Raw genomic sequence first — 144,179 nt, forward strand, 5'->3', positions numbered from 1 at the left:
ATGGTCCTATCCAGGGGATTGGAGCTAACCCCTTCACAGAGATTCTCTCTGCTGGGGCGTCTTTTCAAAGTCCACAGACCTTGATGCCCAAACATGATGTGATCAATGTAGACATCTAAGACCTGGCATTATAGTAATTGCCATTTCTGTCACCGTATCTGCAGTTTCCCCTCTCTTATCTCAAAAAGCTCTGAATGTCTAAAACTGTAGGACTGTAAACAAAAAATAAAAAATAATAATATAATAATCACCTGTGCATCTCCAGGCACAGAGATTTCTCTTTACTAGGCTGTTGAAAACAATTCAAGATTACACTGCAATCATCAAGATTAATAGTAAAACCTCAAGAGTAACTTTTCCCTGGCCTTTTCAGTTGGGCATCTTGTTTTCTGTGCAAGAAAAAGAACTTTGAAAAACTCTGCCTGAAAAAGCAAACTGCGTCCTTGGCAGCTCAAATCCTGCAGCTCTAACACTTCCCACAACTGCACTTTTCAAAATTACCTTTTCTTGTCACTGTGGATAATCAAGGATCAGTAGTAAGTAGCACAAACCATGTTTGCTAAAAAACTGAATTCAAGCAGCCCCTTCTCTGCAACCAAGCATATTGTTAGCTCTTTCATGAACTACTGCTCTCAGCTTTATCTTCTTTTCTTTTTCCAGCATCTTTCCTAAAAATTCCTCACCCTAAACTATCTGCAGTTTGTGCTGTTATTGCTTCAACCTAAAACTTACCACAGAAAACCTGAAGTTATTATCACATTTTCTTAACATAATTAAGGAGAAAAAAAAAAAATCTGTAAATATTAATCTCTGTTGTATCTGACATGTCTTAAATAATACCACCAAAACAATACCTAAGAGATAAATGCATTACAAAAGTCTTATAGAAAGAAAAAGTATCTGATCTTCTTTGTTTTAAACGAAATATTTTCATTGATAACAGGGTGAATAAATTGCTAGGAACAATCACAGCAGTTACAACTACACATAGCACACATATTTCTGTTACAAAGAAAAATATGGCATTTCCTGGACCTGTTCCCATCTAATCCTAGATTTTATGCAAAACTTGACCCAAAACTTATTAATCATTTAAGCACTAAACCTCACTTTTTTTCTAGCCATTGCTTTGCTCAGTGTTCCCATGAATCAGAAGCTGTATTTAATCTTATATTACCTGTATATTAACCTTGTGACCATAATTTCCCCTGGCCAGAGTACTCCTTTTAGCAAAGTGTCCCCTATCACCGTACTCTCTCCCCACCATGTTGTCTCTTGCTTTTTCCAGCAAGAAAAAATTTTCCTTACTTTGAAAGTTAATTTTAAGAGTTCCTTAAAATTTACCCGTTTTATTATTACTGTTACTTTTGCAGTTACTTTAAGAGAAAAAAAGTACAGTGGTGGTTGCATTTAAACCAATCTTCATTGCACAAGGAAGAGGACAGGCTCTTACATACACAGATGTTAATAACCTGTGTTTTGCATTTTATTTTCAGCTATCATTGGATATGAGTACAGATTTAGTAATTTGGGTTTTGTGGTTTTGGTTTTGGGTTTTTTGTCTGTTTTTTTAAGAAATAAATTTTTCTTTGTATAAATAGAAATCTAATAAAAACAGACTATTAATTTGAATTTAAAGCCTTTAATATGGCATCTGAATTTACTTCCTTCCTGACTTTAACATAGCATGGACAAGGATAACTTCTGCCAGTTTTTCAGTGGCTGCAAATACATTCGCTGCAAGTAAACCATCAGTAAAGTCCCCGGCAGACTGGTGATGCCAGAGGGTACATCCCTACCTGGTAAGGTCTAGTTGTGTACCTGGTGTTCACATTTTTGTGTATCTCCTTTCTGAATATGTCAGAGCAATGACTCTCCACAGCCTCCTGCAACAGCAAACCGTGATGTTCACTTTGTGCACTGGTGCTGTTTTAAACTTTATCCTAATGATTTTATTGCATTTATTGCTCCCTGGTTCTTAAGAGTAGTTAGGTGAAAAGCAGACTGTGCATCACTGCCTGGAAGACCAACATATTTGCTACAATAATGACAAATCACAGCAATTAGTTAGTGCAGATTCCAGCAACGCTTCACAATGTGACTGGGTCAGGTTGTTAATTGTTTCTAGCACTATCTGACCTCTGCCTACCTATCCCCTGTTTCAGAAGAATTACATTTAAAACCACCATAATTGCCTGGATGACATGAGCTTCTCATTTGAAATCAATTCATTCAATTTCCCCTTCCGTGTTTCTAATATTGTTTCTAAAGTATCATGACAATTTAAAATAATTATATTTTAATTAGCACTGATTTTCAGTGGAAGTCATGCATATCCACTTAACAACTTCCACATTAGTACCAGTGATTATCTGGAGACTCAAAAGCAGAAATAAGATACCAGTATAATCTTTGTTGAGCTCCTTATAAAGAGATCTCTAATGGGATCTATGAGCAGCACATATATATCCAGAGCCACAGAAATAAGCAAAATTAACACAGATGACAAAAACCCCAAACATATGAACTAGAATTCAGCATTATCTAACATTTGGTTACTTAATCTTTTTAGTAAGGAATAACAGCGCTTCACAGGGTTACAACATACAAATATTTCAGGATTTTTTATTTTTTTCGCATACTCAAGAGTCTTTTGTATTTTTTTATTTATTTATTTCCTAGGAGTATTTACAGAATGTACCTATTCAATACCTTGGATTTGACCTTGTGTATTACCCATTAGCACCCAAACACCCAGTAAGGTTACCACTCTTACCTTCATGACCAAAGCAGAGCTGGGATGAGCAGGGGGAGTTAGCACTGCAAACAGGGGCCTTGGATGACTAGAGTCTCGGAATAGAAATCAGCATTGCTGCAGCTTAGAACAGAGAATGTATTGCCAGATTTTCTGAAGATCACTCTGAAAATTTATGAAATAGTCCTTGTAATTTTTTCCCTCCCTCCTGCGCAGTGCACTAAGACCCGTCTCTACCCAAGCATGGCGGTGATTCCCAGCAGCAGCCTCAGATCCTTGAAGATCAGGATTTCCAGCCCCAAACCCCACTGCAGCTAATGCTATTTTGCTCCTTTGAAGTGTCTCTAACGAGGGATCCCAAAGCTTTTTTAGCATCTCCTTTACAAGTTACTTGAATATAGCTGCATTCATTTCACAGATGCAGAGTTTCAGTCACGGGCATTCACTGGGAATGAAAGTCAAATGTCCTAATTAGCCACATAGTCTACTAATCACTTCATTACCTTAATTTCCTGAAGCCAAAACAATTTAAGTCTGGGGGGGGGGTTTGCACGCAGCAGGATATTAGCTCAGATTAGGATGTATAGTTAAAAAGGAAGCACATTCATTTCCTTAGAAAAGCTTTTTGCTTTCAACACAGTGGCATAAAAAAACAAAAAAAACCAAAAAAACAACAAACAACCCAAACCACAGCTAAGTAATGGCGGTACATGGCCCACATACCTACATACTTTTTTGATAGCCCAAATTATGGAAGTGCTTATGCACCCAAAGGACGAACAGTCATGTTGCTCCTAGACTAAAATTTTCTGTGAGCAATACATTTTGCAGAAACAGAGGAGAGCTTTAGAAAGTGGGTTTTTAAATGATATGGCACTACTCCTAAAGGAAATATTACTGACAACAGCATGCAAATGTTTGGTATAAGTGTTTGGCACAAAGTGAGAACATACGGTATTTAATGCAAGCAAATTAAACAGCTCTATGCTACAGTCAACTGGAGATGCATGCTACTGTAGCAATCCTAAAGCTGGTATAAACCATTTCTCTCAAGATTTGCACCTGTATGAATATGGCTGAACATATGCACAGTTCAAGCAACTATGCATTGTTAAAATTCATCCAAGCTTTCCAAATGCATACAAATGATGGATTCTAGTTAAATTTACAGGGAAGTATTTCAGTTTTTCCATTTCTGTTCCTGAACTCAAGCTGATGATACGTGAGCTCATAATGGCCATCTGCACATCTGATTAATTGTCTTCTCTTCCATCATCATTGGGGTTTTTTATTCTTTATTTAATCTTAGTTGAATGGGTTTAAATTACTCTCATTCAAACACATCAGCAACTATCTAAAGACCAGAATTACATATCCAAACCCATATGCTGCCTAAGAAGTTCTAGAAGAACCTCCCCAACCACGGTGATTTGTGTCTCATTGAAAAAGTCAAGGTTGCTCAATACCACGCTGTGCCCTGAGTTACCAGGATGATCCAAACCTGTCAAAAGCTCTTATGTGTTTAAACAATTCAGGCTTGTGCATCACAGCTGGGTAAGACTTCCCACCCCCAGAGCAGAACCCAAACTCTAGGCATGGGTTGATTTGGATTGACCACAGGCCAGCTTTTAGCTTTCAACTTCATCACCATGCTGCAGGCTTCACTTCTTTCCCCACTAAAATACAGGCATTCTTTATCCTGTAATTTTAACTCCCTGGATTTCCTTCAGCTTGCTATTCCAAATCTGCATTGCTAAAATCTGCCATGCAGTGCAAATAACCCAAACTAAATTTCCTGTGTAATAGTATTATAATCACTGAATCTTCAGTTTCACCATTTTCATCAGATTTGGCTCCTTTTCTAGGATGAAACCCCCCCAAAAAATTCTCTCTTCACATCAGCTGCTCAATAGACTGTTCAGGGAGATAATTTTGTTTCACCTCTAGAAACACTTCAAGCTATTCTGAAAGTATTCTTGCAGTCATTGCCGATAAAGTAAACTAACCAAAATCAATGCTTCCAACTTCTTCCACAAAATTCTAACATCTATACTGACTAACATTTTCTCTGCCCTACCCTACAGACATATAAACATTTAGCCCATTTGTGGAATTTTACATTACAATATTCCTCTTAACTCATCCTTGATGTAACAAGCTGTTACATATTACAACACATACAGAAATTACCTTTTTTTTATTTTATATTAGAGACAAATTTTTGTATCTTCACATATTTCATTACATGAGTCCTACTGAAATGAAGGATTTATTTCTATACTTTAAAATTGCTGGGAGTCACTAATAGTATTAAAATAGTATATTATGTACTATAGTCTCGGAATCAATGTCAAAATGTTTCAGCTATTTTCATGCTAAATTTCATCTCTATAGAAACACCACAGCCAAATTTAGTATAAATTGTAGATTCTTCTAGTAATACAGATCAGCATTAAAGACTCCAAATTAGTTACTTAGAATTTAGGTGTCTGAACTGATTTACAAGATACCTTAGCTATAACCATCTTAATCTCTGTGCATTAATATTCTCTCCTATAAAATAATTGCCTTTATAGCTATAACATGAATTATCACTTGAAATCTCCAAGTTCCTCACTAAAAAAAAAAAAAAAAACCACCCCCACCCCCCCCCCCCCCCAAAAAAAAAAAAAAGAGAATTAACGGAGAATGATCTACACTTTGTCCGATTAATGAATTAACTGCTTTGGGGGGCATTTTTATCTTTAACTATGAAAGAAAATGAAACATTTTTTAACAAACATTTATGGGAGAGCTTGGGAAGCATGGCAAAGTGAAGGGATAGAGCTACACCTTCTTATTATCTTCATGTTAAAGAAGGAAGATGTATAACAACCAATATTTTAATCAATCTGGCCTCAAAACCTCTAAATGAAGTTTTGCTGGGTATAAATTCTATGGAAGTCGAGGATTTCCATTTACAAGTTCATGCTAGACATAGCCTCAGCCGCAGATGATGGTTAGTGTAATGAATAGGAAACAAAGTTCTCCACTCATGTGAGGTTTTAGTCCTCATGCGAGTTTGGCAGATTCTTCCCCTCCACTCAGAAGAAGAGCAGCTTCCAAAGGACATGTTGGTACAGGTTAAAAGTGCGTCTGTCTTGGCCATTGAGAATTCATCTGCACAAGCTGGCCTGATAATGTTTGCCAGAGCAATGGGAAGTGGATATAACACAATACTGTCATTTAATGTATTCAATGTACCTACTGATATCTAGTATAAAGAGATTCCCTGTAATAAATAGGTATTTCTTTTTTATGATTTTTTTTTCATGGTCCAATATTTTTTTATGGTGTCTAGTCTGTTTTAGTGTTAAGGACTAACTTAAGACAGACTAATTAAGTTTTAAAGGACTAACACTTAGTCAAGTACCAGCCCTGCATTAAACAGCAGAAATTAATTCTAATGGAGAATTCATCACTCAGAACATCCTGAGCAATCCTAAACATCGCTGATAGTCAGTTTAGGAAAATGTAGCTTATTCACGCATTTTAAAGCAGGACAGTTCACATCAGGTTATGCTATGGAAAACAAATGCGTTGGCAAGTAAGAGGCATGTTTCAGTCTAGAATTTTTCTAAAGCTTAGCCTGCCTGAGAATTGAACAGGGTCTCACTTTTCCTGACAAATGACATTATTCAAGCTTGCCATGAACAGCCAGCTCAGTGGTCAGTTAAGAGCCAGCCAACCCACTTTTTATGCTGCTTTAAAATATTGAATTACTGCATCCAGAAATAGAACTTGCTTGCTGCACAATGTCACAACACATGCCAGTAAGATGCATGGCAAAACATAAAAAATACATTCAAATGCCCTTAAAATTAAAATGCATAAAAATCATGCATTCAGTCTAAACATATGCCTTGGAAAACACAGCACAGCCAGATCCAAGGTTTTCATGTGTAGAAGTGAAACTCAGTATTTTCAGCCCTTACTTTTACAGGTTAATTTGTATTGCAAGATTTTGAACACTCCTAGGAGAGCACAGGGGAGAGTAGATAAGCATGGCAGCTCTGGTCCATCCTGGGGGAACTTCTGTTTTTCCATTATTGCTGTTGTCTTCTCTCACCTGATTTAATCAACAGGCATATTCTATGTTAACAGTCAGCACCTCTGTGTCAGAACTAGCAATAAATCAAATCAGCACTATAAATATGCTGAAGATTACACAACTCTGCCCAGCTTTTTGCTGCCAAGATAAAAATCCCAGCAGTGACAGCTAAGGTGCTACAGCTTGCCAAAGGCACTGTATCAGCAATGCAAGTCCTGTGGAATGGAATCAGCAAAACTTGAACAAAATAAAAACAACTGAAATAGCTGGGGATTAGAAAGAGAAAAAAACCCCGACATCTTGCTAATTTACAGGTTTATCAACTGTTCTGCAAATGGTGTGGTGTAAGAGTGGAAGCTTCTAGGACAGGAAAACACACCTTGGAAAACAATGCACCAAACCCAAAACATTTAAGAAAAAAATATAGGTAACTTTCATACTGGCACAAAGATTGTCCTTAGTTTATGAGTATATTTAAATAAAGTACCAGCTTTATATAACATTATCGTGAGCTATCTCTATATGGACTATCAGACGCTACACCTTGAGACAAAGGAAAAAAGCTCAACATGCTTTTTCTGTGATAAGCAACAGTATGTTCTACAGATACTCTGTTGTTGTCATAAGTCATATTAGTGTAAAGTCTCTAAGAATCCCCTTTCTCTACTTGAAAGCTCTCTACTCTGATACTTCTTGTCACTCAATAAACAACATTTTATGAAGGATCAGCAATCTTGACTAAACCAGAAAAGTGCATTTTGAATTGTAATCCAAATTGTAAGAAATTACTCTGAAATTTGCATCTCTGCAGAACAGCATCACCACATGCAGAGAAAGACTGCATCCAAGCAGAAGTGGGGAAAAGGCACAAACTGTTCAACATAGGAGCTGCTTTCAGATCTTGGAGTTATTTAGGGTCAAATTTTATTTGCCTTTTCGCACGTGGGGTACCTCTGTAGCAGTTCATATGGATTAGAGTTGTTTGATGGAAACCATCAATCAAGTTAATTACTGAAAGTACATTTCACTAAGCCTATGCCAATGACTGCTGGAAGGAGCCCCAGGTGAGGGTGACATAGAATCAGCAGGAGCCCAAACAAGCTAAGCAGCAACAGCGACAAAGCTTTGCCTTCAGATGATCATGTTAACTGGAGGGCAATGGGAGCACAGCGCATTTCCCTCCATTAAATTTAGAATTATATAAGTTTGCTGCTGCTGGGGGTAGGGGGAAGAAAAAAGAATATAATCAGACAGAAAAGCAATGCAGCTTACTGACAAAACTTGTACTTATATAAAACTATATGGTTTTGCAAATATTTTATCTAATTTAGATTTTGAGTTTATACAAAAGTATATCTCCATCCCCCAGGACTATTCATTGCATGTGTTATTTTTAAAATTATTGTTACTATTCACCTAATAAGACACCTACACATTCAGCTAATGCAAGAAGCCTGGTGACATAAGATTATAACATTAGCATACAAGACTTCTCATGTATAATTTATAGGTACCATGTTTTAAACTATTTTTTCCCCTTCTTGGATGCTAGACGTAGTGTTTAATTTCAGCTAATCCTTTCATCTTTTTCAATCTAGATTGTGAAGGTCAAACCAAATGCAATATTTGTTATATAACCTGAACCAAGGTCAGCCTTTGAATTTCATGATCAAAATTTCCCTTAGGAGGATAAAGTTGGAGGTAGCAATCAGTTCACCTCCCAAAACTAACCTTAACTAATTACTGAACCCTTCCATACTAAAATGCCTATGTTGAAAAAGAAAACAACACTTGTACCATATTTTTTACCGGCTCAAGGGCAAAGATGAAGAAATTGCACAGCATGCATGATGGGACCTTCCCTTTAAACTGCATCCTGTATGATTTGAAACAGGGGCTATAAAACTAGTCCTTTTGCCTTTTCTTGATTATTTTTCCACCAAAGATAGATTGATACACTTATGGGCCACACATAACAATATATTTGTAACAGTACTTAGTGTATAAATTGAATGTTAGAGATTATAGTGGTTTCTTCAGAGGAAAAAGCATCCTCCCTGCATATGTTCTCCCACTCAAAGCTGACAAAGTTTGAGAGGTGAAGGATCAAAGTACTTGACATTTGAAAATTTCACTCCAATTGCTTCTTTCATTTCACAGCCTGCAGCTACAGACATATGCACGGGCAATGGAAAGGAAGCCACCCCTTCTGTGGCTCATGTCCACCTGCAACCCCAGCAGCTTGCACCAAATTGTGCACGTAGGGAGGTGGCAATGGTGCTGCTTGGGGATGTAACATCTCACACTTCAAACTCACATTTGTCTGCACCAAGCTGCTCTTTGCTTTGTAATTAGATAATCTTTCCTGCACAACTGCAATGCCTGCATGAAAACAGAAGAGTTTCCACACGCATGCCAGTCCTGGAGAGCAGTTCCTCAGTCATCCCCTGCAGTGTGGCTTGGTCATGCAAACTATGCCCTCTGGTATTAAAATTCTTCAAGTTTCTGCAAGCACAGTTTACAAGCTACTCTCTGAAAACAAAACCTATCACCCTAGCTATTCCTTTTTCCTCTTAAAACACAGTCTAAAGGGATAGATTCAGATATTTAGCACAGGCAAGTCTGGGGGAGTCCTAAAAACTCAAGCCTCTTGTCGTGGTTTAAACCCAGTCAGGTAACTCATTCACTCACTCCCCCCCTACTTTCCCTCCCCCTGCTCCTGGAGGGACGGAGAGGAGAATCAAAAAGAATGCAACTCCCACGGGTTGAGATAAGAACAGTTTAGTAACTAAGGTATAACACAAATCACTACCACTACCACCAATAATAACAATGATAAAGGAAATAACAAGGGAAGAAAATACAACATCTCACCACCAGTCGACCGATAACTCGCCCCCCCCAAGCCCGACCAAGCACCGACCCATACCTCCTCCAACCTTGCCATCTACCAGCCCTTCCAGGTAACTCCCAGTTACATCCTGAGCATGACGTGCTGTGGTATGGAATACCTCTTTGGTCAGTTTAGGTCAGGTGTCCTGTCTCTGCCTCCTCCCAGCTTCCCGTCCCCCCTGGCAGAGCATGAGCCTCACAAAGTCCTTGGTCAGGGTAAACATTACTTAGCAACAACTGAAAACATCGGTATCACCAGCACTGTTCCCAGGCCGAAAGTCAAACCACAGCACTGCACCAGCTACCAAGAAGGAGAAAAATGACTGCTATTGCTGAACCCAGGACACCTCTGTGCCACATCCAGGCCCTCCTGCATTTTGTTGTCCCTTAAAATTCTTTAACATCAGTCATAACAGGAAAGTTTTGCCAAGTTCCTTGCCTGTTGCATACATAAACCACCACACATTCACTTTTGACGGACACGTAATTAGAAAAAGAATGCATTAATCAAGTGATATGTTAGCAGTAAACAGAGGATTTCATGCCTTTTTTTCCCCACCCCAGTGAGCACCAGATGCATAGTTACTTTTTCATATTACCTTAAGTCAGTATTTTCCATGTCTTAGGCTCAAACCATAAATACCAGAGTAAAGATTATTTCACATTTCTTGCATCAAGGACAAAATATTTCAGACTTATAACCAGGAGAAAAAGTGAGAGAAACGTTTCACAATTCCAGTAAGGCTTTTCTGAATTTTTTTTGTTTAAACTTAAGTACAGTATAAATAACATGTAATCATCCAAAGAATATCCATATGGAAAAAAAAAAAAAAAAAAGAGGAGGTGGCTGTGTTTTTTGTTGTTGTTTTGTTTTGTTTTCTTGGTTTATTTTGGGGGGGTTGGGGGGGCAGGTTGGGTTGGTTTTTCTTTTCTGTCTTTTCATTTTTGTGAGGGTTTTTTTGTGGTTTTTGCTTCGTTTGGTTTTGTTTTATTTTTTGTTTATTCGTGGTATTTTAAAGGTGTTCTTAAGGGAACATTCGTATAAACTTTTGTTAGACATGGAGTAGAAAGACTGGAAGAATATATATACATTTGGAAAGACACCCTGCATATCTACCAGTGAATAAAACATTGCCCTTTGTGTGCACATTAAATCATGTAGTGTGACTAATCTTGGAATACTTACTGGCTTTTCTAAATTTCAGAAAATTAGTGGATTAGCTCAAGTCACCATTAATAAAAGACAGACTATCACCTTAAAACTTGGTTAGAAAGAAATAAACCAATAGAGAGGCTTACGAAAACTACTCCTGTTGGTTGCCTAATCCCTGACGGTAAGAACAACATCTGTAAACTTGGTGGCTGCATTTTATTAGACCCCTTTTTGCACTTTTACCACTATTTTTGTCGAAAAAAAGAAAAAATAATTCATATTTTCTCCCAACTTTTTTTTTTTTAAACTACTTAATAGGAACAAGAAATAAAAATAAAAATCACAGCCACTTACTCTGCATTCTCCCTAGGAAGCAGGGAAACCACACCTCAGGTACCAGTGCAAATGTTGCAGTTTAGTTGCCAAGCAACCTCCTTATCCTCTGAAATTCATGTTCAAGCAGCTATAAAAATCACTCATTCAAAGGAACCAGAAAACAAAAACAAGTTGTATCTACAGCATCCTGCTTTGTTAAGCAAAGTGCGAGAGAAGCAAAATCTAAACCCCAACCAAGGTTTCCTGAATGTAAACAAATGGAAATCACAATATTAGCTTCAGGATGACAAAACTGCCTTTTTCTCATCACACAAAGAAGTGGAACACTGTTGGCATTAGTGGTCTAGAAAACACACTTTGGGAAGTGAGACTTCACACACCAGCACCCAGTGTGACCCATCTGCTCTCCAGTCCACCAAGTCGTCTCGATGGACTTTGAAATACCATTTTCTCTAGACTTTGGGATAGGAATTCTAGGAAATATCGGCAATAGTGATCAAAGATGGCTGACCTAGATGGCAAACAGTCAACCTCTCGGTAATACATTAACAGAAAGATGTCTATTACAAGCTTAACCACAATCTTAGACCCATATATTTAACAGGATGTGTCTCCTTGGTTACTTAACCCCCTTAAAGCATTCAAGCAGCTAAACAAAGCTAAAAGCATTCCTTATTGTTTTAACAGTCTAAATGGTTAAAGAGGGGACTAGCTTATTCCCTCCTTTCTTCTTCTTTCCCATCATTACATTGACAGCAACATTTATTATAATCAAGGTCGTTCTTATACATTCCACACATGGTACACTGGTCACAGGTGCATTGGTAACAATGATTCCCAAGTTCTTGACATGAATCATTTTCGTATTCTTTACAATACTTCTACTTATATATATACACACACACATATGTGTGTATGATGAGATAAAGATAAGATGTCTAAGACAAATATTCATATATATATATATGGTTTATATATATGAATTTTCAGGAAGTTTGAAGTCTCATGTTTTCTGCTCTCAGGCACTCCCCATTTTAAAGTTCTTATGAAATCAGGTCATACCAGTACATTCTTCTTCCTCTCCAGTTCCTCCTGCACTTGGTTTGCAAACCAGGACCTTCTCTAACCCAAAATAATCAATAGCTTCATACTGGTTTTAACTACTTGCACTTTCTGCACATGCAATCCACTCATAATAAGAATTTTAGCTACCTTTTTTTTCTTTTTAAACATATACAGGCCAGTTCAAAATGTTTAAATGCTCATTTATCTGTACAAAAAGTTACTGCCTTTGGTCAGGTTAAATAGCTAAATCCTGACCGTAGATTAAGGTTTCATAGCTTCTATAGTACCACACCAGTAATTTAATTTGTAAGTCCCAGCCCCAAAAAAGAGATGAAGATAGGAGCTGGAGGAACCATGTCCTGCAAATCTTGATGTTCAGGGTAGATGATCATATCTAGCCTCCCCCATACCCACACATTTCCTACCTTCTGTCTTCCATTAAGCAAAGATCTATTGTAACAGACTTTCAAAGCCATAGGCACGCTCTGTAACTCCAAAGTCTAGGTAGTTTCTACCTAGGGAGCAAAACACTAAAGGTTTTATGTTATCATTTGCTTAGAGTGTCCCTTTACCGCTACATAACTAAGCATCACCCTTACATCTTTTGCAGCTCAGAAACCCACCATTTCCTGTTGCCTCACTACCACCATCTGTCTACCATAGTCTGATTTTTTTTTTTTTCCTCTCTTTTCCTGCTTCTTTGGGTTGGTTTTGCTTTCTGACACCTCTGTAGCCACTGAACAAGTTCTAGTCTTCAGTATATCTGTGTCAAAACTTGCGTATGGCTGATCTTCTTCAACAGTCAAACCCCTGTTTTCAGAATTTGCACATTTTTATGCTCCTATGTATTTTTTATTATCGTTCAGATCTGGTTTACTAGAAGAAACATTTCAAGTAGAAAACCCTAAGTGCGCCAAATTTTTTTACCTTTTAGCATGATATATTTCCTCTGAAAAGGACTTACCAATGTTACTGGGAAGTCCCATGAACTCAAAGTCCAGTACAGTCAAGCATTTTTATAAAAATCCCTTCTTCCTACCTTACACCTATTCATATTGTTACATTCAAAATACTTTTCCTAGCTAAAAAAAAAAAAAAAAACAAAACAACTGGAAAGGCAATAAGAATGTTAATACTAAATGCTGGCTTTTTTTTTTCTTTTCTTTTTTTTTCCCCAGGGGTTGTTTTGTTTAGTTTGGGAGAGTTTGTTGGGATTGTTTTGGTTTGGTTTTTTTTTTTGGGGGGGTGGGGTTGATTGATTTGTTTTTTGGTGGTGGATGTGTTTTGTTCTTCATCCCTACCCCCTCCAAGTAACACGTATGCCACAAGACACAGAATTGGGAAGATCACAGGCTCACAGGAACCTTTAGAGCTGATTTTTTTACTAGTCACCTCTAACAACTGGCAGCCCTGCCATAACTCAGATACTGTGGGTTATAACTGAAAAGACATTATTAGAACTAGTGAAATAATCTACATAAGATTCACAGTATAAAGAGATCATTAAGCTAAAAATTACTTTAGATGAAAAAGCTACATTCTCTATACCACAAAGAGCAGTCAGCTCTGGCTAAAGGACAAAACAAAGAACTGCTACACATAACTCAGTTTAAGGACACTATTACTCTGCAGTACTTCTCACAAGGTGCCTGCATGCATTCTTATTACATATTTACTTGTTATTCTCCTTAATAAAACAAGTAATTTTAAAAATGACAAGATGGTACTCAAGATGGAAGGAAAGCTCATTTACAGTATGTCTATATTCTTTTCAAGTACAATTGTCATTAGTGATCTATTATGTTATTAATAAAATCAATTTAGTTAGAGTGTTCTGTCAGGATGTTTAGTACTGACATAAATATTATCTGTAATATTTTTGTAAGCTAAGAACATTTGTAAGCAAATAATTTTTGTAAGCTAAGAACATTATAAACCAAGATCATTCCACCAAACAGCATAGCCAATGTTGATAGACAGTGATAGTATTTACCTCACAACAGGTTTTCAGATACTAATTTTCCAAGACATTATACCCAACTTTGACTTAGACAAAACTGGAAAATATAATTAATCATTTCCACAATAAATGTAGATAGGGATATATTATTCTTACATTGCAAAAATGTAGTACTCCATCATGAAGAATATGGAGAGGAAAGAATCACAAGTAGTTATTACTCTTCAGTGTTTTAATGAGTAGGTCTTTCATACGGAAAAATATAGCTGTTTCTATTTCTGTATATATGTATTATCGTTGTAACACTTGTGTGATGATACCATGAATATACATATGGTAAATATATTTGGCATTAACCCGCATTCGCTTTATGGCAGAAGTTATCTAGCATGCTTCCTACCAGCATATGCTTAAACCCAAACAAAAAATATGAAGGATTTGAAACAACAACAAAAAAATATAGCCAGAAATGCCTCAAGAACATTTGAAACCATATGGCACAATTATATTTCTTACCAGCTATTTACTCTATGCATCTTGACTGGCAGTCAGCTTGGAAAAAACAGAGCAAAGCATATGCTGCACCACAGAGGAGCCGGACAAAAGTTGACATTTGATTTGCAAAGAGATGTGACAGAAGATTAATACTATTATTATATGGTCCAATTATTATACATGTTTCAAGGGAACCAGTAGATAGAATAGGAAATTTTCCAGACAACACAGATTAGAAAATAAAAGTCCCCTTGACAATGTAAAGGTATAAGAAAAACTAAGAATGTCTTGCCAGTTGTTTGTTTTCATTAGCGGAGAGTCAAGATTTTAGAAGAGAGGTAACAATAGAGGTGGAAAGAGATTTAGATGAAACCTTTCCATAACAGCAATACATTTTTGAGGAAATAAATAAAACTTTATCCAATTCTACATTATGGGTTTTGTTTGTTTGTTTGTTCCTATGAAAACCAAATAATGTAAAAATCAATGGAAAGGTGGTGCAGGCAGCCTGGTTGAAATATCTATGGTTTTTTATATGTAAATGAGAGCAGTTACCATTTTCCAGTAGTTTCACACAGACTTGAAGGTCTGAAAACAGAAAAAGGGGAACTGCGTTTCAGGCTTGCTGGTATTTTCAGGATCACCCAAAAGCAATAACTATAGTTCTGCTTGTATCTTTCTATGCCATCTCTCAATTTCATAAGTAAACCCTGCACACACAGTAGTTATTCAAATAATGGGATAGTGATAACAAGACACACAACACTTACTCAAATACTAGGATGGAGATAACGAAGACCCAAAATGAAAGGTTAAAAGAAAACCAACCCAAACAACCAAACTTAGCAAAGCACTGGAATTCTATAAGTCATTTTTCAAAATCAGAGACCAGATTAAAGAAATGTTTGAAAATATTCTTTAAATTGAGATTAAAATATGTCAGTCTACTGAAGTGGTTTGGATCCATTTAGGTCTAGATGCACACTTGGACACCACATTCATACCAAAATCATTTTTGGTATCAAAATAACTGGCAGTGCTGGCAGCACAGCTCAGGTACACATCTTGCTTTATTTTAAAGTAAGACAAATATTTCTACAAAGTTTAGCAAAAAACTGGAAAAGCTTCATCCCACAGAGCTAGAGCAATCCGAGCTTGGAATCTTTTTCAACTACAGAAAACAGCTGGGCTACATCAAAAGGAGCATGGCCAGCAGGCCAGAGGCAATTCTTCACCTGTGCTTTCACAAGACTCCCCCTGCAGTTCTGTGTCCAGCTCTGGGGCCCCAACATAAGAAGTACATGGACCTGTTTAAATGAGTCCAGAAGAGGGTCAGGAAAACGCCCTAAGGACTGGAGCACCTCCTCTCCCACAAGGAATAACTGAAAGAGTTGGGGTTGTTCAGCCTGGAGAAGAGGAAGTTCAAGGGTGACTTTATAGCAGCCTTCCAATACCAAAAGGGGCCAAAACGAAAGCTGGAGAGGGGCTTCTTACAAGGGCATGCAGGACTACAACAAGGGGGAACGGCTTTAAATTGACAGAGGGGAGATTTAGATTAGATATAAGAAAGAAATTCTTTACTATGAGGGTGGTAAGGCACTGGAACAGGTTGCCCAGAGAAGCTGTGGCTGCCCCACCCCTGGAAGTGTTCAAAGCCAATTGGACAGGCTTTTGAGCAACCTGGTCTAGTGGAAGGTGACCTTGCTCATGGCAAGGTCAACATTCGATTGTTCTATGGCTCTAACAATTACAGAGCAATTTCCATAGCACTTACTCCAGTGACTGTATGACTAGCAGCAAGCAAGGCTTCTGGCTAATTTATGAGTGAGCAAATAAATGCTTTGACAAAAAAAAAAAACAACACACAAGATCATTAAAAAAAGATTTATTCCCACCAGAAATAGTTTTTAGAGACATTAGGGTTTAGATTTACCCACCAAGTCGTTCATTAGCCATTTCATAAAAATGGGTACTGACCAGCAATGCTTTCTCCAGCTACAGGCACGTAGTAGGGTGGGGTATGCCCAGTTCTCCTGATCCCCTTCCCGTCTCTCTTCCAAAGAGCACAAATAGCTCTACCCTAACACATGCCATTAAGATAACACAAAGGCAATTATCACTCTAGCTATTAGCACTGACTTCATTCTGCCATGAGACACAGCCACTGGGTTTACATATGAAAAGTCTTGATAAGGATTTTCAGGCAGAGGAGGAAACTAAGGCATAGAAACTTACCAGGAAAATAAGCAACTTTATGACCACTCTCTTTTCTCTCCAAATCCTTCATTCTTCATGACCCGATCTAATCAAATGGGGTTTTTTTTGACATCACCTGGTAAAATTGAAATAATTTAAATGTCAATTCCTTTGATCTAGCAAAGAGAACAGATGTATGACAAATTAGAAATACCACATACAATCTACCTCAAAGCCAGATAAAGAGCCACGCAAATGCCAAAAATATAATTCTGTATTTGTGCTTAGGAGCTGATAAAAAGATCAGGCCGTTAATGTTACACAACGCTTTGACATTGCCCACATAAACCATCCTACAGAATGTGCATCCACAGCCTCCCTGGAAACCAGCAGTGTCACAGGTGCCTCCTGGTTGAACAAAGCAGGAAATTCCTAACATATAAAAGAGACAACACAACCCAAGGCTGCTTATTAGCACATGGAAAATGAGGGTTATTTAAACCTTTTTGCATTGCTCTGGTGCTTTAATACTGTACCAAGGAGGTCCAATCCTTGCTGGGGAACCCATCTGGACACTGTTCAGATTATTTGCCAACCTGCATATCATCCTCTTATACTATTAGTTCTCTAGAAAGGGACTTCTGGTTTCCATAGCTCAGTAAAGCGGAAACACCGATTCTGAGTGGCATTTAGTAATAATAACAATAATGAATTCACACGCAGACTAAGAAAGCACAAAAACCCACAAAGAAGTTATTTCGGAAATTACTATGGGAAAATTAGTAATCTGTGTGAAGTGCTGCAGCAAGGTTGAATTATACCTCATGGGTCTTGTTTAGGTAAACACTGTTTTGAAAATTGCTGGATTTATTCTGAAGAAAAAAGAAACGTATCTGAAAAAGCCTAGAAAAATAAACCCCCCTAAAATCCCAATCAAATGGTTTTTGAGCTGCAAGACACCTTCAATGCTGATTTCTGATGTTGACTCCTGCCTATTTGTTGGCTGTTATCCCATCAAAATATCCATGGAGTTAAACCATTCTAAAAATTAGTTCAGTGTGTCTCAGAAAAACATATACTGTAGTTAAATAGAGGTAACTATTTTTTATGATGATTGATCTGAGGCTTGCATCTACTCCCAGTGATCTAGATGAGGTCTTGTCCATAGCTTCCACCAATGAGAAGGAGAGTTGACGTTGTAAGGTTAAGAAAGAGCCAGAGTAGCAACATGAGGAAAAGGTACAGAATGAATATCAAGAAACAAGATACCACTGTAATTTATTTCTGTTGTGATAAAAGATAATTAGCATACTTATTCACAGACTCATTAGAGGGACAATCAGCAGAAGACTACAGTGACCAAATGATCATCTTTTTGGGTTAGTTCCAAAAAGAGATTTTGAGAATCTCGCTTAGGGTTTTAAGTGCATCAGACCAAGCTGTAATGCTGAAAGCCCCTGCACACCACAGCTGTGGCCCCTCAGCTTTCCAAGCCCCTGGAGTTCAACATTCACCTGCCCAAGGGACCCATCCCAGCCCCACCAGGCTCAATTCTCAGTACAAGCACTAGGCCTATGCATGACCAAAACCACGAATTTGCAAGAATAAATCTTTAAAAAGGCTCAGAATATTCATCATTTTCAAACAGTGCCCATCAAGAGGAAAAGCAAAAGCTTTCATTCCCCTTAGGTGTTTGTTGGGACAGACCATCTTCAAGTAAAAAAATGTGCCCAAAGAGAGGAATGAAACCTGGGTCTTCAATAAATTGGGTACGCCTTAGCCATTAAGGTATAACATATACTCCATACTTCCCCCTTACAGGGGTACAAGCCCACCAGTTTTACTACCATCAAGACATGCAATTAACAGTGGAAAGAGAACAAGCACAAGAAAAAGTGCTGGATAAACTTTGACTTAACCTCATACATGTGTAAACACACAACATGAACCTCCTTATTTTCACTGCTTCTACAGAAGAATGCATGCACAGTTTGAGACTTAAAAAATGCATGTGCTTTCAAATAGTTTTTTCATGCACTGCAAAACATGATAATACATGATATGCATAGCATATGTGGAAAAGGTAGGCTGGTTTTGTGGTGGTTTGTTTTTTATGTTTGAGGTTTGTTTTGGTTTATTTTGAGAGGAAGGGGGGGTGGGGGTTTCCAAGCCCTGCATTATAAACACTGAAGATGCTCATGACCAAAAGCAGCCAAAGCAAAACCACAGAACAGTTCAGCAGTGGTCACAAAAGGCCAAAAGAGACCATGAGAAAAATCAAGTAATGAGAGATAACAGTTTGATAAAGATAAGTGAGAGCATTTAGTCTGTATACATATCAAGAGAAGAAGAAATGAAAACATGGACAAATTGGGTACTCAGGGGATGAATGTCCCCCTGCTGTCTCCTGTTGGAGGGCTGTCACTAAGTGCAGTCCTGCTGGAGCCCTTACGGTAAGCAGGCTGAATACAGATGCTGTCTTGGGCATCATGCTAAGTATTGCTTTTAGTCAGCTCCACTGAGTGGAAAAGGTCACCTTTAGTTTTCTTTTAAACAATCTTTAAGTAGCAAGTTAATGTTTGTGACTATGCTCAATTCCCTAGAAGAAAGCCAGAGCTCTGACAATGAGCATGGGGTATAGGGACAAAGTCAAAAGCTGCTGCACTCTCTTATGGTGATTTCTTCCTGCTCCCCCACCATTTTTTCAGTCAAAAGCCAGCTTTGAGGGGGAGAAAAACACCATCAACAACAACAGCATTACAGATTTCCAGCTGTGAGGTGCACAGGATCCAGCTACATGATATTTCATTGCGAATCTCCAGGAAACATTTGCTGATTTTGATTCTTGTCAAAGAAGTTAGAAAACTCCAAGAGGAAAAGTTTCTGTTCCAAAGGGCCATAGCAAACTGATTTCTGCCTGAGAAATGAAGCAAATTAACCCAATAACAAGAAATCACCAAACAGGCCACACAGTTATCACAAGATTTTCAAATCCTAAAGGATTTAGTAGAGAAGCAAACACATCCCAGAACAGCTTGAGCAACACCAGCTGGTTATGCATGCTCCTGACGCTTGCAGAAGGTCAAGGCATGTATCAGATTTTCATTCAGGAAGTTCTTCTGCACCTGTACACAGATCCTGGTAAAAATTTACAGCAAGTAAAATGATACCCTTAGTTGAATACACTAACTTGACTCCAGCAGCCCACTGTATATGGAAATAGGTTATCAGCTTTGAATAAAGATAAGGAATAAAAAATTCAAATAAGCTAAATAGGTAATTCACCTGTGACTAAAATACTAGAAAACCAATAGGAACAAGTTTATGAACTCTTTGACATAAATAATTTTAATGAATGTTCATAGTGTGGACTGCAGCTATGTGAAAAGAAAATGAAGAAGGTTTGCAACTTTATTAATAGTTCTACTGTATATATTCACTATAGGATTGATTTAGACTTGAAATCTATGGATAGATCAAGAAGTCCTCTTTCAGGTATGTGAAGAATATTTATTGGTAGGAAAAAAGAGGTTAACTGAGCCAAGAGACTCACACTGGCATTTTCTGGAGCTGGACCAAAAGCAAGTGAAAGGGGAAAAAAAAAAAAAGTAATAAAAAATGTTATCTGTGAAGCATAACTGCCACCTTGTGATTGAACACTGCAATTCAGATAGTATTTGGGGGCACAAAGCATTTGGATTATAGTGTCTTGCCAAAGCATCTTCAACCTTTGGGGAAAAGATCTGAAGGCAAATCAGTGATTCTTTCCCAAGCGGGTGGCACAAGCTCCCATATCAAATCAAGGAACCTATAAATGTTCCTAGTCATAGAATCATAAATAATTAGGGTTGGAAAGGACCTTAAGATCATCTAGTTACAACCCCCCTGCCATAAGCAGGGACACCTCACACTAAACCATGCCACCCAAAGCTTTGTCCAACCTGGCCTTGAACACGTCCAGGGATAGAGCACTCACAACTTCCCTGGGCAGCCCATTCCAGTGTCTCAACATACTCACAGTAAAGAATTTCTTCCTTATATCCAATCTAAACTTCCCCTGTTTAAGTTTTAACCCGTTACCCCTTGCCCTGTCACTACAGTCCCTAATGAAGAGTCCCTCCCCAGCATCCCTATAGGCCCCCTTCAGATACTGGAAGACTGCTATGAGGTCTCCATGCAGCCTTCTCTTCTCCAGGCTGAACAACCCCAACTTTCTCAGCCTGTCTTCATACAGGAGGTGCTCCAGTCCCCTCATCATCCTCATGGTCCTCCTCTGGACTTGTTCCAACAGTTCCATGTCCTTTTTATGTTGAGGACATCAGAACTGCACACAATACTCCAGGTGAGGTCTCACAAGAGCAGAGTAGAGGGGCAGGATCACCTCCTTCGACCTGCTGGTCACGCTTCTTTTGATGCGGCCCAGGATACAGTTGGCTTTCTGGGCTGTGAGCACACACTGCTGGCTCATGTTCATTTTCTCATCCACCAACACCCTCAAGTCCTTCTCCGCAGGGCTGCTCTGAATCTCTTCTCTGCCCAACCTGTAGCTGTGCCTGGGATCTCTCTGACCCAGGTGTAGGACCTTGCACTTGCCATGGTTAAACTTCATGAGGTTGGCATCAGCCCACTTCACAAGCGTGTCGAGGTCCCTCTGGATGGCATTCCTTCCTTCCAGCGTATCAACCGAACCACACAGCTTGTGTCATTGGCAAACTTGCTGAGGGCACACTCAATCCCACTGTCCATGTCACCAACAAAGATGTTGAACAAGACCAGTCCCAGCACCGATCCCTGAGGGACACCGCTCATTCCTGGTCTCCAGCCGGACATTGAGCTATTGACCACAACTCTTTGCGTGCTACCGTCCAGCCAGTTCTTTATCCACCAAGTGGTCCCTCTATCAAATTGATGTCTCTCCAATTTAGAGACAAGGATGTTGTGTGGGACAGTGTCGAATGCTTTGCACAAGTCCAGGTAGATGCCATCAACTGCTCTGCCCCTGTCCACCAGTTCTGTAGCTGCATCACAGAAGGCCATCAAATTGGTCAGGCAGGATTTCCCCTTAGTGAAGCCATGCTGGTTGACACCAAGAACCTTGTTTTTCATGTGCCTTAGCATGTCTTCCAGGAGAATCTGCTCTGCTGTTTAATAAGGCTTCTGAATGAGGACTAAATTTTTTACTTCTTTATTCTACTATTTACTAAATAACCATTAATTATCAGCACCACTTAAAAAAAAATATCAGAATATTCCCTTCCTTAAGTAATTCCTGGCATTATCTACAAATATTTCATGGTTATGTGTGGGAAGGAAGGGTTCTTACAAAAGAACGTTGATGCAGTCAAACACAGAATTTAAGAAAGTTCATGTTCCTAGCACATTTTATGAGAAATTTTACTAAAAGTTTAGGAAAGAGCTATCTCTATGCTACTGTGCATTCAACTGGAAATTTCTTTTTCATACAAAGTGAAATCCCAAAGATGCATTATTGTGAATGAAAACCTGAAGAACTTCTCATTTAAGAAACCTCTGTACTAGAGACTTTTGTGGTAATATTGTCAACACATCTGGATTTCAGAGTATTCATAGACATAAACCCATCAGTTCTATCACCCAAATTCATCCAAATATCTAGATGCAATTAATCAATACAAAAATCTAGTCACAATATGATGAGAGGGGAAGCAAGATAAATAGCAAGAGATATGACAAAAGAAAGAATAATGAAAAAATTATGTGCTTTTGAATGCAATTTCATTTACCTATGCCAGAAATGCTCAACTGAGGTTTTTATTATAAAAAGCATCACTTAATACTCCTAAATGTACTACTGTATTAAGAGTACACTCAGTATGAAATACTAAGGGTATCAAATGGGCATCATACATAAAGAAGAAGTAGAAAGAACTAGTATTAAAAACTGTAAGGTTATTTTACTCAAAGTTCACTGAGTTTAACATCCTTCGGTCATTCAGTTTCAATGTAGAATTTCAAGCTGACTGACAAGCACATGAAATACAGAAGTGTATGATTTGTCTCAGCAAGATATTCTTGGTGAAAACAGTCTCTTATAATCAGGTTCTGGTTCTCGCTTGAAGAATGTAGTCCTAAAATATCCTTGCAAGAAATAACACATCTGTATCATTTAACTTGATTTTGCAAAGATAAAAGACAAAAACCTTAATTAGAATGGACAAAATATCCTAAATATATCTGGCACTGGTCTCTTGTCTGGTTTGTAACAAAATTAATATTGGGATGCTCTTGGTATTCCTACTGTCTGCGTGTAGTTCATTGCTTCGACTCAGAGCCTGAAGGTAGCAGGGTCCCCTAATTCCGAGATGTGAGAGAGGCTCCTTGGCAAAGTTTAGCATGTCAGAGGTCTACTGGCCAGCAGGTAAGGGCTTGCTAAATCACAAAGCAAGTGGGAAAAGAGAAGGTGGAGGGAAACATTTTGTCAGTTGGTCCTGCCCTGTTCCAAGAAGCACTCACTCCTGCCCATGGTTTAGCAGCAGGAAGGGGTCAAATATTAAGGGCTGCCTTGTCTTATCATGCTGGGTGGATGGAGAAGCAGGGTACCAGTGATTTGACATGGTAGTCTAAGGCCCAGGGAAAAGACCAAGTATTTTCAGGGCATTTCAGTAGGCTAAAGATGAAACCTACATGCAAGAGCAGTATTGCAAAATGCATAATGAATAAGATGTAAAAAAAATACAAAAATGCACAAAGAAAAAAAAATAAAAAAGATCATAATTACTGTGACAATTCAAATCCCCTGATCTTTGCTGGGCAGCAATCAGTGCCACTGCATTGCAAGAGAGGAGCACAATTGTTGCCAGTATTACCTGTGTATCCACTGCCTTAGTTTCTCCACTGACCAGTTTTACATCTTTTATTCCTGGGATATCATACCTAGGCTGGCTATGATGGTTAATACTTTGTGGTAGGTTACTTGCGCATGATTTCTCCATCACTCTTTGCTAGCTCTCAGAACAAGCATACCCTGTACATACTGAAGAGTACCCCCATCCTCCACACCCAAAATTGCTGCAGAGCCAGGACCAAGTCCAAGACCTGTTACATCCACTAGAAAGACATTCATTCACTGTGAAGTGAATTAGACTTGGAAGTAGTCTAGAAGTCAACTTCCATAAGTGCATAAATGAGTAACCTAGAAACAAGGAGCGTACTGATTTCCTTCCGTGGGCTGTGCATTTGTTGCCATGCTAGTGGTACATCTGATGGATGCTTCCTGACTGCCAGATTTTAAATAGTATGATATTCCAGGTTATTTCTGTCAAGTAAGTCACTGTTAATTTCATACATCTGTTCTGTGAAATCCAAGTTAAATACTTCTACAAGCCCATGAAAGAATAATGCAATTGTTTTAGATTTTACATAAAGAATCCTATCATCATGGAATTCAAATTTATCTTCATGTATTTACAATAAATATGTCCATGTAGTATGAGCACCAAAACTTAACTTCTGTACTTTGCATGCAAGTTTTACTTGTCTAGCTGTATGTATACACATTTTTTTTCCCACAAAAAAAGAAAATAAAACCTGCAGGGAAATACTTGAGGCACTGATTCAATCTGTGGCTGTGTATTTCTCATTGGCACATTCATTTTTAAATGACTGTCCTAAACTGAGGGCTAAACAAACAAGAAGTCCCGGCAGAACTACAATTGCTTTTGAAGATTTTTTTCATATTATGAAGAAGCATCAATTGCATGGCCAACTACTACACCAATGCTTTTTCCACTCAAGCTAGTGAAGCAGCAATGCCTACTGCAGAAAAAAAAAAAAAGAAAAAAAACAACCTAGCCTTTAGATCTAACATTACATTTTGGGGTTTGTTTTCTTGTACCCAAATCCACAACCAAAGTGCAATTTATTGCAAGTTCTCTACATTAGGATAATAATGAAATAAATATTTATTTTGGTCCTGGGAGTTCATTACAAATAGCATTCAAGTACTTTTTAAACACAAACTTGTTTTTGTAACAGAGCTGTGTGATGAGCAGATATTTTACAAAGAGCTGAAGCACAGAGAGATTAAGGTGAAAAGTACCTATGAATTGTAGGTGCCAGGTGGAGCCACAGAACACAAACCTGTTAGAATATCTGGCACTTTACATAATCCAATATTGATTTTACTGACTTGAGCTGTGGTCATGCCTGGACCCCACTCAGATGTCTGGAAGGACTGTTCAGTTACTGCCTCCCAGAGTAAATCTTCCCCTTGTGTGGACAAAAGGATCCAATCAAAAAAGATAATATCACTAAAGACAGAAAGAGTCCAGCAGCAGATTTCCTTATTTTTGACTCTGAAATTTAGTGACAGCTATAAACCCTGGTGTTCTGTGAAGAATTTTTCAATAATTTCTTGAATAAAAGAAAAAAACAAGAACAAAACCAAACAAGAACAAACCTCTGTAAACAAAAAGAAAGAAATTCACTTAAGGGTTATTAATGGGGCTGGAAGGCTGGATCCCTGATACAAAGGTCTGAGCATGACATAATTGATAATAGCAATAGCTTCCCACATGGGACACATCTGGAATTATTCTGGCAGAAGGAAACAAACATAAGATACAGAAATTTTTAATTTCTAGTAACAGCTTTTAAGGTCTACTAGGGCAAGATTTTTTCTGCTCATTTTCCCCATTTATATTTCCTGCGCTGCCTGACCCATCTCAATGTTTCCCTTTTCACAGACAAACCATCCAACTCCTTTCCCACTCAAGCTAGATTTAAGTTAGACAGGCTCAGGAACCGTCTGATCTCAACATTTTGGTATCTGCTCTAACCCTCCTTATCAGAGTTGTGAGGACGTGTCCTATCCCTTTCCCACTCCTAACACAGGGCCTTTCTTTTTCCCAGAGTTTAAACTACAGTTTCTCAATGGTGCATGCTTTGGAAAAATAGCAGGGATCGTCAAACGAGAACAGAAGAAATGCAAAGACTGATTCCTAATAAAATTAACTCCTTTTCTCAAAAGCATGAGGACACAGGAAGGTTTAGTCTGATTTTTTTTTTTTTTTTTTACATCACTGATTATCAGCACTTTAACAGGCAAAACAACAGATTTTCTTAATTGGCTCCCTCAGAAATGGTAGAATTTTGATTCTAGCAGATACCAACCACAGACACTTCTTGCTCAAGAGACTGAATTTTTGCAAAATCACCTGCAACTCAAAATATATCCCAATAATTTAGAAACATTAAGACATTTGACAGCATCACTCCAAGCCTACCCAGTCGGCTGAGCTATCCGGAGCCACACAAGTCTAGTGTGCAGCACCCCGCTCCAGAATGGATTAGCCCAGTGCTGTCTTTTTATATCAAACACGGGAGACTGATGGAAGAATGACAAGGATGACAGAGGTATGACACTGAATAACTCTTTGGCTTGTATCAGGATTGATAGTCAAGCAGTAGGCACTGCTTCCCAGCTTTGGCAGGGGTGGGATGCTGTGGGTACTGGAAATTGCATTTTTTTAGCAACAGGGTAAATCCTGAACAATGGAAATAACACACAGTGACATGTTGCATAAAATAATCCCATATGCTGAGCACAATTCTCATATGCTTCTCTTTCCATAATGATGAGGTGACATCTGACAACTGGGTGCACCTTTTTTTTTTTTTAAGCTATAGAGCATGAGTTAACAAAGCTTACCTTTCACATGAAGATGTGTAAAACAGCCTTTGAAGTGAGCTTTTTAGAAACATAAAGCTCTAGGTTCAGCTGAACTGTGGGGTTCTCACAGAATAAGTCACACCTGTGTACACTGCAGTTAGCAATTAAAATGCTCCATCAATTGAAGCTCGGATACACCCTTCATATATCATCACAAAAAAAACATAAAAAGAGGTTGAGATACTGACAACACATTCTTGGTTTTCTTTCTTATGCAGAAACAGAGTTGAAAGCCAAGCCTATTAACTGCAGGTTACAAAATTCTCCCCTCAATTCTATCCGCAAGTGCTGATAGCGGTGTCATTTCCAGGAATCTGTTCTCTTATCTTGGCATGTCAGTGTTGATCAGGCAGTTCATCATTTTCAATTTCATAATGTCCAATGGCCAGAAGTAACATTGCTTTACTTCACGAGCTGGGTGTTTTAGACTGCTGCAAATGTGCCTGTGTACTTAGTATACAAACACATGAAAGTATGCAGTAATTTTCATTTAAAGGTGACAAAACCCCCAGCTGTAGTTCAAATTTCAGATTTCCACCCCTGACGCAGGCACACCCAAAATATCCAAATTATCTTCTCCACAGACAAAACAAACAAAAAATAAATAAAAATGCAGAGTGATCCCGTGTTTGTCACAGTCCTAACAGCTCTTCGGCAAATGTCAGAGTAAAAGTACATTGAAGACTACCACACAGCCGCTTGTGGCCAAAGAAATGTTGTTTGAGCTCCAAAGCTAATTATATCCAGAGCTATAAGTTCAGGCTTTTTGTTAGTACCATGCTGTAAAAGATGCCAACAGTTTAAGCTACTTTTATGAGAATATAAAAATCCATAATGTATCAAAATTCAGATGCAGTTATGTAGATATTTCTTCTCAGGGATTCAGAACCATAACAAAGTTCCTTTTTGATAGGGGTTTCACATATTCTTTTACCAAAACAAAGACATCCTGAAAAACAAAAAGTGTGCAGAAGCTGTGCAAAGAAAACTATTTTAAGCACTAGAAGTGTGTATTTAGAGCGCAGACAGAAGCATATTAATCCTTACCTTACCACACTTGCCCAAAAGTGTCTTCTTCAATCCCTTTACTAAAACAGAACATGACTGAATGCAGATATTCTGGTGCTATTGCTAAGAATGATATCTATCAGAAACATTTATATCTGGTATTTAGAGCTACACAGTTTTGGGCCAAAATGCTGAGTCTGAAGACTACACACTAATTAATCCAAAAATCACAGTGATATAATTGAAAATGAGATTTCAAAAAAGCAACAGATAACAATTTTTACCTCCTGAGAAGAATAAAGCATGTGTATATAAAACCTCCGCAGTTTTTGTTGCCATTGCACTACAAAACCTGCATAATAGCTAAAATGTTTTGGCAGAAGATAAGAAGACTCTTTGCCCATCATACAGAAATTTAATAAGCGATATGTACCTGAAATACCCTCTTGTGAGTTGTTTGGTCTGTATTTCATGACTGATGTTGCAGCACTATGTTGCTCAGTTGAGCATAGGCTCAATTTTTTTAAAGAAAAGAAACAGTAAGCTTGATAAATACAGCCAATTTTTATTTTTATACCTGTTAAAAGTTTAGGTTGCTTCATAACTATATGTGTAAAAGGTGTACAAATGAGTAGCCTACAAGGAATAAGCTTCTAATCCAACATAGATCAATGTGATACAGACAGCCCCAGCATTACAGCTAGCCTTAAGAGTAAATCTGTAACTCTCCTTAATCATCAGTATTTATTTGCAAAGCTTGCTGGAGTGTGAAATGGATAAAGCTGAAGGTAACATAAAACTTGTGAGTTGAAGAAAGGAAGAATCAGAAAAATTATTTTTTCTGATTTTGAATATGGGGTTTTCTGAGCTTCCACCATATAAAACTGAGAAATATTCCCCTTACACTTACTTTGGGGAAAAACATAAGCCCCAAAATTGTTCAAGAAGTAAATAGAACCAATACCCAAAAGCCCTAACATCACATATATTGCTTAAAAATGAACACAGATTTCAGATCTTTCCACAAAACTTTGACAGGCAGCACAATTCCCAGCCTTGCAACAGTGCTGGTATTTCAGGCTGCATCTCTTCAACTGAGATGTCCATTCATATCAAACTGTGTGGGAAGTTGGAGACAAAAAATGATTTTGATGTACAGTTTTCCTGTGCACATAAGACAGATACAGTTTAAGCAATCACTGTTCTTCAGTACTCGTTAATAATCCAGCATTGCCATCAGATCCTCATCTGCTACAGCACAAAGTTAGATGTCTCAATTTAAACACGCTTCACTAACCCTGGTTTTAAAAATCATAATTCCAGGAAACTTACTTTTAATTATACACAACCTTGCGGATTCTAGTTTTTTAGACCTAGAAAATCCTCTAGTTCCACAGCCATCAATCAGTCTTCTGCAAAGCTAAACAATTCACATGTGAGGGTCTGCCCTGAAATCCGATGAGTCAGCAGCACAGCTGGTGATCCCAGCTAGGTATGGTGTTAATCGGTTTTAAGAGTGCCATCATAAGCAACTCCGCTTTTTCTTCAGCTTTGCAAGATTTTTCAGCTTTGTGCGCTATCCAATAAGAGACCAAAAAGGGACAGCACATAATAAATCCGGTATCTTGTTAACCATGCTTAATTAGCAATGAGGTTAGTCCACATTTATTTACTCTGTTTAGATCATTATCTGAGTATTTGCATAAAGAAAAGAAAACCCCCAAAATTCCGTAAATCAGAGGGCAAAGGAAAAGTGGGTGCAAGATTTCCAAGTCCCAGAAAAGATGGTAACTATTTCTGACCACCAATTACCACTTTTTCTGAAATCCAGTACAAGAGCCAATGCCTTGGGAGAGATGACTGCTTCTGGTTTTGAATAAGGTTCATTACATATTCTTCTCAAAAAATAAACCACAATGGGAAACACAATAAAGTTGTGATATTTGGAATTCAATCATTTTAATGTAGCAGTTACAACTTCAGCAGGTCAATGTGCAGCATAATAACTGAGCAGAAAAGAGGGGACTAATGACACCTCTTTGCTATTATCACCACCCTATTATTTTACCTGTAAAGATTAACTACCCTAACAATAACTCCACAAAACTCCTTAAAGAAAAGAGAATGAGACCTCCAGAAGCATTCACACCTTAGTATCCAAATGCAGGTAAGGGCTGTTATGGATATTAATGGTAAAGCAGGATTTAAATGGTCACTCAGAGTCACAACTATTAGATTTTATCTTTGCTTGAAGACTTAGCATAATAATAATGAAACCAAATAACAAACACAGAAAGGATGAACTATAGAGTAAGAACTATAGAGTATTGTTTTCTTAACAAAATTATAACCCTCTGTTTTCTGGTGCAAGGTCATGACAGAGTTCCAGGCTTCAAAAGTTCAGGAGGTGGGTATACTTATGTTTTTATAATGGTAGTATAATCTGTACAAGCTCTGTGAGTGTTATTAGCTGGAAAATAGTCTGTTTTCTACACTATTAATGAACAAATTACTTCCATCATGCAAGGAATACATTCAAATTTTATTTGCATCTCAACCAAATTTTGTGACTGAGCTCTCTACCATTTTTAAATGCTAAAAAAAAAAATATACAAACTGTAGCTATAACATAGAGATGTTAAACAAACAAACAAGCTTGATTTAAACAGAATTAAAAAAAAATAAATAAAAGTCAAACCACTACAGCCAGAAAGATGAGGCCCTATGGCCTTAAGAATGTAGAGGTCTAGAAGCTCTTTGAAAGATGCAACTGCTACATAGTACAGTCAGATCATTGTCTCTGCACTGTTTTTTTTCCCTTGATTTACGTGGATTAAAGCTAGTTTTAAAGTTGTAGTTTTTCCTCTAGAATGCAGTTTAGACATGGGCTAAAGTTACTATTTTGGGGTAATCACTAAAAATCTACACCTGCCAAATAATACTACAAAACAGTGCTCAATGCAACCAAGTACTTTCTGTATAGCAAGCTAGGAATCTCAGATGGCCTCTATTGGCTTCAATTATTGCTGCTTTGTTTGAATAGGCATTCAATAGTAACACAAGCAATCCATTAGTTACATTGAGCCTGGCACACTAAAATAGCACAAAAAGAAGATTTACAGAACCTGCTAATACAGAACCATTGGTTTCTTCTGTTGTGTCCTCAACCTGGGTTCATGAGAACCAGATAACCACAGAGGTACACTAAAACGTGCCAGCCACACAAATCTGCAGGAATCTTCAGTTCTCACGATTTCATTCCAAACAATAAAGAATTAAAAGTTCTACTGTCCATAAAACAGTACATTACTTCAGAGAAGACAAGATTGCAGACTATAGAATTCTGTGTTATATATGCAAATATGCTCCAAGTCACATCAGACACCTTTTTGTCAGAACAAAACTCTTTCAGAGCTTTACAATACTTCAGTCAAATTACCCTGGGCAAGTCTTGTGAAGACCCTCACAGCAGTGATCAATCCTAGGCTATTCCAGGATCCCTGACACAGGCAGCTCTGTTAAACACCTTTGAAATCAGTCTCCTGCTCAGTACATCCCTGAAGCAATAGTGCTCTGAAGCCATCAGAAAAACATTAATGGAGTAATAGGGTTAACTTGACTCCAACTCCTGCCTTTAGCAGAAAGGAGGTCTGTAAAAAAAGAATAAAAAAATGTGGAATTAAAGATATATCTGATGCACTCATTTGCTGACTTTTACAGCTCACCCAAATGTAAATGTATGACTTCAGATTAACTACAGTGTTTATTTAAATAAATAATGAAGAAGTTCCCTTTTACTCTCATCCCCATCTCAAATACTTCCAAGAATGTCAGCACTGGGAAAGCTGGTTGAGGCTTAAACACTGGCCTGAAGGATGTTCAGGGCATCACAGTTACCCTGTCAGTCCGCAAAAAAGTCTCTGCAGGACTGGCCTAGAAAAGAGCTGGAGTATCAGGGTGGTTGGACTAAAGATAGTGATAACACAAAAAATAAGCAACAGCTAAAACCCCATCAATTTATTTAATAGAAGTTTTCCCATTTCTCTTATGGCAAACAAAGCATTTTCATCCTCTGAGGTTACAGTTTCAGCGACTTGTACAGTAGTTAGAGCATGCCTGATCTCTGAATATTGATTAAAAATATAAAAAAAATAAAGGAGTAATGCCACTGCAGCTGATTCAAATCTTTGTGTTAAACTGAATAGTCGATATTCTGCGTAAGAAATCAATAGCAAGTCTGACAATCTCTCCTGAACTACCGTACAGCTCTCTTCACATGAATGGTACCTGCGAGGCTGCTGCTAGCACTGGCTCAGTGCTTTCAAATGCACTTTGGTGCTTCTTTGTTCAGAGGGAGAAGTGACATGGTATTTTGCTGCTCTGCTTGCTTTGTCTTTTTTGCTCAGAAAATTAAATTTCATGAAGTTCGTTCTTATAGATTGAATACTTTGTGCTAAACAAATGGTTATAGTCTTTCTGGTGCTTTCAATAAATTAGAACTAGATGTTCAAGCCAATACTGAACTGACACAAATTAGATTTACCAAGCAAAATTTTCCAAAAATATAATCTTATCGAACAAGTACTGTATTTTGCACCTGTCAGAAAATGTTTATTGCTATATTTCATTAGCATGTCCTGTCAACCTTTAATTTTAAATTGCCTAGCAGAACAGAAAAGCATTTTGTTAAGGGAGAACTAACATTTCATGGTAAGAAATATTAACTAATATTAATGGAATAAAATATCACTGTGTCTTAGAGTAAATTTATTAGCCACTTGGACCACAGTTTTTCTGAATTATTTAAGTAGTTAAAGTACACAAACCTATCAGACTCCCTGTATTTGTAACAGAACTTGTCAAGTCTGAATCTTTTTTATAAAAACAACACTAAGCTATTTTAAGAGGCATGGATTTTTCAGTTCTTGCTCTGTTGAAAATACCAAATATTTTCTATCAGAACGTGTAGGTTTTGCTAGCATTCATTTAAAGCTCAAAAACAGATCCATGAAAATGTATTTGTTTGTGTTGCTGTTACAGGAGATTTTTCCTTTAATGGATGAAATGGAATCCTTTTTAAAGCAATTAGGAGTAGCAGTCTTTTCTCAATACATAGACACAATCCTCATTACATCCACAGGAGATATGTGGGTGCCGAGTGAATACCGTAACTAAGCACTTAGTGGTCACACAACTGAGGAAGATATTTGATCTGACTTCAGTAATTTACACTGGCCAAAAAGACAGCTTCTCTCTCATGAATTGTAAAAATGGAAAAATATCTTTTTCATCAATAAAAATGTTTTTTTAGGTTATCTGTGCATTGTCGATTGCCAAAATCTCATTTCCTTGAGCTAGAGATTGTCAGTAACTTAAAAACAAGTCTGTTCTCTATGAATGTCACCATTGATGCAAATACCTTCAAAAGTCATCATTAACTCAGACTGTCTTAATTTCATCCACAGCACCACATCAAGTGAGTTCTAGGTTTTGCTGCTAATTTTAATTACTGCTTTTTTGCATTTCTTTAAAGCATTGCCAGATCTGCCTCAGACACAGCATTCTCCAGGTTGTTATTCATTTGCTGATTTTAAAGCTAATTGGCAGTGCTTTCAGATTAAAAAAAAATAAAATAAAATAATCAAACCAAAAAAGTTAATAATTCTCCTTACGAGAGCCCTGTAGGTGTATGTTCTTAAGAGCACATAAAAAGCTCCATGCTCATCAACTACCAGATGTTTTGGTATAAATAAAATAAATCCCTAACAGGCTGCTTAGACAGGAAGAAGCAGTGTGGAGTCCTCAGCAGCCCTCCAGTATATGAAGGAGGCCTGCAAGTGTGCCAGACAGGGACTCTTCATCAGGGACTGCAATGATATGACAAGGATTTAAACTGAATGGGTTTAAACTTAAACGGGGGAGATTTAGGCTACATATAAGAAAAAATAAAAATAAAAATCTTTCCTGCAAGAGCGGTAAGGCCCTGTTTAAGTTTAAACTCATTACTCCTTGTCATTACTCCTTGGGGTTGGAAGTAGATGAGCTTTAAAGTCCTTTTCAACCCTAACCTTTCTATGATTCTATGACAGATTTCTCATATGCAAAAATGAAATTGAATTATACTCTTCCTATGTTTTCCAGCCTTGAAACCCCAAAACCTCAGCCAGATTTTCAAAGATAGCAATAAGAGAAGAAAATAATAAAATGAAAGATGACTCTCCAAGCTGGAGAAATATGTGAAGTGCCTCTGCCAAAATACTTTTTCCTATTATTATTACCCTTTGAAATAATTCACAGGCAAACACCAATGCCTCAAATTAGGGCCCCACAGTTCCATCACACTTGGCTATTATTATTCCTTGCCAGCATTTCGTTACCTACATTTTTTTTATACTGCATGTTTCAATGTGTACAACAGCACAAAGTTGAAGTGCAAATTGTTTTATACCTCTCAGGTTTGGAAAGTTTAATCAAGGAACCAGCAAAAAGTAATGCCCATATTTTAATCATTAGGAAGAGAAAAGAGTTCCCTCACATTTCTAAACCTTTAAGGAGTCCCATTTCCATACTTTGCTGTGCCAACCCTGGTGCTGGAAACATATTTTTAGATATTGCTTAAACCAAGATTTTCATATCATCTTATTCATGCCAGGAGTCAGGGCAGAAAGAAAGAACATTTGCAAGGAATGTTAGCATTTTCTTATTTTTTTTTTCTTATCAGTTTAATATACAAAACTGTAATACCAGGCTTGCCCTGACAGGCAATCCATGGTTGTGCTTTTTGCTGTCCTCTATACAGCCAGCTCAGTTTTGGAGTAGGTAAAACTGTAGCCTTTTAATCTTTATCTGATACCCACACATACAGCATCTCTTTTCACAGTGTCCACATCAATAAAGACTGACAGTAAAACAAGGGCTGTACCTGACTTCAGTAGGATATATTAACTATTGACTGCATTTGCTAAAAGTCATCATCAAGTATCCTTCCCAGTTAGTGCTGTCAAGCTTTGACTGACTCATGGCATCAGCCATTACCTTTTCACCAAGTGCCACAACGTATTTCAAGACCCATGATATGGGTCTAATTTTACCTTAGTAAACTGCATCCTCACCGATTTGTCAATTTATTGTTGATACACCCTTCACAAAGAGTTCAATTATTGAGTGGAGAACTAACAGGCAGAGTAAATGTGTTTTCCTCCAGAGGGAGCAGGAGACATACTGCTGGCCCTTTTAAGAACTCTTCTGAGCTCTTTGGAAAGGAGATTGCTTAATTTAATGTTCAAGCAAATGATACAGTCTGGAGGGTCTTCATGTGTTCAGATAATACTTTCTCAGAAATTTAATTCACTAATTTCATTAGGTACCGCATCAGCCACTGCAGTTTTCAGGGACACATTTAGAGGGCAATTCATTTGAGTGCAATTTTAAAGAAACAGATTTGACACAGTGTCAATCTATTGCCAAGCTGCATGGCATCTCCTAGGAAAACAATTGAATTTAGGAATGCAGCCTGCTTGTTTTAATCTCTTCTATCTTACTAGGATAAAGTAACTCTTTTACATAAGCAGCAAATATATTCAATATTTGATGATGTACAACTTAAAATTTGCCCTTCACCAAGGAAAATAATTCAAGGCTTTTAGAAAGGAAGACTAGAAGCTCAACCATTTCCCTCCTGTCATTTTTACAACAGTTTTTAATGAAAGGTCATACTAGTCACTCACTGACATTTTAAATTTGATTTATCTTGATTTTATAAAAACAATTTCACAAAACATTTTGTGGTAGAACACAAATCTAAACACAGTTATTCCTCAGGAAAAAAAAAAAAAACTCTCACTTTCAAGCATATCACACAAGAAGGATGGTGTGTGACATTCTTTTCTGATGAGTTTATGGGAGAGCAGAAGGACTTTGAAAACCATAGTTAATGGTTCAGAACACATACAGAATAGAAATTAACTCTTAAAAGCTAGTTGAATGGATTTCTAGGCTGACTGAAAGAGAGAAGAATTCCATTTTTTTTATATAGATATATCTACACTGTTTTATATAAATATATAAAAACACATATGTATAAATAAGTATTTGACCAACCACCAGGAAGGATCCAGGCCTATGAAAATGTTATCATCTAAGAAACCTTTATTTTCAAACTTCTTTGTGCCCAAATGACTTAAGAATACTTATTTTATGTTATATCATTACATAGCAGTTGAGCACAAACTAATGTCTCTACATTATAATAAAATGCATCACTTGAATTGGCTAAATAACTTTATGGAAGGTGAAAAAATGTTAGAAAATTTTCTTTTTTTCCAAGAGTGGCTGCTATATAAGTAATAGACATGACTCAAAAAAAATTGTACATCTACAATGAAATTACTGTCCACATTTTATATTTTGTACTCTATGAAAGGTCATGTCCTAATTAGGCTGTGATGTCAAATATTCTGTCAGACTGATGGGACACTGTGGGGTTCATAACTTTTATGTTAAGGGACATATCTGAGTGCAGGTATAGAATCACAGAGTGGTTTGGGTTGGAAGGGATTATCTAGTTTCAACCCCCTTTTTAAAAGTGTTCGTAATTTTAAAGTCAAGTCTCCCCATAGCTGCCACCAAATCACTGGAAAAGTTCAGATTATCTCTGGATCAAAGTTCAAATATTTCTTTGGAGAACTTATGCTTACGTAGGTTCAGGAGGCTGAAGGTGGCACCGAGGAGACTATGGAGGTTTATCAATGACAGACATCGTTTTATATGTGTCTGTTCTGTGTAATAGTAAACAGGTATCTGGGACCCATCCAAGCATGCATGGGAGATGAAAGACAAAAGCAGTAACAGACAATTCCTGCGTAAATACTTCAGTGGTACAGCACACGAGGGCTGTGTGCTGTGAGTTTGGCCATTTGATAAATTTTTTTTAAGCCAACAAGGAGCTTATTCACATTTAAATTCTTCTTCTGGCATGCCGTATGTCTGTACATAGAGGTCATGGCTTGATATTACCTCTTTTGATGATGGAGGAGAATTTTATATCTAACTCATTTAAGTTTTAATCAATCTTCTGGCTCCGCAAGTGTATCAGTTTATATTTCTACGGGCACAAATACTCTATCACAATCAATTTCTCTCTAACTGGCATATAATCTGGCCAAAACAAGGAACATGACATAAAGCACAACATGCAAAACCTGCCTTACAAGCTTTGTTTGAGCCAACAGGCTCAGTCCCATGGAACAACTGGTAGCTGTAAAGGCTACTAAAAGGTTCCTGTCCACTTCTTGACCAGCCCTTAGGGACTTCTGCAAGAGGTTACACTGGAGCTAAGCATTTAATTTAATGTTGAGTTTCATCCGAGTACTCTAATGAAGACTAGTTAATCTTAAAATGAATTATGTTTCCAGCCCCAAAAGGTTGAGTGACAAGATCTCCCCCTCATACTCATCTCCTTCCCTACTGTTTATGACCCCACTTATTGTTAATAGTAGCTGCCATCATATTTAGAAACTGTGACTCAGCCTTCCTTCTGCCACACAGGAAGAAAGCACTGTCCCTGACGCTGTTTTTAAGTCCTGTGTTTTGTATTCTCTAGCTTAAGTTACAAAATCTTCACAGCAGATATATGGGTGTGTAGACAAGAAGGACCATGACCGCTTATTCCACCACCCTAATACATCAGCAAAAGCACACACTACACCAACACTTTCACTGCATTCAGACTTGACATCCATCACTCTAAATTCGTCCCTCAGAAAAGCAGAGAGGAGTCCCTTATCTTGTAAAATGTCCTTGGAAGAGGCATGTAAAATCTCTTCTAGGTGTAAGCACTGGAGAATAGCCAAGTCGAGATTGTAGCACAGAGCTTTCCTGAAAGTTTGAGGGAGAACAAGCAGGTCTGGGATTTGGGCTAGGGCAAAAGGGACAGTGTGTAACCATATGTTCCAACTCATCCTTTGTTATTTGAAATGGATGAGAACTAAAAATATTAAGAGCACTGTGAGATAGGGTGCATCTCAAATCCCCATGACTGAACACACATCACATATTGTTTCCAGCACTGTAATTATCTGATAAAGCTATTAACCATACCCCCAAGATGCCATAAAGCATTAATACTCCTCACAAAGCAATCTGAACTGTAGCCAGATATTAGTCAGCAACTGAATTGTACTTTGGAAAAAAAAAAAAAATAATTATACCAGGAGAGTCTCATTTCCTTGAATTTCTGAGAAACTTAAGGTTTACAATGGGAGCTTTAGGCGACTGTGCACAGCTCTGCTGAGAGACAGCACTTCTTTCTTAGCACACATTAGCACAGAAGAGAAAGTACTTAACATGCATACAAGGGTGGGGGGTCTTGGGCTACTTTTGCCTGCACGTCACATTGAAACCCCCTTAAGTGAAATATAACCAGGCTACAGGTCACCCCAAAATAAAAAGCTAGTAATATTAAAGAAGGCCATATGTAGATACAGAATCCCTACATATACATCAACTACCTCATCAGTTAAATAAATAAAGGGAAGTTATTAATGGGACTAAAGTAAAAATTACAACTAAGGCTACTTCACAATTGAGCAAAGCTAACCTAGAAAATAAGCCAATGCCACTTTAGTAAAACTAACATCTGAGGAAGTTTCCAGGCATCAGCAAGATACTCCTCATTGAAGACTGACTGTGTTCATGACGGCCAGCCACTGCAACTTCCCTATGTGACTTGCATGGCTCAAAGCAGATCTTTACTGTGACTGCTAGCATGGGTACAGAGAAACATACTTGTGGAATCCACGTAAGTCAACTTGTCATTTAAAAGATGGCTCTTGATCATACTTATAATGAGGCCAACATGGAAGGTATTGGGAATGAGCACATTTAGTCACTGTGGATGCATTGCTGTGTGCCAGTGAAACACCCATTGGTGACCCCTTCCCAAAACTAGTTATCAGAACAACTAGCAAACTGAAGGGAAACATCTCCAGGTCAGTTTGGGTTTAGCTTCAATTTCTAATGTGCTAATATTAACATAGCTGCAAATATACATTTCCCTCCTCACCTTCAGCAGGTAGCAAACAAAAGGGGTGACATTGAGACTTATTTACCAGTGAGAACAATTTCAATTCTCCCTTTTATTCTTCCTTTATCCGTTTCTTCCCTCACATCTGTATTTACCCTCTACTTTTTTACAAAAATACACTAATGTACCATTAAGAGTTTTCATAAGCACTCTGTATGGCCCAAAAATCCTCACCATAAACACACCAACTGACAAAACCAACACACCTCCCTCCCTAAAAATGCCCCAAAAATCCAAAATACAACCCCACAGCACAAAAAAGCACTAAAAAAATAAAACCCACCAAAAACCCCCAAACAACCACCAACCGAAAAAACACTACCACCACCAACACAGAGCTGTAAGAGACTTCGTAAGAGGTCAGACAGTCTACCTCTCATAATAAGTCAGGAGTAACTATACCTGTGTCCCCTGATACAGCTTCCTTATAATCCATAACGACTGAAAAGGAGTCTTACATAGAATGGTATAGGTTAGAAAGTACCTTAACATCATCTCATTCCAACCCCCCTGCCATGGGCAAGGGCACCTTCCACTAGACTATGTTGTCCAAGACTCTGTCCAATCCGGCCTTGAATGCTACCAGGGATTGAGCATTCACAACTTCTTTGGGCAACTCATTCCAGTGCCTCACAACCCTCATAGCTGTCCTTTCACTACAATCCCTCTCCTGCAGTCTTGTCCTCACTATTGCCAAAAAAAAAACCATTGCAACAATCAACCTGAATTTTAACATCCTTTCTTACTTTTCTTTTTTGGTACCAGTAACTATCAGTCTGTTTACTTTAAAGTGCTTCCTGTATCAGAATACTAGCCTGCCCCATCACATCTAGGCCAGAGAAGCAGTATAATTACAGCATTCAGGAAAACAGAACTGTAAAACAATACTAAAACATTTTGAGATATAGCATTTATACCTATGTTCTGTAATTTCACATATGGAGATACCACCTAATTTTCAATAATCTAGCAACAATTTTTATCAAGAGCCTAACCCATAGCTCTTCAGAGTCAATGAGACCATTCTGTTGCCTTCAAATGCCTTTGGATCACCCCCAAAAGAAAAAAAAAAAGTAAAAAAAATTACAAACTATCTCATTAACTTCTCCAAATGTCTTTTGAACCTCTTCCAAAAAAATAAATGAAGAAAAAAACTGAAGTATTCAAGCCCTCCAAGAACGCAATTCAAGAGAAAAAAATATAAAATGTACTGCCCAATTTACTTTCAAAGTGATACATGATGAAATATAATCACATATTGCAAATGGCTCCCAAAGTCAGGGAGAACAAAGTCTGCCATAAGGCTGCCCTTCGATCCTCATGTCTCGTCATTCAGCCTCTTCTTGCTATTCAGCTGTGTCACATTCAAAGCATTCACATAATCATTGTCAGAAACAGCCACTCTTTCCCCATCTGCACTCACTGAGGAGGCAAAAAGAAAAAAAGCAACAAAACCCCACACTACTGACAAGGCAGTTACATCAACAGATGTGAATTCCGATTTAAACAGCCATATTTCTCTCCCTAGAAGTCTTTGCTGTACTAAGAACACGTACACTTGCCTAAAGTTTTCTTTTTACTCAAGTATAAAAAAAATTCTTGTAAGCCGAATTTCTAAAAAAAAGTCCATAATAAGTTCTCAGTTTCAGGTATTTTCAGGTGGAAGGAGCCTAAGTATATTTAAGAATCCTACCTCAAGCTTTAGAAATCATTATCTGGTGTGCAGCAAAAGCTCTGTGCAGCTTATGTACTCCAGCTGTGATTTTCACTTCATCATATGCTTATCACTGGTTACTTTCAACCTGCCTACCAAAGCAATAAAACTAATGCCACTGCCCTGAATGTTTCTTGTTCATTGCCAACATAAAAGCCTCTGCTGGGTGGTGATTATAAAGCATGATTGCCCCTGTAATTCTAATATCTGCTTTCCTTGATTTACAACTCTCCCACCAAATAAAACCAAGCAAAGGAGAGAAATTTTACTACCATTACAAAATTAAAACTGTTGAAATGATCCACAATATAATCCTTTTGGATTTTACATAAAATAAAGCTTTGTTCTACAGTGTTTTCTCTGTTTGAGAAACAGATTGCAGCCAACCTCACATTGCAGCTCATGAGAATGAAGTTCAGAGACAGTACCAGCCTTCATTTTTGACTTAAATAGTTTTGATAAAAAAATTGAGTTACATGATTTTGTAGGTGGGAGGCCACACAAATGCAGCCAAAGCCCACATACGCCTTAGTTTTTTATATCGTGAGGAGTCTATGATCTTAAAAATATTGCATAAAGTATGGAATAGGAAAAGCAACTATTTACAAAATAAATAGCAATTTTTTATAACTTGCACTCCGTCAAAGCAAGAGAGCATGCTAAGAAATAAGACTCAGTTTAATCATGCATCCTAAAGTGATATCCCCACATTTTCCATGGTGTCAAGTTGGATAATTTTATTCCATCTAGGTAAGATTTGCAACACACTTTTGAGTTTCTCAATGGAATCTTTCCTTCTCTCCATATTACCACACTGAAGTCCCCAAATAGCCATTAACCTTTGCACACAGCTAAATTTCAAGCAACAAGATTCACACCAAACTGAGCAATTCTGAAGTGTGTTGACAGAAAAATTAAACCAAATTATTTTGTACTTTCATTTCTTCAAAAATTTAATCCAGTGTTTACCACCCAGAATATCCATGTTTCACTCTGCAGGTTCTTCTGCAGTAATCAAATTAAAAAAAAAAAAATTAAGTCCTTGTATGATGATTAAAATCAAGTACTACAAGCCCCAGTTCTAGAAATATTCTGGAGGTAGACTTAGTGCAGGCATGCTTGTCTCATGAAGGCTAAAGGCCATCAGAGACTTGACCCAATCCCTTTCTGAAGGGCAGATTAAGCCCTCGTTCAGAGCTTCCTTGCCATGAGATTTCTCTGGGTGTACTTCAGGGTTACCTTTAAAATATTTCCTAACAGAAGATGGCAAGACTATCTGAAGGCTGCTCTACTCTAAATTTAAGTTACATTTGGTAACAGCAGATGTTTTGAGAGGGATGGGCAAGGAAATCCAGGAAAGGGAGAGATGCTATAGCATCTTTCTTCTCCTTACCTGCTCCCAAAATAAAGCTATATGCCCTCCCACGGATCCGAAAATCCCTCAATGTCATCACACTGAATTTGGCCCAACACTGACTCGCGTATCTGTCCAGTGGGGCAATTCAGCACCAGATGAAAACCTAGATGCAACATGTAACTCACAACAGGGGACAGGTTGAAAAACCTGAAGTAAATGCATTTTACATTTTGCCCAGTTGTAATTGCTGATGATCCCTTTAGCATACAGCTCAATTCCCTTGCAAGTGAATAAAAAAACATAACTTGCGAAAAAAACCAAGCTTTCAAAAGGTATACTACAGAAGGCTCCAGAGAAGGATTTCAGCCATTTTAGCATGCAATTACTCTTTTTTTTCCCTTGTGCTTTGCATGGAGTTTGGCTGCAGTTTGGAGTCTATAAATTAAACATTCATAACCACGATAGCTGCACAATAATAATAATTATTTATTTTTTCCAGCATGTTTCATCTTGAAAGGCCTCCTGAAGTGCAGCCAGCTGTCCCAGAGAATGGCACACAGAGTACAGAATGCTGCAGAATAAAGTGCCTGAAAGACGAAACACCAGCAAGACTTGGTGCCTTGGCAGCTCCACTGACCATTTCAGACATCTTGTACCTGGTCTTTATATACAGCCCCTGAAAAATGAGATTGTAAACTCTGAAATAGCACTGGACTTGCTGCTGCGAAGGGAGGATGGGCTAAATTGGCCCTAAGCAGACAAAATCCTAATGCTTCTCGTAGCTCCCTTGTTCATAAGGGTGTTTCCTGGTGACCTCTAAAGCCTGTGTAACACTCAAGTCTCTTGTGAGTAATTTGCCCTTCTCCTACAAGGAAGAATATGGGAAATTCAGAGTAGCATCAGAAAGTTTATGAAGCTTTTTTTGTTTAGCAGCAAAGGCAAAAGCTTAGGAAATGAATACCAGATATGGGCAAGGTGTCTAGATTCTATGCCATCAGCTTGCTTGAGAAATACAAACCACTGGCTGAAAATCAGAAAAAATAGCACTCGTCGTGCTTATAGAATCATAGAATAATTAGGGTTGGAAAAGACCTTAAGATCATCTAGTTCCACCCCCCCCGCCATAAGCAGGGACACCTTACGCTAAATCATATCACCCAAGGCTTCGTCCAACCTGGCCTTGAACACCTCCAGGGATGAAGCATTCACAACCTCCCTGGGCAACCCATTCCAGTGCTTCACCACCCTAACAGGAAAGAATTTCCTCCTTATATCCAATCTAAACTTCCCCTGTTTAAGTTTTAACCCGTTACCCCTTGTCCTATCACTACAGACCCCAATGAAGAGTCCCGCCCCAGCATCCCTATAGGCCCCCTTCAGATACTGGAAGACTGCTATGAGGTCTCCATACAACCTTCTCTTCGTCAGGCTGAACAGCCCCAACCTTCTAAGCCTGTCTTCATACAAGAGGTGCTCCAGTCCCCTGATCATCCTCATGGCCCTTCTCTGGACTTGTTCCAACACTTCCATGTCCTTTTTATGTTGAGGACACCAGAACTGCACACAATACTCCAGGTGAGGCCTCACAAGAGCAGAGTAAAAGGGCAGGATCACCTCCTTCGACCTGCTGGTCATGCTCCTTTTGATGCAGCCCAGGATACAGTTGGCTTTCTGGGCTGCAAGCACACACTGCTGGCTCATGTTCATTTTCTCATCCACCAACACTCCCAAGTCCTTCTCTGCAGGGCTGCTCTGAATATCTTCTCTGCCCAACCTGTAGCTGTGCCTGGGATTGCTCCAACCCAGGTGTAGGACCTTGCACTTGGCATGGTTAAACTTCATGAGGTTGGCATCAGCCCACCTCACAAGTGTGTCAAGGTCCTCTGGATGGCATTCCTTCCCTCCAGCGTATCAACCGAACCACACAGCTTGGTGTCATTGGCAAACTTGCTGAGGGCGCACTCAATCCCACTGTCCATGTCAGTGACAAAGATGTTGAACAAGACCAGTCCCAACACCAATCCCTGAGGGATGCCACTCCTTACTGGTCTCCAGTTGGACATTGAGCCATTGACCACAACTCTGTGCATGCTACCATCCAGCCAGTTCTTTATCCACCAAGTGGTCCATCCATCAAATTGATGCCTCTCCAATTTAGAGACAAGGATGTTGTGTCGAACGCTTTACACGAGTCCAGGTAGATGACATCAACTGCTCTACCCCTGTCCATTGGTTCTGTAGCCCCATCATAGAAGGCCACCAAATTGGTCAGGCAGGATTGCCCTTTAGTGAAGCCATGCTGGCTGTCACCAAGCACCCTGCTGTTTTTCATGTGCCTTAGCAAGCCATCCAGGAGAATCTGCTCCAAGATTTTGCCAGGCACAGAGGTGAGACTGACTGGTCTGTAATTCCCCAGGTCATCCATTTTCCCCTTCTTGAAAGTGGGGGTTATATTTCCCTTTTTCCAGTCATCGGGAACTTCACCCGACTGCCATGATTTCTCAAATATGATGGCCAGCAGCTTCACAGCTTCATTTGCCATCTCCTTCAGGATCCACGAATGGATCTCATCAGGACCCATGGACTTGTCCACATTCAGATTTTGAAGATGGTCTTGAACCAGATCCTCTCCTACAGTGGGCTCAAGGTCTTCATTCTCACAGTCCCTGCACCTGCCTTCCAAGACTTGGGTGGTTTGGTCAGAGCCTTTGGCAGTGAAGACAGAGGCTAAGAAGTCATTCAGAACCTCAACCTTCTCCAAATCCTGTGTAGCCAGCTCTCCCGAGAGCTTCCTGAGGGGGCCTACATTCTCCCTAGTCTGTTTTTTATTTGCTAGGTACTTGCAGAATCCCTTCCTGTTATCTTTAATACCTCTAGCTAAGTTTAATTCTAACTGGGCCTTAGCTTTCCTAACCTGGTCCCTAGCTTCCCGGACAACATCCCTGTATTCTTCCCATGCCACCTGTCCTTGCTTACACTTATTATAAGCCTCTTTTTTCAGTTGAATTTTCCTCAGGAGCTCCTTATCCATCCAAGGAGGTCTCCTGGCCCTCCTGCTGCACTTCCTTCTGGTTGGGATGCAACACTCCTGAGCGTGTAGCAGGGGATCCTTGAATATCAACCAACAGACTTGGGCCCCTCTGCCCTCTAGGGCTGTATCCCACGGAACCTTCCGAAGCAGGTTCCTGAAGAGGCCAAAGTCTGCTCTCTTGAAGTCCAGGGCAGTGAGCTTGCTGCATGCTCTTCTCACTGTCCTGAGAATCTCAAATTCAACCATCTCAAGATCGCTGCATCCAAGGCTGCCCTGGAGCACCACATTTCCAACGAGCCCTTCCCTGTTGGTGAGCACGAGGTCAAGCATGGCACCTCTCCTTGTCGGCTCCTCTATTACTTGCAGAAGAAAGTTGTCTTCTACACAATCGAGGAACCTCCTGGATTGCTTGTGCCGGGCTGTACCATCCTTCCAACAGATGTCAGGGTGGTTGAAGTCACCCATGAGAACAAGGGCCTGTGAGCGTGAGGCTTTTCCTACCTGTCTATGGAGTGCTTCATCCACAGGTTCTCCTTGATCAGGCGGTCTGTAACAGATGCCCACAGTAATGTCTCCCATAGCTATATTCCCTTTAACCCTGACCCACAAACTCTCTGTGGACTGCTCACCTGTCCCCAGACAGAGTTCCATACTCTCCAGCCTATCCTTAACATAAAGGGCAACTCCCCCTCCCCGCTTGCCGGGCCTGTCTTTTCTAAAAATCCTGTAACCTTCCATTCCAACACTCCAGTCATAGGAGCCATCCCACCATGTTTCTGTGATGCCTATTATATCATACCCCCGTAGATGTGCACACATCTCTAATTCCTCTTGTTTGTTCCCCATGCTACGGGCTTTTGTATAGAGGCATCTGAGCCGAGCTCCAAATGAAGCCGGCTCATTGGCTGCAGCGGCTGGGATATCTCTACATTGCTCTGAGCATTTATTATAGGAGCTGGCAACTGACTGGGTGTGTTGGAATGATGCCCCCCTCCCCCGACACAGCTAGTTTAAATCCTCCTTGACTAGTCTAGCAAGCCTCCTACCAAAACTGCTCTTTCCCTTCTTTACCATCAGACCAGCTCCACCAGCCCCCACTAGACCTGGCTTACAAGCTTGGGTCCTGTGTTCAAGGCACCCAAACCCCTGACTATGACACCACCCTTTTAACCAGTTATTAACCTGGCTAATCCTCCTAGCTTTTTTTAGGTCCTCCCCTGTATCCTGGAGAATTGACAAAAAGACTATCTGAGCTCCAGAGCCTCTAACCACCTCCCCTAGGGCTCTATAGTCCTTTCTAATGTTCCCCAGGCTACTACTATCTATATCCCTAGCACCCACATGTATCACCAGGAGTGGGTAATAGTCCGTGGGACTTACTAGAGCAGGCAGCCTCTCTGCCACATCCCTGATCCTTGCCCCCGGTAGGTAACACACCTCCCTTGAGACGGGGCCTGCCTGGCAGACGAGTGCTTCTGTCCCTTTCCAAGTAGAGTCCCCTACTACTACAACCCGCCGCTTTTTCCTGGCAGCACCAGTAGAGATCTTCTTTACCAGTGCATCAGCCGGCTGCTTCTGCCTCGAGTGCGCTTCCTCATTAGCCCCCTGCAGGACAGCAAAGCGGTTCTGCGTGGAGACAGGGGATTTAGGGGGAAGCCCCTTGCTTTTGGTTGTCCTTTTCCTTCTCTTTTTGTTGATTTTTTTTTTTTTGTCACTAATTCCCAGCTTCCCAGGTTAACGGCCTCCTTCTTTCCATCATGAGACAGAGGCGAAGCTCGAGGCCCCTGCACAGTTTGGGCCAGGAGCAAGCATTCCTGCTTCCTCTCAGCTTCCCTGACATCTTGCAGTCTATTGACAGCATCCCGCAGCTCAGCCCCTGCTGCAGGAGCACCTCCACCAGGGAGCACCGAGCGCAGCCCTGCCCATTGTGCACCCTCCCCTCACCAGACCAGTGCAGGCACTCACCTCTCTGCACCCCGAGCTCTGCACTGCAGCCTCCCCTCTCATCGGCTCTGTCTGGGTGCCTACGCTGGCCACCGCCGGGGCAGCCAGAGCAGAGCTCCCGGACCGGGCCCTGCTCATACAACGAGTGCTCACCACCCCGCTCCCCTGCCCGCCCGAGCTGCCTCCACCCGCTCTGTTCGCCGCGCTCCCTGGGTCAGGTTTTTACCCAGTCAGGGCTGGTGCCGCTGCTTCAGGCTCCGCCCCGTGTGAGTCAGCTGCTCGCTCTCGTCAGCTGAGCTGCCGGCTCCTGGGCAGGTCCTGTCGAGGACTTGAGGCTCCCTCGGTGGCTGTCGCCGCTCTGAGTTGAGGCTCCTGGACGCTGATCTCCCCCCCGCTCCGGTGTTGAAGGCGTCCTCTCTCGAGCTACTCACCTCAGCAATTGATAATAGATAGGTTACAAAACCAAAATACAAGGCAGGATCACATTTATTGCATGGTTTCTCTTTATCCAGTGACTGGGGTCACAAGAGAGATGAGATAATTTCAGGTGTTGCTTAAGAGCTTGGAAGTTTCAGCAAACAGCTTTTCCAGAAAACAATCTTTCACTCTCTTTCTGCCATTTCTATGTACTGGTTTCCCAAAACCAAAATGGAGTTCACATTTATTCAGCCAGACACATATGAAAACTGTTTTACATGGTTTTTTTTTTAGTTTAATAACCATTTAGTTTCACTTGTAGGTCAGTTTTACCAGAGCATCTCCACACATCTCCATGCTCCCTAACTTGAAAATAGCTTCTAGGTACATATTTAAAGCACATTTTTCTTTGATTCAAGGTGCGCCATCATCTACATTTTGAGGGTACACTATCCATCTCAGCAGCCTTTCCAAACCAAGTATTTTGCATATGCTACAAGGGAATTTCCTCTGCTATACAAAAAAAAACAAAAAACATTAAAAAAAAGGGAATAAACAACAACATACAAAAAAAAACACAAAAAAACAAACCAACCAAAAAAAAAAAACCACAAAACCCCACCAAAAAAACACCACAAAGAAAATGAAAAAACACTCAGAAATTCATTAAATACAAATGAACAAATAAAAAAGGAAATCCATGCAACCTGCAGTGAACCACACTCCAGGGAACTTCTAACTGCTTCCCAAGAGTACTGGATCATGCCACAATGAATTACAAGCACTTTTTTATATGTATGTCACCCAATTCTAACATTTATCCTCTTTATGTTACAGCCTCAGTTTTAATCTGATCATCCTCCTTATTTTCTCCACATCCCAAGTACTCTTGGGACTGTTTAAATATAAAGCATGTACTCAAGCCCAATTCACACAAAAATACCAGAGATAAATCCAGGCCAACAGTAAATAATAATTGGCTTCTCCCCCAAGATGTGAGAACCAGATTTACACAGCTGAAAAATGTTCCAGGCTGTCTGTGCAATATCGACATTTTTCACCCATCAGTCCTTGTGACAGTATTCTCTTTATTTTTCCACTAATTTTGCACTAAAATGGCTCAATTTGATGGCAGGATAATTTGCGCTTAATTAGGATAAATTAAATAAAAATAATTACTTATGCCAAAGACAAAAGAAGAGGACAGATTTTTTTTTGAAAACTTATATAAAAGATAACTATTCTCTCGCTCAAAACAATAGTAAACGATTAACTTCTACACCAGAGGATGACATCAAATTCATTTTTAACATGGACAGCATTACTGTTCCAGCCGAATGAGACACAGTAGTAGGCTGCGGTGCAAGGGCCAAGCCTGGCTTAGTGGGCCTGATCTTAGGCCACTTCAAACAAAAGGAGTATTTGTTTTGAAGCTTAGCTCCTTCATACAGGTGAAGTCAATAGCCTAAACAGACCTGTGTCAGGTCCAGCAAGTTAATCCCTGTTGAACTTGTGCTTTCCTGTGTCTGCTCCTGGTCACCCACACCAGCTCACAGGTGCTGTAGCTCAAAACATGATAGCTGTGCCCAGAAAGTCCTGCATTATAGGACAGATCACAGGAGTTTATACAAGGTAAACTACCGGCAATCCAGGGAAGTCCCACATCCTCCCTGCACTCTCCCCACCACTCACAGCATGAGCACATGTGGCCACAAAACCCAGGTATCTATCAGGCTGATACCCATCTCTCTGCAAAGCAGTATTTTTCTATTTATCCTCTACAGTGCAGCATTTCCCATCGTCAAAGTGAGTTAGAGGGTACATTTGATTTACCACTAAACAGCTAAAACCTGTTTCTTAAAGGTAAACAGATGTATGGGAAGCCACAGCTCAGCAGAAAAGAACACTGGGCAGCATCTCTTGTGAATTTGCCCAATAGTTTCTTTCATTTTCTATCCAAGTTAAAAAATTTTATTGTAAATTCAACTATAAGGCTCCCTTTCCTCAAAGTGACAGGTAGTGCCCAATGTCCTTGTTGGAGAAATGCAAGAAAAAACAAACAAATAAACCAACCAAAAAAATATTAGCAGCAAATTGAAGGGAAATGGGTGATGGACAAGGAGGTCCCCTTGGAGTCCAGCACCAAGCAGAACAAAGACTGCAGCTGGAAATGCCCATGGAAGCTACCAAGCGCATGGATGCAGGGAGAAAAAGAATGAGTCATCAATGGAGCCAGATTTACCGAAACAGAGAAAAGCTGCTCCTTCCACAAAGCTGGCGGTCAGTTATAGGCTGATAAAAGAGACTGAATGGGGAACAGTGAAAAGGAATGGATATTTTTATATTCCTAATGTGCAATTCTAGGTTGATGTCATAAATATTAATAATGAGAACATTATAAACATTTGGACATTTTTACAGACTTTCTGCAGGTTATGATTGTTTAAATTCACTCCACTCATCAGGGTGAAATAGGATTCTTGAAGGTGCCTTTACTGACACAGAGAAGGTATAAGCAACTCGGGGAAAGGAGAATTTGCTTGGGTTTTGTCTTTAATTGAGACATCATTGCAGCCCGTCACGTCACTTCGAAGGAAATCAGCCCACTAATATAAGATCTAGCAAAGTATTTCAACTCCATCACACCCTAAAAGTGCATACTGTATACATGCAGAGGATGTACACAGGGATATATACACACTAGCATTCTCTGTAGGTTATAAATGTATTTTAATAAATCGGGTTTTTTTCCTTGCTTCAAATGTTAGGTGCATTTCGGCTACATGACAATATAAAACAAGGATATTAAACTCTGTCAGAGTACTTCTTCACACAGAAAGCTTTTTGGATAGTAATTGTTCCCAAGGAAGTTTACTCACACAATTTTAAGCCTTTGCTAGAGTTTTTATAGCTTGACTGGGAAATTTAGAAGAGCTCTGTAGGATCAAATGTCAAACTCTTCCACTGCAATTTTGAAATTTTACTATTTGATTTTAATTTCTTACTACCCATCCATATTGCTTGAAACTCTTACAGTATCCTCAAGATACAATAAGAGTACCTGCAATAACATAAGGAATTAAAAATTATTACTACTCAAAGACGTGAGAACAGGTTGTGATATGCCCTAAAACACATGAGAGTTACACAAAGCCTCCATGCAGCCACAGAATTCAGGTTTCCAGTGTCAATTACTCTGCAATTCTAAGACTTCTTTCCAGCAGCGATGGAAATTAATTGCCATATTTTACTTCAACATTACTACATAACAGCTACAGAATATGCTACAGCACACTGCCCTGTGCCCCTACATAAACCTCCTGAAACTATATAGAAGGTAAAAGAAAAAATTATTAATTTTTCCCCAATTTCTCCTTATATCTACCTGAATCAAAAATCCCATAATCATATCATACCAGAAAAATTAGGACACTCAGACATAGCTGCACTTTGCTCACCTCTCCTGCTTGCTTGGCTGCCTTGCCCCACAGTCAAGCTATTCAAGGTAGAGATTGCCTTTTAAAAGAAAGGCAATATTTAGATTCATACCCAAATTACAGTTTAGTTTAACTGACAGGAGTATCTGTGGTGACTTGCCCTCCTCTCTCCCAGCAGGAAGCCCAAGGAAAGCAATAATTGCAATTCACCTGCTCACGTACCCAACTTTCTTTGTTTCTTACCCTAATGGATCAAAGGATTTAGACATGAAAAGCTTGTTAGCAATGCCCCACTCACCAGCCAATTTTCAGAGTTCAGCATATGTCTAATCAAAAGATCATGTATATAAATCAGACTTTCCTTTCTAATTGTTACATCTCACTAGGCTTTTTTAATAAATATTTTAAATTCATTAAAGAAGTTTCATAAAAGTATCACCTTGGGCCTTTTAAACACTTCAGAATATAAAATGTGAGACTGTCTTAGAGCTAGATACTACTTGTGTTTTATGTTGGCATTTCTGTGTGTTGACATTCAAGACTTTGCTGGGTTAACACTGTTTCGTTGCTCCTGGCTTCCTGCCCCAAGGAGCCGATGTTGAATACAAGTGATTACCACCTCTGAAGCAAAGGATACAGAGGCAATGGATTGCCTCTGGCTTCAAAAGATGCAGAGGCAATGGATTATCTCCAGTTTAAAACCAGCCCTATGTAAGTCAGGTGACATGTCTGTTAACTGGTACCCAAACTACATATCTCATGAAGGCTCAGATACCACCACAGCTGGGACAGGGCATGTCAGTGCTGTCAATGTCCTTGTTGATAGGCTTTTGCAAGGCCAAACATGGTTGTATGGGATAAGGGACAATAATGGTGTAAGATAACTCTTTCAAAGCCTTAGGATACACAAAGTGTTCTCAAGAAGGACACTCTTTGTAGGCAAGTCTGACAATTTAATAAATCCTGGTCTAAAACCTGAGCATCACCAAGACTTTCTATGTAGGGAAAGAATGCTCAGATAGTCGGACCATGTAAGGTTATGATTTCTAGTGCAAAAAGTTCCGGTAGAGACCTTGGCCAGAGGCTCTGACAACTGTAACTAGAAAGGCACTCCTCAAATTTGGAAAGGATGAAGAAAACAAGTCTTATCCCTTCCTTGAGACAAAATCATTAATTTTTAAATGCTAAGGCTTTCTTTTTTAATAAAGGAGTTTAAAAGGCAAGATCTCAACAACAAGGCATCAAATTCACTTTATCTCTCTCATTTGTGAAGTCTGTGGAAATTGTCAGGTAGATATTAATATCTTACACATAAACTCTTGGACATGTCAAATCATCACAATGTTTTTTTTCAACTGCCTTTTATTTATAATGCATTGCAGTACCTAGTCAGGCTCTGATACATCTGGATTTTTGGAGTCTTGCTTATTCAGGAATATTACTGTAAAATACATAATTTAAAAAGAAAATAATTAATGTAAAATATTATCCTCAAAGTAACAGATAGTTAGTAAAAATGCTTATGTAAGAAACAATCCAGGGTGTTCCCCCTCTTCTTCTAATTAATCACAGGCATGCATATATATATATATATATACACACACATATATTTTGTTTAGAGCACAAACCTGAGCATCACAGGTCACTGGCCAAATTTTGTGTTTCAGAGTTACCAAAAACATGACAGATTTTAATAATTTGAGAACAACATGACCCGCTGAGCTGAGGTTTGGCAATTTTGTTTCTTTAATACAAAAGTAAAGACCTATCTCCATACCTTTTATAACTAACCAAAGCAATGTCTTAACTGTACGTATCACTGAAAAAGCAGCCCATTTTTTTTCTATTTCATTGTTGTTTTAACATAATAACAGGATCCTGTGCATCCACTAGAAATAACAATTTAGGATTGGGGCAGAACTCCCCTGTCTTCCTCTCAATCCCATTTTGACCCCAATTTTAGGAACCAAATTTAAGATCTTATGAAGAAAGACTGAGCAACCTAGTAGTTACAACAAGCTGTTCAGAATTCATATCTAACTTAAACACATACAGATCATATATAAACTAAAACAAAATTGATAAACATTTCCTGAAACAAAAACAACCTCTATAGTAGCTTATTTTACTACTGAATTTAGTTAGCTAAAATCAGAATGAACTCTTTCGCCCCGTGTGTGTGTAGGAGAGGGAGGGAACAGTTTTATCTTCCTAATAAGTATTGACATCCTGGATTCAGTATCCCATTGATAAAAATTAAGCTTCCCAGACAGTAATTATTTGAAATGACACCATATGTTCCCATGGGTTAAGATGTACCTCTGTGAAAAACTTTTCACAGAAGTAGTGTAAGGAGGAGGACATTGACAGAAGATCACTGGCTACAGCTATCAACCACACCACAGACAGCATGTTTTACTGTTTCTGCAAATCAACATCCTTTTCAACTTTAGCAGTGCAGTAACCATGGTTTAGACCCTCAAAAGGGTATAAAAAAAGAGGAAACATAAAAATGTTGACAGTACCATTTATCTGCTAAAGGGAAACCTTATGAATATACACTGGCCTGTCTCTAAGGACTCTTTATTTGCTGTGTGCATATCTGTCGTGGTTTAAACCCAGTCAGGTAACTCGTTCACTCACTCCCCCCCTTCTTTCCCTCCCCCTACTCCCAGAGGGACAGGGAGGAGAATCGAAAAGAATGCAACTCCTACAGGTTGAGATAAAAGTTGAGTAACTAAGGTATAACACAAATCACTACTGCTACCACCAATAATAACAATGATAAAGGAAATAACAAGGGAAGAGAATACATCATCTCACCACCAGCCAACCGATAACTCACCCTCCCCAGCCCGACCAAGCACCGACCCATACCTCCTCCAACCCCGCAGTCTCCACCCTTCCGGCTAACTCCCAGTTACATCCTGGGCATGATGTGCTGTGGTATGGAATACCTCTTTGGCTAGCTTGGGTCAGGTGTCCTGTCTCTGCTTCCTCCCAGCTTCCCCTCCTCCCTGGTAGAGCATGAGGCTCACAAAGTCCTTGGCCAAACCAAACCATCATTGTTATCAGCTCTGTTCCAGAGCTGAAAGTCAAAACACTGCACTGCACCAGCTACCAAGAAGAAAAATGACTGCTGCTGCTGAACCCAGGACAATATCTAATGCATCTGAACAGAATATCCTGAATTAGAGGATTTAAGTCAAGGTCAGATGTGTTTCTTTAACATAAGATAAGGCTACTGTGAGATAACAACCAGCCATATAAGAAGACTTATTCAAGTATTCAGTATAAATGGCCTGTCTAACCTTTGCTGTTCTAACAGTTACTCCATCAACATTATTTTTAGGTATAAGAAGCAATGCTTTAATTAAAAGAACAAGTGTTTTGTACAGAGGGATTGGTATGTCTTATTTGATTAAATCTATTTTTAAAAAGTGATCTGTACCAGTTAGTTTTATCTATTTACTAGTTGCTGTTCATGCATCTTACCCATACATATTTAAAATATTTTGACTCACACCTACAAGCCCAGCAGTAAAATCCATCACAAAATTTAACATGAAAAGCAACACATCTGAGGCTCATAAAAGGTGAAAAAAAAAAAAAAAACAAAAAATCAAAACCAAGCAAACAAAGTAGGTTTTATTTAAGCAAATATTGGAGAAGCACCTGAGTGATTCTACCTGTTCCATCACTTTTTATGTCCAGCAGCCTCATTTCTGCTGACAGTCCTTTGCTAGTATTTTCAGATAGAAAAAGTCTAAGAGAATGGTTTCAGACAGATTTTTTTACATCCTTTTATCAGGCTTTGCCTTGGCAAGAAGGGTTGACTAGATGAACTCCAGAGGTCCCTTCTAACCATAACAATTCTGTGATTCTACACCTACTGCATTTCGAATCATGTGGTGTATCAAAGGGTTAAACCTTCACTCAACACTGGTTGCAGATATGTACAAAAGCATCTGCTCTGTGCTCTTCACCAGAATCAGAGAACTGTTTCTTTGGAAAGGCCTTGGTGTATAATTGACATATATTACTATTGTAAATGTTTCTGGCAGTCAGATTGTTTGGTTTTTAATTTATTATTTATTGCTTAGTGTAGCTGGGGCCTGGACACTCTGTACAGGCAAATTCCTCTGTAGCATTTAAATATTTAGTAAAAACACTTCTTCAATATGAGAAATTTAGTTCGCCACTTTGTGAAAGAAAGCCTTTGCGCTGACCAACTTATTAAATAAATTGAGAATATATTCCCTTTCCTGAGCTTTATAGATGCAACTGTAATTTTCCTTGCAAACTCTTCACTTCAAAGCACACACACTCTCAGCTGTCAGCCAACAGTTGCGTGTCCCAACAAAGACACCAAAGACATGGGGGAGGGGGGAACAACACCACTACAGCCCTCTCCCCCACCCCCAAAAAAAAAACCAAACCAACCAACCAAACCAAAACCAAGCCAGCGATAAGTTCTTATTTATAATAAGAGATGCCCTTAATATTCACAATATGCAATGATGCTGCCCAAGCAGCTGTTGTCAGAAAACTGACTTGTGCTCCAAGAGCTCCCTCAGTCAGCTGCAGTCACTGATATGTACCACATGTTATTATGGTCCTAACCAAAGAATTGTCTTAATAAAGATGGAAATAAAATAGTACTCAGGTCATGACTGTGATTTACAAAGTACTCAGTACTGAGAGATCCTCCTTCCATGGACACCAGGATGTGCATTTGGGGCAGCTTTTTTTTTTGGGGGGGGTTGCTGTTTTTTTGTTTGGTTGGTTGGTTAGGGATTTTTTTATTATTATTCTTTTTAGCAGGAAGGTGAAAAAATAAAAAAAAAGCAAGGCCAAAACTCTAGTGCTCGTTTATTCAAGCAGTCTGGACCAGCCGTACATACCTTACTCATGTTGGCATGTTTATTACTGTCTGAAGAGATATTTTCACATTAAGCATACATTCAAGAAAGTAAGTAAAAGGATTTGACAGGAGAGTTAGAATAGTTTAACAGAGAACATATTTATCTGAAGTACCTGCCACCTGACCACACACCATGGAAATTCCTCACCCATTCTCTACAGAGGGACATGCACTTTTACACACCTGACCTCCAGTACACAATGAACAGAGGCAGCTGTTCTCTTTAGAGGGTACCATTTTCCAGGGACTGTTTGCAACAAAATTGCTATTAAAGATAACCATAGTGAAGTCCATATTCTAAAGGATTCTTTCTTTCAACAACGTATGTGAAAATAGCTACTTTATACATTAACTGAGCTATAAAAGAACCTGCTATCATTTCATTTGCTTTTATAACTTTTCTCCACACATAGTATCACATTATGCACATTACAATGAAACCTGATTATACTGAAACTTGCAAGACAGCTGGGTGGTGCTCTCTGAACACAACTCCCTCCCCACACACTCACTTTTCCAAACAGCTTTGTCTTCCTTGATTTCTCAAGGACAGCAGATGTTTGATAGTCTCATTATGAAAAACCATGCTAAGTGAGAGTTTTAGAAAAGGAACTTCCGAATAAACAAAACCACTTTTCTGGGTAGATTCTGTGGTCTTGTTTCTTGGGTTTGGCATGGGTGTGTTGTGGGGGTTTTGTCTTCTGGGTTTTTGGGTGTTCTTTTTTTTTTTTTTTTATCTTCATTTTAAATTGAGGATGGGGTGGAAATTGCTGTATTTAATTAATTTGCACAACTATCCAGTTAGTTTCTCAAAGAAAAAAAAAAAAGAAAAAAAGCCCCAAACCAAATCATACTATTAAATTTAGCCTTAACTGATTGACAAAAATCAAACTACCTGACAAAAGCAAATTGACTACTCAGTGCTTAGGAATAAGTATATCTCCCATTCAGTAGTAATATGCACTGTGACAGTACCAACACCTCAACAGCATGGTAAGTGGTTTCCTCACATTGTTTTCTGCCTGGAAAGTGAAGACTGGCAGATGTTCAGTCCTTCACTTGCCAGGAAAATTAACACTTTCCCAAAGATATGCATACTGAGTGAAGCATCCTGTAGTCATTGACAAAACAGATCTCAGCATGGCAATGGACTGCTTGGAGACAGGGACTCTTCAAACTCAATATGTCAAGAAAGTATAGGCAAAGTTGTTATTTGCAGCCACACAATCAAGACCTCAGAACTGTGTAATTACCATGACATCAGATCTAACACAATTTACCATCCATCCACAGCAGCTTCACTGAGGCAAACTATTTTACAAAGCTTTAAGTTTGGATTTAATCATAAGGAATTTCAGATTACAAAGTTCTGCATCAATTTATATTAATTATATTTTACTACTAATTCTTAGTTGAATAAACTTATTTGTGTTGGGAAGAGGAAATTGCACACAGTTTTTCTGAACTTATTTTGCATTATAATTTTCAAAAATTTGAGAACTTAGTCTAACTCATTAATTTTTTTCTTGTTTGATCCCTATTAAACCATACAGGGGGTTGCTACAGTAAGCCTCAACCCCCCCACCCTGTGTCCGATAGGGACAATGACAGCTCCAACACAGACCTGCTGCTGGTCATCAGCAACAGTGGAAGCACCTCTGGAATAACTTATTTAAGATGGGGGAAAAAAAACAAACCGCAACTGTGCAACAGCAGCTGGAGAGAGGAGAGAGAATATGCAGAACAGCTCTGCATACACAAAGATCAATGAAGAAGCAGATCGAGGAGGCGGTCCAGGAGCTGAAGCAGATTCCCCTGAAGCCTCTGATGAAGACCAAGGTGAGGTAGGCTGTCCCCCTACATCCCGTGGATGTCCACAGTGGATTAATTCTGTTTCTGAAGGACTTCACCAATGGAAGGAAACTAAGCTAAAGAAGTTTATGAAGAACTTCAGTCCATGGAAAGGATGTAAATTGGAGAAGTTTGTGGAGGACTGTCCCATGGGAAAGGCACTCCAGCACACTGGAGCAGGAAAAGAGAGTGAGGAGTCCTCCACTGAGGAAGAAGCTGCAGGGACATGTGATGAACTGATCACTGCCCCCACTTCCCATTCCCTTTTAGCAGAGAAGGGATAGAGAATCTGGGAGTCAAATTAAGCCGGTAAAGAAAGAAGGTGCGAGGGGGAAGGTGTTTTTAAGATGGTTTTATTTCTCATTATCTACTCCAATTTGATTGGTAATATATTAAACAGAACAGCTTTTGGTGGGCACCTGTATCCTGCCAGGGTCAACCCACCACAGCATTTCACTATAAAATACACTAGAGATACATTCGGCACATAGAAAAGAACCTTCTGATGGTTTACTCTATACCCTTCCCCTTCATGGTTTCCACCACCATATTAAAAACAGGTGCTTCTGCATGCTCAGAATACAAGAGCATTTGGTTAGATGAGTCCAGATGGAAGAAGAGCTCTTCCTGGGCAGTTACACTAGTAACAGTGACAGCTATTGATGTGCACCAGCCATAGAAACTGGCTCCCTGTATTTCACATGCAGAGCTCAACCACTCAAGTCATTCAAGGAGTGTCTCCAAGTCAAAGTTCTCAGCACAGGCTGCAATTGCAAAGCCCTGTGAAAATACCATTTCAGCAGTAGTAACTGGGAACCTAACTACAGAGACAGCATAAAAGAGCTATTTGTTACTGTCACCCTAATTTGGTATTTCAAATAATCCTGATGGGTAGTCTGATCAGTCACTCTCTGATGTTATCTCCTACGATGCCACATGAAACCCACGATCACTTTTAACAGCATTTCCTTTTCTTGCTTTTCTGTTCATAATTGTCAGGTATGAAATACAGCTCGTCTTGGGCCAGTAAAACATCAATATAGGATTGCAGCTACATTTGTTTCTTCCATAAATAGCATTTCATAGCAGACTGGAAGCATTCACAGTGGAATTTATACCACTTTAGCAATAAAATGAAAGTCATGTTGTGGTAAATGGCATAAAAATGCATATTTAATGACAAAGTCTTGTAAATCCAAGCCTAGAATAGTGTTAAAGTCATCCTTTTCTTGAAAAAACATTGAAGCGTGTATATACTAACCAACTTAACACAGGTCATACATTTGAGCAATTGGGATTTGTAAAGTGGCTCAGAACACTTTTAGCTGTCTCAGCATTGCAAAGCTTAAGTCAAAAACATGAAGCAATAAAATTCAAATGTGATTATTAGGTAGATGCATTTGATCACTGCTGGAGAACAGCATTTACACAATACTGTTCAGCAGGCAGGTCAAGTACAGGAGTCTGGCAAGTATGGTGCTTGGACTTTGGATGAAGCAATCACTTGCAATTCAAGCCATGGATGCAATGGAGGTGGCCTATCAATCTTCCTTTTCCAAATTCATTTCTCCTCACTTCTCTGAGGACTCTGATTATCCTTGCTCATCATCAGCCTCTCCCATGAGACTTGAGGCTTGGTGGGTTTTTATCTCATTTGCCAGGTCAAAAGCATATATTTGTCACAAATGTGAGTGAACCTAATGATTTTTGCACTAACATAAGCAGTTTCAAAGTTGTGGTAGGGGATGGAAGATGCCCAAGAACAAAAGAAAGTGAGCATCAGGGTAAAGTAATACAACCAAAACAAAACAAACAAACAAAAAAAAAACAAACAAAAAACAAACAAAAAAAACACACAAAAAAACCCCAAACCAATCAACCAAAAGATGCAAAAAAAAAAGCCACCAAAAAATCCACCCAGAAAAAACAAAACAAAAAAAAAACAGAAGAGAGGTAAACTAAAATATCAGCCTCTTCTTCAATACCCATTTTATGCACTCTTCTGGGATCAATATAATAATGGCCAACTTTGTTTTACCCTTTTTTTAATAAGTGAAAGAAAACCCAGGAGAGAGGTGCTTAAGGGAGAAGGAGGAAGACTGAAGTAGTAAACTACTTTTGCCTAGACATGCTTTCACTTCATGTATGTACTTCCTTAAGGAAGAAAAAAGTTAAACCAAAGAAATTCCCACAGAGGTAATTTACAGCTCTTTTTTTCCAAAAAGCAGGAAATCCAGCATGGAAGCCTCAATGAAGACATGCCAAATATGTGTTATAAACATGCCAGGGTTTGACTCTAGGGGAGCACTAAATGGTGGTGGCAATCCATGCAGATGCAGCAGATACCACTCTGCTGCTCACCTCCATCACTTCATTTAACTGAACCCCAGTGACATGGACTTACAGCAGCTTTGGAGTCACTTCTGAACTCTGGAGGGTGACTTTACTCAAGATGCCTGCTATAACCATCTATTTGTTTAATTTGACAGATGGGCTTTAGGACAGAAACAGGGGGAAAATGATCCAAAGTAAGCCATTCCTTAAACTTCCTCAGGGCTCTTGAACTGCCAAAAATCAGACAGTGCTGATCAGACATAATATCCAAAGGGCAATGCATATTCAGAAGAAAAAATATCTACTGTAAACACTGTAAGGGAAGATTGGCATTGAATCCGGGAACTCTGCCTGAAGCAGGGAAACCAGAAGGGGTCTCATGGAGCCCAATGAACCTGAAGAACTCAAATGTGCCTTGAGGAAGGCAACAATAATAAATAAATAAATAAATAAATAAAATATATATATATATTCAAACTATAAATATGCCTTCCTCTGGCAGTGACAAGAGCCCCACAGTTAAGGTCAGCTGGACAAGCCTCTAAAGGATTTATGACCCCCTACAAAGACACTGACCCAGTTCCAGACAGATTGCAGCCACCAACACATGGAGAAGCAACGACCGCTATAAACTCTCCATGGCCAGCAGGACCCAGTGTCAGTGTCAACACTTCCACAGATGAACAGAGTCCAACACTAATAGGGGAATCAAATGGGAGAACCTGCCCAAAAATCATCACCCCACTGCTGCAGCAATAAGTTCAGAAAGGCTGTAGGTCTATCAAAGACTACTGTGTGTTTTGATTAGTATAGGTCTTCTGTTATACACAGGAGTGTCGTGGTTTAAACCCAGTCAGGTAATTCGTTCGCTCACTTCCCCCCCTTTCTTGCCCTCCCCCTGCTCTTGGAGGGATGGAGAGGAGAATTGAAAAGAATGCAACTCCCACGGGTTGAGATAAGAACAGTTTAGTAACTAAGGTATAACACAGATCACTACTGCTACCACCAATGATAATAATGATAAAGGAAATAACAAGGGAAGAGAATACAACACCTCAGCACCAGCCGACCGATAACTCGCCCCCCAAGCCCAACCAAGCTCCGACCGATACCTCCTCCAACCCTGCAGTCTCCCAGCCCTTCCGGCTAACTCCCAGTTACATCCTCACCCCGGGCATGACGTGCTGTGGTATGGAATACCTCCCCGGCTAGCCCGGGTCAGGCGCCCCGTCTCTGCTTCCTCACAGCTTCCCCTCCTCCCTGGCAGAGCATGAGCCTCACAGAGTCCTTGGTCAGGGTAAACATCACTTAGCAACAACCGACAACATCGGCTTCACCAACGCTGTTCTCAAAACTAGAAGTCAAAACACAGCACTGCACCAGCTAACACAAAGGAAAAAACATGACTGCTACTGCTGAACCCAGGACAAGGAGAAAAAAAAAAGTACAAGCAAGGTAATTCCTCACACAGTTAGCATGTACTTTACGCTTCCAATAACAATTTACCTTACATTTCAGTAACACTTTGAACTGCACTTTAAAATATGCTATATTTTAGTCAAGTAACTGGAATTTTCAGTATGGCCTTTCAGAAATAGCAAACAGCTGTTACACACCTCTAAGGAGTAAGGTAAATTTCTTATTTAAAACTTAATAGACTAAAGGAACACATGCCTTAACACCACGGCTCCAAAGCCATTGAAAGCTCTTCCCAGATAAATTTATAAATTAATGAGAAAAATATAATTCAGTATCACTACAAGAAGTGACATGAATTTCATAAATTATTTACGCAGTCCTCATACTGCAGGAGACAGAGAAAGCTTGCAGCAACATCAATATTTGACACGTTAATCAGTCTTTCACTTCTGTTTTATCAGCCTGCTCATGTGCTCTTAAGTTTGCTGATCCATAATCTTGAGCTCATTGAAAAGATGTGACAATCTTGTCTACACGTAACCAAAGCTGTAAAACTTAGATCTCTTGTTAACAATATAATTGCCTACAGCCACTCCAAAGGTGATCTATAAAGAAGATCCAAGATGAAATTCTGGATCTTCCATGACAAAAAGCTGTTAAGTCATGCAGTTGTTAGCAACAAATAAATGCTACAGCTAAACGCGCCTTTAAAGAAAATATTTGTGTCATCATTCATTCCACTATAATTTTTTTCATTTATCAATCATCTAAGTAGTTTTAAGACAGAGAATGTAGTAACTCTCATTTTTTGAGACAGGCTTTGGCAGTAACTAAAGGTGCAAAACTCTTTCCTTATCTCTCAGATGGGGAAGATGCAAAGGGAATGAATGGTCAAACACCTTTCCCTCCTTTCAATCTCTGCAACACAGAATGGAAGAGGTCATATAAATGCTTCTGTGAAATGGGGAAAAGCTGAGAATGCACATTTTTTCCATTATATTCTTATTAAAAATTTCCTTTCCCAGCAAAATATTAATTTAATAATTCAGAAATACAATTGCCTAGCTTCCTTTTTGAACTTGCTGACACCACCACCAATCTTTTACTTCTCATACCATCATTCAGGCTATGGTTGTGTAATCACCCAGTGCAGGGCCCCCAGAGCAGGACACAGAATTCAAGGACTTTTCATTTTTGTTACTATTTTGATAATTTCCCTTGCTGCCTTGAAATGCTTTTTTATGTGTCATCATCTTTCCATTGCTGATTACAATGGCTTTAGAGATAAGGTTGGAACTAGATGATCTTAAGGTCCTTTCCAACTCTAACTATTCTATGATTCTATAAGGTAAAAATTTCTTGTTTCATTTCTGTAACAACTTACTCAAAGGCTCTGCACTCAAGGTGGCAATGCTGTTCACAGGTCTGTGGGAACCACAAGATATTTTTCTTCACATCTTTAAGTATGTATGTTTTCTCCAGTCTTATGTCAAATAGACTGAGAGATCCTAATTTGCAATCTCATTGGAAATTTATGCAAGTATATATAGAGACAAATCAAAGTCAGAGGTAGGAGGCGGGGGGGGGACGGGGACGGACGGACAACAACAAATAAGGAAAATAGTTTCTTTGTGTTTTCATCATGCTTTCACGATTAAACATGATTGACCAACCCACCAGACCTGAACAATGACCACATTCCTGGTTCAGACAGAAAAGCACACCAGGTATTAGGCTTATTGATATTTCCTAGAGTGAATATAGAAAGGAGCCTATTTCAGCATCTCTCAGGTCACCAGCAAGCATTGTGATTGTATGCCTTCACACAATTGAGGCGCAGATGTAGGAAGAACATTGAGCTTTGGGGGATAATCAGTTTTAGTTTTTTCAATAAGTAGAGCATGTTATTTTCAAGTGGTTAACTGAGAATAACTCTTGCAGAAGTACAATATAACAGTAATTATTCTGAAATCAACAGCACAAAAGGGTTCATTTGAAATCATATTATGATTGCTGGATTAAAGTAGTTATTATATAATCAGATAGCAATTACTCCACCTTAATAATTTTTGGGTTTCTAAGGGTGAAAGTGATAATACAAGCTACAGCAGGTGTCAAATTTTAGAATTTGTGAAATTAATATTCTAAGGCTGGAAAGAAATATACACATTAGCATATAAAAACCACAAGTGTAGAAAATTGCTAAAAATATAAAAATATTTCAACCCCCTTGCCTTGAGCAGAAGCAGTTCACCCACAACAAAGGACTTTCAATGCACAGTTTAAATCACAAGGAAGCTAAAGCTTCTCATCATCCCCTCTTTAAATAAACTTAATGGTTTCCATTATGATCAACTTTATTGTCTGTTGTTTCGCCATTTCTTTTACCAGAACAGTGAGGAAAGCCTTACATATTTGCAAGACATTGTAGAGACATGCTCTGTGTCTTCATCACACATGTTTTTGCTCTAGTCCAAAGTTCTACCAGCTTATTTACTGTTAGGGCAGTGTCCTGGGTTCAGCAGCAGCAGTCATTTTTCTCCTTCTTAGTAGCTGGTGCAGTGCTATATTTTTGACTTTCAGCCTGGGAACAGTGCTGATAACACTAACATTTTTAGTTGTTCCTAAGTCATGTTTCTCTTTCACAGACAACCTCTTGTCGTGGGGAAAGAGCTTGCATGCCCTTGTAAGGTTGGGAGCTATGCTGGTGGTGGCATATGCCTCCAGTAGGGTCTCCCATGCCAGACAGGTCTCAACTGAAGGGTCAGACAAAGTGTGTCCATGGGCAGGATGGGCTCAGTAGCCTTTGGACAACCATCCTAGGAGAAAGACAACTCTAACTTCAAACCCAGGCAGATGGAGCTTGTTTAGCCCTGTAAGGCCATCCATCCAAGAGAAGGACACTCTAATCAAACCTACAACCCAAGGACTTTGCTGTCACCATCCAAGCTCACAAGGCCCTGGCAGATAAACCTCAGGTCTAAAGGGTGGGGCCAGTTCCACACACTGCCTCACCTAAAAAATCCACTGCACGGGCCTGAAGGGTTTACCCACACTTGCAAAGCCCTGTAGCAACAGGCAAGGGATGAAACAGCAGGTGATAAAGTGCACTGGAAGTCACAGACCCAACCCTGCATGCAGGCGGCTCAGGACACTGGTCGCTTGAGACTGACCCAGGAGATGAGAGTCTTGTTCAGTGGCAACATCCTGAATGACAAAACAGCTTTTTTTTCAAGGAGAACACTACCTGCTCCATATGAAGAGAGGCCTGGAAAAGGTGGCCTAACCAAAGCTCATCTCCCCCTCCACCTGGTTGGCTAGCCACAGCCAACGGGCATCTTCTGTTGTGGTCAAGACAAAGAGACAAAGGCATACACCTGCCTCCAAAGGTGTGTCCAGATTGACACTTGCATGTTGGAACATCAGAATCATGCTTGATACAGCAAACAGTGGGTGTCCTGAGCACCGTTCTGTGTAATTGCCCATGAACTGTCATGACTCAACATTGATATTGCTGCTCTCAGTGAAGTTCACCTTCATGAGGAAGACAGCCTTAAAGAACATGGTGCCAGCTACACACTCTACTAGTCAGGCAAATCCAAAACTGAAAGTCATCTTTCTGGAGTTGGCTTCATGATTAAAAACTCCATCATCTCTAAACTTGAAAATTCACCGATAGGTCATTCCGAACGTATTAGCTCCTTGCATCTTCCACAACACAATAAGCAACATGTTGTTCTTTTCAGCATATATGCTACAACTCTGCAAGGTGAGCCTGCAGAAAAAGACAAATTCTACTCTGATCTGCGTCACCTCACTCAAAAGGTTCCTATAGATGATAAGATCATAATCCTTGGTGACTTCAACACCTGAGTAGGTAATAACTTTGAAGCCTGGAAAGGAGTACTAGGCAAGCATGGTGTTGGTAGCTGCAATGATAACAGTTGCTTCTTGCTAGAGTTTTGTGCAGAGCAACAGCTTACCATCACTAACACTATTTTCCAGCAGAAAGACAGCCAGAAGACAACCTGGATGCATCCTTGATCTAAACATTGTCACCTTATTGATTATGTCTTAGTGCACCAGAGAAATGTTCATGATGTCTGTCACACCTGAGTGACGCCTAGTGCAGAATGTCAGACCACTGCCTTGTGTGTTGCAAACTTAAGCTCCGCTTCAAGCCCAAACCTGAGAGGGGCAGCATTCCGAGGAGGAGGCTCAATGCTAATAATATCCAAATAGCTGCAGTGAGGGACAGCTTTCAGGCTAACCTTCAAACTAGGCTTGAAGACCATCTTACAGATTCTTCTCCTGAAGAGCTTTGGCAACATATTAAAAATAGCATGCCACAGTCCTCCGTAGAACCCTTTGGGTTCTCCTTAAAGAAAAACAAAGACTGCTTTGACGATAACAATCAGGAGGTCCAGGAACTGGCGACAAAGAGAGATCTGCCCATCAAGCACACCTCGCTCAGCCACTTTGCCATGTAAGAAAAGCAGCCTTTCATCTTGCATGTAGTAAACTCTTAACAGAAACTTGGAGACATCCAGAACAAGTGGTGGCTCAACCTAGCAGAAAAGGCTCAATTATGTGCAGATTTGGGTGACCACAGAGGATTCTATGAGGCTCTGAAAGCAGTGTATGGACCCACATTTCAGGTTCAAAGCCCCTTACTTACTTGCAGATGGCCAAACGCTTTTTATAGATAAAATCTCCATCCTGAATCGTTGGTCTGAACATTTTCAAATACTTTAGTGCTAATCCTGTAGTCCAAGGTGAAGGAATCCAGCACATTTTACAACATCCGGTGAAAAACAAATTGGAAATAGCCCCTACCATAGGAGAGACTCTTAAAGCTATACAGCAGGTAAAAACTGGCAAGGCAACTGGGGTCAGCAGAATCCCACCCGTAATCTGGAAGCACAGAGGCCAAGCACTTCATGCTAAATTTCATGAGCTAGTTGTGTGCTGTTGGAAACAAGGTAAATTACCATCAGATTTTCGTGATGCAATCATCATCACTCTGTATAAGAAAAAAGGTGTAAAGTCAGACTGCTCAAGCTACCAAGGTATAACTGCTCTCCATTGCTGGAAAAATTCTTGCAATAATACTATTGAACAGATTAGTACCCGCTATCCCAGAAGAACTTCTACCTGAAAGTCAGTGCGGTTTCAGAGCTAATAGAAGTACCACAGACATGGTATTTGTTCTCAGACGACTGCAAGAAAAGTGTAGAGAACAGAATAAGGGGCTCTATGTAACTTTCATTGACCTCACCAAAGCTTTGACACTGTGAGCAGAAAAGGCCTGTGGCTGATCTTGGAATGATTAGGTTGTCCCCCCAAGTTCCTCAAAATGATTATTCTGTTACATGAGGATCAGCAAGGCCAAGTCAGTTATGGCAATGCATTCTCTGAGCCCTTCCCAATAACCAATGGTGCGAAAAAAGGTTGCGTTCTTGCACCAACTTTATTCACAATCTTCTTCAGAATGATGCTCGGAAGGGCTATGGTAGACCTCGACGAACAAAACGGCATTTACATTCAATATCATACCGATGGAAGCCTATTCAATCTAAGGTGACCTTAAGGCCCACACTAAGACCCTGAATCATCTTGTCCGTTAACTGCTTTTTGCTGACGATGCCGCCCTTGTTGCTCACACAGAAGCAGCTCTGCAGGGTTTAACATCTTGCTTTGCAGAGGCGGCTGAGCTTTTTGGGCTGGAAGTCAGCTTGAAGAAGACAGTAGCTCCCCACATTACCGTTGGGGAATCAGAGCTTAAGTCAGTTCAGCAGTTCAGCTATCTGGGAAGCATTATTTCCTCAGATGCCACGATCAACAAAGAGATAGTCAACAGAATAGCAAAGGCATATAGAGCCTTCGGAAAACTCCATAAAAGAGTATGGTGCAATAAACACCTGAAGAAAAGTACAAAGATCAGTGTCTACAGAGCCATTGTACTGTCTACTTTGTTATATGGGTCTGAATCATGGGTCATCTACCGCCATCACCTGCAACTCCTCGAACGCTTTCATCAGTGCTGCCTCCGTACAATTCTAAACATTCATTGGACTTACTATGTGTCAAATGTCACTCTCCTTGAACAGGCAGGGGTCACCAATATCGAGGCCATATTGCTGAAATTACAGCTGCGTTGGGCAGGACACATCTCTAGGATGAAGGACCACCGCCTCCCTAAGATTGTGTTTTATGGTGAACTCACCACTGGCTGCCACAAGAGAAGTGCCCCAAAGAAGAGATATAAGGACTCCCTGAAACAATACCTCAGCCTTGGCCATATTGACTACCATCAGTGGGCCACCTTGGCCTCCAATCACAAGACCTAGGGACACACCGTGCATAACACTGTTGTCTCCTTTGAGAACACACGCAGAACTAGTCTCAAGGAGAAAAGGCAACGTAGAAAGAATCACACCCCACCTATACCATCCAAGGAGACCTTTCGCTGTGCTTTTTGAAACCAGATTTGCCTATCCCACATCGGCCTTTTTAGTCATCAGCGCACTTGTAGTAAGGGTGGGTAAAGTCCTTCCCAAATCTTTGTTCGTGAAGTGAAGCCATGATGGAAGTTTACTCTGACCAAGGACTTTTGAGTCTCAGGCTCTGCCAGGGAGGAGGGGAAGCCAGAAGGAAGCAGAGGCAGGGCAGCTGACCCAAACTAGCCAAAGAGGTATTCCATACCACAGCACGTCATGCCCAGGAGGTACAACTGGGGACAGTTACCTGGAAGGGCGAGATCACTGCTCAGTCAGGCTGGATATCGGTCAGCGGGTGGTGAGCGGTTGTATTCTCTTCCCTTGTTATTTCCCTTATCATTATTATTACTGGTGGTAGCAATAGAGGTTCGTGTTACACCTTACTTACTGGGCTGTTCTTCTCTCAAACCATGAGAGTTATATTCTTTTGATTTTTTTCCCCATCCGTCCGGGAACTGGGGAAGGAAGGCGGGGGGAGCGAGCGAGTGGCTGCATGGTTCCGGGTTGCCGGCTGGGCTTAAACCACGACAGGCAGCCTCAACCATGTTGTTCTTCCTGGGCTTCTTGCTTAGTCACCCTTATTACTATTTAATTCAAAACTCTCCTCTTGTTTCTTTAAATACCAGCTGCCTACATTTTTTGATCACATCTCATTTGAAGAACAGTACTTTTACAGATGTCACCAAAAACCCAGCTTAGAAGAGCTGGAGAGAATATAAATGAAAAACAACCCTTAGCAACCTTCTCCAATTCCTCTGTTCTTTTTGTGATGGTATTTACTTTTTCCCAGCTCCTGAAAGAAATCCATGCTAACAGACCAAAGCAGTGAAGTTTTTCACTGATTAAAGCACCTGACCACAATGTCCTAGACACAGGAACTGAGGCTTTGTTTCTAGCTTCCTTCAAGAAAAATCTCACCCATTCCTCAGTAGGTACTATCAGTGTTTAATAGTTATAGCAAGAAAGTAGAACTAAATGCATAACTTCCTTATTATTCTTTAAAATGCAGTTCTCTTTGTGGAAGAATATATCGGCTTGTATTGCAAACTAAATGGCAAGTTAAAGTCCACTTAGTTTCTGAAGGACAAATATTTGAGACAGAAAAAGAGAAGTCTTGGGGAAAAAAATAATCAAAATAAACACACACACACACCCCCCCAACAAAACCCTATGCATTGATTATGGATTTACTAGATGCTAATTTGTGTACAATTCTGTCAACATAGGGAAGCACAGAGGAAAGATCTTGAAGCACAGTCAGGCAGTAATGGAAGCAGATGGAATTTTGTCACTGAACATTTCTGTAAGATTGGTTTCATTCTGTGAGGATTTACAGTAACCAAATTACTACTAGTGCTTCAGAAAAATCCAACCAGTTACAGAGCTGCAAAATGAGAGCCATCAACATAGGAAAGACTGTATTAACATTATAAGACATGCAAGCAAAAATGTGAAAGAAGGGTGTAACAAAAAGTCATGGAGGGAAGGAAAAAGTCTTCCATTTGGCTTTTCTCCTTTAGAATAAATACTCCCCAGTTCTTACAGAATAAATCCAGCAGCCTAGGTTAGGGATGTCATGTGGGACAGTCAAGAGAGACAACATGTATACATGGAGAAACTGCTAGCCCGCTCAGAAAGAAAGCTGCATAGTCACAACCTTTTACAAATAGCATTCACTCCTACCGGTGTCAAAATAGACATTGACCACAAGTGGTCCTCAACAACCCTGCAGACACAAGACTTTGGGACTTCAGTATAAGCCCTGAAGTTACTAGCCCATCCTACCACATACATGCTCTTTGAGGAGCAGCCACAGTTAGACTCCTGTTAATCAAGGACCATTCCTTCTCTTACAGCATTCATTCATCAGAGCACACCCTTACATATAAGCAATGAGGAAAGAAAATGTAACCCCCGAGTCTATGATTAATTTATGATCTGTAGTGAGAGACTTGCATGTGCTAGCTTGCATAATTAGAAGTGCTGTTACTGGTCATAAGGACCTGGTTTTAGAGCCTAGCAATGCACATAAGCCACATCAGGACTGCACATATAGCACTGAATCTCAGTTTCAAAGCTATTACTGAGTCCAACAGGCACAGGATAATTTCTGCTGTCCATTACCAGCACAGCAAAAACCACTATGCTAAAAAGTGTTGCTCAGTGTGCTTTAACCAGTGAGATACTAAACATTAGCGCAGACATCAATGTTACAAAACATTAAGGCAACATAAATAAGCCCCTAATTACTGCAAAGGTATATTAACTATTCATCCCATCCAACATTTTTCAATTTGTCTTCTTCCCATCAAGACAGCTATGTCTGACACAGGCTACCTAACTTCTGAAATTAGCTTCATGATGAATTTACACTTGCTGAAGCACTAAAAGCATGAAAGAAATATCTCTTTGGAGACCTATAAAGAGCTATAAACACTATTTCCCTGAGCTTAAGCTGTTTACAATATGTAGGTGAAACATCAGTATGTACTACATACAATTGGATAAAGCAGACAGACTTCCAGTCAAGTAATATTTCTCCGTCACCAGCTCCCAAGAAAAGCAGCATAATACATAGTTACCAGACTACTTGGAGAAATATTTTAAAAGTCATATAGAAATAGTTTCAAAGGGAAAGGCATTTTAGCAGGTCTATTCCAGGAAAATAAATTCCCAGAGATCAGTGGCAGCCAGATGCATCAACTCTTTATTGCTGATGAGTTTTGGAATATTAAACCAAGAGCCTTAATTGAATACTCATGTATTCTTCAGAAACTGAAAATACTGAATTCTCTTTCTAGTGAAAGAGAAGCCAATTATAAAAATAGTTACTACTGTGGTTCTATAACCTCTTTATCCATATTATTTGAAAACTGAGGCGGTCTGATACGCCACAAACAAAAGTTATGATTTCCATGTTAACGAAGATCTCATCTCAACAATTGTGCTGACCGATCCATCATGCCCCGTGATAAATGCTTGTGAGATGCAGCAAGAAAAGTTATTACAAAAAGAAAGAAATGTCGGGTGACTTCCGTCCATGTGCAATTTCAAAACCAAAACCCTGACAAGCTAGAGAAATTGGCAGCTGGCACTCTGGATTGTCAGCTGCCAGTGAACTGCATTGTTTTAATTTTGGAAATGATTGATTATTCAGCTGAGCTACTGAGGTAGTTGAACTATTTCACAACAACACAAACAATGGCAGTGTCACTCATTCTCTTCCAGATACATGGTCAGATGGAGAACAACACTGTTTTGCTATGCAAAATTACAGCATCTAGGAGAATAGCTACTCTTACTTTCTCTGTCACTAAAGTTCAATGTTTGTTCATGCATCTATGTTGCCCAATTCAGGCAACAGATGTTGCCTGAACCAGTGCCTATCATCACTTCGGAAGCGCAAGCCAAAAAACATTTTATATATTATATATACACACATGCTGACACAAATTTATTGCTCTTTATATCTCATACTTTTCCTCTTACCATAAGGATTCTGCAGAATATCCAAAATGCTCAAGGCATTATCAATTAGAAACAAGGGTCTTGTATTATCTTGAACCACACACAGAGGACTGGTTCCTTATTAAACTAACAGGGATGTATTCCGTTTCCCCCCTAGAATTAACTTTCTTTAGATCAACAGGGATTTGAAGAATCTGATAAGTAGAACCACAGAGTTGTTTAGGTTAAAAAAAAAAAACAAAAACAAACCGACAAGATCATTGAATCCAACCATTAACCAGCACTGCTGAGTTCACCACTACAGCCTAAATGCTACATTTACATGTCCTTTAAATACCTCCAGGGATGGTGACTCCACCATTTCCCCAGGCAGCCTGCTCCAATGCTCGACAATGAAGAATTCTTTCCTAATACCCAATCTAAACCTCCCCTGATGCAAATTGAGGCCATTTCCTCTTTTCCTGTCACTAGCAGGAAAGCAAGACTGCCTATGACTGATTTTATTTCCTTTTCAGACAGGTAAAATGCACGTTCAACAAGAGTAAGTACTAATCCAAAAATCCTGTCTTTTCGGGAGGTTTATTGGGGGCTCCACCTCACATCCTCACATCCTGGTGAGCAGCTCAGAGACAAAAGCTCACAGGCTGTTACAAAACACAACCTCCAGATTATCAAAAATACAGATAGCAACAGGGAGTGCGGGAAACAGCCACAGACACTTCTACAAGTCTCAGTCCTAGAGGGTTGATTCTGGAGGAGCTTCTGGGTCACCAACCAAACCTGATGCAGAGAGGCATATCACTGGTTTGATGTGGGGTTTGTTTTTTTTTTCCCCCCAGCTGCTACATTGTTTATAATAAGCAAGTTTTTCATGCATCAGAGCAAGGGCCTGATCCTTCAGGCTGTAAACACCAGCTGAAAGATCAAGAGAGGTTAGTCCACAGGAAATACCTCCAAAAAATACAGTGTTGCCTGTCCAATCTCTTCCCCTTCAAAAAGACAAATAAATCTCAAGTTTATTAGAAATGCTGCTAAGGCATATACAGTTTTTGTTGTATCACCAAATGGTCCATTCCAACTTAAGCCAGGAACACCAAATACTTCTCCAACCATCAGAGGAAAGAAGTCTGGCACTATGATGTTCTACCAGAGCAAAACCTCTGGGCTCAGCAGCCACAGACCAAGCTGAAGCTCTTCTTTGAAGCCTACAAAGCTGTAAAGCTGGTCCACCAGGACTGCAGTTAGCCTTAAGTAGCCTTATTTGACCCCTTTGGGGACCTAAAGAAAGGTAGTCCTCCTGGGAAGGAATTGGTTCTTCTAGTTTGCTCTCTATATAGGGTACCTTAAAGCTCCCGGTTGGGGAACAGTTGTAAAGATTGATGCTGGAAAAAAAAAAAGAAAAAAAGCAGTGGTCCTATTGCTATAGGATGTTTCTCATGAAAGAGGATCCAATAAGAGACTTATGTTTTTTTCTTGTTTACCCTTCATTGCCCCATCACAGTACTGAATAATGACAGCACAATGCACTGCTCTGCTTTAGGCACTCACAGGTAATACATTTTACTACCAGCCGAATAACCCACTCCACTTCAATTGATTAATGGTCAGAATCAGTCATCAGGACAGTAAGTTTTAGGAGACTTCTGCTATAGCAGGGTGTTGAGCTCAAAGCCAGAGTGAATATAGAGGCAGCTGGAATCATGAAAATAGAAACCTGAGAGAGACCTTACAGCCTCCTACCATGTCAACCACTAATACATTCCTTCACAAGGTCTCTTCCTACAATTCCCCTCAATGAAGAAAAAGCAAATTTGATGGGAAAACTCCAAGGTTTAAGGCACAACTTGGAAACCTCTTTCTTACAGAACTGCTTCCCAAAGCAGAGGGGAAAGCAAACACACAACTCCCACCCTGATGCCAGTACAAAGCACAGCCTGTACTCAGCCAGACAAGAGGCTGCTGGATCTCATATCCTAGTTGCAGTTCCTAGGTGTATATATACATACATACATATATATATATATATATATATCCAACTAGATTGAATTTAGCAACCCTCGGCACATCATCTATCCTACAGCAGCTGAAAAGCAGTAACACCCTCAGGGGAAGAAAATCCAACCTCAACCTCCTATTCAATGGGAGTTTTATTACAACCCAAACTCCTTACCTTGAAAGCAACTGTCCCAATCCCAGAAATAAACTGGCAGGAATACCCAAACCTCCTGTAAACTTCAGCCCATAGACACCACACCAACAACAAATAACAATGCTTTATCTTGCATACTTACTCCTTTACCTTTTCTGATAAATGTTCTCCCCAGATCACTCTCCCTTCCCAGGGTGCTCTGCTAGTAACAGCTGCTTCTGGTCTACAGTGTAGTCACAGCTGAGAGAGATGATGCAGGTGGATTTCCTCCAGCTGCAGGGATTTCAAGGCATGCACCTGCCAGCAGTCCTATGCAAAGGGCAAGCACCCCCTCACATCCCTCCTGACATTCTGCAGGCTGTATTTAAAAGTAAATTGTTTGGCTCTAACTTGAATAATGGTAAACAGTGCATTGCACCTTCCTAGGTTTTCTCAGGAGCATAATTTCTGTAAGTGCAGCTGAGGTTAGTTTATTAGGTAGGTAAGCCTTACATCTCCATCATAAAATGGAAGAGCACAGAGAAAGAAAAGTCCATTTTTTAGCCCTATATTTCAGGGTTTCTTTTTGTCAGTCAGATAGCCAATCTTTGTATCTTATTGCCTAAATTCGTTCACACAATAAATAAAGGATGCTTGGAAATTAGAAATACTGAAAACAAGAAACCACTTTTGAAAGCGCAGTTTTGTGTGATTTCCCAAAGGTTACACTGCGCATCAGGAGAAAGAGAGTAGAGGTCATCTCAGTTCCCAGCCCTCTGCTTTAATACTTATACTGTACCTCATTGATGAGCACATGGTTTACCCAAAGAACATGTTTTAACCCAAGATGTGGTTACATTTAGATGCCATATCTTTATGTAGATTAATGGCATGCATAACTAGATTTGAGAAGGTAAGGTGATCTCACTATCTTCCTTTGATTGATTTCAATTTCATGAGGGTTTTAGTAAGATCATTAGCATTTTTAAACTGTTATATATAGTGTATATATATTTCTTCATATAATATAAACAGGATATTGACAAAGTCCAGTGAACTATCAAGCAAACTATTGTGGTTTAAACCCAGACCGTAACTCAGCACCATGAAGCCACTTGCTCACCCTCCCTTTTCCCCCCTTCCTGGGTGGGGAGGGGAGGACAATCGAAAGAATATAAAAACCGCTGGTTGTGATAAGAAGTTTAATAACTGAAGTACAATATACTACTACTACTCCTCCTCCTCCTCCTCATAATGGTAAGGGAAATAACAAGGGGAGAGAATATAAAACTGAAAAAGAAAAAAAAAACAACAATAAACACAAGTGATGCGCAATAAAATTGCTCACTACCCACTGACTGATACCCAGCCTGACCTGAGAAGCAATCGGTCCCTTCCGGGTAACTCCCACCAGTTTATATACTGGGCATGGTGTTCTGTGGTATGGAATATCCCTTCAGCTAGTTTGGGTCAGGTGTCCTGTTTCTGCTTCCTCCCGGCTTCTTGTGCCACTCCTCACTGTTAGAGCATGAGACTGAGCAGTCCTTGATCAGAATAAGCATTACTTAGCAACAACTAAAACACTGGTGTGTTATCAGCATTGTTTTCAGATTAAAGCCAAAACACAGCACTGCACCAGCTACTAGGAAGAAAATTAACTGTATCGCATCTGAACAGAAGACACAAACGCAGCAATGTTCAAAATAAAAAATAAGAAAATACAGATTAAACCAAAAATATTCCATTAAAGAATCTGTCCCAATAGAAGCTAAAACTCTTCTCATCTGTAGTGTCTATGGTTCAATTTGGCCAAACTATATTCCATTCTTTCTTGATTTGACCAATTTAAACACTTTCCCTCAACTGACACAGTTTTAAGGGCACAGTCAACCACAGATCTGACTGGTAGAATCAGTCAAAAAATATTCACCAAAAGGATTTGACATATTATAATAGGCTGTGGGTTTTTTCCATTCAGGTCAACAAAGAATATGCTTATCACCAACAAGTGACTTAGGGGGTTATTACTAAAATGAGCTTCAGCTGTAGAGATCAGCTCATCTCAGCAGTAAGACTGAATTTTATTAAAAGAAAGTGTTGGCAGCTTTATGACCATAATTAATTTCCAAGTGTACCTTTCCTGGGAGAAGTATTGTATTTGAACCTGATATTTTAGAGTTAATTCCCATTTCTTGAGTCATAAGCAGCTGCTGAAAGATATGGTTGGCTTGGGATAACCTGAACAGTGAAAGGAACAACTATGGGGAACAAAATAACTCAACATGGCCTGAACTCTAATATGAAGGACAATCATGGACCGCCTAAAGACAAAACAGACAAAACTGAAGACCAGCAAAGACCAAATTCTTAGCAGACATGAATAATACATGGGCTATTTTTAACGAATTCCCTGCCAGAGTACTGTACAACATGAAATCATGCAATCTGTTTTGTAGGTACACCACTAACAACTTCTTGTTCCAGTTTTTGTGAATGAGAAGGGCTATGAAATTCTCACAAAAACTTTACTACATTTAAAATGTTTAGCACAAAGTCATGAAGACTCCCGCTTAGCTATGGAAGCTACGTAGCTGTGCACTGCAGCATGGTGCCCAAGCCGAATGACCAGTGAAAGTATAGTAATACACTTAAGTAATTCATTACAACATGTGTATCTTTAGATACAAGAGCTGCTCCAAGAACTGAAGCAAAATCCTGATGCATACAGTTATAACTCATGTTGTTTTATAGCTTTATGCCTTTTTTTTTTCATATACCTTTACAGAATTTACTTAATTAACTAGAAAAGTCCATCTGGGAAGTTAAGTCTTACAGCTGGTGACATCAAGACCCAGAGGAATTGACTTAGCTACTCTGAAAGTAAGTCAAAACAAAGCTAAAATTTCCAAATGCACAGGTTTTGGCTCACCTCACTGGTCCTTCATTTTTCCCCATCTCCCACAGCACTACACTTGCATCCCAACATCAGGTGCTTTCCATGTGCCTTCAAGACAATCGACATCTGGAAAGCAGAAGCATGGCATTTAGCAAGAAAATAATAGTTTTCAGCAATTTTCATGTCACCGGACAACTCTGTGTTGTCAAGCTCAACTCAAGCTACCACAGGACTTTGGCTGATAGATTATAAACTAATAGATGGGAATGAATATCCAATTGCCTGCTGTGCAGATGCCAGCATCCAGGGAAAGGCATGGCACTGCAACAGTCACTACCCTCATATACAGTTATTCCACTTAATAGTTATTTCATCATAGGCATCCTGTTATCATCCCTATCAGTGCAATAAGTCAACATGATGCTGCTTGGAATTTTCACTTTATCAGTTTGTCTCATTATGATATCCATACAAGATACCCAATTGAATTTCAGATAGCAGAAATCTCTCTTACCCAAGTCCTTGTTGACCTGAAATGAAAAACTGAAGACCATCCTAGTGGAGATTATTTATATACAGTGGCTCATTTCTGTAAATTTATTTGGCAACAAAAGTGTTAATCTACTTTTAGAGAAAAATAATGGCTAAAATAATGATGAAAATGAACTGTAATCATCAGTGTTATTTATTTCTTTTCTGTTTGCTTTCTGATGCATATATTTTTTACTGGGTTTTTTTTTTGGAAAAGGTGATTGCCATTCAATTTGTACTTTTTTATAATCTCTTTAGAATATCTCACAGCAGGTTTCTATTATGAATTGAGTTCATTACATCAATGTAATGTCATTTCTTCTTGGACTCTTCATTTGGTTGTTTGTTGATATGCTACTAACAGCTGTTTTAGGTTCTGATAACTGCAGCCTGCTTTTAGGTAAAGAAGGAAATTCATAAATCCTCTTGACAGAAATGAATGCAGGATTTGGAAGCCTCAGTGTCAGACCATGAAATACCATGGGATACTCCTTTCATTTCCTTAATTTTACAGATATTCCTTTTCTGTGCCTCAATAGTGTCCCGTAGATTGTTTGTCAAGAAACTCCCATTCAAGACAAGGAACTAAAGACAAGGGGCTGCTACCATCTGGGGGTCTAGGCTCAACAATACTGTGAGAAGTACCATCTTCTCTGAAATCAAGTTCCTTCATGAGGATTAGGTCCTGTATTTACCTATTCAAACCTGGCAGTCTGTGCTTCTGACTAAAAGCCTTCCTTTGTACAGACAAGAAGAAAATAAAAAGTCCTACAATGTTCCAGGAAATATTGATTAAAAAAAAATAAAAAATGTGAGAGTTTTTTTTATTATTATTTTTTCTCCATCTTTGAGTTTTGCTCTATTACATTGTGGTTTTAAAATGTCATTATTTACTTTCCTTCCCTTATACTGAACACCTGCTACTTATGTTATTGATCGACACTTCTGTTCAGCCTCATGCCAGACATTTTTAACTCTGCAGTTAATGTTTCATTTACTGAGGCCCCCAGTTTCAAACTATTGCCAAACACATAAAGACAGTTGCTTCCCTAAATAACATCATTGTGAGGGAAAAAATATAAAATACAAATTTACCCTTACAAACACAGTCTTTCATGAAGGGCATGCTGATGCTGTTGTAGAAGACATGAGCTAAGCACTTGCCTGCAGACTGCAAAGGTCTTGTGGTAGCTGTTAGTCACCCACAAACTGGAAAGGCTGATTTTCCTCCCAGACCCAGGAGTAGACAGAAGCTGTTGGTAACTTTTCACTAAGCCTGAGTTGGAAAAGGTGTTTTATCTCCCCTCAGCTACCCTTTTCAGATCCTTCCTCTGTCATTGTCATGCAAGGAAGTCAAACTCCTGTGCTGTGAAATTGCAAACTGTTTCCATGGAGATGATTAATACGTTCATAAATCCACAATAATTTATTCACTGTGTGACCACGGAGGATGTAATATTGGTTGTGAAAAGAAGAAAATGCTTCTAAAACCAGATATTTTCCTTTTAATAATAACTCAAATAAATGAAGAAAACAAAAACAATTAAAAGGCAAATTTATATGTATTTTAAATTATTGTGTCTCCCGCACGGTGTTCAAGTATTATCCCAACAGGTGCCCCAAGTTACTTTTAGTTGGTAGCCTTATAAAATGCCAAAGAATACCTAGTCATCAAACCTTTTTATATGGAAAAGGTGAAACAAGTTTTTTTCAATCATAATTAAGGCATGTAGATTGTATATTACTGTTATTTCTATAGCTCCATCATGTGATAGGCACTTTCACTAAGATAGTATAAAATAATCACCATTCAAGGTCAGTATTGTATCTTAAATAACAGCACAGGTATGACAGTAATCATCTACTATATTATGAAACCACAGTATCTTGAGAGGGTAACAGTGGCACCAGTGGACACGAGTGCAAACAATCATATCCTTAGCCAACACAGAGTCTTTCCAAAGAATTTGATGGAAACTGGAGCAGCTATCAGTCATTTTGAACAGTTCTATTTTTAAATTAAGTCAGTTTCACTTAAGACTCTGTCGTGGTTTAAACCCAGTCAGGTAACTTGTTCACTCACTCCCAGTGAGTGGTGCCGAGCTGACAACAATCAAGGTCCGTGTCCGTCTCCCCCCACCCCTGCACCGGGGCTCTCCCCTTCCCCGCTCCCGGAGGAACGGGGAGGAGGATCGAGAGAGTGCAACTCCTACGGGTTGAGACAAGAACAGTCCAGCAACAAATCACCACCGCTACTATCAGCTAAAACAATGATAAGGGAAAATAACAAGGGAAGAGAATACGATACCACCGGCCAAGAAAACGAGTTCCACCCGGAAGCTCCTGTCCTTCCGGGTAACTCCCAGTTACCCCCCACCCCGGGCATGACGTGCTGTGGTATGGAATACCTCCCCGGCTAGCCCGGGTCAGGCGCCCCGTCTCTGCTTCCTCACAGCTTCCCCTCCTCCCTGGCAGAGCATGAGCCTCACAGAGTCCTTGGTCAGGGTAAACATCACTTAGCAACAACCGAAAACATCGGCTTCACCAACGCTGTTCTCCAACTAGAAGTCAAAACACAGCACTGCACCAGTTAACACAAAGGAAAAAACATGACTGCTACTGCTGAACCCAGGACAGACTCAAATGCAAATATATAAATATATAAAATGGATTGGATTTTCACTGTATTTGACCAAAAATTAATAAAAACCTATTGACAGGCATGTGTAGAAAACCAATGGTCATATTAGCACTTAGTTATTAAAGGGGAAAGAGAAGTGCTCTATAATGCCTCTGAGAGCTTTCACTCAAACTATACCTTTTTTTATTGCATCTCCTATTAATGAATATTTTTCTACCAAAACTGTGCTTATAAAATTCATCTAACTATCCTGGGATGTGACAGACAAGCAGAGCCTTTCCACTTTCTTAATATAGCCCTCTTAGCTAATGTCAGTGCTGTAAAGACTCACTTCAAAGCAAATGAGGAGAGATAAAAGGCTAGATCTGGAAGATGAATATACTCATTCCAGTCTAGACACTCCAAAGAAACAGAAGCAATTAATTTTAATTAGATTAATTAAAAGTAATTTGAAATTCAAAATTTTGTGATGCAGTTCTGGCACCTTGATTCATCATGACAAGTTACCTGGTTTTACCCTATTTGACTTAAAGTGCATTGGAAAAAATGCAAAATCTGGAAGTAAAATAGCAGAAAGTGAAGTCATTTGGGCATCTGATGTTGTAAGTGACAAACACCATCACCATATGAACTCACACAGGCCCAGTTTACTCTCTGGGTCTGCAAAAACAAGTTGTAGTGCCTTATCATGGAAGGTTCAATGGAGACACTCCATTTAGGCTAGCATAAGAGAAAACCCTATCAGAAAAAAAGACTAGAACAAACACCTCAGAGCTGCTGGATCCAGCTGATAAATCCTTCTGTTCTCTGCAAGTCTGAAAGATTTTTTTGAAAGGTCTGGTTCTAAGTTTACAGACTAGGGACCACAGAGGGGAGCTAGGAGAAATGGTAAGCATTATTTCAGTATATTTTGTACATTATAATATACTGTTCTGGGAGTCTAAGGATTGGCTGGTGTAGTGGTTTAAACCCAGCCAGACAGCTCTTTCACTCACTTCCCCCCCTTCTTGCTCTCCCCCTACTCCTGGGGGGACAGAGAGGAGAATCAAAAAGAATGCAACTCCCACGGGTTGAGATAAGAACAGTTTAATTAAGGTATAACACAAATCACTACTGCTACCACCAATAATCATGGACTCATAGAGCAGTTAGGGTTGGAAAGGACCTTAAGATCATCTAGTTCCAACCCCCCTGCCATAAACAGGGACACCTCACACTAAATCATATCACCCAAGGCCTCGTCCAACCTGGTCTTGAACACTGCCAGGGATGGAGGATTCACAACCTCCCTAGGCAACCTATTCCAGTGACTCAGCACCCTAACAGGAAAGAATTTTCTTCTTATATCCAATCTAAACTTCCCCTGTTTAAGTTTTAACCCATTACCCCTTATCCTGTCACTACAGTCTCTAATGAAGAGTCTCTCCCCAGCATCCCTATAGCCCCCCTTCAGATACTGGAAGGCTGCTATGAGGTCTCCACGCAGCCTTCTCTTCTCCAGGCTGAACAGCCCCAACTTTCTCAGCCTGTCTTCATACAGGAGGTGCTCCAGTCCCCTGATCATCCTTGTGGCCCTTCTCTGGACTTGTTCCAACAGTTCCATGTCCTTTTTATGTTGAGGACACCAGAAGTGCACACAATACTCCAGGTGAGGTCTCACAAGAGCAGAGTAATAATAATGATAAAGAAAATAACAAGGGAAGAAAATACAACACCTCACCACCAGCCGATTGATAACTTGCCCCCCCAGCCCAACCAGTACCTCTTCCAACCCTGCCATCCTAGGCCTTGCAGGTAACTCCCAGTTACCTCCTGGGCATGACGTGCTATGGTATATCTCTTTGGTCAGTTTGGGTCAGGTGTCCTGTCTCTGCCTCCTCCCGGCTTCCCCTCCTCACTGGCAGAGCATGAGCCTCACAAAGCCCTTGGCCAAACCAAAACATCGGTGTTATCAGCTCTGTTCCCAGGCTGAAACTCAAAACACAGCACTGCACCAGCTACCAAGAAGGAGAAAAATGACTGATACTGCTGAACCAGGACAGTTGGCAAAGCCTACGTAAAGTCTGCCATTCAACTTCTATAGGAGGGACTTCTAGAGAAACTTTCAAATAATATTGTCATTACAACATATAGCTGCAGCAGTGCCTGATTTCACTCCCATTTGATCAAGTTGAGATTATTATAAAGGTAAAAGCAGGCTGGGGTTGTAAGTATACTCTAACAACATATATGTAAATATTTTGCTAGTTATTGGCAATGTAATCAAATTTAAATATATTCCTATTTGAAACTTTCATCTGTTTCTTTCAAATAACTAATTTCATGAGAGTTCAAAGCCTACAGGTAGCAGAGGAAGTTTGCACCTAGCAAACTCCTTCCTACCACTGAAAGCAGATTTTCTGTTTCCAAACCTGTTTAAATGTTCCTGTGTAGCATTTGCAGCACTGACATATAGCTGCTTGTTAACATGTACTGTAGAGATTCAGAGGACAGCTTGTGGAGAGAGGAATAAATTCAGTGGTGCCTCAAAGTCAGACAGGGTAACAGATGCGTTGGCTCCAGCACTCATCCTGCTGCAGTGGACCAGAGCCAGAGAGACTCCTGCTCTGCTTGTATGTGTTTGACCGTGAGGTTTGGATAAGTCCCCAAAATGCAACTGCTGTTCCTCGCCAGCTGATGAAAGGAAAATCCAACCCCTAGGCACCAGATACTGCTAAATGCTGCAACGGGTACCTCATCTGTAGAGCACAGTGAGCTGGCTGTGCCAATTCTCTCGCTTCAGGAGCAGGGACAACCTGAAAAAAGGTTTACAAAACACAGACCAAAGGGATTTGCACCTTTGCCGTGCTGATTTACGGGCATCACATATCTACTGTACATGCAGGCAGATGAGTGCACAGAATTTGGAAATAATGTCCAATGGAGACAATTTACTATAGAAATTTATACTAGATAATACTAGAAATTATACTAGAAATTTATCTTTTCTTATACTCAACTTCTCCACTGAGAACTTTCAACTCAGTTCAGTCTGTCAAGTTTCCCCCTTTTTTTTTTAAAAAAAAAATACATAAAGATATAGGGAATCTACCCTTTATACTAGGGTAACATTCCTAAAAACTTATATTTGTGTGGTGTGACACTGGATAATGAGAACATACTCATTATTAACCAGCACTTATTAAGAAACATTAAACCTGTCCAGGACCTTTTAATATCCAGCCTACAAATGACTCCAGGAAGTTCCCTGTCTTCAGACCTCATTGTACGTAGGCCTGCAGCTTGGCTGCAGCTCGGCTGCAGCACAGGGCAGATATCGTGACCACAGGCACAAAGAGCCTTAACCATGAATGGAGACCCAGTTCTTAGTAGTGCTCAGCTGCTGTGGGGCTGAGGACCACATAACTACCTCAACTAGTCAATAGCACTGAATTAATAGAAATCAGTGCTATTTCTGCTAGTAATGTTTTTCAGTGTTGAGCTTGGCTTATCTACTCTTGTGCTGAAAAAACGCAGAACTTCTGAGCTGCTGGACTCAGACACTAGGAGTTCACTGAAAGTAGTGCAAGCTTTGAAAAACCTTGTGCTAGGCTAGATTACTTCTTAATTTTACATCTCTGTATTTTTCTTAGTGAGCTGGGACTCTAGCTCCTGTGATGTTTTGTAACTCAAAGTCTTCGTTTTATCTTTAAATGGTACTCTTACAGCACCAAGTGACTTCCAGTAAATGTTCTTATTGAGCAGGTTTTCTATGATCTGTTTGTGCCTAAATCAGACTTCTGTTGATAATTTGTGAGGGGTTGTTGTTTTGAGGGTTTTTTTGTTTGCTTTTTTTTTTCCCCTGCCTCTATTAATGACCAGTATGCAGGCAACAAACAAACTCAGCTTTAATGGCATGTAATATTTAGACTTACTGAAGAAAGACAAGGATGCTATTTAACCGTCCCAGAAAAAAAGGAGGGCATCTGACTCATGCTTTACCTTTAGCATGTAAGAAGGCAAGATTTGATTTAAAAGTCTCAAAACAGATTAGTTAATGCTGCAATAATGTCTCATTCATTCACTGATCACCAAAGCAGTTTATCATTATTACTTTCCTAACCTTTTCTAGGCTTCATCCGATGTCCATTGACTTTAATCGAGTGCTAGAAATTTTCAGGATGCAACAATTTTCAAATTTCCAAAAGGTGCAATTTGTGTATAACAGGTTCTTCCTCCTTTGGAAAGAGACAATAAATATCACTAGTAGGAGGTTCTCTGCTTTTCACATCTCAAGGAAACCCAGAAAGAATGGTCTGGCTTGGCTTCAGAGGACTTGGGAGGAAAATCTGCTTACATACTTTCAGCTAAGGGCAGGAGAGACTCCAGCTCTAAGCTCAGAGGAAATTTCATTCAATAATTTCAGACCATAAGTACTCTAAAAAGACCTAGGTATATAAATCCTGACTTCTCCCAAAGCTGCATAGAAAGCAGAAAATGTCATTTCCAGCCTATGGTGGTTATTACTCCAGAGACGGGCGCAGCAGACCCCTGCCCAAAAGGGTTTCTGCATGGAAAAATATAGATGGCCCTTTCTGAAGGACTCTTCACACAAGGTTTTTGTAGACTGTACAGGGCTGAATTCCCTGCTTAAGTTTCTCTGCAAATCTTAATAAAATAAAATCTTAATAAAAAAGATAAGTCTTGAAGTATTTAAAAAATAATAATCAATAAGTCTAATTCAAAGGCATTTTCCATCTCTTTTCTAGTCCTGTTTCATTTAGGTAGATGCTATCTATGTGACTCCTTCAAAGTAAAGTACTTTTAGTAATGTACAAAATTAAATTCATACTTTTCTATTAGTATGTTCCATATTTTGTGAGCTGTGGAGAATCCATTACCAAGAGAGAGAATTTTAGGTCTAATTACCTTCACGAATAGGAAAATGGTCTCCTAGAGGTATTATCCAATGCTAACAGCAAATACATTTAGTATAACATATCATCCAATAATATCACTGGCACAATGAGATTTGGTGCTGTGATGACATAATGCAATTTCAAACAGATGCTTGAATGACTAGAAAAGGCAGTTCTTATCAACTACACAACAGTTTTTAAAACATATTTACTGAGAGGGACAAACTGTCTGTGTATAAAAAAAAGGAGTTTGCAGCCTGCTGCTTCTTACATATTTTATAGACTCACCAATTTGTCAGTTAACCACACAATCTGTCTTAGAAATGTAGGCAGTTTAATAAAACTGCTGTTTTCTCATAGTTCATTTTGGTATCTAGAATTCCTTGAACTGCACAAAGGTCCCCTCAGCTCACAAAATTGGACACTTCATGATTTATTATGACAATGACTGCATACTGCTCACCTAAAATGTGCAGAAAAAATAACTGTTATTCATTTTTATGATTTAATATTTTTCCCCCTCTCTTTAAGTACTATCACCTAATGTGTGTTAAAAATAGGTAATTTTAGTAATGGAAAGACTTATGATCTTCTGTCCAAAGACTGATATTGAAATGTGCTTAATGCTCACAATTTCCACAGAGACCAAAAGGAATTAAGGGTATCTGTCAGTCCTAGATCTGGGGACTGGATCTGATGTAATTATCCTCTCTGATGGCTTTTAAAAGACCAAATGAGACTGTGCCAAAAAATACAATCTTTTTAATCATTGTTTCGAAAGTTTTAATGCAGTTTTTCATACTCTCCCTTCCGTACTGATAAGGAAGAGAATCAAGACACTAACAGTGGCACTTACTCTACCTCCAGGAGTCAGTGAGGTCAGTGAGGTCCCACAGCTACTGCAGCAGATTAAATTAAAGCAAACTAAAAGATTGATGCTCAAATTATAAAACAAATTCATTCTCCTACTAGAAGCAGTGAGGAGACCATGATTATCAGTTGCTTAGGCATTTCTCCCTCCAGCAGTGTCCTTCTTTTCCACTTGAAACTTTTGACCCAGTTCAATCAAATTTGACAGCATAGAAGATGTCTTTGCGTTTCTCCACGTTTCATGAAACTTCATGTTCTGGCAGTGGAAAGGGATACGCATTAATGTCCTATTTCCTGACAGCTTTTCCATTTGGGCTGAGTTTTCGTGTACTCCCTGAGCACGGTTTGCACCCAGGGACAGTGATCGTGATCACAGGCAGAAGGCTCTTATGCATACAGTCTTGGCAAAATAGATTATCAGTTTTAATTCGCCAAATACTAGTAATTCTCAGATAGATGGGAACTATTCACAAGTATTTTAACAAAAATATTAGTTCCTGATTGCACAGCCCAGGACAGCCAGTGTGACCAAGTAGAGAGGCATTTTGGAAGTCTTCACAGTCAAGATACTCTCCTTGAGCGGCAAGGCTGAGACAAGTGCCCTGGCAGCTAATGCCTGCAGACCTCTGAATCATAAAACTTTCAAGATTCATAACAGCTTCACCCAGAGCCACATGAGAGAAAGCAAAAATGGTGGTTCAAAAGGCATGCTCCACTATTTTACAGCTCTCTTTTCCCCTCAGTACTGTGAGATACTGACAGAAACAGTGAAAAATAGGTTCTGCTCCATTAACTCCCCAATCTCTGCTGTACTTTGCTTGCTATCAGCAGTGTCTGCTGTAAATGGTGGTACAGCTGCCAAGGGTAAGGGCAGCAATATGATATAGATACTTCCCCATACCCATTGGTGCAGGAGAGCTTCACTGCACAGCCCTGGAGTGGTGCAGTCTCCATCAGTTTGCACCTGCACATCTGTCTGCAGAGAAAAGCAACAGGGGCCCAAACAAGAAAAGCCACTGGAGTTCAAAAGCAGTGTGAATAAAATTCTGCTTAATTAAAAGGTTCGTTGGACCAAAGATCTGCTGTTTTCTGTGGTAATATCCTGCTACCTATATTATCTAATATTAATGCAATCCATTACCATACCCATGCTCCTGTCCCCCCTGTAATCACTATCATTAGTTATATATGGTGTATTTTGAAAGCTTCATTTTGAGTGAGACCCTTTTCATTGTGTTATAGTACCAATGACTTCATATAAAATTGCTCCTTTCTTTCAAAGGCATACAGCCATACCACAGCAGCTGGTCCCAAGGCACTACCAGGCTTCAGCATCTATCTTAGCCTCAAAATAAAGTCTGAATTATTGACTGCAGCATGCCCAAACCCAACCCTCTGCAGATTGGTGAGGGTAAATTGCCTTTTATAATCTCATAAACTGGGAGACTGAAATTATCACTGCAGTTGTCAAGAGTTTTATATAGATTAAATCTCATTTATGATAGACTGGTAACAAAGCTGTTTGTTTATGAGAAAAGAGCAACTATAAAGAAAGAATCAGCATTCCTTGTTCTCCCCAAACCTTGTTTGGGAAGTCTTCCTGCAGGTGTACAACAAACAAATAAACAAAAAAAAACCACCACAAACCAGAAAGACACCAAAAATGAACAGTTGCTTCTCGATTTTCATAGAATCCTAGAATGGTTTGGTTTGGAAGGGACCTTAAGCATCATCTAGTTCCAGTCCCCTGCAATGGGCAGGGACACTTTCCACTAGACCAGATTGCTCAAAGCCCTGTCCAACCTGGCCTTGAACACTGCCAGGGATGGGGCAGCCACAGCTTCTCTGGGCAACCTGTGCCAGTGTCTCACCACCCTCACAGTCTGTTTAATCTAACTCTCCCCTCTTTCAGTTTAAAGCTAATCTCCCTTGTCCTAATCCCTACATGCAATTGTAAAAATCCCTCTCTAGCTTTCTTGTCTGCTTCTTACTAGAAAGCTGCTCTAAGTTCTCCATGCAGCCTTCTCTTCTCCAGGCTGAACAGCCTCAACTCTCCCAGCCTGTCTCCACAGAAGAGGTGTTCCAGCCCTCTGATTATCTTCATGGCCCTCTGCTGGTGTCAGTCCAACAGGTCCACATCCTTCTTATGTTTGAGGGGCCCAGAGCTGAACAAAGTACTCCATGTGGAGTCTCACAAGAGTGGAGTAGAGGGACAGAATCCCCTCCCTCGGACTGCAGCAGCCCAGGATACAGTCAGCTTTCTGGACTGCAAGAACGCACTGTTTTCGTCGTTGTTCAAATACCTCTGCATGTTCTGCAGAGGATCATCTTCTGCAGAGTAAGATGGCTTCGACTGGGATTTGCAATAGTTTTCAGTCAAACAAATGCACATTCACTGATGGTTAGTCCTGAGACTGAGTATTTTGTATTTTGGCTAAAAGGTGAGAAAATACTTTGGGTGTTTTCTTAAGCTGCCACATTTTAAAAAGCATTGCTCCTGCAATATTAAAAAATATGCTCGTGGGGGAATACATTTTAGGGCAGAGAATACCATTTTGATCACAGAACCCGGAAGAATTAGGTTGTTTGGGAAAAAAGCCTGGAAATAGCTTTGTGGTCTGTGTGGTAAGGAGTTAGCCCCACAAAAGGTGTTGAAAGAGTTGTTCACCAATCTTTTGATCTCATCCAGGTCACTTCACACAGGGAATTGCCTTTATTTTTCAGATAATTACTTGGGTAAGAATTAGCCTTCTATCACTAGCTGAATAAATGCATTGGAAATCAGGACAAGCCTGGCATCCAGCTGAAGACAACAGAGCACACTCCAGCCTGAGTTCTACACCATATCATAGAAATCAATAGAGGGTTTTGTAATTAACACAAGATACTTAAAGGACATGAAATCCCTTTCCCAAACTCACAAGATGTTTTTTAAATAGAAAGTTGCGGTTAGGTATTTTTTGTTAAAGGACTGGAAAAATGTCAGGTAGCCCAGATCTATATCCCTCAGAAATTAGTTAATGGCAGATATTCCCAGCAGATGCTGAAGATAGCTTTTCCAGAGATAATGAAAGAAAGCTAATAAAAACAAAGCTTTAAAGATGAGAAAAATGACCTCCAAAACTCCATCTCAATATACTTACCCTATAGTATAACTTCTTGAAATCAAAGAAATGGTGACTTTTTTGACAAATTGACACTAGCCCTCAATAAATTCATGCAAAAAAGTGGCTTTCCCCAGTAAGTTCACATTTGGATTACTTTTCCTTCATGTTAACTTTCAAATAAGCCTTACTTCTGCATCTAGCCAAAGCCTTTACTCTGACATTGCCTTGAGATGTTCTGACTGTTAGTAATAATAAGGACAAGTGAGAAATTATTAAAAGAGATTTATTGAAAGTGACTGAATGCTTCAGGGTACCATAGTAGGAGGTTCGATCCTCAGAACTATTTTATATAATATATTGAGGCTGTTTAGACTTTCAACTTAAAAATTTTAAAGTTTCTCCTGATTCAGAGCTACTTTGACACAGCTTCAAAGCAGAACCATCTAAAAGCAGTGTTGAAGGAAAAATGGAAGAATTTTACAATGACAGCTCTAATATCCAAACTGAATCTGCAAGTTGTCAAATAAATTAACAGTGATCTAGGAATTCTGGTAGTGAGCTTTCTAATGTACAAAAGGCCTTGGGTTTTTAGCCTACGCTTTCAGTACAATGAATTTGCAAATGAATTTTTAAAATGCTCACTTGTGCTACCAGTCTGTGTGGCACTTGACCATAACTGAATCCATTCAATAACTGTTAACTACAGTGTTACATGCTAAAACCATTTAATAATATGATCATCCAACTTATCTAATTTCATTTAATTTTAGATTTGGTTTTAGATCAGATGAAACATTGTGCTTATATTGTGGTTTTTCATTTCAGGTGGTGATGTGCTGAGATGGGGATAAAAAACTCATTACAGGAAAACCCTTATTCAGACATGCCTTTCAATAACGATAAATTGGAACTTTTTTCTCTTGCAAGACAGTATTTCAACTCAATCAACATATTTTTAAGATCTGCACATTGGGAAGCAATATTTTTTTCCCTATCAATAAATCAGATTCTAACACATCTCAAAGAAGATGCATGCAATGAAAAGTTTGGTTTACATTACTTTGATTCCATCTGGTCTTCTATTTTAAAAGGCCATTTCATTTTGTTATCTCTCTCACAAAAGTAAAACTTTAAAGTTGCTTTTCCTCTGTTCTCCACCCACTCACTTCCACCCCTGCCCCACCCTTTCCCAGTTATGCTTTTACATCAGCCTTCCTGTTTCAATCCAGCTAATTTTGGCAAGTTTCTGGTTTTCCAGGGGTTTCATTCACTCCCTGGGTACATGACACTTCTTCTGGCTGATCATTCCTTTGTCTTTTCAACAGGTTTTTTTCTCAATCCATTTAAAAGTTGTGTGTTTACCAAAGGATATAAGGAAAAGCTTAAAATGTGCAAAAGATAATCATGTGCAGTTTAAGTAAGAAGAAATGTGATCTCTGTGCATTAAAATAATAATGAAAAAAAATCAAATGTCATATCCCATATGATCCTGGGGTGCTCAGCACCAGCTGAGTGCAATTGTCACTGGACAGCATAGGCTGTAGAGGTGATGCTATTCTCATGTTAAATTTCTCCAGGAAAGAATTTGTTGACTATATTGAACAAATACAGGTCTGGCAACAAGCAGTTTCACCCACCACTATAAGAAAATCACTTTTACCTAGCAAACTCACTCAACTTCAGCAAATAACAATCTAAACAAATTCTCTTTCTCGTCAGTGTTTCTGGGTTACTACTTGGGATTGATTTCTGTAACAAAAGACCACTTCTGCCTCACTTTTCTGTACATAGTACTCTGGTCTATAGCTTCAATCATGTTGAAAAAAATACATTGATTCCTCTTTTTTGTGTGTGTGTGTGTGTTTTTATGGACCACTAATCAATCAAATCTAAATAAAATAAAATTAGACCTCTTAATCTTTGTCCTTTCATGAAAATAGCACTGTAGAAAAAATAGTACTGTAGGGATAAAATACCTATAGTAAGCACAGTTCAAGAGATACAAATTAGGTATGATTTCTTTCTACACATGAAAAAAATGCAGGATTTTCTGTCACAGTTAAATCTTCAGTAATATACATCTAATTTTTTTTTTTTTTTTTGGGGGGGGGGGGGAAAGGGAGGAGGGAGGAGGTACCACCATGGTTGTTCTTTCTCTTCCTGCTTTCTCCTCTTTTCCTACAAATCTCCCAAGGGACACTTTTGACAAGGCCAGTATTATGGGATAGCATGTGGAAGCAGGTACTGATGAGATCTAAAGCACTGAGCAAAGTTAGAAGATCACACCGATGTGTGTGCAGCCACAATCGGATTCATCACTTATACTGGGCCACTGGGTTTGGAGGCTACTGCCTGGTAAAACACATCAATTTGTGTATTTCAGGAGTATCACAGAAAAGTGCATCTGTATGAAGTTACACCAGATTAGAATTTTGCCTCCATTCCTAGTTATCTCAGAGTCTGTGCAGCCCAAATGCAGCCCCAGTGGCACTTGTGGTGGGAGAAATATGACAGCCATGAAGGAAGTCTGAGTTTCTGAGGATACTCAAACCACTCCTGCAGACCAAATTAACTTGGCTTGTTGCAGGCCTGCAATATGGCCAGCACTTCACAAAAACACTCTCTTCATTGCCATTGGCCTCACAAAAAAAAAAAAAAAAAAAAAAGTGTTTGAAGCATTAATTCCACCCAAAAATGCCAAGTAAATCTGTAAAAATGTCCCAAGCCAATGGCAAATGCTGGATATGATATTCAAGTGATAATCTTTATTTTTGCAAATCCTTCTCAATCAAACAGCACCTGAATTTAGGCTCTAAATTACTGGTTTTGCAGAATACAAGCACTGGTAATGATGAAGATCTAGTGTTGCATGTGGAAAATAGATTATCACTGCCTTAGTTACCAGTACCTAGATGGAGCACTTGTCATTTTTTAATTGGTTATGTGATGTGCTCTGTAATTTCCTGCCATTTAGCAACTTTCAGCAGTTTTGCTTTGGGACATTTGGACAATAATCTTGAAAGCCAATGAGCAGATGGGGGATAATCCTTGCATTTATTCACCTATAGAAGGACCACTTACTTTTGGACAGCTGGGAACTACTTTAGAAGAGTTTGATTTGCAAAATACTGAGTACGATCAATAGCGCTTTGGCTACACAATTTCAACATCTTGCGAATGCATCACCAATGATGGGATTTTGCAATCAACATTTACTGCATTGGTTTGTAACTGAATGGTTACAAATCTAGGATTTTGTGTCTGAATGAACTGAAAACTTTTTATTAATTTCTGGCAGACAAGGATGAACTGTGCGTCATGAACCGGTAGGGGAAGAGGTAGTGTGGCTCTGTGCAATTAGGCATATGTTGGTTTTCTGTGGAATTGAAAAGTATCTCTTTTGTTTAGTTTGAAAAGGGAAATGTGTATTACACTTCTTAGGGCCTAGATGTGCCAATAGTGATAGCTGATAATGTTATTTGTAACATTGTGGCCTCAGCCACAGCCAGTTAGAGGCAGAGAGAATCAGATTTCCCTGCTGTGACTAGGGAGGAGAATGCTTACCGCAGGGACAGAGACCTGATAGAAATGTGTTTTCAATTATTTGAAAAATAAATTCATTTGGTCTGTGGGGTTGAACATGTTCAGAAGCATCTGTCACTAGAATTTACCAAATTGCTCACACATGGTTGCAAAGGACACAGCCACTGTAAATGCAGGTCAGGCATTAGATGGGGTTATGTGTTCGCTTTTGCAGGGGATGCATACCTTGCTCCTCCCTCATCTACAGCAGGAAAGCATAATAACACACTGCCCTGCAAGGAGAAATGTGAAACTAGAAAAACTTGCCTTTGTAGGAATTAATGTCACAACTGGGAAGAAAGATCCAGAGAATCTGCAAAGCAATGGGAATATATATATTTGAAAAGCAAAGTATGGAAAGCACATCTGTCTTTCCTGACATCACCAGTTCCAAGCAGACAGCAAGGAATAACCATGGGGTGTGATTTCAAAGGAAAATGCTCCTCTGGTCCCAGCACCGGTGGGTAAAGGTGGAGAAGCAATGGGATAGCACACCCTTGGGGATGTGAAGCAAAATGCAGGAAAAATTCTTAATCATAGCAAAGTTTGTACCAATGGCTTGGCTGGGCATACTTTCAGTATGATGAAGAAAATCAGGTGCCGTCTTGGGCTTTTTGTTGTCCCTCTCATGTAGAATTTGACTCCTGATCAAAGTTTACAACATTAAACATGAAGCTAAAATGCCTAAGTATTGGAAATGCCACAACACCCTAAGCATTTCTGCTGGAGGAATGCCCTTGCATTTATTAAGCGAACATTCCCCTGTAAGCACATCACAAATTTTAAAGTCCTCACCCATTTACAAATTAGAAAAATATAAATGCTAATTTAACTCCAAATTGTGCCATTTAAATGCACACTAGCCTTTTGCTGGAAATTGCAAGGAGTTGATTCTAAATTAGATAAATTATTCATTGGCATGACTGTTTCTCTTCTGTGTCAGTACTGGAAATGTTAAAATCCTAAATGCAGCTACACAATGTACTTTACACACATATTAATTAACAAGGGTAAGATTTTTAATCAACTTGCACAAGGGAAAGATTAATTGAAACATTTGGAAATTTATGTCAAAAAGCCCTTTTACTTCCAAAGAAATAGGCGAATAAAATCTTTTGCAATTATAGTCTGCATGCTTCCCAGCAGAAAAGAGTCTCTGTTACTTGGATTTTGTTCCAAGACTGCACTAGATTTAATGCAACTACAAATCAGTTCCTGGGTTTTGACATCCAGTATAAATTTTGTTATATCAAGACTTCGGGGACTTTGCAGCAAGATACTGTAAGAAGCTTTCAGGATTATTCGGACATTTTGAAATTTGTTCTTACCTTCCAACTGTGTTCAAGTGAAATAGGCCAAGTGAGACAGATTGCTGAAAGCTCCTTGTGTTTGTTGGGTTCATGTGGATGTTTTCCCAACAGAGCAAATTCTCCCAGCATTTGTCACTCAATTACTGAAGTTCTGAGCTACGAAACTGCTGAAGCTCACAAGAGAAAAGTCAGTTAGTAATGCCACAGCCACCAATTTTCTTCAACACAGGTATTTTTCAGGTGAGATGTTTTTCTAACGAGGAGGAGTCAGATGGTTTCTTCCAGATATCTTGGAGCTCAGGCAGGATCTGTACCTCACAACCTCCATTCTTCTAGAAAAAAACAGGAGTCCAATAAATCCTAACCTGTCACTAGGCACTCAGTTTTCTTAAATTTTATGAGCCACACCAGAGAATTTAGTTTATCGAATTTTGGTTTTAGAAAAAAAAAAAAGATTTAAGGTTGAAAATATATAGCACTCGTTTTGCTTTTAACTAAAAACCCCGACCAACAGCATTCCTTTACAGCTGGCCTTTCCTTAGACCTTCATGACCTACTGCAAACACACATATGCAGTCTTGGGGGTAAAGGGGCTCCTAACCTTTAACTTTACTTCTTTCATCTGCCTGCCTCACATCCAAGCATAACATCTAAAAGAATACCTTCAGTACATGCCAGAGTCATGGCTTGGAAAGCATGATGACTACGGTCCTTCATGCTACAATATTTACTTTTCCTTTTCCAATAAAGTCTGTTGAAATAACATCTTGAGATGGATATTATTGAGACGAAATCTCTTTGGGCTACATTCTATCTCGGTTTGAAACAAAATTATTCTCCAATAATTCACTGAAGTGACCCTCCATAAAAAATATTTGATTACAATATTAAATTGCAATAATTAAATATTGTATTTTAATATAATTACAGTATCACAGTATGCTAGAGATTGGAAGGGACCTCAAAAGATCATCTAGTCCAATCCCCCTGCCGGAGCAGGAACACCTAGATAATGTTACACAGGAATGTGTCCAGGCGGGTTTTGAATGTCTCCAGGGAAGGAGACTCCACAACCTCCCTGGGCAGCCTGTTCCAGTGTTCTGTCACCCTCACTTAGAAGAAGTTTCTTCTCAAGTTTAAGTGGAACCTCTTGTGTTCCAGTTTGTACCCATTACCCCTTGTCCTATCATTGTTTGCCACTGAGTAGAGCCTGGCTCCGTCCTCGTGACACTCCCCCTTTATATATTTATAGACACTAATAAGGTCACCCCTCAGTCTCCTCTTCTCTAAACTATAGAGACCCAGCTCCCTCAGTCTTTCCTCATAAGGGAGATGCTCCACTCCCTTAATCATCTTAGTTGCCCTGCGCTGGACTCTCTCCAGCAGGTCCCTGTCCTTCTTGAACTGAGGGACCCAGAACTGGACACAATATTCCAGATGCGGTCTCACCAGGGCAGAGTAGAGGGGAAGGAGGACCTCTCTCGACCTACTAACCACCCCCCTTCTAATACACCCCAGGATGCCATTGGCCTTCTTGGCCACAAGGGCACAGTGTTGGCTCATGGTCATCCTGTCGTCCACTAGGACCCCCAGGTCCCTCTCCCCTACACTGCTCTCTAACAGGTCGTTTCCCAACCTATACTGGAATCTGGGGTTGTTCCTGCCCAGACGCAGGACTCTACACTTTCCCTTGTTATATTTCATCAATTTATTCCCTGCCCAACTCTCCAGCCTGTCCAGGTCTCGCTGGATGGCAGCACAGCCTTCTGGCATGTCAGCCACTCCTCCCAGCTTAGTGTCATCAGCAAACTTGTTGATAGTACACTCAATTCCCTCATCTAAATCATTGATGAATATATTAAAAAATACCGGTCCCAGTACTGACCCTTGAGGCACTCCACTAGTTACAGGCCTCCAACTAGACTCAGCCCCATAGACTACAACTCTCTGGCTTCTCTCCTTCAGCCAGTTCACAGTCCACCTCACTACCTGATCATCCAGACCACACTTCCTCAATTTAGCTGTGAGGATGCTGTGGGAGACTGTGTCAAATGCTTTGCTGAAGTCAAGGTAGACCACATCCACCGCTCTGCCATCATCCATCCACCGTGTTATTTCCTCATAAAAGGCTAAGAGATTGGTCAAACATGATTTCCCCCTGGTGAAGCCATGTTGACTGCCCCTCATAACCCTTATCTTTGATATGCCTTAAGATAGCACCAAGGATAAGGTGTTCCATCACTTTCCCAGGGATGGAGGTGAGGCTGACCGGTCTATAGTTACCCGGGTCCTCCTTCTTGCCCTTTTTGAAGACTGGAGTGACATTTGCTTTCCTCCAGTCCTCAGGCACCTCTCCCGTTTCCCAAGACTTGGTAAAGATGATGGAGAGTGGTCTAGCAATGACTTCCGCCAGTTCCCTCAGCACCCGCGGGTGCATCCCATCTGGACCCATGGATTTATGGATGTCCAGATTGCTCAACTGGTCTCTAACCCATTCCTCATCGACTAAGGCAAACCGCTCCGTTGACCTGACTTCATCTAAGGTCTCAGGGGTACAGGGCTCTTCAGGACTGCCTGCAGCAGAGTAGACAGAAACAAAGAAGGCATTCAGTAACTCTGCCATCTCTGTATCTTCTGTCACCAGGGCACCCATCCCATTCATCGGTGGGCCTACATTGCCTCTGGTGTTAGTTTTGTCTGCCATGTATTTGAAAAAGCTCTTTTTGCTGTCCTTGACCCTTCTTGCCAGGTTTAATTCTAAGGAGGCCTTAGTCCTCCTAGCTGCCTTCCTACATCCTCTAGCAGCAGCCTTATATTCCTCCCAAGTGGCCAGCCCCTCCTTCCATGATCTGTAAACTCTCCTCTTCCACTTAAGCATACCCAGCAATTCCCTATTTAGCCACACAGGTCTCCTGGTCCTCTTTCTTGACTTCCTATGTGTCGGGATGCTCCGATCTTGAGCTCGGAAAAAGCAATCCTTGAATGCCAACCAACTATCTTGGGCCCCTTTACCTTCAAACAGCCTTGCCCATGGAATTTCCCCTAGCAATTGCTTGAAAAGGCCAAAGTTTGCCCTGCTAAAGTCCAGGGTTGCAATTCTACTTGCTATTCTACTAGTCCTACCACACAAGATCCTGAATTCCACCATCTCGTGGTCGCTGCAACCAAGGCAGCGCTCAACCCTTACTGCTTCGACCAGACCCGCCTTGATAGTGAGGATGAGATCCAGCAGCGATCCTCTCCTGGTCGGCTCATCCACCATTTGCAGGAGGAAGTTATCATCCATACACTGGAGGAACCTCCTGGACTGCGGCTGGGTTGCCGAGTGGTCCTTCCAGCAAACATCAGGGAAGTTAAAATCCCCCACGACGACCACGGCCTGTGACTGTGAGGCCGCTCTCAGCTGCCTGTAGAAGGCCTCCGCAACTTCCTCACCCTGATCTGGTGGCCTGTAACAGACACCCACAACAGTATCGCCCCTGCCAGCCTGCCCTTAATTCTCACCCACAGACTCTCAACTCGCTCGTCATCTGTCCCTGGACAGAACTCAGTGCATTGTAGCTGCTCCCGCACATAAAAAGCAACCCCACCACCCCTCCTGGCTCGCCTGTCTTTCCTGAAAAGGACATAGCCCTCCATGACTATATACCAGTCATGTGAGCTGTCCCACCACGTCTCTGTAATTGCCACCAGATCATAGTCTCCTGACTTAACACAGGTTTCCAACTCCTCCTGCTTATTTCCCATGCTGCGCGCATTGCTGTACAGACATTCCAGGGAGCGAGCTGAGCACACCGATTTCACCCTAGGATTGTAGGAGGCCTCCCAGTCTTCATCAGTTCTGGAGTGCTGCCCCACTGGGGCAAGCCCAGCTACAACCCCATCCCCCTTCGAATCTAGTTTAAAGCTCTCCAAATGAGCCCTGCTAATTCGTGCCCCAGCATCCTTTTGCCTCTGTGAGATAAACCTTCCCCACTTGTCCTTGTCCAGACTGGTGCCCTATAAAACCAGCCGTTATCAAAGAATCCAAAGCCCTGCCTGTAGCACCAGTCTCGAAGCCAATTGCTTATGGACTGAATCTTCCCATTCCTTCCCACATCATCAGTGGAAGATGGAAGGAGTGAGGAGAAGATCACTTGAGCCCCAGACTCTTTCACCATCCGCCCCAAGGCCCTGTAGTCTTTCTTCGTCCCCCTCAGACTGCGGGAAGCAGCTTCCCCCTCACCTCTCTGGAAGACCAGCAGTGGGTAGTAGTCTGTCGGGTGCACCAGGTTGGGGAGCGCCCTGGTGATATCCCTGATCCGGGCTCCAGGCAGACTATACACTTCCCTATGATGAGGGTCAACTCTGCATATCGGGCCCTCTGTTCCTCTCAGAAGGGAATCCCCTACTACAATGACCCTTCTTTCTTTCTTATCAGAGGCAGTCTTGAGGTGCAAAGTCGACCGCCTTTTCCTATGTGGTCTTGTAGGCTGGCCTTGCACCACATCCTCACCTACCTCTCCTTCAAGATCCAGGGCCTCGAACCCATTACGGAGGGACACCTGGGGAAGCAGGGCAGGAAAGGGGGAGGGTTTCCCACAACGCCGAACTGGAACTCGCTTCCAACCCTCGTCGTCTTTTTGGTCCCCTACTTCTGCGCAACAGCTACAGGGCAGGGGCTGTCTCGGGCCATCCCCCTCTGTCTGAGAGGGCAGGGGGTCCTTCCCCTTTTGGGGGGTATCTCCCTGGAACCGTTCTGACTGGCACGCCAGGGAGTTACTCCACCAGTTGATCTCCCTTTCACACTCCCTGATGGTCCTCAGCGTCTCAACCTCCTCCTTAAGTTTTGCCACCAGGCTAGGCAGATCTTCTACCTGCTCACACCTCACACAGGTGGAGTGCTGTCCTCCCTCCCCCGGCAGCAGCAGGCTCTGGCACTCCCTGCATCCAGAGACCTGAACAGCCACGGTTTGGGATGGGGTCTCTGTCTGAGTTGCTGCAGTCATCTTACTGCAAGCTCTCCTTCTGGAGGCAACCATATTGGTCAGCAGTCTGGGACACCAGCAACAGGGTCAGCAACACGACCTGCTTGTTCCTCCCTGCGCCTGGTGTAATTTGTATTAAATTACAAATTAATATTACTGCAATAAAAGCAGTTCATTACTTTAATAACTACATAATAACTACATATAAAGTTTAGTGTGACTTAATTAATTTGTACAGCATGGCTCTGTGTCTATAATAGGATGCAAAACCGATGTTTTGGGACTCTTGGCAGGAAAATTACTTATTTATTAAGCACCTTTTATCTCTTACTGACACCGAATCACTTCAGATTACATGCAATTTAAGCACAAGAAATTAAGGACATGGTTTAAGAGCCAGAGTCCCTCTCTAGGTATGTAACCTGAATACTCCTTTACCCAGGAAAAGTCCCCACCGCTAGCTCATGAAAGGTCACTCAACCATCTGCAGTATACAATACACACTCTGCAAAAGGCACAATAGTAGCCTGGACTTGCCTTTTTTTTTTTCTTTTTTGAAATCGTATCTGAAAGCTCCTGTGTTTGACAAAATTGCTACACTTTTCATGAAGGCAAAGCTATTTTCTACATAAATAAATACAGGTAAGCATTCTGGCAGAACTGTGGCTCTACCAAAAACTTTCCTTTGGAAGTTTTGACACTTTATCTACACTTGCTCATTATCATTGATACTGTGAGTGCCAGAACAGCACAGTTAGTAATCTTAAACTGAAATAAAAAAGCACAAGCAGAACTTGAAACAGTTTTCAGCTGTGTTTGAAAAAGGTGCAGACAATAATGTTCTTCCTTTAACTAGTGAAAGATTATATTTCAAGTATTTGATACAGGGAAAGAATGCATCTGCTTGAAAATAAAGGAGCCTACTAGACTTGCTATATAAGCAAGGTTGTTTTCCTCAGCAATTTTGAGAGCAAACTTTCCCCAATGAATGTGATGGTAAACAAGCTCCATACTTTGACATCTGCTGCATGAGCTGAGTTTGCTAAACTGAATTCCCTTCTGTCACCTCCAAACTGCCTCAATGTTTGAAATAATGGAGAAAAAAGTCTCTTCTCTGACTGTTTCAAGGCTTTCATGAAGAGTACCATAACTGACAGGAGATGCAGTTTGTGATTTAAAGAGGAAAAGCAAGGAGACTAGAACATGTGAATTAGCACATTGAATTTGGTCAGTGAATGCCCCTTTATAAACATGTTTGTACATACAGCATGCGGTGGCAGTGTGGATCAATTTACAGCTCTCTCCATACCTTTCTCCTCTGCTATGTAAAAAAGGAACCACACTGCTCATCTACATCAGCTTGGAGAGGATGGGGTTTGGAGAGGTGAGGAGGTCACAGCTGAGGAAGCTTCCCTGCAGAAATGGCAGGACACAAGGTAAAATGCCATCTGCTAACTTCTACAATAGAAAATGGGGGGGGGGGGGGGTTGCTTTGTAAAGGGTTTTGTTTTGGTTTCCCCTGTGTTTCCTTATTTGCTTTATGCCACTTTTTAACGTTAAAGGGTTTTGACCAAATCTGCTTCTTATTTTCATGATAAATAGTTTTAAGACTCTTTTTCCCTTTAAATGTTCATCACAAGAGCGCAGCAGTGTGTGTTGCCCTAGTTTTCTTTTATTATAAGAGACTCCACACTGTCCTTGTGCTTTCTTTTTCAGTCTTTGCGTTTCAGATAACATTGCTATTATTTTCCCTTAGATATTTTGTTAGGGCTTTTGACTCATCGTTTTTGTCAATCAGAAAGGATTGTGAAGGATTTCCTCTACAGCTGAGGCAGTATCTGGAGCCCAGAAATTAGCTGAAGCCAGCTGGGTTGTGTGCAACTGCCTGACTCCTGTGCACATGCAAGTGAATCCCCTCAACTTGATTTTCAATTATTCAAAATTTTGTTTAAATACCAAAGTGTGCTGAAGAGAGAAGAGAGACAAGAGACTGTATAAAAAGATATGCTATTTTCTCCCTTTGGAAATGTTCTATATCTCAAAGATGCTATTTAAGATGTATTTCCTTTTCAATCACATCACGCCACTCCAGGATACCGAGTGTCCTACCATTCTCAATCTGAGAGGCAGGCAGTGCTTTTAAGAATGCTGTATTTACTCATAGGTACTATCAACTCTGCAAAGGAAGGAATGATTTCTAATAGGTTTGGACTTTGAGTCCCTTGGAACTCTGACATACCAGAAAGAGGGAATGCAAAAAAAAAAACAAACTCAAACCCAAATCCAAACAACCACCAAAAAAAAACATACCACCAACACCCTCTCCCTCCCCCTACTCCAGCATATTGCAAAACACTAGTACTTCAAGTGTCTGGAAGGTGACAGGCATTGCACAAACCCTGTCACAGGAGTTTCAGAAGCAAACAGCAGTGACCGAGTCCCCTCTACTCATACGCAACCACTTTCTGCTCACTGTGTTGCCTTTTATCAGCCTAAGAAAAGCTGGAGACATTGCCAGCTTTACCTTGGGAAGTTTGTGTCACAATGTAAATATTCTGTTAATGTAGTGTTTTTAAACTGAATGTAGACTAGCAGTGGGCATCCAGTCTGGGGTAAATCAATATAGCCCTGTTAGTCAAAGGCAGTGATGGTAGCTTGAAAAGAGCTCAATAATAAAGTTCTCCCTGAAAGACAAAGCGAGCCCTCCAAAGCCAAGTCTTTCAGGCAATTTTTTTAGATAAAATTAAAGATGGCAATGAAAACTTACTACATTAATTATTCAGCCAATATAGTTGACTTCCAGATAAATAGCTACATGCATTCTCAAAGTAGAAAAAAATAACTTTAATATTCATTGTCAAATCTTGCTTTTTTTCAGGAACAGGTTATGCTTGATCAACACGTTAAATATTAAAATGTGTTTTTTAAAATAAAAAATCCAACTGCCCGGCAATCATATGCAATAAACTTGGCTTTTCCTACATCATATATCATAGAATCATAGAATCGTTAGGGTTGGAAAGGACCTTAAGATAATCTAGTTCCAACCCCCCTGCCGTGGGCAGGGACACCTTATGCTAAATCATATCACCCAAGGCCTCGTCAACCTGGCCTTGAACACTGCCAGGGATGGAGCATTCACAACCTCCCTGGGCAACCTATTCCAGTGACTCACCACCCTAACAGGAAAGAATTTCCTCCTCATATCCAACCTAAACCTCCCCTGTTTAAGTTTTAACCCATTACCCCTTGTCCTGTCACTACAGTCCCTAATGAAGAGTCCCTCTCCAGCATCCCTATAGGCCCCCTTCACATACTGGAAGGCTCCTGTGAGGTCTCCACGCAGCCTTCTCTTCTCCAGGCTGAACAGCTCCAACTTCCTCAGCCTGTCTTCATACGAGAGGTGCTCCAGTCCCCTGATCATCCTCGTGGCCCTTCTCTGGACTTGTTCCAACACTTCCATGTCCTTTTTATGTTAAGGACACCAGAACTGCACACAATACTCATGGTGAGGTCTCACAAGAGCAGAGTAGAGGGGCAGGATCACCTCCTTCGACCTGCTGGTCACGGTCCTTTTGATGCAGCCCAGGATGCGGTTGGCTTTCTGGGCTGCAAGCACACACTGCTGGCTCATGTTCATTTTCTCATCAACCAGCACCCCCAAGTCCTTCTCTGCAGGGCTGCTCTGAATCTCTTCTCTGCCCAACCTGTAGCTGTGCCTGGGATTGCTCCGACCCCGGGGTAGGACCTTGCACTTGGCATGGTTAAACTTCATAAGGTTGTCATCAGCCCACCTCACAAGTATGTCAAGGTCCCTCTGGATGACATTCCTTCCCTCCAGCGTATCAACTGAACCACACAGCTTGGTGTCATTGGCAAACTTGCTGAGGGTACACTCAATCCCACTGTCCATGTCAGCAACGAAGATGTTAAACAAGACCAGTCCCAACACCGATCCCTGAGGAACACCACTCCTTACTGGTCTCCAGCCGGACATTGAGCCATTGACCACAACTCTGTGCATGCTACCATCCAGCCAGTTCTTTATCCACCGAGTGGTCCATCCATCAAATTGATGCCTCTCCAATTTAGAGACAAGGGTGTCATGTGGGACAGTGTCAAATGCTTTGCACAAGTCCAGGTAGATGACATCAACTGCTCTAGCCCTTCCATCAGTTCTGTAGCCCCATCATAGAAGGCCACCAAATTGGTCAGGCAGGATTTCCCCTTAGTGAAGCCATGCTGGCTGTCACCAAGCACCTTGTTGATTTTCATGTGCCTTAGCACGCCTTCCAGGAGAATCTGCTCCAAGATTTTGCCAGGCACAGAGGTGAGACTGACTGGTCTGTAATTCCCCAGGTCATCCATTTTCCCCTTCTTGAAAATGGGGGTTATATTTCCCTTTTTCCAGTCATCGGGAACTTCACCTGACTGCCATGATTTCTCAAATATGATGGCCAGTGGCTTAGCAACTTCATTTCCCAGCTCCTTCAGGACCCTCAGATGGATCTCATCAAGACCCATGGACTTGTGCACATTCAGATTTTTAAGATGGTCTTCTTCTGCCTCGAGTGCGCTTCCTCATTAGCCCCCATTTGCAGGACAGCAAAGCGGTTCTGCGTGGAGACAGGGGATTTAGGGGGAAGCCCCTTGCTTTTGGTTGTCCTTTTCCTTCTCTTTTTGTTGATTTTTTTTTTTTGTCACTAATTCCCAGCTTCCCAGGTTAACGGCCTCCTTCTTTCCATCATGAGACAGAGGCGAAGCTCGAGGCCCCTGCACAGTTTGGGCCAGGAGCAAGCATTCCTGCTTCCTCTCAGCTTCCCTGACATCTTGCAGTCTATTGACAGCATCCCGCAGCTCAGCCCCTGCTGCAGGAGCACCTCCACCAGGGAGCACCGAGCGCAGCCCTGCCCATTGTGCACCCTCCCCTCACCAGACCAGTGCAGGCACTATCCTCTCTGCACCCCGAGCTCTGCACTGCAGCCTCCCCTCTCATCGGCTCTGTCTGGGTGCCTACGCTGGCCACCGCCGGGGCAGCCAGAGCAGAGCTCCCGGACCGGGCCCTGCTCATACAACGAGTGCTCACCACCCCGCTCACCTGCCCGCCCGAGCTGCCTCCACCCGCTCTGTTCGCCGCGCTCCCTGGGTCAGGTTTTTACCCAATCAGGGCTGGTGCCGCTGCTTCAGGCTCCGCCCCGTGTGAGTCAGCTGCTCGCTCTCGTCAGCTGAGCTGCCGGCTCCTGGGCAGGTCCTGTCGAGGACTTGAGGCTCCCTCGGTGGCTGTCGCCGCTCTGAGTTGAGGCTCCTGGACGCTGATCTCCCCCCCGCTCCGGTGTTGAAGGCATCTTCTCTCGAGCTACTCGCCTCAGCAGTTGACCCAATATATGAAGATAAGGAGCACGAGAGCTGTGCATTTGTAATCCAAATTAGTTCTTTGAACAGAAATTTGGCTTGGACCAAACAAATTTATTGGCATTTCCACTCAAATGGAATTCAGAATTTTATATTAAAAATGTTTGCTTTGCAGGATGAGATATAATATAAACCAAGGCTTGGGACTCAGAGCCTCTTCTAACATCTTCATTCTAAACCCTGCTGCACCTCTGTTAGTGCTGTGCAGCCTTTCCAGGTGTGTCATGCTGGAATGTACTGGAGAACTACTACAAGCAGAAAGCAAACTAATCACCTTTTACCGCTGTGATTCTGCTGACCTTAGTGCTGCATGTCTACCTTTCCATTTATCTGCACTTCTGTTACAAATATTCATCCTCCACCACTTTTGCGTTTTATTCCTTTCAATTGTTCCCACTCTTCTTTTAGATCTTACTGTCCCCTTACATTGCTTCCTATAATATTTCTATCCACTAAACAAAATTCTACGGCTATTAAAGTATGTAAATAATGCTACAGCATTTAATTTCTATTAGCTTTTACATATTTTGCAGTCCTTATTCTTCTCTTGTTAAGTAACAGCTTTCCTAGGTGTGCATCCCCCCATGGCTGCCTACACTTCACCTGCACCAGCTTCTCAAATAGGGCTCACACATGGATCATTTTTCCCCATTCAGACACTTTACAAGCATCTGAAGGAACAGCTGCCTTCTATCGATGAAAAGAAAATCTCCACTTGGGCCTAACAATGTCAATTATTCAGTATTTTAGTATTCAGTCTTAAGCTCTGCCAAAAGTGTTAGTTACAGAATAGAAGTGACAGAATTTGGCTTTTCCCCAGCTTTATAAGAGGCAAACGCTAAAGAGCACTCTTTGCTGATGTAGTTTTAAGAGGTTTGAGCATAATTAAAAAGCCCACGTGGTCAAAGGGATTTTGGAAACTTCAAAACACTACCAGATTGCACCTAAGTACTGGGTATAAAAGAATAAAACAAAATAAAAGAAAACAAAATTAAAAAAGAACAGTCTGTGCAGAAATACAGTCCTCTTCTCTGTATACACATATATATTTAATTTCAGCTTTATCAGTACTAAATAAATAATAAATAATTTTGCTCCTCAAATACCGTATTGTCATGGAAGAGGTTGATTGAAATCAGATGGTTGCCATTGTTCCAAGGCAGGGATTTAATATATTCTAGTTTGTTTGGTTTTTTGTTGTTTTTTTTTTTTTAATATATATTTTATTGGAACAGACAAGGAGAGTTTATGTGCTTGGTTAACACATTGCAGGAATTTCCAATGAAGAGTTTCAACTTTATCAGCCATTTAGTTCCTGACCGTGAGAGCATTGCTGATTTGCCCTGAATCTGGAAAAAAGCTAGCTGAGATAAACTGCAAATGAAACCAGCACTTTTGGAAAGTGCTATTAAATGCCTTTTGACCCTATCTCTTAGTTTTAAATTATTTTCTGCAAAAATTGCAATATTCCTCCTTTCCAGCTCCACAGGGCTGTTAGTGAGAAATCACCTTTTCAAGGTATTATAAGAATAATACTGTAGTTCTCTAAGAATATGGAGATGAACATCTCAAAATCAAATTGTATAGTGTCTTTAGTGGGAACAGACCTTGGTGTCATGTTGGGGAAGAAGGGATTGGCACTACAACTTACAGATTGGCTGCGAATGTCAGAGAAAATTCAATTCTCAGTTCAGACATTACGTGCTAACAGTAACTGAGTGGCTTTGAGCTATGGAAAAAAAGAATCCTCACTTCTGCTTTTAGCCATCATGTAGAAGTTGCTTCTTTATTCCTGTCCCCTCCTCTGCAACATCAGTACTGCACATGGAGTACAGCTCCATTTCTAATGAAAGCTGTTATGGTCACATAAATCATGTGATATTAGAAAAGGCCAACATATTACATCCACTCTTTGGGGCCATAACATCACATTTGTATTCTGAGCACAGGTACAAGTTTGAATAAGGTTATGAAAAGAAATCTGAATGCCACATTAACTTAATTTTATTGTTCCATCTCTTTGGAAAAATCAGGTACTTGGTTATTTTATATCTTCCAAAGCACTTTGTGTTAGAAGCTTAATTAGATTTGTAAATCTATATTCATGAAATGCTACATTTTCAGTGTATGGTAAAAGAAGGATTTACAGTCTCAGAAATTAGGAGGTTACTTAGAATGACAAAATCTGCAGGAGAAATATAAAATTAATAATATCTACCACGTACTGTTGGAGAAGAAAACCAGTGAGGACATGGAATTTAGTGACCATTTCTAGAACTGGTAGAAATGTTGCCTCTATGCAGATGAGTAGATGAATGTATATCCACACCCATTTTAACGCAAGAAGAGCAGGGCTGCAGGCCAGTTTGTAGATTTGTCTAAACCCGATGCATCTCTGAGTGTAGGATAAAGTGTGCCTGAAACACCCATCAGACAATACACAAAATGCTGTGCGTCTATGGGTTTCCCCCTCACTTACCAAAGCCATGGTTTTATTAGTCTCTATGTGTTCTCTTTATAAAAGTTCAGTTCTTTAACTCTTCAGGACAGAAAAATTTGTCGTGGTTGTTTTATTTTTTTTTTTTTTTGTGATGGAGGAGGAGTTTTTGTTGTTGTTACTGGTTTTGGATTTTTGGTGGTGGAGGTTTCTGGGTTTTTTTTATGGTTTTTGTTTTTTGTTTCCTTTTTGTGGATTTTTTGGTGTGTTTTTTTTTTTGTTGTTGTCGTTTTCAGTTTGTTTTTTTTTTTTAAATGAGGAGAATTGAGGGGGGGCTGCTTTTGGCACTTTCAGTATCTAATTGAGGTAATAAAACTGGCAAAACTGCACCAATGGTGCACATGCCCATGGAAAGCTGGTCATACCATGATAGAGCTTCACTTTCCCCATGAAGTGAATGAAAAAAAAAAAAAGAACAAAACAAAACAACAGAAAAAAAAAGCAGGAACTACAAACGTAGATTCTAGATGTTGTTCTAGGCAGTGGGGCAAACTGTACATCACTGATTTAGGAAGCCACAGAAGGCCGCTGCTTGAACGCCTTAGGAGGCAGTGGAGGCAAGAGCTTCACTGATGCCGCATATCTACAGAATTAGTCAGCCAGGAGACAGCCAACTGCTTGATTTATTTGAAGTCTACCCAGTCTTATTTTCTGCCAAAGGCAATCAAGCAGGAGCAGGAGGATTAACGGCTCTGCACTACTAATCCTCTCATTGGCACACTTGTCAACATCTCTCCACCTCCCACCATCACTCTTTCCATCCCAGTGTGAAATCCTTGACTCTGCATCTGAATTCCCTCAAGACCCTCGTGGATCTTCACAGAGTCAGTGTCACCTCCACAGGGTATAAGCAAGGCTCAGGGCAGACAGGAGCTGCCTTTGGAGAGACAGTCTGGCCAGCTGTGCACACCAAGGGGAAATGCAGGACAAACCCAGCACTTCTGCAATCAATAACATACGATATGCAGAGATTTGCCGGTAAAAAGTCATCATTTATTACAATCTCCCAAAGGTGATACTACAGTAAGTTTCAGATATATAGTCTGTCTGTAATATAAAAAAAATTCCAACTGCCATCCTCCTTCAATTCTAACATTTACTCAAATAATCAATTACCCTTTCAATTTTTTTATGAAGCTTGGGATTTCTCTACATTTAACAGAAGGTGACTGCAGTATCTCAAACTCCTTTTGCATTAGCTGCTAGCAAAGTATGATTTTCCCTGCAAATACTGAATCATCTAAGGCATGTTTTATTTCAGGAACTCAAAGCATCTCTTTCAGACATTAATTCACTAAGTCTGGAACCAGCTGCATCATGAAGAAAAGCAACACTGTCCCCTTTTTCAGGTAAACCATGGAAGCATTAAATGCTTTGCTGAAGGCCAGAAGTGAGTCACTGTAAGAAACATTGTGCACAGTACATCTCTCATGATCCTGCCACACCACCTCACAAAAATAAACGGAATAATTACTGATAGCCTCTGAATTTATATTAGAATTTAAGCATTTCATGGTCTGAGCCCATTACATTATGTGAGATTTATCTAGCTATAATTTGTGTGGATATTGTTAGCTACCAATTCTCACGACTACTTTTTTCTTTAGGAAAAGTCTACAAAAACTTCTCCAGATGTATTCTTTCTAATGTTAAAATAACTCCAGATTAACCTAACAGACATCTGTGCTGAATTACTTAAAACCAAATCAAACACCATGAAAAATCCCCTACCAACCAACCAGACCTTTGAGTGTTGCCACACTGTAGTGTGCACAGTTTGGGAAGTGTCATCCCAGCCACACCACATCACTTAAACACTGAAATTACTCACCAATGTGAACAAGTGAGTTCAGGAGTTTTCCAGCGGTCTTCATCAAGATGTTTTTTGGCTGGTTGTTTTTTGGGGGGTTTGTTTTTTTTCGTCATTATCCTAAATGGAAATTTTAAATGTACAGCTGTGATTTGTATAAGAGAGATGTTTATGGATCATTTACAAATACTGTATGCTCTCTTATCCTTTCAGCTATAAAAAGTAAATTGTTGGTTACAATTCACTGGTCATACCAATGCAAATGCTGCCCTTTAAATATGGCATGATTAATTGAATAGATCTCTTATGCTTTAGGAAATTACCCGGTAGAAATAAACAAATAGTTCAATTCCAGAGGAATTTCACATTGTTTTATAACACAGCAATGACATAATCAAGCCAGAAGTATCTTAGAAACATTTTCAGTAGTAATTGCCATATGTTGCTATTTAAAAATTATCCTGATTCTTAGTAAATTATAATAACATAAAATATTTTAAACAGAAAAAGCACTGGAATGTTTGTCTGTTAGTTTCCCAGCCTCTGTGTGTTACAATTTCCAAAGTGACTAGTTTTTAACTTGTTTTAGAAAGGGGAGGGTAAAATATGGAAATTAGTCCAAGGTACATAAAGCAGCTCAATTTTAGACAGTGAGTTACTGAATGGGAGGATTTTGAATAGAACTTGGTTGCAGGGGAGAAAAAGAAAAAAAAAACAACAAAAACCACATTGCCCAAATCCATCAATCCTCACACAAGACCAAAACACTCTGTTGTACTATTTCATATTCATCCTCTATCTGGGGACAAGCAGCTCCTCACTCTCTTTGTACAGTGAGAGGTATAAAATAATACCTACACTATTCAGTATAGTTTCAGGACACTTTATTATGTTCCTAGGACAAAGACAGTAATTTTTTATGTGGAAATGCAATGTTAGAGATACTTTGAATGTAAAATTAGCCACGACAATCTGCAATTTGGCTGTCAGCAGGGAGTAGGCATCTCCTCCTAACACTGAGCTTCTTGGGATTTTTCTGGCATGCTGTAGAAATGTCCCAGCATACCAGATGTGCAGGTACTTGATGTGACAAATATTCCTGTCATCACAACCTACCTGCATCACCATTTGCGTTTTTATAATAGCCTATAATTTTCAAAAGATGGCTCCACTAAACCAAGCCTACTTCAAAAAACTGACTGGAGATGATGGACTACATCTAGAAATGCAAGTAACTTTAAACAGTCACTTTATTTAAGCAGAGAAGTACTGACTGAGGTTATAGCTATGCCATCATTAACACCAAATGCCACAGCCAGCTCTCAGAGGACAGACTTGCAGAAGACACTGCAAATGCCTTCGTAAAGCCACAACAGACACCAGTCATCTCCTTTCTGCCAAAGCCCCAAGTGCTGCAAGTGATATTCCTGCACTGATGGACATAACACATGCTCACTCAGTCCCTAGTCCTGAAAAACAGCAGGAACAGCCCCAAAAAGTCTTGGGGTGGTGGGTCTACCTCTGCAATTGAAGGAATCACTGCAGGAAGACTTAGACTGATATTGTACCATGAGCCCACAGTCCCTACAGACAGGTGTCCAAGAAGAAGCCAAATAATCCATTCACATGCCAAAGAGATTCTGCTTGAACATATCAGTCATTAAAGTGAAACACACAGTAACATCTACCACGTTGGCTGTTGCTTTTTATTTGAAGCAAATTCAATTTTAATGTTTTGAAGTCTAGGAGAAGGAACAACAGCAGCCTAAATATGGGGTTTGACTCCTCAGCACATGATATAATGCAAAGAAACAAACTTGATTGCCCTTTCTATACATCTCCTTTTGTATAAGCTAAAGAATGGACAGAGGAGAGGTGTAAACTGCCGAGACCCTGAACTTGTCTCAGTGCTGGAGGTCAGTCTTCTCAACACTGTCATATTCTGCCAAACTCAGACCAAGCCTCTTCTTCTCCCCAGCGAGTACAACATATGGCTTCACACAAGAATGTCCTGCCACCTGAAAATGAGGTTGCATTAATATTTCAAATCACATTTAAGTACTAGTCCTTAAAGAGAACTTTCAGTGCATTTGTCTCTGCATAGTTGGAAATCCACCCTTAAACTGCTTTCTTACTCTGGCACACACGGAGACGTGTCCTACTGTGTTCTGCAGCTGCAAATATCTGCATTGAGATCTGCCACCCACCGTCACTTGGTCCATCTCTGACCACACCTTCTGCAGCTCAGAGAACCAACACAGTGACCTGCTGTGCTAAGGCATCTCAGTAGAAATTATGAATGGCACTAAGGATTTTTTTCACAGAAGAAATCAGTTACTATTAAGGAAAAAAAAAAAAAGAAAAGAAAAAATCTCAGTTTTCTAAAGTAAATTATTTGGTCTTTATTAACCATCTGGGTCCAATGACATCCCTCGTTCAACTTTTATCAATGCTATAATGTGGTGGGGGTAAAAAGCACATGTGGAGATACTGAATCTAGCCTGCAGCACACTTACTGTCCATTTCCATAAATTTAAAACTTCACAACATTCTCTGAAGATCTCACCAAGAAATACGCCATTTTTATATGATCAATTCATACACCACTACATCCTGCAAGCTAAAAATATGTATTATATGTATCTCCTAGTGCAGGCAGCTTTCCAAAAAGCCTTTGCTATGAATTTCAACAAATTAAGTAATTTCTTAAGTACAATACTGCCTGGAAGAAGAAGTTAATGAAATGAGTATATGGTCCTTTATCTGAACTTCATAGTTTAGGAGTGATTTTTAATCTGTCATCAGGTCAATCTGAAATTATTCATGTTTAAGGCTAAAATTATTCTGAATTAGCCTTAAGTTAATAATAAAGTTGATAAAGGTTTTCTTCTTTCCTTTTAAACATAGGTAAGAAACCTTAGAAAACCTGTTTCAGAATTTGTAGTTTAGCTTTTTTTGTGCTGCCATTGCCTAAAGGAAAGACAAGCCATACAAACAGTCTTTGACTTGCTAAATTTCATATATAAATGTCGTTAAGCAGTCACAAAAATTAATCCCTGTTCATCCAGAGTGATTTCCACTATGCATGCATACGAGATAGATGTACATCTCTCTCTACACACCATATATGTTACAGCAAAGTCCATCTGATATACTATACTCATCATTCAGCAATTCTGATACTTTGCCCTCAGAAGTTCATTTTTATCAGAACTATTTCTTACAATCCATATCTTTGTGCTTCCAGCAGCTGCAGAAGAACAAAGCCCTTCTCAAGAAACATTTCTTTGCAGGACATGTAATTATTAAATTGGGTTCTAATTACAGATCGTATATTACAGACAATTCTTTAGAGAGAAAATACCCACAATGCCACATAAAAATGCAATGCCTATTTTTTAAGTTAACCTAAAAGCCTTAGGGTTGTTTTTTTTTAAAAAAAAAAAGAATGCAATTTTGGGATCGAATCACGATTCCCGTCATGCAATACCTGCAATTATTTTTAAGATGTTGTCAGGCACTTGTGTACACAAATATTAATTCCTATTAAAAGACTGAAAAAGTCAACATCTGTCATTTCTGTGTAGAACCAGCAGACATAATGGCTGTGCTGTGGTATTTCCAGTAGGAGGAGAAATGAATGGTGACTTTGGTTATGCTCTTTCTATAGAAAGATGCACATCAGTATGCAACCAAATCCCTCCAGGAAAATCTTAGCTCTAACATAGACACTCAGGTCCCAGAAAGTAACTATGGGCCAAGAATACATTAAAACAACTAGTGAATGCTCCAGCTGAACCAACATCACAACAGTAGCATCCTTGCAGCATTCAAATACTTTACCTTGAGAAAATATACACAAAAATGCAAAACTACAATGTTAAGTATTTGACTAAAATAAAGAGCAATGGCTAAAAAACAGAGGCCAGAGCAAATGTGGCATATAGAAACCTAAGTTTTGACTCCTGACACCTAAGGAGAGCCATGGGATCATTGTGCCAAGGGCATGAACAGCCAGACACCCACAGGTGGCCATCCACAAATCCGCACTGAGAGGGCTTCAATACACTAGCCAAGAAATGGTCCACCCTGAGTGATGTCACCAGAGGCAGACCATCCAAAGCACGGCTGGCCCAGCCAAAGGATGGAAGCATGAGTCAGACCTTTATCCGCTTGTCCAAAGACATCAGCTTCACGATGCCACAAGGATGGAGCTCCCCGACCAGGTGGATGGCTGTGGCCAGGGTCGCTGGAGTGGGGCCCTCCCAACTGCACAACTTCCCCCAAGTAAGTGAGATGAGCCCATCAGCACTGCAGTGAAGCAGAGCTTCCACATGGTCCCAGCTGGGTTAAGGACATTTATGGAGCCTGCTTTTGCTAGGCAGTATGAAGAGAGACCTTGTTAAAGCATCTTTATGACAGCCGTCCTGTTAAATGAAAAAAGGGAGAGGATTCAGCCTACTGCATTTGATGCATCTAATAAGGCTTTGTCTGAAGTGGCTGAAGAAGGAAGTCAAGTCAAAGCTGTCTGCAGAGGATCCCTAACAGCATCCCTGGTATCCTAACAATGAAATGTTCGCAGGATAGCAAATGTTACAGTTCATAAGATTTTGCTGCCATCTTCTGATGTAGAGACATTATATGAGGAGATATGCAGCTAGCTGGGGTTTAGGGAGCACCATGTCCCCTGTGCCCATGAATACACAGTCCCCCAAGGGAATCTCACCTCCTTCAGCTTGCCAGCAGCCCACTGGGCTCATTTGGATAAATTATTTAAACTACTGTTCAAATTTCCTGCTCCAGTTTACCTTCCCAGGCAGAAAACAACCATTTCTGTATTATAGCACAACCATCAGTGCACACCAATTAAATATCACCATATTGTGCTTAATAATAAACATGTTGATAATCATGACTCCTCTATACACTTCAATTTCCAAAGATCATTGATCACCTTAAACTGCTAACTTTAAATATGAGGCATAATAGTTACTGAACTTTCTTTTTTTTTTTTGTTTTGCCTTTTAAGTGTTTGCTCTCTGAAAATAGTGAAATGTTTCAGTGTCTCATTTAATAGAACATTTCACCACTTCTAATTCTTGAAAAATGGGACTTTACATAATATGCAGAAAAATCAGCCTACCATTAAAATATACTTCTTCTGAGGATAATGATGAACAACTTTCTCTATTTTGCATTACAGAGGCAGAAGCCCCACTCCCTTCTTCGATGTACCGTGTGTGACTTTTAGACTAAAATTTATACAAAACAGCCAAACTTAAGCAAGAATGGTTCCCTTTCGGCATCTTTATCTGCAAAGCTTTTTCAGTATCTCAAAAGAATGGATGTGTTTCTATGCCACCTTATAAATCAGATCTTTCCATTTCTGTTTTAGTCCTACTTATTTTACCCTCATTACCCATTCTTCAGTGCAGATCAAGTCAAATGAAGTCATCTTTTTAAAGGCATTCTCTTTTGCTCAGCAAAATGTCACACTAATAACACTTCAGTGTATGTAGTATGGCCGTTGATGGTGGTTTTTTTTTTCATCACTGCACTTAGGATAAACTTTAAAATCCCTTTTGGGTACTTAGAAATTATTAATGTTGTGTCTGAATGTGTAATTGAAAAAGATTTAAATCATTTTTTCCTTATATCAATTCTTTCCTCACTATACCTGGACATTAGCGACCACCTCTGTTTATCACAGATGCAAACACAGATCTAGAGCATAGCACTCATGAGGTGCAGCAAAGTACAGTGTGGCACCAGGAAGATCTCTATCAGCACAGACAGTAGCTTTGATTTATCAAGGAGACAACAGAAGTAACTCTGCCCTGTGCACTATGCCATACTTCCTGTGCAAGGGATGAGCAGCAGAGTTCTTCCAGCCTGACATGCACTTGACACTTCCGGGTACTGTCCCCTCCCCACCTCAGATAAGACAGAATAATGCATTGATGATAAATCTGTGCTTTCTAGTGAAAATAGGTTATTTATCACCAACTTTAGTCATTACACAAGCTGGAGAAATACTGATTCTTTTTTATATATATACAATAAGCAAAAAGCATAAAAACAAACATAAAATTGTATTTTTAAACTGAAAAAAAATCTATATTATGGTTTATTAGAAATTAATAGTACTTCAATAACATTATTATATTTTAAAATTATGATGATGTGCTTATATTTGATGGCACTACAAGACTAACTATAAGGTTTAGGAAATTGACCACTTAGCCTTTCATCTCTGATGCTTGTTCAAAGCTAGCCTACCCACAGTTGCAAGTCTGGGTAGCCAATTCTCAGCTGCTCATGGACTGCCCTGCAAGCAGCCAGATTCTTACATTATAAAGCATAATAAATACTAATTGACAGAGGTGGATGATTATATGAAGCAAAAACTCACTTTTTTAAAAAAAAACAATGATTTGTTGGCACCGAGTTCTTTAACATGCATATGCCAGCTTTCACAAAAATTGTAAAAAAATATTTTCCAGTTTCAGAAAATATTTTTTCTTTAAACAAGATAGACACTGAAGGGCAGAGATGTTCTAAAATGTGTCCAACCAGCACAATGCCCAGCAGACAGAGAAAACCATATGCCTAAATCAGACCACATCACTGGAGGTTACTTTTCTACATCTCAGATGCCTGAGCAGGACCATGGTCCTATCAAAGTGGGCCAGCTCTGCAGCAACAGTGAGAGCTGGACTGGTGCTAATGGCTGTTGCTAGGAGGAGGAACCACCAAGTGGAAAGGTCTGGTTTGCATTGGACCAACTAAGATGGACCTGAAACTTTCTCTTATAGCTCCATCAGGTTATCTCATTGTGAGATTCTAAACTTTTACAATGAGTTATTTTTTTCAGTTTCTATGTGATATCAGTGTGAAATTAGAACTTATTTTAAAATATCAAATATTTATATTGTACAGAAGAAAACTTGTGCTTTTAAGGGGTTGTCTTCTTTTCAAGTTAGATATAAGGAAGAAGTTCTTTCCTGTGAGGGTGGTGAGGCACTAGAACAGGTTGCTGAAAGTGGTAAATGTTCCATCCCTGGCAGGGTTCAAGGTCAGGTTTGACAGAGCCTTGGGAAACATAGTTTAGTTGAGGTGTCCCTGCCCATGGCAGGGGGGTTGAAACTAGATGATCATAAGGTCCTTTCCAACCCTAACCATTCTATGATTCTATGATTCCATGATTCTGGAGGGCTCAATGAAAAAGTCCAAGCAGAATAATCTTACCAGCCAAACTTCCTTTCATCCTCTCAGAAACCCACTCATTGTCTTTTTTTCCCCATTTTATCCTTTCAACAAACTGTATCTCTTTTCACATTTCTCAGTCTTCAGCTTACACGCTCATGAAATACCACATCCAGACAGTATTTCATGGGGATTTCCCTGTGCTTTCAAAAAAGCCAAGCCATTATCAATGTAATAAAATATATTTTCTAATACCTGATAGGAATAATATACGCACTTTAGGAGAGTCTGTTCTACTTTCCAGCTGGTTTTCCTCACTAATTGGGATAAAGCCTTTCTGAGCATGGTTTGTGACCCCAAGACCGACCAACAGGCATAAAACAGAGCGGGGAGAAGTTCTCTAATTGCAAGGATAGTTAAGAACATGAAGACTTACAACCTGATTACAAATTTGGGAAAGGTTAAATATCTCTTCCAGTCTTATTTCCTATGAGTCTCTGAAGAAGAGCATTGATACATATGTGTATGTCAGTACAAATCAATACAAGATGTACTCTGGAAGTTAGCATTATGTCCAGGTGTACTTAATCGACTACTTTATGCCTATCAGCAATATGCCCAGTTTCTTATGATTTCCTCACCAGATACTATCTACAGTGGACAGCTAGGGATTTTGTCCTAAACTGGCATAACTTCTGACAGAAAAAGCCACCATTTTCTTTCCAGTAATGAGCTCCACAACACTGAACAAAATTTATAGAAGTTATCAGAAATCCGTAATATCCTGCTATTATCACCGGGGTTTGTTTACTTCAACACATCTAATACCATCTGATTAAATTTTGTAATGTTTACATATTGTACCATGAACTTGCTCAAACAACAGAAAATGATAAATAAATGCAAATCCATCAATTTAAAATGTGACAGACTGCATTGTTATGGATGTGGATCTTGAATATTATCTCATAAAACTGCACTGCTGTACAATGTTGTTAACTGGTCCAAATCTCATGTGAAGAGTTGTTTATTTATTCTTTTATTCTAAAATTTATTGTTTATTGATATTTCCTGCGTAATTGCTAAGGGTTTTTTTTTAATAGTTTAATGCTTTTAGTTCTGTGCAGAATACTTAGAGAATTTAGGCATAAAAAGTCATGACCACACAGACACAGAATTCATCACCAAGGGTCAGACTCTAGACCCACCTTATGTTAGCAAAAGGCCACAGCTGTCAGAATGCTGGAGGGCTACAACCTCATGTGAGCTACAAAATAAATTATCCTTCAACAGTCCCCAAACCAGGATGACTTCCTCATTTGAGTTTGATAGGTTAGGCTTTCTATACTTTGCTTAAACACACATTTAAACAAACATATTAATAACTTAACCCATTAACAAACAGACTGGGACAAGCAAGATCGCAAGAGTTCATGATCTGAAACCTTATTCATGAGGATGTGAACCTGTTCATAAATACATCCATCCACCATGAATATAACCAGCAATCACAACCAGTGCCTTTGAGCACTAAAGGCATTAGTCCCTGCACCACTGCAGAATGAGGCCAAAAGTTTACTAAACCTGGCAGACATTGAATAGATCATACTATAAACATTGCACTCTGTAGTACTCATCTTCATTAGACTTTCTAGATTTCCCACCCTCCAAAAAAAAAAACGTGTTCAGTGAAAGAAGAGATTCACATTCCATGAATAATGTTCAATCCAGTGAGAAAGCTGTCACATCTAAAAAATGGATTAATATTCAGAATTAAAAAAGGAATACAAAGTTCATGAAACAGCTTTCTCTCTCTGCTGTCTTTCAAGAACATAAATAATCAACAATACCAAGTTGTTCTCCTTAGGGAACATTTTCCTTATCCTTGACCAAATGACTCTTAAACTTACTTTTCCATAACAAGATATTTAAATCTCTGCTTTTGCTGTCTTAAAGTAGACAAAAACTTCTGTCTTGTCTGCAAGGTTTCAAGAAACTTGCAGGCAAATGAAAAATTCATTGAGATTTGAAGACAATTCACTTGGGAAACCAGAAGACACAGCATCACACATACCACGCCTTAAGTGCTCAGTGGAAACACGAAGCGGTATGCTTCAAAAGAAGTCTAAATCAAGATTCACTCAAAACCAGAAAGACAGCTGATCAAATCTTCTGGCGTAAATGCTAATGAATAAATGATAAGCAGAACTGTTTACTTCATTTTCTGGAATAAGGCTCATAAATTAATCCATTGACCATTAGGTCCCATGAAGAAACATATGGCTCCAACCTAATAATGCAAATGTGCCTATATTTTGAAGAAATTAAAAAGCTGGTATTATTAGATGGCTTGCAATTTATACAAAATGCAGCTTCTGTTTTCACCTAGGGCTTTCTTTTTAAACCGATTTTTCCTTGTTCTGCATGCCGCTTGCTGTTTGAATTTTGAAAAAGTTCTTTCAGCACTACCACAGTTGGTAGAATTGTGGCACAAATGTGGCATTTAATATATTCCTAACATTTTGCATGTGGTTATAATCTTTTCTTAACTCCCTGTGGCAGTTAAACACAAGCTACCTGTATTAACATCAAAGATTCAATATCTTCAGCACTGGCAGCTTCTTTTGCTGATGTCCCCAGAATGGAAGTTCCTCTGGAGTTTTCCTACCCACCTTCGTCTCCCTCTGACCCAGCAGCTGAAACAAGCCCAAACTGATAGCTCTGTCCCTAACCCATTTCATTTCCTATAACGTCTTCATGATTGCAGACACTAAATCTAGAAGAAAACTCAACAGTGGCAAAAGATATCACCATTTAGGGTTCCAGCAGCCTTAAATCATCATAAATACATATTATGCTAAATTAGAATTCCTCTAAAAATGCTAAACAGCACTAACTACACACAACATAGCAACGTTTCTCCTAAATTCGTGGCTGCCTATTATGCCTTGATCTTCATGGTCCTCAAAATGCATTTTTAAAAACATTTTATTTTTTCCTTTTTTTTATTCAGAAATATAAACCTTTCCTAAAATTTCATTGACACTACCGTAGTGATTATAGCACAATAAATGAATGCAAGAGCCAAAATAAACAGCAGCCAGAAGTTAAAGCAGAACTTGTCAGGATCAGTCAGTGCGGCAGAGAGTGCTTTGTGCTGTAGCACTCTTCCCTCATACTGCTGATTCAAAGTTTCAGGCAGAAATTAAGGTAATTATGGTAATACAGACCAATGAGTCTATTAGACATTCAAAAAAAACGTAGAAAAATGGTAAGATTAGGGAGAAATAATCCTGATGACTCAAACAAGTGTGTATATTTATCTACATCATATTTCAATTACAGCCAAAATGCTTCCTATATTTCCTATCTCAAGCTTCCTGTTATCCAAACCAAGAGGGTCACCAGATCACACCCCTTTCACTAAGTCATCTCAGGCAATGCAAACATACATTGAATATTTATTGCAACTGATTCACGTTATGCTGAAGGTTTGAACACAAAAGTGCCTTATATGCATATTTAAAAAAATATTTATGCATGTGTAGGAAATGTAATGGTCTTATAATAGCGCAATTAATTACCAATATTTCTTAATAGTACTGAAGTGCTATTAATGTTTCTCAATAATGGACTGAGACAAATGTTAGTAGACTTATTATTAAATGTCTTGTCCAGAACGTTTTGAAGATGATGATGAACAGATTTTCTCAAGTGCATAAAAATATAAAGTCTCTTAGTTCTTACTTGTTAGTCCTTAGCTATAAGAAGAAAATAAACTTCTTATGGATTTTCACAGATAATGAAGTTGCAGGCACAATAAAAAATTGCATGCTGTTTGTGTCTGATGTATTGCTTCTTCAGGTGGTATCACAATGTACTTCTACTGCTAAAGTTTCTCCCCCCGATAAATCACTTTGTCATGACATTTAAATGAAGGTAAAAAGAAGTGGTTTAACATTAAAAAGCCTTTATGAATAATTTGCAGCAGCATACTAATGGACATATACCAACACAAATAAAATCAATAATTCCATTGAAAATGTAAAGGTAAGGTCTTATATTCTCTTTCACCTCATATCCCACATGCTGTAAGTTACTTCTGATAATATACAAACTTAACAAGATGAAAAGATACTAGAATTGAGGCACTAAAACTGTAAGAATTTGGGTTTGGGAACCCTTTTTAATGAGCAGTGCAGCACACCTCTCAAAATGCAGCAGTCCAGATAAGAGAGCATGATAGTGTTATACACCCAAATGTTGAATTAATTCACAAATATGGGTCTGAAAATGAAACAAACTCCACAATGGATTTGCAACTAGCCAGTCTGCAAGAACCAGTGCTGCAAAGCATTGTGGCCAGCATTTAAAATCAATAGGGATAAAGGGTTGTGCAGCTTAAACCACACCACAGCCAAGCTCACTAGACCACAAATTACTTTCAAGAAATATATGTTCACAAAAATAGTTTCTGTTTTCTTCTGTATTGAGTCACAGGAGTGACACAACTCCAAAACTGCTAGAGAAAATTCACTGGAGAGAAAGAGGCATTAAAGAAACAGAATTGGTTACACAGAGACTTAGACGTGTGAAGGTGAAACAAACTTGATTCTATTTTCAGCAGAGCTGTGGAGTCAGCATGCCAAAGAAAATGATATAGGAGGCCTGAATATGTGCTAATCAGTGTGTGTGTGTGTGTGTGTGTGTGTGTGTGTGTGTGTGTGTGTGTGCATTCATTTAAACTACAAAAAAAAAGCATAATAAAGAGCACTCGGCATACTCTGAATGGGATGGGGGAAAGGGACAGCTGAACCACCTGTTGTGATTCATGCCCCTATGGCTTGTATGAGCATCTCTGCTTGACTGCAGCTCCACAGGATACGTAAACCTTTATCCCAACACACCTACTCATCTTCCTCCCTTCTGTTACAGATAATACCTGCACATTACCTACAGGTCAGAGTCCTCTAGTGGCAGCTAAACCTTAGCAAGGCAGCTAAGGACTGTGGGAGGGGGGCAAAACCCACCCTTACACTCAAGCACTTTCCAGTAAATAACCATATATTTCAGTATATTGTAGCTGTGATTGCCTTAGGGCTCCTTCACCTCATTCTCCCTGTCCCCACACTTCTTCAATTTCCAAAGTTTTTGCCCATTTCCTCCAGCTGGATTTTCCCTGCAACCTCCTTCACAGTTACAGTTTTGTCATCACAGAAAAGACCACATTAGCCACTAGAAAAGGAGCAAGCCTTTCTGTTTTATCTTAATTTAAGCACTTTGCATCTTTAGAGCTCTGATCTGCAGCCATCCATCCCTCCCTGCTCAACCACGCCAAACAGTTTTCTGAAATGCTCTTCACCTCACACCAGCCCTACACAGGCATGGCAAGCAGCCCTCGCTGCTGTCTCCAGCACAAAGGCAAGTGCAAAGACAGCTCCCCAGCACAGCTGGTAGGTGCAGGACCACCAGTACCTTTGCTGGAGCAGAGCAGCTTTGCTGCCAAATGGGCACAGAGAGCATTTTGTGTCACTGCAAGCTTCTTGTCTGCTTGAACAAGGAAAATTATCACCAGAGAAATTATACAGCAAGTTCTCCTCAGCATCGTCTCAGTGGCGCAGCTGCAGTTTGTCTCTGCAAAGCACTTGCAACAGAAATGCTAAAGAAGAGAGTTTTATTTTTCAGGCAGAGGTTCAGATGACACACCCCTGTTGGAAATACACTGCGCTTATTAGATGGCTGTGCTCAACTGATCTTCATCAGTGTCCAGGCTGCATCCTGAGCCAGGGGAGCAGTTGCTGGTACAGTTACCAGAGCAGCCAGCAAGGGTCATGCTTAACAGCACCATCCAACAACTGCTATTGCAACTGATAAAGCAAGCATAAACTGGGCCTACATTTACTTCTGCTGTTTCTAAGACACTTTAACTATCTCATAGCTAAAGGCCCTGTCACAGGAAAGTCCATAAATACATTTCACTTTAAGTATAAAGGCAGGGCTTTAGTTTCCATTAGATCGTACAGGTATTGAATCAAATATATGTTTTGGTCCTTCCAATGGCTTCAGAAGCAATTGGCAAAGCCTCCACGACAGACACAATCTGTCAGTAAGTGCTACATCCAGCATTAAATATCAGTCTATATCTGATATTTCAAGATGCTCAGTCACACATAAATAATCAGTACTAGAGCAGCACTAAGACACAGCAATCAGCAAAGACCAGCTATAGTAATGCTACGTTACTGATAATTACTGCAACTCTGAGCAACAGCTTTCTTGATTTTTCCTGCAATTGAGCACAACGATTTTCTCTATAATTTATGAAAATGAAAATAATTATTTATATATTTTAATTTTTAAATGATTCCCAGAAAAACCCTGACTTTCAGGTTACAAAAATATCCGGTTACCAAAAATCTTCAGGTTATCAATGTCTGGTAGACTTTGTGCATGAAGCTCCCAGCCTCAACTAGTGCTGCCAGTGAAAGAATGAAAGGGAAAGTTCAGTTGCTGATAATAAAAATTAAACTGGTTTCTTCCATTTGAAAGGATGTGGAATTTTATACTAGACTGAACTTGACACTGTATCACTAAAGTGAATATAATTCACTGTGATCTTCTTGCCATTTAGAACCAATGGCCTATTCATGTGTAAATGCACAGTTACAGATAAAAAAAATCGTGGCAAAGTAAAGATAGACTATAATGTCATCTGTATCTAAGCAATCAGTTTCATTCTGTCCCTGTGATAAAAGGAAGAGTAAATATTAAACACAAAAAGGATTATGTTTTCAAAGCTGTTCAGGAATGTACATTTTATTACAAAATACATTCACTTTCTGTATATCGATCCGTATTACATAGACCATTTGAATAGATTACAAAGACTAAGTCACTGCTCGATATTGAATCACACCTACTATGCAGACAGTAATTAGGCATCTCTATAAGGAATAATTTTAGATAATTTCACACACATCTGCTACAAAAAGATCCTAGACTAGGAAACCGTAGATGGGAGTTAGAACAATGTTGAATACAGCAGTGAAACAGCATCATCAGCTGTTGATTCCAGGTATCTTCTAAACAAAAGAGTATGAAAAAGGTTTGGAAAAAAATCTTCCTCACATCTTTCAAGCCAGAACTCAACCCTAAAGTTAACCAAATCCTACAACACTAAGGGAATAAGAAGCTACTAATCTAAAGAGTAGGTTTAGAATAAAGTATGAAAAAACTGAAAGCCAGTCCTCAAATAGAATAGGTATTGTAGGACAGGGCAGAAATAAACAGAGTTGGGGGAAATGGCATTCCAAGACATAAAAGCAGAAGCCCCCAAAACTGGCACATTTCCAAAGTAAGAGGTCCAAAGGCTTTTAGACACTAAAGTTTCACCTCTACCTCAGTGCTTCAAGTATGAGGAAGCCGGAAGTCCCTCCTGCAATGCAAAATCTTCCACAATGTTGTCTTAGATAAAAAATAAATAAATGAAGCAAGCAAGCCAGGGAATCACTGTAAAAACCTGAAGTATAATGGGCTGTAAACAAATAATCATTCCTCTTGCTTCTGTGGTCTTTAGATGAGGTCCTAAGAGCTTTATCCTTCACAGACTGGGGAAGCTCATTAAGGTACTAGGCATCAGTTGGTGGGCTTTTTCATAACACTTTCTACTGGGTAAAAAAAAATAAAATAGTCTGAGCTCATATAGGGCTGTTTGTAATTATTACTTCTCTGACACCATTTATAATCTAGATATGATTTTATAGAGGAGTCTATACTCTCTAAAATGTGTAAAATGGGTGAATTCACTATTAGAGGTACCTATTATTGTATAGCTCTGCCTGGGTATGATTGCCATTCTCTTTGTATAGTTGTAGATGATTATAAGAGTCATTAAGCAGCATAAAATCATGCATGCTGGCTAATTAATGTGGAATTGATTCTCCTTTTAGTTTAATTTTTTATGCCCATTGAACTCCACTGAAATCAATAAAGTAAAGGTATGATCAGTAAAGACTCTAGTAAAATGGGTATCAGTGAAGGAAGTCGGGCTTAGAGTTTAATGAATAATAAAATTCTAAGAAACAGAAAAAGAAAATAAAACTTCCAGCTATAGCCATGTATTTAATGTAATTGTACATGATTACTATTATTCAGGCAATTTTCCTCAACATTAGCCTTCTATTGATATATTGTAAAATTTTGAGGTTCAGTAGAAAAGTAATGAAAGTGTACAGGGATATAATCCCCAAAGAGTTCAAGCTGAGGCTTCTGAAGTTTCTATTCTTTACTCCCACCACAAAACCACTCCAGCTTTACAAAACACCTCTGCAAACTTACCTTCCATTTGCCAAACACTGACATCTAAGTCTCCTTTCATTACCTGTCATCAGCATTCAAACAGACAGCAGTTCTGCCCTTACAGATCTCAAGTCTGAATTCAGAAGGTGTAACCCCATTTGATAGGTAATAATAAAAAGAAAAAAAAAGAGTTAAATTAAAAAAAAAAAAAAAGATTTTTAAGCATGCATGCTGATGTTAAAATTTTATTCAAGCAAATTTTCTTTGGGTTGTTTTTTTTCCTTCATTGCACACACTTTCCTACTGCCTTTCTCAAATCAGTGTTTTCCAAACTTTGCTTAAAAAAAAAAAGGTTCTTTTTAGCTATCCCAAGAGTGACATCATGCTGTGACATGTGAAGCCGAGCTGTCATGTTAGATTATGTGACATAACATAGCATAATTTGATAGGCAAACCTGATATGACACCAAAACTTGAAAAGACTGACTTTCTTCAACCATAACCATGTCACACTTTCTTCAAGAGATACATGCAAGAAATTTGCTACCCAACTGTTTGGTTTTTTTTGCTATAGACTTCTAGCTGTAGCCTTGATCTTTCAGTGATGACCTGAAACGAATATTGCCAGACTCACCCCGTGATTGCTTTGTACGTTTTGACAATAATTTTGATGATGACAGGATCAAAATATTGGCATGTGAAACCTAACCTGCCTTTTAAAAAGATAGAGAGTTTGCCTCAGAATTGGTCGTATTATGCAGCCTTAATGATTATTAACATGCATTTCACCTAATCTTTCATGAACCTGGAAAAAAAAAGTGAAAATAAGGAAATTCTGATAAAAATTAAAAAAAAAAACAACACAGCAACCAACCAACCAAAACAAAACAAAAAAAAAACAACTTCTGACATTTTATGATGAAGAGTTATCCTCCACAGGAAAAAACAAAACCAAAAAAACAACCACCCAAACAAAAAAAAAAAACAAAACACAAACCTTCAAGAAACACCCCTCTCCCCCCAAAACAACAAAAAAACAAGCTGCATTTATTTTTTTTCCAATAATGCATTCTTTTATTGAGATATAGTCATGATTATTTTAGTTCAGATTTCCATCAAAAGTAGCTAGACCCAGTAATTAAGCAGAGATACAGGAATATTCCTGTCAGACACTTTCCATGATAACCACAGCAACACATCAAGTCCAGCTCTCCTTAGGGCACATGTATTTTTTAAATGGAAATACACATAAAATGCGCTGAACCATCTTATTCAGCCTCCCAGTCTAGATAATATGCACGTAGGTCTTCTATCCAGCCTGTACACTTGTTCACATAAAATAGTTCCAAAAATATTTTCACTGTGAAGTCGTCTGAAATTTATTACAAGCTGCAAATGGATTTTGTGTAATTCTTATTTTCTCTCAGTTTGAATGTTAAGTATGAATTGTCTAACTTTAATCTCTGCAAATCACATATGAAATTTTAAAAAAATCAATTTTTTGTTCCTCTTCATTGCCAGTAATCAACACTTTTACCTTAGCTGGCAATTTTGTCAATGAGGCTTAAACCACGACAGATTCCTGATTATTTCATGAGAAAAATTGCATTAATTTTTCTCGCTGTAACATCTGCAGTATCAAGCAGTATCTAAGGTAATTTACTATGGTATGGTACACAAGACGTCATTTTCAAATCTGCAATAGGACCTTACGATGAGCCTTACTCCCCTGGTTATATACACTACCCATTTAAGGTTGCATCAGTGGAGAATTTCTCACTGGCAACAAGCTGGATTTTTATTATACAGAACAACGTTAACTTTTTCTACACGCTCTTCTTTGTCAGGAAATGTGGATCATACCAAATCAAGAGTTTTGTTACAAAAAAAAAAAAACACCAAACACTTGTCTCATGTCTCAGGGCATGTTTAGATTTCATTACATACAGATAGATAATGAGAATTCATTGTGTTGTATTTTAAAAAATCAAAACCATAATTAGCATTCAAAAAAAAATATCTCAGAGTTTTTTTGTCTCCCCATCAGCAGCTGCTGACTTGCATACCACCAGATATTGCTTGTTAAAATTTATGACAATAATAAAATGTTTAAGTCAGACTTACTTGTAGACTGCAGTATAGGCTGGAGAGCATGCAATTTAAATTCAGTGTAGTGACACATTGATAGTTATTTTGTAATGATTTCACCTATTAATCACAAACCAAATAGTGCCCCTGCTGTCTATATTTATTTTTCCTTGCAGAGATGAATTAACAGACATCAGTCACAGCACCAGAGAGCCAAATCCCATTCAGTTTGGGTTCATCTGCATTTCTGTTATGAGCTAAGGGGAATAACACACTCAGCACATTAACCATACAAACTGCTCAGAAAGGGTTGCTGATCTGGGAGCTGTGCTTTGCAACTTGGATGCGGCTGCTCTCCGGTGAGGAAAACTGTATTTTTCACACAGACCCTGGAAATTTTTATAACATACAAGTTTTATTTAGACATCTTCAAATAACAGCATCCAGAGCCACTCACAATACTTGCCCAGTGGTTCACCCACTCACTCTTCATACCCCTTGTCTCACACCTCTTTAAATCTGACTAAATGCATTTATACTCATTGCACTTTTTATTAGGGAAAGAGGTGGCCAGGTTGTGAGCTGAATAAATATAATAATAAATATAATTAAAACCCTGCACTCACAAGGTAGAGCACCATGTACCATGCTTAACCCTGCAGGAAAATTAACGTTAAACAGCTACTATTTGGTGAGACACATGCGTTCTCCAGGAAACAAGCAGCAGACATATGCCAAGTATAATAATTATGCCCATAAACATAGACAGTGCCACAAAACTCTTTATTAACCATATCCCACAGATAGGTTTGATTTAGACACAGATGCTGGAACTGGATTTAGGCAAGTGGACCCCAGTGGCCTCTTATACCCCCTTCTCACACCTGTGGGTCTTTAAGCTAAGAATTGGGAAGGGTGTGCAGGATCAGAGAGACATGATGTTCAAGGGCAGCTCATAAAGGAGGCAAAGGGAGGAGTGATGATCTGATGGAAATATTTGGGCATTTAATCCTGAGTGCATTCATTTCATTGTCTGATGGGTCAAGTATCACATAGTGACTCAGATGCTCTGAGTCATCCAAACTGCATCACACCATCAGCTGGAGGCCTGTAAGAAGCACATTTATATAAGATGGAAATTTTTCTTCATTAAGCAACCTACACATTTTGATTGGTCATGCTTTTTTTTTTTCTATTCAAAGCTTTCTCAATCACCTGGTGCTGTACAAAGTTTCTAAAAATCAAAGTAATTGTATCCTACTGAAACAAATATTGCAGGTCCATTTTTAATACCCAAAGAGGTGTATTTCTGTGTGACTGGTATATCTTAAAGAGGCTTAATTAATTCAAAGTTACTTTTCAGACGGTTTAGCTGGTCTTGGAGGAATTTTCAGTACTGTGAAATTATCCAACGTAACAATATAAAAAGTAGTTTCCATTTTAGGAAAAGATTCCCAGGCAGAGGCACCTAAATGTCCTTGCCTCTGTCTTAACATAATGATGACATATTACTCATCTGCAATAGTTTACATGAAAGAGCTTTCTGTCCTCATGGCATTGTAAAGCCCCAAGCTGGATCAGATAGGAAAACAAAAACAAAACAAACAAAACAATCATAGAATCACAGAATGCTTTGGGTTGGATGGGAGCAATCATCTAGTTCCAAACCCCCTGCCATGGGCAGGGACACCTTTTACTAGACCAGGTTGCTCCAAGCCCCATTCAACCTGGCCTTGAACACTGCCAGGGATGGGGCAGCCACAGCTTCTCTGGGCAACTTTAAACCAAATCTTTGTTTCCCTTGGCACTCTGGTGGACAGTGGACATCTCTTGCAATATGTAATTCAGGAATAAACACCTTCAGCTCAAAGGGAGCTATCTGGATCAACGATTGTCCTTAGCTGACAACAAGTTCTGACCTTCCAGGGCACTCAGCCTCCTGTTTAAACACCCACAGGGCAGTGGTTTGAGAAGCAGAAGGGATTACCCCATTTTCCCATGAGTGCTGACAGCACTACTTGTACTACCAACAGGGAGAGATGCCAGGTGAGTGAAAACACAGAATTGATGAGGAGCACAGACCCTGTCAAAGTCCTAAGGACCTGGAGCTCTTCTGCCCAGAGTTTGCCCACCCTGACTGGGCTGCAGGAGCACAGTGCCATGGGGTGATGAAACACATCTCAGGGAGCTGCTTCTGCTCAGTCCCAGCTCTGAAATCCCCTGGGATTCCAGGAGCACTGCACTCAGAGGTGGGTGTGAGAGCTTTCATCATTAATCGAGATACATGGTGCTGGCAGTTTTCTTCCTTTAACTGCCTAGAACTGTTGATATTAGTATAACGATCTCATTTATTTATTTATGAACCATTAATAAATCATTAAATTCTAATGTCTCCTTTATGCTTTCTTCCATTAGCTGCTCCCCTTGCTTGTCTTTATTGACATGACTATTTCCAACCCACAAACATATTCAAAATAATTATTCCATGAAGAATGTAGTCTAAATCATTTACAACTAACAAATGCTCTTAGCTATGTTAGTAGACAGCATCTGTTTATTTAAATGATATAAGAGGCTCATTAATTTAGAATACACAATATTAGCCGCTAGTAGCATGTCATGGGTCAGAAACTGCTGTTTACATCCTTAACAAGAATTAGCCAGGAGGATCATATCTGTGCTCTTAAGTATTTATAAATAAACAGAGAAGTTGGATCTTCCAGCTTTCCTCTTGGTTTCTAGATAAGTATCTTTAAAACATTGAAAATGCTTGTGGCTGTCTCATGGCTTCAGAAAAAGTGTCACAGCAGCCACTTTTGTTACCAGAAGACTACTGCTTTGGTATTTGCTTATAGCAGCTTTATTTTGCTCTGCACCAGGGCTCCTGGAAACACAAGGTTGCCAGAATGAAAGGGAGTGGGAAGACTTTTTCTTGATTCCAGATAACCTTGGTCAGTAGAGGATCTATCTAGCATTTGAGACACAAAACTTTGTTGGCAGTAACAAAACAAGATTTTGCCTTCATGGAGACAATTAATTTTGGCTGCTGGTCTGCCTAGGCCAGTGAAAACACTGAAAATGTTTCAAGCTTCCCACACACTCATTTTTAAAAAGTTGATAAAGCTTTTTCAGATGTTATATTTTCTTTCAGGAAAATAGAAAGCCAGGACTTTTTCATAAATTCAAATATGTACTCACCAGCTATATAATGACTTCACAGCTGAAGAAGGTGATGGAAAAAGTTTCAGATGCTCTTTGGTTGAAACGCCACACTTTGTTTTGAGATGGTTATAGTTTAATAGCCTGGCTTGCACATTTCCAGCACAGCTCAGTCAGCAGTTTTAAGTCCTAGGTTAGTTAAAGTAGCATATTTCCCAAGTAGGTAAGTATTTCAGAAAAATCACACTGCATGATAGTGATTTTTTTCTTACCCTTTCAGTTTTCTCAGACCTCCAGGCTTCTATAGTGTCACTCTATGAAGGGGCACAGCAAAAGCTTCATATGGTGACCCTCAACATGACCCTATTATAAAGCCCAGGGCCTTTTGGAAATATCACTTTCCTTGCCCTCAAAATGGACAAATAGTATTCTCAGTTTCTGCTTTTGCTATTTATACAACCCCAAGTTGAATTTTTTCACTAGTATTAATTAATATTGGCTATTATAAATGGTAGTATTCTTCTCTATACCTGGTTCTCTCAAAGAAAAAAGTTCAGGCAAATTCACCCAGAAACCAGTTGATTGTATCCCGTTACAAACTTGGGCTGCTTCTTCCTAACATATACAATTCCAGAGTACAAATGAAAAAAGATAGAAAAATTTATACTATTAGAATTTCTTGTATTAAGACATCTTCTAAACATGATCTTAAATGCTAATGCTAGTAATGAGGCTACATGCCCCCTGTATCAGATCTCTTTCTGTACCTGCATTGTTTCTCACAGTGTCACAGAAGGATGGAGCCAGGTGATAGACCTTGATAGTTATGGTACAGGGACAGACCCTGGGAAGCAGCAGAAGAATCTGTCTCTCACAATATTGTACTGTTTGTTTAGAAGGCATCTGTCAGGACATTGCTGGAAAAAGCAACAAAATATGATGCTGTCACACAGGTCACTGAATGCCATCAGATACCATATTAATTTCCATGCAATGCCAAGATCTGTGCTAGAAACCTAGAGCAGAAAGGTTGGGTGTGCAAGGGCAACACTGAGCCATCCCGTCATGGACACGCTTGCAATTGACAGATAAGGTCAGCTTGAAGGCAGAGTTTCTAAAAAATAGATCTATTTCTCCCTCCAAACCTTTTTTAAAATGAAAATGTAAATCTGATTGACAAAAATGCTTCGCACTGGTTAAAAATGAAAACAATTTTTCATCCCCAAACATACAATTTTTTGCTCATAGAGATCCCATCTTTAATTGCAAGCTGCTGCAAATGATCTTATGATCATTAACTGTAACACCCTGAAAAAGCATAACCCTTATTGCCCTCAGCGTTCAAATACTCCACCTTTCTAATTAAACTACCTAAGCCTACCTACAGTAAAGCTATTCAGGTCATATACCACAGCTGCTAAAGGCTTCAGTTCCTATAATGTAAGCCAACCATATTTTTTATTATGATACAAATTATATCAACTATCCCTACTACAACTGTGGCTGAAGAAGGAGACATTAAAAACAAAACATTTTTAATGAGGTAATAGCACAGCCAGTGCTAATGATGATTACTTCTATTATCCTTGCAATCATTTTTAATGAATGCTCACTAGCACAAACTCTTCACTAGCTCAACTTGCCTAAGTTAATCTCATCAAAATAATAAGCAGGATTTAATAAATCACCAAAACCTTAGCATAATTTTATTTACTGCTTTATCATTAAGATTATTTATTGCAACTATTAAGATTTTTTCAGCTTTTGTTAACAGTTCACACTTAAAATACTCATTTTGTGTGTGCATATATATATATATATGTATTATTTTTCTTCACTTATAAAATGCTTCTGTTACCCCAGAAATTAGTTAAAAATGGAGCTAAGAAACATTTCACACCTCCAGCCTTTCAAGGGTATCAAAGTGATCCTATAGTATGGACCTACACTCACTTGGAAGGGAGTAACATGGAAATATTCAGTCTCAAAACTGTTTGACTCACAGACATTAGCAGCTTGTCTTGACAGCTATTTCAGCAGCGATATAAATCGGAGCTATATATCATAGCAATATGACTGCTCCTTTTGCAATGTCTGAAAGTCTTCTGTAACAGGTAGGTAATGAGAACAGAGGATATAAGCTCTATTCATCCATCTAATGGCACATAGTTTTGTTTACACAGGAGAAACCCATATTGATTTAACTCTCCTTGCACTGCTTGTAAAAAAAAAAGTTTTTCAAAGGAAAAAAAATAAAGCCCCTGAGGACAGTCTGTAAACAACAGATTTTCAATTTGAATACCTTAACAGCAAGTTGAACTTGAGTGAGCCTTGCTGCACCCACGAAAATTACAATTACCCTCAGTTCATCAAGAGACAATAAAACTAATGTATATAAAATCCCCAGGAAGTTCAGAATCTGGGGCTTTAATTAGAATATAGGTACTAATAATATTAGTACTAGCGACAAAAAACAAGCAAGTGACTCATGAAAATATCACATGCAAAAGCCTAAATACACAACTTTGGGCCTCCATGCTTTCAGATTTTCAAATTTCTCCCAAGTGAACAGCTCCACAACGAGCTGTTTAACATGTAGATTACCCTGCAGTGAAACATAAAAGACTTCACACCTTTCAGAGCCGCTGACTGCAGACACCAAGAAACGTGCAAATGAAACAAGCTAATGTCCTGGTCAACTGTGCATCTACAGCATGTTTAATTTAAAATGAAATCCATACCCAGCAAAGACTAGAAACTGTAACTTTTAGTTCTATACATAATTTATAACAACCTTAAGGCATTTGCAACATCTGAAATTAAATAGGAAATGAAATTATTCCCTGAAGGTGTTGGCATCGATGTAAGAAATGCATTTAAAAATAAGTATACAAATAGTTCACACTGTTATTGTGTGTATTACTCAGCAGAACTCGTTACGGGTCCCATGCCAGGCTTCTCAAGATACTACCTTAAGCATCCTGAACTTAAACTACGTCAATGCCTCCAGCATGCTCCCAGCTGCCCCTCAGAGCAGCATTCTTGGTGTGGCAAATTGCCTCTTCTGTCATAAATCTATAAAAAACACACTAAGGCTTTACAATTGCTGAAGACTAAGTTAAAGCTTTCTCTTTTTTTTTTTTTTTAAATTAAGTGCAGAAACTGAACCTGCTATAATTATAGAGTACAAATGAAGATATTCCCTTTCCACTGAGCTCTGCCTCAGGTAACCCTCAGAATTTCAGGAAATATGCTGATGCTCTCAGATCCCAGCCTGAACTAAGAAAATTATTCCCCCTTGCAAAACCAGAAAACAGTGGATACCTGCAGCCTTAAAGCTTCCATCACAAAAGCAATGGGCACCTTCCGAACCAGGGAGGGTTTTCAGCACACACCTCAGTTCCAAGGTTACAGAGCAAGCCTCAGCTTTGAGTTGGCGAATGCTTTTGGCCCACAAGTGATGAAAGATGATAGGAATTCAAAACATGGAAAGAATTCACAGCCAGTTATCATGGAAGGTCTAGCACAAGAGCAATGGACAGTTTTAGTAGGGGAGCACTGCACCAGCCCTGTTATTAGCCTTCTCTTCCTACTGAAGTAAACATTTTAGTGGAGCTGCATTTATTTAAATGCCATACTGGCTACCAAATAATATTTGATTTCATTGGTAGTTATGATGTAATAGGTCATGAGTTCACCCCATGAATTTGCTTATTGCATGAAAGTACTTGCCCAAAACCAAATTTGATCATAATGAGAGCTTGCATTGGCACAGAAAAATTGTTCTTGCATATCAGTGTGAAACTAATCATGTCACAGCTAACAGTGACATATAGGAAAATTTATTAAAGGATAGCCAAATCTCAAGGCCATGGGGCAGGGTTGTTTTGGGGTTTATTTCAATACCATTTTGATATTAGTATCCTGTCTAATCTGCCTCAACATTACATACTCAGTTGCAGTACTGAACAGCTATGTTCACTAGAAAAATTCAGCATTATGAATGTGAGAATATAAGTCATCAATCATTAATTATAAAACTAACTGAAGAGCCAATAACATCAGGTTGACATATTATATTGTTAGAAGAGCCATGAAACATAATAAGTGGACCAAAATATTTTAAAAATTGCTTGACGGGATGGTTTAGCTGTTCAGACAAAACCACCTGAATTAGAATTGATAATCTGGTTTGAAATGAAGCAGGGTGAAGTGATAGCTGTGGCGTGGCAGAGTGCAGCTCTGACAGCCAAAAGAGTTGGAAAGAGCAAGGGTGAGTACCAAGTCAAGGCGACTAGTCCAGGAGTGTCCAGCCCTGAGACTCCAAAGCCAACCCTAAGAGCTGCAGCTTTATTCACTGCCATTTATTTCACCCCATCATACCACTTGTGTCATAGTACAAGTCTGGTGTAGGTACCTAGGAAGGGCCTTGCAACACACTTCCCTACATAAAACTCATTCTGGGAACTTAATTTGTGTCCTATCTGTGTCAAAGGCATGATTTGCACTGTCAGGAGAAGAAAAAAAAAAAAAAAAAACTAAGACAATAAAAAAAATAAAAATCCAACTTAGATAGAAGAAACATCTCAGTATTCTGGAACCAGAATTTAATTACTTCTTTTATCTGGGGGTTTTGTCCCTCACAAAGTCTCAGTTTGTTCCTCCTCTATTGTTTCCTATCTTTCTCAATTACCTGGGGGGGCATCAATTTGCTTTCAAAGTCAGGCATTAATTTAAAGCAATGCTTTTAGCAAGTCTACTTGTTTCTTTCTGAAGGTCTTTTTAATGGCATAAGCATCTGCATAGCCCATCAATCTTCTCTCTCTGATATCTCGAGAGCTATCTCTGTCATTATATAAGGGCTGCTTCAAGAGCATTTATTAATTCAAAAGATTCAGATATCTCATTATGCATTACCTGGAGAGCATCTTACTGACTGGGGACACAAAGTTGGCTACAAATGTCATCAACTTTATTTTTCTTCTCTCACACATAACACATCAAAACACACACACACACACAAACAGACACCAGAAACCCTCAGATATAATATAAATATTGTAAATAATACTTTACTATTTACAGATTAACAGTATTATCATCATACCGGGCAAAGGAAAATGCTTCAGGAGCGAGAACTACATAGGGGCATGCATATTACATAGAGATATGCCCTTGTGACTCCCTTACAGATAAAGCAAATTTCTTTGTCTGCACTCATGCCCTGTGAAATACTACACTGCTAAATTCAGATATTAATTGAGATCATCCATTCAATCCACCATACTGGCATTCATGACTGTTTGTAACTGGTTTTTGTTACTGAACAAAGATTTGCTGGAAGAAGTGGAAAAACAAGACTAACAGCTCTTCATCCTCTCCAAGACATGGACATAACGACTCTCCTCTCAGTCCATTTTCCCTACCCAGAAAAGCAGCAGATACTTCCAGATATCCTGCGACCTGACTTTGTTACCAAAATAGTAAATAAAAATAATAGAAATTTAAGACTAGAGAATAAAAAAGGGAGGAAATTAGCAACCTGAATAAATCAAAATTTCCAAAATGGTGCCAGGAAGAATTTATTTTTTTTCCCTGAAGGTGTACAGAGTTTCTGCTGCACATGAATAAAACCATTTTACCTGCACTACAAGCCTTGTCCTGGCAGTACAGCATCCCACAGTGGTCATAACCAGTCACTATACACTTCTGCCATGCTTTGCAAAGGCTCTGCTTTTCACCCACCTTCAGGCTGGGGCTGGGCAGTCCTGCAGCTTGATAGAACCACAGAGAAGGCAACACCACCATTTGGAATAAGCAGTAGCTTTAAAAAATTGCTTCAGCCTTCTTCACAAAGAACACAGATGAGCTTTCTAAGCAACAAAGGGTATGAAGCGCCAATTTTGTGTTTGGCTTAAGTACTAGATTATTTACACTGTCCTCTAGCCTCTAGTAGCTCTTAACACAACCAAAACCTGAAAGTGTTTGTAAGAGTCCAATAGGTGGGTTTGGTTCATTTTAAGTTTGTTTGGTTTGCTGTTTTGGTTTGTTCTGTTTGTTTGTTTGTTTGGGGGGGGGGGAGGTTTAATTGAGTTTTTAATTTTTTGAAACATTCATGAGCTGGCACAACTGTCTAAGGAAGAGCTTCATCAGGATGCTATTAATTGCTCCTAGACATTACACACTACTCCTTAAAATTACTGTGGATAAGCTGCCTCGGAGCTGCAGAGCCCACTCCAACTACACTGTCTCCTTAAGTGTTAAATGACACAGGTCATTACTAATTACAGTATTTTTGTAAGACCCACCAGTTCTATCATTAAGAAAACTAGAAGAACAGAATGGAGGAGAGAAAAAAAAAATCACTCATCTGCTCATTAGAGTTACTACTGCAATACTCCAGATGTTGTAGATTTTAAAAAAATATTGAAATATAACAAAAAATTAAGAGACTACATCAGAAAAAGATATGTATAAATATTGTACTTCAAAAAAACAGAGAGCATTAAACAGCTAAGGGAAGAGATGAGTAGGGTAGTCAGACATCTGAACACATTTAAATTGTGTATTAGAAGAACAATATCCACATTCTTTGGCTTAATTGAGCCTTGTGAATATTATCTAAAATTTGGGCCTCTTTTATTGTAATAAAAACAATGAAACACTACATTGTCTATGGCAATCATGCAGAGAGTATTACCAATAGCTAGAATAGCTAAGAGACATTTCCTGATTGGTTTCCCACATTGGTCAGTCTGTAAAGGTTGGTACCTGAACTCAAACCTGAAAATTAATATCTAAAATTTTGTTACAATTGTATTTTAGTTAAAGACAGTAGGTTGCAAACGATTAACTATACTAAATCACATTTTGTGATTCCAAGGAAATCCCATCTCACAAAAAATAAAAAACCCTCCATAATTCTTAACAAACAAAAAGAAAAAGTTTCCAGGCACTTTTTAAAGTGAGTTCCATAGTAATAGCCCAAATCTGTGACCTTACCTTGAAGGCTTATATATATACACCTGAACAGAATGTCTATTGATAATGTAACAGATTTGGGACATAAGTATTAGAATGTCATATTTCATACCCTGTTATAAAGATGGCATTGGATAGGCTGCACTGAAGAAGAAATACAACCTTTAAAAATGGCAAACTAATTAATAGTAGAATCTATTCATATTTTATTTAAAACAGTGCTTCTTTGCCTGCTCCAGCACTACAAAACAGCGAAGCTCTGAGAAGTGCTTGTAAAATAAGCACATGAAACAAGTTTATCATACCATATTCTAGAAGTACTGAAAAATTATTACAACTTACCTTCTCTGTGCCAGACCAAAAGCTGTTATTTGGTGCTAAGTGAAATGAATGCTACATGCTACACTATTACTACTAGCCTGGAGAAGAGAAGGCTGTGTGGAGACCTCACAGCAGCCTTCCAGTATATGAAGGGGGCCTACAAGGATGCTGGAGAGTGACTCTTCATTAGGGACTGTAGTGATAAGGGGTAATGGGTTCAAACTTAAACAGAGGAAGTTTAGGTTAGATATAAGGAAGTTCTTGACTGTAAGGGTGGTGAGGAACAGGTTGCCCAAAGAAGTGATAAATGCTCCATCCCTGGCGGTGTTCAAGGCCAGGTTGGATGGAGTCTTGAGTGATATGGCCTAGTGGAAGGTGCCCCCGCCCATGACAGGGGGGTTGGAACTAGATGATCATAAGGTCCTTTCCAACCCTAACTATTCTATGATATTCTATGATTCATAAAACTGCCATTCTTCAACCATAAAATACCAACTCACAGCTGAAGCTGGAAGCACAGAGCTCAGCATGTGCCCTTCCTGCCTTTACATCAAACTTCCCTTCACCTCAACGACTAATTATTAGGCTTCCCTTTAATTTCTGATTGCATTAAAGAAATGTTATTAGGCCAAAATTGAAAGCAGCTGAAAATGCAGAGCTTTCCTTTTCCAACATTAATTCACAATTTTGCTTGCATTAACATTAATGGATTACCAATGAGTTCCATTTTATTGTCTAAATCATCACAGTGAGTTGTAATCAGTGACATTAGTACCAGATTAATATGAGCTAATTCAGGGCCAAATTCTGCTTCCCATTACATGGTGGTGAACTGAAGTAACACCACAGAGAACAGCAGAAGTTAACCTGAATGTAACAGAGATGGGGATCTTGCTCGTATTACTAGATAGAAGTTCTACTGCCTGCTTAGCAGCTGGGAAACATGGAGTAAATTAAAGGGTCTCAGACTTCCCCCCAGAGGCAATTCTGTAGGAAAATTACCATTTTAAGCTTTTTCCAGAGCACCATCCTGCAGCAGATGCAGTCTGCTGACAGTCACTTAATACAATTATATTTGCAATAGGGATGAATCTTGAAACATTACAGTTTTTATTTCATTTTAAAGTAATCTTTATCCTTAAGAGAAAAAAAACAAAAACAAAAAAAAACCCACAAGATATGCAGATGTTAGTGTTTGCATTATCTGAATGTTTCCAGTCAGAGTCATTTAAAGAAGCATTTTTAGCAGAAGTTGGTTTCCTGCCCAGAATATGGTCGTGCAGAAATCATACAAATCATTGTCAAGTACATGCTTTTGTTCTTGTGAAAGCACGCTGAATTAAACCCATTGCTGAATAATGAGGAACCTGCTTCATCATTTCCTTGCTCTTGTGCAGCTCAGTGTCCCTTGGTTTCATATTTCCACCCTGCTCCCTTCAGGTTTTTTATTTTCTAATCAAACTGCTATAGGGCTGGCTTGCAGATGGGAAAAGCTCAGCACTGACATAATTACTGTAATGCATTCAGGTACCTAATGAAAACAAATCTATCAGCAGTTCCATTCCCCACTCCTGCCTGGGGGATTTCTCAGAGCTGTGTGATTTTTTTTTTCTGTTTCGGGAAAATATTCACATTTCTGATCATGAATTTGGACAAAATAATCACCATCTCAGAAAAATCATTAATTAAATATGCAGGAAAAAAAGCATGATTAGGTTAATCAGAGCATTTGTTCTGATGATTTGGAAATGCTGCCTTTTTTTTTGTTTGTTTTTTCTTTTGCTGCAATTATGTTTCTAAAGAAAATTATTACTACTTCAGCGAAGAGATATCTTTCCATTGTGAGACTGTCAAAACCAGCAACATGGGTACTGGGACAGCTTCAAATTCTTTGCACAGATTGCTTAGCAGCCCCACTCCTCCCACAAATACTTCCCAAGTCTCCCTTTGAAGTACGTAAACTTTCCCCAGTTGGTTCATTTCCCTGCATGCATGCAGATGTGTCCTTGGTTTGGCTGGAATAGACTTAATTTTCTTCCTAGCAGCCTTTTTCCACCACAAGTGCTGATTGGGGGTGTATGATTTGTTGCTAACAGAGGGCATCTGCTGGGGCAGACAAGGCTCGGGCAAGTGGACCAGCCCAAAGAGTTTGGTGGTCCACACCAAGGAGGACAGAGACCCTCAAAACCCTCCCACATGACTTGGGAGGATGGAGGTGGAATTAAGAAAAGCACAAACTCTGTCCTTGTAGAAACCAAGATAATAAGCAGTATTATGATTAATGATATTTATCTGAGCATTATGCATAGCTTCAGAAGGAAATTATTTTACAGAAAAAAGCTAAAGACAAGTTCCTATGGCATTAGGAAACACCATCGTGAAGGTAAGAGAAAAAGTGATATTAAATTTTCTCATAACCAAAGCCTGAGAGTACATTCCATAAGAATACTTTTTATTCCACTGAAGATACTCAAATGTTTGAATACGCTGATGCGTGAAAGCAGTGGTTTGGAATATTATTACATCTCAACAGCTGTTTGTTACTTTTCATTAGAAAAGGACAGACAGCAGAAATAATACTTTTTAGGGAAAACCAGAACCTGGAGGATATTGTCATAGCCATGCTTACCAGGTATTTTGTTTCTAAAAATGAAAGTTTTTTTTTGACAACACATTACATCTGTGGAATTTGAGAGAGAAATCTTTTTCTTTTCCTAGCTCCTTCTCACCATTGCAGCCATTTCACTGTGTGATAGTCAATATGGGACCACTGTATTTGAAGAAGGGCACTGAACTTAAAAACACAGTTATGAGACAATCATTATGGGATGCAGCCTGGAGCCATGTGTCCTTGGAAACTCAATGTTTGTCTTTGCGAGTGGGTTAGGGAAGAACTCCAGCCTCAGGTACTCCAGTTCTGCAACACAGTGGGAATTCCCTGACATTAGGCATTGAGAGCTTTGCAGCTTCCCAGACACATCACACGGCAGCCCAGTGGCCAAAGAAAAGGTTACAGCCAGGAAAAAATGCCCAAATTGCAGAAAGACTCTGAATGACACCAATGAATGCAAAAGGGTTAATATCAGTTATGGTTGCTCCATCATTTGATGTACAGTAATAAAAGACTATGGAAAGCGTGGTCCCCTCTCTCTGTGATTTCCAGAAAGCAATGCAGCCTTTACAAAGTTTTAAGTAATATTTTCAGCCTGCTATTATACTTCAGAGTCTTACAGTGATTTGCTTTTTAACCTTTCTTTTATGCATGCTTTGTAGGCTCTTCATAGAAGTAGGCACAGAGTGAATACTGAGGCCCTCCTTTTGTTCAGGGAGTGAAAAGATGTGTTGAAGCTTGTTGCAGACTTTGAATATGTAGCTTTTCAGACATATTCTAGTTTTATGCAATTCAGGCTATTTCCAATAAGAACCAATGAGCACTCTTGAAATATCGAACTTGAGAAAAATGTTGAGAGGCAGAGAAGAGGATGATTAAGACTAGATTAAAAGATGATGATGAAGAGGACATCGTCTCAGAATAACTGGAAATTAGAGCTTTAATAGAAATGAAAGGGCAGTCTGGGGGTGGAAGATCACAGCCACACAAGGTTCAGTGGGACAACTCAGGAGTGCAAGGGTTCCCTTGGCCATGGTGGCTCACTCTGGCTCTCAAAACCCTTCTTTAAAACCAAAAAAACAGATTTCACACTAGTCCAGAAATGCATAAGGATTCAGGATTCACCAAGGCAGATCTCAGCAGTTGTGAGCTTACCTGGAACATGGGCTTTTTCTTGTTTTGTGGTCAGGGTTTTTGGCAGGTGGTGGGGAATAGGGCAGGCAGGACTTCTGGTGTCCTGTTGGTGACCAAATACCTTTTCTTCTCTCTTTTTTTTTTTTTTAACATATATATGGAGCATTATTATTACTTTGGGTTTCTGCAAGAGTTAACTGACCAATTTTCCCAAAGGCATCCAGCAATCCTTCCTAGCAGCACAGCAAAGGAGAAACAGAGCTGTCTTTCCATATCCCTGACCAGGAGAAACCAAGAGTCCCTGCCCCCATCCTTTGCCTCCATAATGACTTTTTTTTGAAGCTAAGTTTTGCTGTATCTGCCTTAAATTATTAGACTCCTTTGCTACATTAGTCACCTTTTCAAAGACACTTAACTGATACTGAACTGGTATACAAGATAGCTACTGAATTCCAGAGTCCTACTGAATTTAATGTTTCTAATAGGAGGTATCAGCAAAGGCCATTTTTGTCTAATTGTTGCATTTTGTAGAGCTTGCAGAACCCTAATGCTAAAACATACTCTTTTCTCCCCCCTGTGCATTGTCCACTTACTGACTCCTTCAGCAACAAAGCAGGCTGCATTTTCACACTGGATACCAAATGTCAGTGATTATTCCGCTTTCTGAAAATATTCATAATCATAAGGAAATAACAAAACACCCTTTAATGCTGTACTGAAATAGCAAAATAAATCAACAGTCCTCAGGAGTACTTTTTTTTATTGCCAAGACTCAAAGCAGCAAATACAAAAATATGTTAATGTTCCCTGCTTCCTCCACAGTTCTCTAAACTACTGGGAATGACATTGGCAACCCCTGCCAACGACTGAAAATCTGAAATTTATCACTGCCCTCCAGCAAACCCTCTGTTACAGGAAATACAAATAAACATGGTAATATTTCTTGAAATTAGGCCACTGATCCCACCAGGCAAGTAGCCACAGTTCACCTTGACTTGCACAGGGTGCTGGAAAGAGCTATGGGGCTCAGACATCCAAACCCAAATATTTAAACTCAAAGTTCAATATTGAGATTACTTAGGAAGGTGAATAGATTAGTATTTTGACTAGAAATCAGATCCAAACGTTAGATCTCTGGTTTGGGACGGCTGAACAAAGCATCCCTCCACTTCCCTGGCCTGATCAGATTTAAAACATAACATCAGATATTCTGACATAAAATGCCTCTCCTACTAGGATGGTAGACTTAGAGAAGCCTGAACTGAGTTCCTGGTCTATATTTTGCTCTTACCAGTATGTGCTTCTTACTACTCATCCATAATTCTGGTGGAGGAGAGGGGGATAATATAGGAAGCATAAAACTGTAGGCAAGTCCAGAAAATTTCTCTCAGTGAAAAGAATCAATTTTCCCTACTCTTATACAGGAAATGTTTATTGCACAAGAAGGTATTTGCTAAGCAGAAAATCATTCTGCACTGGTTTAGCAGGCAGGAGGAAGTGTCATCCATGAAAATATTGCAAAAAATCTATAAATTCAACAAAATCACATTTCTAAAAGGAAATAACCCTGCATCTGTTAATATCTTCCCAAAGCTGAACTGTACAGTTGGAAGGAATTTAACAAAAGATACTATTTTTTCCTGAGGGTGGCCAAAAAATGTAATTAACCACAAAAGTATTTTTATATACTGCCAGTTTTTATAGTGTCGTGGTTTAAACCTAGCCAGACAGCTCGCTCACTCACTCCCAGTGAGTGGTGCTGGGCTGGAAGCAATCGAGGCCCGCATCCCCAGCCCTGGGGGCTCTCCCCTTCCCCGCTCCCAGAGGGATGGGGAGGAGAAACGAAAGAATGCAACTCCCACAGGTTGAGACAAGAACAGTCCAGCAACCAATGTACAACACAAATCACCACCGCTACCACCACCGACAACAATGATAAGAGAAAATAACAAGGGAAGAGAATACAATACCACCTGCTGAAAAATGAGTCCCACCCCCAAGACCCCATATCCTTCTGGGTAACTCCCAGTTACCCCCCCCCTCCCGGGCATGATGTGCTGCGGTATGGAATACCTCTTTGGCTAGCTTGGGTCAGGCATCCTGTCTCTGCTTCCTCCCAGCTTCCCCTCATCCCTGGCAGAGCATGAGCCTCACAAAGTCCTTGGTCAGGGTAAACATCACTTAGCAACAACTGAAAACATTAGTATTATCAGCACTGTTCCCAGGCTGAAAGTCAAAACACGGTGCTGCACCAGCTATCAAGGAGAAAAATTGCCTGCTACTGCTAAACCCAGGACAGATCCACACCTTATTCCATACCATTCACGTCATGCTCAGATCCCACATTCTCAATATACCATCGCTCTCCCACATATATACATCCACATACACACAGACCAAGAAAAAGAGATAATTTTCTTAGTGCATGGACCAATCCCTATAATGCTGACGAGTCCATTCGGTCCATGATGTCAAGTTCCATCTCTTGTAACAATCTTTCAGGGCAGGAAAGGCTGTGTGCAGTATTGGATCATTGCCTGCTGATGCTGATTGTTCCTTTACTGCAGAACTCGTTGGGTTCTGTCAAAGTTAATTCTCTGTTGGGATGATGGTTGGAGGGAAGTCAGGGCCAGTCACTGGTGACCTGAAGACACCTAGTTGATGGGCTTATAAAAGTATTACACAGCAGGCAACAGCATACAATTAAGTTCATTGGCTGTTTTCCCCTAAAATCAAATCCCCTTGAGGTATACATCGGTCTTCCCCATCTTCCCGCATTACCCACCAAGCATATCCAGGTCCCTGAGCAAAAGCAATCCCACAAGTGGGTTTGCCTTTACCTGAAGCAGGAATAACCCAGACTCTCTTTCCCAGCAAATTCTTCATATGCACCACAGGAACTTTGTCCCCCTCTACAATATGTAAAAGTTCTGACTGGGCTGGGCCAGCCCTGTTGGCAAATCCTCTGGTGTTGACCAACCAGGTGGCCTTTGGTAAGTGTGCATCCCAATGCTTGAAATTTCCCCCACCCATTGCTCTCAGTGTAGTTTTTAACAGCCCATTGTACCGTTCAATTCTCCCAGAGGCTGGTACATGGTAGGGGATGTGATATACCCACTCAATGCCATGCTCTTGGCCCAAATGTCTATAAGGTTATTCCAGAAATGAGTCCCATTGTCTGACTCAATTCTCTCTGGGGTGCCGTGTCGCCACAAAACCTGTTTCTCAAGGCCCGGGATAGTGTTCCGGGCAGTGGCATGGGGCACAGCGTATGTTTCCAGCCACCCGGTGGTTGCTTCCACCATGGTAAGCACATGGCACTTGCCTTGGCGGGTTGGTGGCAGTGTGATATAGTCAATCTGCCAGGCCTCCCCATATTTATACTTCAACCATTGTCCTCCATACCAAAGAGGCTTTAACTGTTTGGCTTGTTTAATTACAGCACGTTTCACAGTCATGAATAACCTGAGCAATAGTGTCCATTGTTAAGTCCAGCCCTCGATCACAGGCCCATCTGTATGTTGCATCTCTGCCCTGATGGCCTGAAGTGTCATAGGCCCCCCAGGCCAAAAATAATTCACCTTTATGTTGCCAATCTAAGTCCATCTGAGCCACTTCAATCTTAGCCGCTTGTCCTGGGTTCAGCAGTAGCAGTCATGTTTTTCCTTTGTGTTAACTGGTGCAGTGCTGTGTTTTGACTTCTAGCTTGAGAACAGTGTTGGTGAAGCCGATGTTTTTGGTTGTTGCTAAGTGATGTTTACCCTGACCAAGGACTCTGTGAGGCTCATGCTCTGCCAGGGAGGAGGGGAAGCTGTGAGGAAGCAGAGATGGGGCGCCTGACCCGGGCTAGCCGGGGAGGTATTCCATACCACAGCACGTCATGCCCGGGGTGGGGGTTAACTGGGAGTTACCCGGAAGGACAGGGGCTTTATCCACTTGTTGGTAGTTCTGGTGTTCCTCAGTGGCCCGACTCTTGGGTACATGGGCATCTACATGACGTACCTTCACCACCAGGTTCTGCACCCTGGCAGCAATATCTTTCCACAGTGCAGCAGCCCAGATGGGTTTACCTCTGCATTGCCAGTTGCTCTGCTTCCATTGCTTCAACCACACCCACAGGGCATTTGCCACCATCCATGAGTCAGTATAGAGGTAAAGTACTGGCCACTTTTCTCATTCAGCAATGTCCAGGGCCAGCTGGATGGCTTTCACCTTGGCAAACTGACTCGATTCACCCTCTCCGTCAGCAGTTTCTGCAACTTGTCGTTGGGGACTCCATACAGCTGCCTTCCATCTCCGATACTTTCCCACAATAAGGCAGGACCCATCAGTAAACAAGGCATACTGCTTTTCACTTTCTGACAGTTTATTATATGGTGGGGCCTCTTCAGCATGCATCACCTCCTCCTCTGGTGACATTCCGAAATCTTTGCCCTCTGGACATTCCATGATGACTTCTAGAATGCCTGGACGACTGGGATTTCCTGTTTGAGTTCGTTGTGTAATTAGTGCAGCCCATTTACTCCATGTAGCATCAGTTGCATGACCAATGATTCAATTGTATTACAAGTCGTTACCATAAAGTACAATGAGA

Source organism: Pezoporus wallicus, unplaced genomic scaffold (assembly GCF_028554395.1).
Source record: "Pezoporus wallicus isolate ANWC-B61680 ecotype Strahan unplaced genomic scaffold, APGP_CSIRO_Pwel_v1 scaffold_7402, whole genome shotgun sequence".
Taxonomy (NCBI): domain Eukaryota; kingdom Metazoa; phylum Chordata; class Aves; order Psittaciformes; family Psittacidae; genus Pezoporus; species Pezoporus wallicus.